At 36.2% G+C, this 144,179-nt stretch overlaps 3 protein-coding genes and 2 pseudogenes across 5 annotated transcripts; 3 read left to right on the top strand and 2 right to left on the bottom strand.

The window, feature by feature from the left end:
- Nucleotides 1-44,487: 44,487 nt before the first annotated feature.
- Nucleotides 44,488-47,558, bottom strand: LOC114505216 (protein CXorf21-like). The gene is made up of 2 exons (XM_028523115.2): nt 47,353-47,558; nt 44,488-46,060 (listed from the first exon to the last, which is right to left on the bottom strand). The coding sequence occupies exon 2, from the start codon at nt 46,016-46,018 to the stop codon at nt 45,119-45,121; it is 900 nt and encodes a 299-aa protein (XP_028378916.1). The 5' UTR covers nt 46,019-46,060; nt 47,353-47,558; the 3' UTR covers nt 44,488-45,118.
- Nucleotides 47,559-50,739: 3,181 nt separating this feature from the next.
- Nucleotides 50,740-53,935, top strand: LOC114505298 (SH3 domain-binding glutamic acid-rich-like protein 3). 2 transcript variants are annotated; one of them, XM_028523192.2, is made up of 3 exons: nt 50,740-50,972; nt 53,191-53,358; nt 53,763-53,935. In XM_028523192.2, exons 1-3 carry the CDS (start codon nt 50,925-50,927, stop codon nt 53,826-53,828), a joined length of 282 nt encoding a protein of 93 aa, XP_028378993.1. In that variant the 5' UTR covers nt 50,740-50,924; the 3' UTR covers nt 53,829-53,935. The 2 variants fall into 2 exon arrangements, with proteins under 2 accessions (XP_028378993.1, XP_035872454.1); XM_036016561.1 differs by lacking the exon at nt 50,740-50,972 and adding an exon at nt 51,133-51,383.
- Nucleotides 53,936-57,735: 3,800 nt separating this feature from the next.
- Nucleotides 57,736-114,375, bottom strand: SH3BGRL (SH3 domain binding glutamate rich protein like). 2 transcript variants are annotated; one of them, XM_028522658.2, is made up of 4 exons: nt 114,036-114,307; nt 66,492-66,677; nt 61,259-61,339; nt 57,736-59,397 (listed from the first exon to the last, which is right to left on the bottom strand). In XM_028522658.2, exons 1-4 carry the CDS (start codon nt 114,078-114,080, stop codon nt 59,365-59,367), a joined length of 345 nt encoding a protein of 114 aa, XP_028378459.1. In that variant the 5' UTR covers nt 114,081-114,307; the 3' UTR covers nt 57,736-59,364. The 2 variants fall into 2 exon arrangements, with proteins under 2 accessions (XP_028378459.1, XP_035872843.1); XM_036016950.1 differs by lacking the exons at nt 57,736-59,397; nt 61,259-61,339; nt 66,492-66,677 and adding exons at nt 107,819-107,830; nt 111,962-111,964 and having other exon boundaries at nt 114,036-114,375.
- Nucleotides 114,376-125,108: 10,733 nt separating this feature from the next.
- Nucleotides 125,109-130,708, top strand: LOC114504902 (annotated as a pseudogene).
- Nucleotides 128,213-128,291, top strand: LOC114505767 (annotated as a pseudogene).
- Nucleotides 130,709-144,179: the final 13,471 nt, after the last annotated feature.

Here is a 144,179-nt window from a genome sequence, read left to right as displayed (position 1 = left end):
GGTTTATGCAAGAATGAATGGCTGTCTTTGAATATACTTAACACTATTGAAATGTACACAAAAATAGTGAAGATAGTAAATTTTGTGTTATATGTTTTTAACCACAATTTATGTTTCTAAATGGCTACACTTCATGTAGAATTGTTTTCTTCAGGGACTTTCTGAAAGTAGAAGAGATTCTGGTCTGTTTACAGGACTTCATTGTGCTCCTGTGTGAAAGACTAAACTATGTAATCTTTTATATACACATCTTTTTATCTTTCTGGTGTCAGTTTTCTCATCTGAAAAATGAGACAGTTGGATTAAATTATCTTTAAGTTTCCTGCCAACCATAAGTTTTGTTTTAATTCCATGCTTCTGTTTTTAGTTTTAAAGAAGAGAAAATAGGAAGTGCATTTTACCCTGAAAAAGGAACCAGACAAGCACCAGGTCATTATATATAGATAACTAAACTTAGATAATGCACTGAATGTATAGTTGCTGTTTTAACACATTAGCAATGAATGGAGCAATCAATGCTTTATGTGTTAATCATTTCACAAGTCTGAGAAAAAGAAGAATATGAGAATATTTGTGCTTTTGCACTAGTGAAGTTTTACTTTACAAATAGATTTGCTCTTTGGATCAATGTAAAATATATATTTTGTACTAGTCAAACCTAATTTTAATGAGATTGATATTACATTATAAGCTGAGAGTGGGAAAAGATCACCACAAAATATTACACAAATGTTCTACCCCTTTAAAAATGCCAGTGGTCGTATTAAGTTATAATTCTTAGATAATTCATAAACAATTCAATCAACCACAAAAAATGTTTTAGTCAAGTATAAGATTTGCCTAACAGAACAAGTTATAATAAACCCAATGTTTTTTCAGTGTATAGAGAGATGAAAACTGCCATGACGGAGAGAGTATTGGCCATGTAGAGTGTGTACCACTCTACACTGGCAAATGGCCACTGTTATGTTACTTACTTATTTCCACTTTATTCTTTACATTCCTCTCTCTCTCTCTCTCTCTCTCTCTCTCTCTCTCTCTCTCTCTCTCTCTCTATATATATATATATATATATATATATATATATACTTCTTTTTAAAGAAGGCCTTTTAACAGGTCTTGCAATACTGGTTTGGTGGTAACTAGCTCCTGTAGCTTTTTCTTGTCTGGGAAGCTCTTTATTTCTTCAGTTTTATTTTTCAAGAATATTTTATTGATTATGCTATTAGAGTTGTCCCCATTTCTTCTCTCCCTTCTCCCCATCCTCCCTGAACTACCCCCAACCTCCCATCATTTCCACCCCTTAGTTCATGCCCATGGGTCATACATATAAGTTTTTTGGCTTCTCCATTTCCTATGCTATTCTTACCCTCTCCCTGTCTATTTTGTGCCTACCATTTATGCTACTTATCCCTTGTGCCTTTTCCCCCATTCTCCCTCTTTTTCCCCCACTGGTAACCCTCACCATGATCCCCATTTCTGTGATCTTGTTCCTGTTCTAGTTGTTTGCTAGTTTTTCTTTGTTTTTTAGATTTAGTTATTGATAGTTGTGAGTTTGTCATCATTTTACTATTCATAGTTTTTGATGTTCTATTTTTTTGATAAGGCCCTTTAACATTTCGTAGAATAAGATCTTGGTGATGATGAAACTCCTTTAACTTGCCCTTATCTGGGAAGCACTTTATCTGCCCTTCCTTTTGAAATGATAATTTTGCTGGATGGAGCAATGTTGAATGTAGGTCCTTGCCTTTCATGACTTCAAATACTTATTTCCAGCCTCCTCTTGCCTGCAAGGTGAGAAAATAGGCTGATAGTCTAATGGGCACTCCTTGTAGGTAACTCTCTCCTTCTCTCTTGGTGCTTTTAAGATTCTCTCCTTTTCTTTAATCTTGGGTAACTTAACGATGATGTGCCTTGGCGTGTTTCTCCTTGGATCCAATTTCTTTGGGACTCTGAGTTTCCTTGACTTCCTGGAAGTCTATTTCCTTTGTCAGATAGGAGAAGTTTTCCTTCATTAATTTTTCAAATAAATTTTCAATTTCTTGTTCTTTCTCTTCTCCTTTTGATACTCCTGTGATTCAGATGCTGGAGCATTTGTAGTTGTCCCAGACATTCCTAAGCCTCTCCTCATTTTTTGGAATTCTTGTTTCTTTATTCTGTTCCAACAGGATATTTACTTCTTCCTTTTGTTCCAAATCATTGATTTGAGTCCCAGTTTCCTTCCCTTCACTGTTGGTTCCCTGTATATTTTTCCTTTACTTCAATTTGTATAGCCTTGGTTTCTTCCTTCATTTTGGGACCAAGCTCAATTAATTCTGTAAGCATCCTGATTACCAATGTTTTGAACTCTGCATCAGATAGGTTGCCTATCTCCTCTTCACTTTGTTATTTTTCTGGAGTTTTGATCTGTTCATTTGGGCCGTATTTCTGTCTCAGTGCACCTGTTACTTGGTAAGAGAGGGAGACTTAGGTATTCACCAGGGCAGCACAACCCTCTTTGCTGAGTTGTGGTGCTATTGTGGGGGGTGAGTTCAGAGAGGGAACAATGCCACGTGCTGTGCTCTCATCCCACTTTGTCATTTTCCTCGCTTCCCACAAGTGAATTGTGCCCTTTCAAGTGCTGATTCACAGGTGGTTGATTTGTGTACGTTTTAGGATCCTTTGGGCCTCTCCACGGGACTCTCCTATGAGACTGGAAGATTCCCCCACCGCTGCAACCCCAGCAGATTTTTTACAGCCAGAGGTTTTGAGTCTTTAGTTCCCCTCGCTAACCTCGGGTTTTGCAGTCTGTGTTGCTCCCCCAGTGTTCCTCCTGGGTTATCTACACATGAGTGTGGGATCACCCCTGTGGTCTACCTCTTTGCCTTGCCATGTGTCCTCTCTGCCCTGGCTGCCCATTTCCACTTCTCCTACCAGTCTGGATGAATGTTTAACTCCTTGGTTGTTGGACTTCCATGCAAATGATTTTCTGGCACTTCTGGTTGTTCTTTATTTTAAGTTGGTTGTTCTTTCTTTTGGTTGTGTGAGGAAGCAAGTGTGTCTGACTATGGCCCCATCTTGGCCAGAACCCCCTACAAACCTCTATTTTTTATTTTTTAAAATGGTTTATTTTTTTAACGCCACATTTTTTTAAGATTTTATATATTTATTTTTAGAGAGGGAAGAGAGAGGGAGAGAGGGAGGGAGAGAGGGAGAGAGGGAGGGAGAGAGGGAGAGCGAGAGGGGGAGAGGGGGAGAGGGAGAGAGAGAGAGGGAGGGAGAGAGAGAGACAACATCAATGTGTGGTTGCTGGGGGTCATGGCCTGCAACCCAGGCATGTGCCCTGACTGGGAATCGAACCTGCGACACTTTGGTTCGCAGCCCACGCTCAATCCACTGAGCTATGCCAGCCAGGGCTTAAAATGGTTTATTTTTTATTGTACTTTCCCTTCAATTTTAAATGATCACTTTGCTGGAGAGTGTAGTTTTGGTTGTACAAGGTCCTTGTTTTTGATCACTTTGTGTATTGTGTGCCAGTCCCTTCTGGTATGAGTGTTTCTCTTGAGAAATCACCTAACAGCCTTATGGGAGCACCCTTGTAGGTAACTGCCTTTCAATTTCTGGTTATAGATTTCTCTATTCTTCACCTTTGCCATTTTGGTTATTATGTGTGTTGATGTGGGCCTCTTTAGATTTATTTTGTTAGGGATTCTCTGTGCTTCCTGAACTTGTGGGTCTATTTATTTCTTCAGGTTAGGGCAGTTTTTAGCCATTATTTCTTCAAACAGGTTCTTGATCCCTTTCACTTTTCCTTCTGATACTTCTATAATGCAGTTGTTGTTATGCTTAATATTGTCCCAGAGGTCCCTTAGACATTCCTCTTTTTTTAAATTCTTTTGTTGTTGTTGTTGGTCTGCTTGGATGGTTTTTTATTTGGTCCTGTAATTCACTGATTTGATCCTTTGCTTCATCTAAACTGCTGTTTTCTTTGAGTGTATTCTTCATTTCAGACTTGTATTCTTTTTTTCTGAGTTTTTCTTACAGTTTCTTTGTTCCTTTAAATGCTTACTATCTCTTTATTTAAGTGCTCACTGAGATTATCCATTCTTCTACAGTTCTTGAGTAATCTTATAAGCATCGTTTTAAACATAAGATACTTAATATCATATATACTTACTTCCTGGATTCATTTCTCTAGGGAAAATTGTGTGTGAGTCAAAGAAACATGATAAATACAAGTGCCTTTTTTGTTTTTTACAGAAGTGGTCTGATGATATTTAAAGTTCTCCTAGTCATTCATGTATTCATTGGAATATTTATTCAAAAAGTAAAAATTGAGTTCCCATGTATGCAAGTCTCACTACAGATCTTTTTTCTCATATTATTTCTAGCAAAAAATACTGTCTTTATCTAGAACATCATTGGCATAGCAGTCTCAAAATTGAGCAACCTGAGTGAACCACATAAGTTTTGTTGAAGTTAGATCCATGAGTCACACCCGTAAGCTTTGTTGAAATCACATTCACACCCTATTTTATTCTGTTCTTGGAAAATTTGAGATAAAACAGAGGAGTTGTTTACCAATTGTGGCCATCTTTATTATTTTCTGTTTAAGTGTTTGCTCTAATATCAGTGATTAAATTTACAACTATTCATTTAGTTATTCCTAATGACTAAGATTATATAAGCTTGCTAAAAGTTTTGAAAGAAATAAAAAGAAAATGACATTTTAAAGAAACTATCATTTTACTTGGTATCTTCTTGAACTAATTCCTTCAAGAAAGGAATATTCTTGAACTAATAGTGTGTACCATTAAAATAAAAAATGAGCTATAGCTATAATTTTTTATTTTACATATGTACATATTGTGAGTCAAGGTTTCACTTTACATTTAAATTTAGTATTTAAAATGTCATCCAGGCTAAAATGTAAATAGAATATACTTATCTGGAGTCTGCAAATAATGAAAATCAGTTGCCAACTAAAGTCATCTGTATGTCAGTGGGATAGAAGACAAACTCCTAAAATTTATGAACTCTGTACTGTACAGGCAGATAGCACTCTACCATTTTAGCTAACAAAGGGGGATCTTCTACTAGAGACCAACAGATTTGAAAGCTAAGGGAATTTAGAAAACAGTGTGTGTGTGTGTGTGTGTGTGTGTGTGTGTGTGTAAAGTCACTCTATAGGACACTTTTGTGCTGATGTCACCTTGGATAAAGCATTATTACATAGTAAAATAGATTAATTATGAAATTTGTCAACGGGTAAAGTTGAAACTCATAAAACTGGAGTCTTATGCTAGAGTGTCCTTAAATTCTAATGCCTTAGCTTTTTAAGTCACTTTAAAATCACAATAATAACTTTATAATGTATTTATGATATTATAAAAATATCTGTCATTATACAAAACATCTTTCTAGAACCTCATAGTCTATAAGTGCCTCGTTTTTATAAAAAGTTTATAATTATTTATGGTAGAGAGAAATAGTATGTAAAAATAGTACACTTTGAGTATTTTAACTATAATTGGAAATTCATTTTTCATTGGAATGTAAAATTATTTCCTTCAAGCTTTTGAATATGAATCACTAATATGCTAGTTGTATAAATAATTTTCTGTAGGAAATACAACACTGTGTCTAAAACTGTGTATAATATGTGGGCAGAAGATGAGAAATAAATTGATTTGCTGCTTTCTGCACTGTAACATTGATATAATTATACATTTCAGCTGGCAAATGGTGGACTACATTAATTTTACGTATAAATAACACCAGTCAATAATAGTCGTTCATCTGTTTATTATGCCAAGATATGTTGTCAATTTAAAATTTAATAACAATGCCTACCATTTTCTGAAAATCTCAAAAGCAATATATGGTCATAGCTGTCTGACCCAATGATAGTTATTAACATTTTTCTCCTATGTATTATGATAGGCAACAACAGCAAAGAGTTTTCTGAATAAAATATAGACTAAATAGAAACTAGAGAGGCAAATTCACATGTCAGCATTTTAAAAAAGGTAACAAAATAATGGTGATTAAAAAGCATATTTAAAAAGTTTTTAAATTTCTTTTTATTGTATTTTTCATTACCATTTATCCCCCTTAAATTTGCCTCCCCCCACAATCACCACACTGTCTATAATTCCTTTTCCTTTTTGCTTTTTGCTCCATCCTTCCACACTCTAACCCCCACCATAGCTGTCAACCTGCTCTCTGAGTCTGTCCCCAATTTCCCTGTTAGTTCAGTTTGTTCATTAGATTCCACAAATGAGTGAGATCATATGGTATTTATCTTTCTCTGACTGACTTATTTCACTTAGCATAATGTTCTCCAGGTCTTATCAATGCTGTCGCAAAGGGTAAGATTTCTTTCCTTTTTATAGCCAACTAAATGTACCACATTTTATTCCACTCATCTACTGATGGACACTTGGGCTGATTCCATATCTTTTTTAAATAACACTGCAATGAACATAGGAGTGCTTATGTTTTTTTCAAATTAGTGTTTCAGGTTTCTTCACATAAATTCCCAGAAGTGCAATTGCTAAATTTCTAAATAGAAATCTAGACTTGGATATTTATCTCAAAGAATCATTAATGACTTTTTAATTATAATATAAACATATATGCATATAATTTATTTTTCATTATAATAAAAGCAATTTAATATTTTGTAGTATAGCAATTGGTGCTACTGATTGGTGGATTTTTTTAAACAACTGTCTAAAGTTATCTTTAAAATATCAAAAAATACATACTTATTTACTTCAGAAATAATGAATTATTGAAAAGGAACAAAAATGTGTTCTATAATGGATGCAATATACTATTGTTTAAAACACCCATCATTAAGACTGGATTGCTTATGCTTTTAGGTGAGAAATAGTGGTCAGTCTGACTATTCTCCTAGTGAAGTTTTAATGACTATTAATACATGAAAGTTGCTTCCCTATTTTGTTCTCCATAAAAATCAATAATGATATTGACAATTCTAAGAATCAGTAATCCTCCTAATAGAACGTGATTCATAACATTTCTGAAAAATTGGTCAGTGCTTGACTGAATGCACATGTTTTGTGCTACATTTCTCAATATTGAACAATAGAACAAAATGAAAGGAAAGTAAATTTTCCCAGTGTTACATTGTGGCTATGATTATACCTTTGCTTCATGCTTAACACAATGATTCACTGAATAACTACAGAATGATTAAAATTTACTTTTCATATTTAAATGGCATTGACTTAATACGTTATTTTACTTTATTACTCAAAATCGTTATGTGAAGTAGGTATTATGTACATTTAGCAGATAAAGAAACTAAACCTCAGGAGGTTTTGAAGGAGGTTTTCTATTTCTATCACAAAAAGATAAAATTTTAATTATTCAAATGTTTTTAATATTTAAAATCTATGCATTGACTATTACTTGAATTGTTATTTTATCCATTTTAATTACATGTTCACATATCTTTATTATTTAATTTGGTCATTTAGGAGGTGACCCAAATATCAATGTTCTTTTCTATATTCAGTCTTTTCAGCTGAATTAATTTCACAATTTGTAAAATGTCTTTAAAAAGGATTCTCTCAAAAGTTTGAAATAGTGCTTGTGCTCTTCTTTTTCCACTATATTAAAAATAATTGCACTTTAGGGAAGACAGAGTTCTACACAAAAACATGTTTTATGCAGGTACATATGATTTTAAAGGATGTTTACACAAATAACTTCTAACTAAAAATGCACCTAAAACCCTAGCCTAACATAGTGTTTATAAAAATTAAATAAATTATTTTTTTAACCTTTGGCAGTCAAAAGAAATATGATTATCAAATACAGTTTTAAGAAAAATACTTGTAATTCTAGTTGCAAGTAAAAGATCTTAGATTTACAAGAAAGGTAAGCTTCCAGAGACTGTTTTACAGGATGAAAGTAGTTTTGAGAAGATTATTTCTTTATGGTTTGTTGTTTCGGGGCTCAATCCAGAAATGGCAACAATCTCCACATTGCAAGTTATTTAGAATTCCAGAGTGCTCAAAAGAAGGAAGCTACTTAAGAATACTATATTAAAAGCTTTGGAAAATGTCCGGTAGTAGAAAAATTAAATGTTGGCTTTTTAAAAACATGTTTTTAATAATAGGTAACACAGACAGTAAAGATGGAAGACAATTAAAACCACAAACTGCCCTGGCTTGTGTGGCTCAGTGGATTGAACACTGGCCTGTGAACCAAAAGGTTGCTGGTTCAAGTCCCAGTCAGGACATATGCCTGGGGTTGCAGGCCAGGTTGTCATTTGGGAGTGTGTGAATGGCAACATCTGGCATGCATCGATGTTTCTTTCCTTCTCATTCTACCTACCTCCCCTTTCTCTAAAAATAAAATCAATAAAAATTTTAAAGTTTTTAATATCTCTCTACCAATTAAGATACAATCACCCTGATCCTAGATAAAATTTTTGCTTTCAACCTACAACATTTAAATTGAAACAGACTATTTTTAACCACTGAAGTGTCACATTTATCATTCACAGTATATTGTTTTAAAATTTAGTTACCTAAAGTCAAATGGCACTAGTTCTGTGGAACTTAACTTAAAAATCAAATTTTAAGGGTGGGATAAAGATGGTGGATTAGGTGGATCCTGAGCTCACCTCTTCCCATGGGCACACCCAAATTATCACAACATATAGAGGAAACATCATTGAGAGACACCTAAGAATAGCTGAACAGAATTCCTGTAAGGATATAAAGACCCTAGGTTGAGATTGGTAGGCAGTCATAGATTCATTCCCATCATCAGGTCCCACACCCAGTGTGGTGATTTCACAAATGGGAGGAATATCTTAGGCATTGTGGCATTCCCTAAAGAGTGAGGGGTCTGAGCTCCACACAGGGTTCCCCAGCTCAGGGGACCAACACTAAGAAGAGGAGTCCCCTAAACATTTGTCTTTGAAAACACACACAGATTTTACTCAAGAGACATAAAGGGCTGTGAGAAACTGAGGTTCTGCTCTTAAAGTGCTTGTGCACAAAGTCCTTTCATGCTCCAATGTGAAGGCAGCAGTTTGAAAAGTGCCTGATCATATACGGAGGAATTATGTTGACTAACTTTAGAGCAATTGCCAGGGGAGCATGGATTTGTGGAAAGTCTCACTGGGGACAGAAGCACTGGCAAGCACGATTGTTTCTTTCTTCTTTTGTTATGTCCTCCTATATGGCTGGCCTACTGCAGGTGGGCTCACAAAATGTGTACTCTCCATTAACATGGCTAACACTGTTTGCCTTGCTCTGTATTCCCCTGAGATCCCACACCACCTAACCCACTTATGCCAGCCAGAGAGTTTCCCAAACAGCTTTAGATCTTCCACACATGGTAGCCAGCCTTGGCTCATATCATAGCTCCTACCAAGATGCCCCAATCCTGTCATAAGTGGTAGCTGGTCGTGACACACATGATAGTGCCTAATAAGAGGCCCCAAGCCCAGCACAAGCAACGGCTTGCCTTGGTTTACATTGTAGATAGTAACAAGTGTCCTTAAGCCTGGAGCAAGTGGCAGCCAACCTTGGCCTGCACCTAGCCCCTGCCAAGAGACTCCAGATATGACATACCTGGTAGCTGTCCTGATATAGTACCAGAACTCTTCCAAAGCAGCTTCTGCTCTTTAGGGTCATCCCCTACATACAATATTCTCTGCAATAATTGTGGATGCTTCTTGCAGCCAGTCAGCCTGAGGATCAACCCTACATACTGGTACACTTGCAGCAACTGTGACCCAATTACAACAGAAGGGTACATGAAAACCACTGGATTACCTAACTCTGGTGACTAAAGCAGATTGTGCTATTGAGACCACAAGTAGCCTTCTATAAAAGGTCACTCTTTCAAGCCTGGGAGGTGTAGCAGATTTACTTAACACATGGAAACAAACACAAATATACAACTGAAATGAGAGTCAGAGAAATTTGTTCCAAACAAAATAGGAAGAAAACAGAAAAAGTAAAAAAGCATAGACAAGCAATCTGCAAATAAAGATTCAAAGCAATGATTGTAAAGATGTTGGAAAAACTCAGATGAAGAAAATATGAACACAATAAAAACTTCAACAAAGACACAGAAAATATTTTTAAAAATCAGAACTAAGGATTCAAGTAATGAAAAGAAAAATACACTAGTGGGAACCAGCAGCAGATTCGATGATGATGAAGAGATTAGTGATGTGGAAGACAGATATGGAAAGCACCCAATCTGAAAAGCATAAAGAAAAAAGAGTTTTAAAAATAATGATGATTTAAGAAGCCTTTGGGGAAAAAATATGCAAACCAACATTTTCAAAAACCTATTTGAAAAAAAATGGATGAAAACTTCCATAACCTAGTAAAAGAAGAAGACATCCGACTCCAGGAACCACAGAGAGGCCCAAAGAAGATGAACCCAAACAAGCTCATGCAAAGGCATATCCTAATTAAAATGTCTAAATAAAGATAAAGATAGGGGCAGAGTCTTAAAAGAAGAGAGAGGAAAACCACCTAGTCTTGTATAAGGGAATCCCCATAAGACTATTACCTGGTTTTTCAGCAGAATTTTTTAAAAGATTTTATTTATTTATTTTTAGAGAGGGAAGGGAGGGAGAAAGAGAGAGAGAGAGAGAGAGAGAGAGAGAGAGAGAGAGAGAGAGAGAGAGAGAGAGAGAGAGAGAGAGAAATATGAATGTGCGGTTGCTGGGGGTCATGGCCTGCAACCCAGGCATATACCCTGACTGGGAATCGATCCTGCGACGCTTTGGTTCACAGCCCATGCTCAATCCACTGAGCTATGCCAGCCAGGGCTTTCAGCAGAAAATTTTAGGGCCTGAGGAGAATGGCACAATATATTAAAACTGATGGAAGGATAAAACCTATAACCAAGAATACATTACCCAGCAAGGTTATCATTGAGAATTGAACAAGAGATAGAGTTTGAGATAAGCAAAAGCTAAAGGCATTCATCACCACTAAACCAGGACTGCAAGAAATGTTAAAGGCACTTCTTTAAGCAGAGAAGGAAAAGCCAAAAATAAAAATGAGAAAATACAGGGGAGAAACCTTAATGATAAAAAAAATATTTAGTAAAAGTTGTAGATCTACCAATTATGAAGGTAGTATGGAGGTTAACATGCAAAAGTGTGGAAATCATGTGTATATATAATAATAAGTTAATAAATACACACAAATGATGTAAAATGTGATGTCAAAACATAAATATGAGAGGTAATTTTAAAATGTAGAATACACTTGAACTTAGGCAATCAAGAACTTAAAATAGACTATTAAAGACATAGGTTGTTATCTCTGAATGTTATAATAACCACAAACCAAAAACCTATTATGGACAGACAAAAAGTAAAAACATAGGGAGCCTGTCCAGAAAGTATCAAGCCATGTACTATGAAATGAGACATTTATTGAAGATACAAGATACAAGAAACATTGTACATAGGACAATGAAGCCTCAGTCCCCTTCAAAGTAGGCACCTTGGGACCTCACGCAGTTCTCCCAATGGCCATCAGCTGTCCTGTTGTATTTTCCTGGATCTCATTGACAGTATGAAATCTCTCCCCTTTCTAAGGTGATTTTAGTTTTGGGAAAAGCCAAAAGTCACAGGGTGCCAAGTCTGAGCGGTAGAGGGGACTGAGTCACCTGGCTGATTTGATGTTTCACAAAAAAACTGCACAAGACATGGTGTATGAGTGGGCACGTTGTCATGATGAAGCTGCCAATCACCAGTTGCCCATAGCTGCAGCCTTCTGAACCATCTGAATAGGTTCTGTGGAGGAATCTTCAAGCTCAACAGAAAATGTGGTGCAGATTCATTTCTCTACTCACTCAGTCATTTTGAATATAATGGCCACACAGTACACATGCTCACTCAACAGTGTCTGCTGCCCCCACTGACTAGCACAGTGAAGTTGTCATTGTTCAGGCATGCACATTCCAGGCCACTCTCCTTGGCTGCCAGGTGACATTGATGTTGCACAAAACATTCTTTTTATATCAGCAATGGTGGACTTTTTCTGGACAGACTTCATATCACTAAAGACAATGATTAATACACAAGAGAGCAAAAGAAGGAATGAATAAAGAATAACAAAAAGAATAAAATTAATAAAATGGCAATAAGTACATACCTATGAGTAACTACTTTAAATATAAGTAGACTAAATACTGTAATAAAAAAAATAGTGTGGTTGAATGGATAAGAAAGAAAAAAATCTCATTTATATACTGCCTATGAGAAATATACTTCAGAATAAAAGACACAAACAGAATGACAGTGAAGAGATGAAAAATATATTTCATGCAAATGAAAATGAAAGGAAAGCTGGGGTAGTGATTCTTAGATCAGACAAAATAGAATTAAAACAAAGCCTGTAACAAGAGACAAAAAGTTACAATACAGAATGATATAGAGATCAATCAAAAGATATGACAATTGTGAACATCTATGGACCCAGTGGAGAACATACATACATATAGCAAATATTAACAGATGTAAAGGCATAAAGTGACAATATTAGAATAATAACTTGGACCTTCAACAACTCATTACAACAATGGATACATCATTCAGACAAGAAAAAAATCAAGGAAAAAATGAGCCAAAAAGGAAACATTATACCAGATCGAATTAATGGATGGGCTTTATACAGAACATTCCAACTAAAATCAGCTGAGTACACATTCTTTTTGAGTACACATTCTTTTCAAGTACACATGGAACATTTTTAAAGACAACATCTTAGAAAAAGATGTCAATAAATTAACAATATTGAAATCATATGAACATCTGTTCTGACCACAACACTATAAAATTAAAAATCAATTGCAAAAAACTAGAAAAATAGAAACACCTGAAGGTTAAAAAAAATATGATACTAAGTAGTCAGTGGGTTAAATGTGTATTCACAAAGGAGGAATCAAGACATATCTAGAAACAAACAAACAAAAAAAACCCAGAAACACAATGATCCAAAAATCTATGAGACACAGGAAAAGCAGTTACAAGAGGGAAATTCATAGTGATACAGGACTACCTAAATAAACAAAAAAATATTCAAATAGCCCTGGCTGGCGTAGCTCAGTGGATTGAGCACGGGCTGCAAACCAAAGTATCGCAGGTTCGATTCCCAGTCAGGGTACATGCCTGGGTTGTAGCCCATGAACCCCAGCAACCACACATTGATGTTTCTCTCTCTCTTTCTCCTTCCCTTCCCTCTCTAAAAAATAAATAAAAATCTAAAAAAAAAAAAACTTTAAAAAATGTTGAAATAAACAATCTACCCTCACATATAAAGGAACAAAAAACACCAGAAAAACAAAGCAAAGTTTGTAGAGGAAGGAAATATTAAACATCAGAGAGGAAATAAATAGAAACAATAGAAAAGACCAATAAAAACTAAAAGCGGGAGTCAGAAAAAATAAACAAATTTGATAAAGCTTTAGCCAGGCTCGTCAAGAAAAAAAATAGAAAGGGCCTACATAAATAAAATCACAAATTAATATGTTATAACATACCAAAAATACATAGGATCATAAACAAATACTACAAACAACTAAATAACTATACATGAACAAACTGGAAAAGCTACAAGAAATGAATAAATTTTCACAAACAGACAATCTATTAAGACAGAATCAGGTAGAAACAATATCTAAGCATACTGATTACTATAAATAAAATTAAATCAGTAATCAGAAAGCTCCCAACAACCACGTATCTGGATGTGAAACCCACAAATACCAAGGCTGGTGGTACTGAAAAAAAAATGCACCTGTAAGTGGTCTGTGTAGTTCAAACCCATGGTGTTCAATGGTCAATTGTCTGTCTAGATGACGAGGGTGCAGTGGAGTTAACATAAAGGTAGTAAACATGCAGAAATTGAAAGCCAGCCATCTTCAAATAACAGCATAGAGAAAAATCATCCCCATATATCCTTCAGACTGTAAATGACTACAACAAAGCCCCTATACAGCAGCTTGCACAATGCAATTTGGGTTGAGCCTTATAGTCAGCCAGCCTGAGGGTTGAGCCCTCTCATATATGGAACACAGCAATCAAGAACAAATTACAACAGGATGGCCCATATAACCCACGTGAAGGTCATCCCTAGAGCACTCAGCACAGGTGATCAAGGAGACTGCACCACTGGGTCCCACAAGATACCTACTATATAAGGCCACCCCTCCAATCCTGAAAGTCATACCAGTTTTATTTAATACATAGAAACAGCCACAAAGAGACAGACAATAGGGCAAACAAAGAAGCATTTCATTTCATTCAAGTGAAAGAACACAAGGACTCTCCAGACAAAGAGCTAAGTGAAATGGAAGCAAGCAATTTATCAGATACACAGTTGAAAGTAATGGCTATAAGGATGCTCAATAGCATGAAAAAGAACATATAAACTATGAAAAATAACCACACAGATGAAGAACAACAAATTTGAAATGAAAATATACTGGAAAATATCAGTAGGATGGATGAAGCACAGAACCAACTCAGTGATTTAGAGGATAAGGTAGAAAAAATCACCCAATCAGAGAACCAAAAGAAAAAAGAATTAAAAAGGAAAAGGGATGCTGATCATCCAATTGAGCCATGCTTGTCAGGGTTCTTTCTTAAAGAAATCCTTTTAACATTTCTTGTAACACTGGTTTTGTGGTGATGAAATTCACAATGTTAAGTAAAAAACAAACAAACAAAACAACAACAACAACAACAACAAAAAAACCAGTAACTGTAGAAAGCACCATTGCATTTTTAAGAAAAAAAAATATTTGTACCACTCTGGGCAGGTTGTTCAGTTGGTTGCAGTGTCATCTGTACACCAAAATTGTGTGGGATTCCTAGTCAGGGCATATACCTAAGGTTCAGTCCCCAGTTGGGGTTTGTATGGAGGGTAACCAATTGATGTTTCTTGGTCTCCTTTCCTCTCTCTCTAAAATCAATAAACATATCCATGGGTGAGGATTAAAAAAGAAAGAAAAGGTGCTTAACATCACTAATTTTCAGGGAAATACAAATCAAAAGCACTTTGAGATACTACTTCACACATGCCAGAATAGTTATTATCAAAAAGTCAATTGATAACAAGTTTTCGCAAGGATGTGAAGAAAAGGGAATCCTCACGTACTTTTGGGATTGTAAATTGGTTTATCCACTTTGTAAACCTGTATAGAGGTACCTCGAAAATTAAATAGGTCTAGTATATGATGCAGCACTTCCATTTCTGGCATTCATCTGAAGAAAACAATACTCCTCCAAAAGGATATATGGAACTAACCTAGTTGTCCATTGATAGTTGTCCATGAATAGATAAAAATATATATATATATATATATATATATATATATAGTGTATAAGTATAGATATAATGTTTGATAAATATATAGTAGAATACTAGTCAGACATAGAATAAAATAACTTTTTGCCATTTGCAACAACATGGATGGACCTAGATGGTGTTATGCTAACTGAAGGATATCAGAGAGAGAAAGACAAATAACCAATGATTTCACTTATATGTGGAATCTAAAAAAATGAAACAAATGAAGAAATAAAAATAAACAAACAGACGCATAGATACAGAGAACGAACATATATGGCTGCCAGAGGTGAGGGGGTTTGGGATCTAGGTAAAAAAATGTGAGTGGGAATAAGAGGTACAAACCTCTAGTTATAAAAAGTTAAGCCATAAGTATGTACTGTATTGCATAGAAAAAACAGTCAACATTATCATCATAACTTTGCATGGTGACAGATGGTTACTGGAGTTATTGTGATTATATTGTAAGGAATGTAAATGTCAAATCACTACATTGAACACCTGGAAACAATATAATAATTGTATTTCAACTATTAAGTTTTTAAAGTTTTAAAAAATCAATCTTTTTTTTAAGCTTCTAGAAAACCTGCAACACCAGAAAGTGTATTTCATTATTTCTTTTAAAAACCTAGAATGGGATGGTCTGTCTAAACCCTAATACTAAAGCATGTAGATTTAGTAGTATTTAGCTGAGTTTTGAGTTTATTATTAAATATAAGATATTGTCATCACTGGTTAAATGTCAGTGATGGATAATTGAAAAGCATAGCATATTCCATGTTGTTTATAAAAAATCATAGAAATATTTAATTGCTATGGCAGAAAATGTATACATGAAAAACTAATGCCAAGCTTATTTATATGTTGTATCATATAATTAGTTACCACAGGAGCATCAAAGATAGAGAACTGCCCTAGGTAACCCCAGGCCTAATTCTCAGCATTTTTGTTATGCAATTTAGGTGCTCAAACTGACCCCAAACCCAACGTAGGCAAGGTAGTTTCGGTGTAGCCATCTAATCTCTACAGGGAATGCCTAAACTTGGCCACAGTAACACTTGCAGTGCTATGACTAAGTGTCTCTATTAGAAGTAATGGGAAATATTATGAGAGCACAAAGGAAGGTTCCTCCTAGCATTTCTAGCAGATAAAATTTCCTAGATTTCTCATGGAAAATCAAATTCAATTCCTGAGATAAACTCTCTAAATCAAATACTTGCCCAGATATTTACCCCACAATCCCTGAGAGATGAAACATTTCAGCCATCAGGTAAGAGAGGTGACTGTATTAGAAGTCAAAGAGATGTTCAGTGGACAGGTGGTCTTGGTAAAGCAAGTGGTAAAGGCAGCAACCATGCCTACTTCTCCAAAAAAAAAAAAAAAAAAAAAAAAACAGAAATCCCATCCCAGCCAAAGTATCCACTGGTTTGATAGATGGCCTTTCACAGAAAGATTTAAAGAACTTGTAGAGCACCTGCATACACACACACACACACACACACACACACACACACACAAGATTACAGTGAATGTATCACTCACAAAAGTCTCAAATTATGCCCTATGAATTCTTTTTTTTTATGAACCTTTTTTTAAAGATTTTATTTATTTATTTTTAGAGAGGGAAGGGAGGGAGAGAGAGAGGGAGAGAGGGAGAGAGGGAGGGAGGGAGAGAGGGAGGGAGAGGGAGAGAGGAAAAGAGAGAAAGAAACATCAATGTGCGGTTGCTGGCGGTTCTGGCCTGAAACCCAGGAATGTACCCTGGCTGGGAATCGAACCTGGGACACTTTGGTTCCCAGCCCACGCTCAATCCACTGAGCTATGCCAGCCAGGGCTGCCCTATGAATTAATATGAGGTTTCTCAGCTTTCAAGTCCAACTTCTCGTTTCCTTCCCAGCATATGTTACCAGAAAGCTTCCTCCTATCAACAGATATTTCTACAGATCTATGTCAAACTATGCATGATTCTATTTGAAAACTGACAGACTGTGAAGATATCCTTCATGGTTAAGGTATTTGTATCTCAGATAACTGGGAGACAGTGGCCTCCAGTAGGTTTATCCCAGTCTTTCTTTAATAAACTGGATAGAAGATTAATAAAGTGTCAAGGAAGTACTGACATTTTCTAAAGTGTATTAATGTTCAGTAAATCATATTTTCTCAATTCATAAACTTACTCCTAGCGCTAAAGTGCTCGCTTATGGCTTAAACCAAAACCCAATCCTTATTTAAATTTCAGGGGTAACTTGAAGCATTACCTGGAAAGCTCATGCCTGGGATACTTAAAAACAGTAACAGCATCCTTAAGGAGGGATTCTCCAAACACCAAAATGTGAAGCTTTCATTCACATGAATTTCTTCAAATACAGAGAGTATAGACACAGGATCTATGGCAGCAATCAAAGTACCAAACCAAAGTTTATGGAGCAATGATACATTTTGAAATACTTCACCTGACATTTGCCATAGAGGGAAAGACCTATTCCAAATGCATTCCACAATAGTTCCAACCACAGTATACAACAGAATGGTCCCCATGTTTTTGAAAAATAGCTTACTGGGCATAAATTATTCTGTATCAAGGACTATCGGTGAAAGTAAATACAGAAAAAAAATATATCACTGTCTATGACTGGTGGGGATTTGTCATTTAAACTGTAAATTAGTCTTCCCATGATGAGAACTACAAATACCAAGAGGCAGCTTTCAGGTACAACTGTGGGCATCTTATAGACGTAAAATCCTGGCAAAGAGAAAAAAAATAGAGTATTATAATATATTTATTATCAATCATCTCTATATGTCAGTCTTCTTGTCAAGCCTCATGATTTCAGGAAAATAGCTTCTCATTCATTTCACATTTTCCATTTTAATAATGACTTAATAAAGATGCAGCGTCATAATGGAGACATTATTCTTTATAATGGAAAATATTTACTACTAGAATAAAAGCATACTAGAATAAAATGCAGTTAACAACAAGATTATTCATGTGCCTACTGAATCATTTTCAAATGTGGGCATATTTTTTAAAGTGCAAACAATGCATTTGTACATTTATCAGTTGGCAATGGTCTTCTCTTCTCAAGATCATACTGATGGACATCAGAAACTTTAGAAAGCATAGAAATGAGAACTGTAATTCAAAAGCCTCTTTTGAACAACAAGAGCTAAAAGGGGCTTTAGTAATCATAACTAATTCTTCATTGATAAATAATCATAATTATTTATAAGGAAATTGGGGCCAAAGAAGCAAGGTGACGTTTCATGATTATATAGTCAGTATATGACAGAAATGAGATGACAACCCAGCCAGGTCCCCTGACTCTCAGCCCAATGTTCCTATAATTACCCCAAAATGCCATTTGATCTGATTGACAGATCTTGGTTTACATTAATTCATTCCATTGGATTATCAAACTACAACCCCAATCATAAAGCTTTTTTTTTTTTATCTCATAGAGTAATATGAGTTCTTAATTCCATGAGGGAAATGCAGCTGCCTCTAGCAGCACACATGGCAGCAGTTCTGTGCTTTAACCTGCATTATTTTACTTTTGCCCTACACTGTAGACCACATCATCATGCTCTAGCTTACATGAAGCCTAAAGGTAATGACTCTAATTATCATCAACTGTTTCTGCTACACAAAGGACAGAAAGTCATCTGATCCATCTCCTTCCTCCTATCTACCTGAGTCCTCACCAACACCCTGCTGAAATCTTCTAATATACATGCTCATTAATTTGACTACAAATTTCTCAAAGCTTTAAGGCTAGTTTTTAAATTTATTCTCCAACACACTGCTGGAACATAGGAAGAGCTTGACAGATATTTATAAAGTAAATAATAAATACATTTTCAGAATAGAAATCCAATTGGTTCCTAAGCTAGACTTTATTTCTCAATAACTTCAAAAGTGTCTGTACATGTATTCTCCTATTAGATTCTGTTATCATAGCAATACAACAATGTAAATATTGCTATTCCCATTTTAGAAACAATAAAAGTGAGGCAGAAAGAAGTAGTTTACTCATCTAATACTTATTGATTGCCTGTGTGCCAGGTACTGGCTCCTAAATTTGCACAAATATTAAATAGTTTGAATCAATCTTCCCTTTCTACTTCACCATGCTTCTTTCTTTTTTATCTTCTATAGAATCATTTATTTCCTCTATTAATTGAAATCATTAAACTCCTCATAGAGAAGATGGGGTCTTATTCATGTCTGTAACCCGTGGGCCCAATGTAATGTCCCACCCATACAGTGTATTAAGAAAATATTTGCAGAGTGAATGTTAACATGGAAAAAGTTTTGTTTGTTCTTAAATTTACATTTTCTTACTAAGGTTATAGCAAAAAAGTATCTTTCAGTGGTGGCTCAATAAAGCCCTACTTAAACAACTGGGGATGGATGACCTATTGGAAAGTCCCTTTTTACCCTATGATCCTGACATTAACATTTAATTAGACTATTCCAATCAACACCCCCTAGTAGTGCAAAAATAATTTAAAAGAACCTTAACCATCTACAAGTGCTAATTACAATCACACAAGACAGCATGTACTTCTACTCAAAGTGGAAGTTCATTCTAGTTTTTTGGTTTATGAACTTCACAAAGCGTCTTCTCCCTGTAGGCCTTAGATTTCCTATCAATAAAGTGAGAAGACTGGAAGAGAATCGTCTCTAAGTGTTTTTCCAGCTTTGGTAATTTATCATGCTATTAATCTATGGATTTCACATGTGTCATTGCTAAATACTACATTCAGGAATGGTAAGACTTTGTTATCTATAAAGTCACTTTAAATTTTGGAATGCTAAATGTGATTTATTTTAGAGAAAGTTAATTTTAAAATGAAATTCTACAAGTTCTTCCATGTTTTCATAGCTTCATTTTTGGTTCTGAATCTACAAAGAAATGATCATTCAATGATAAACACTTTGAACTGTTCAAGGACTCTCATGATTTTAATAGTACTAAACCAAAACCCAGACAGATTTTTTAAGAATAAATAATGAAGAACAGAATAAATCTCCTTCAGAGAGCCATAAAACTAGCAATTCAGCCTGTCACTAATGGCAAAATAGTAAAAATATAACAGGTCTTTTTTTGCTGGATTTATTCTTACTTTGTTTTTTTTCCCTTAAATTCTGAGTGATGGCAAAAAGGCATACCTTGTCAAAAATAGAAATAAACTTGTCCCACTTTCTCAGTACCTGATGATTAAAGATATAAATCAGTATGTATCTACAATCAATCTCATAAGATTTCTCTGTTCTCTCTTTTAAAGTTTTAAAGTCTTGTCTTCTCAACCCTTCAACAATGGTGACCCTTTGTAGTCTAAGGTCTCGTGCTAAATCTATTCCTGCCTCCATCTGCTGAGAAGCCTCGACCATTTGAATATAATCACTGCAAAGGGGCTTATGCTATAAAAAAGGACTCCTTTCAGCAGACAGAAGGAGGCAAATAATTCCAGCTTGCCTTTCTCTGGTCTATTTTTTTTTAAATCCTCTTTTTTTAATACCTTGAAAAAAACCCTTGACAGTCCCTACTGTTAGGTCATGGTCTGGGAGACCCTTGAGAAATTCCTCACTTACCTAGCTTTGCCAGAGAGGATAACAAAGTCCACAGTGTGATCACAGAGGGGAACTGGACCTGCTGGTAGTCCAGGGAGAAGAGGAGTGCATGAGCCAACACCATTGAGCCAACATCTGGCATTGCTGAGTCCCCAGCTGCCACCATCTGCCCTCAGGTGTTGGTAGTACCATAAGCTATCCCCACAGGTTCCTAGAATGTGGGAGAAGAACTGCCCAAGTAGCAGAGGAAACAGAAGCCTCAGCCCAGGGGTCATCACCAGCTCTGCAGCAGTGCTTGCTGAAGTGTTTGGTCTCCCCAGCTGTAGCAGCTCACAAATGCAGTTGACTGTCCCTGACTCTTAGATCTGCTGGCCAGTACTTAATGAATCAGTGGGAACTCCCTGGAGCCCTTGAAGAGAAATGATGGGCTGTTATGCCCTAGAATGACAGTACAGCCTAGAGCCAGCAAAAGGGAGGAAGCTGGGACAAATTCATTGATTGACATGGAAAAGGATTTTATCCCCAGTACTAACTCTCAATAGAGAAAATCCACTGGGAACTGAATTTTGACCACTTAGCAATCTATTTTCTTACTACAAGACCACTTCAATTTCTGATGGATGTGGAAAACTATTTAATAAGGATTCTTAAACCTCCACAGACTATCGAGGTCTCTGCATACAAGAATCCTAACTAAGATGACAATTTCAAGCTGCCTTTCAGGGGAAACTCTAGACATAGAGTTCCTGCTTTTCACAGGGAGAGGGAAATGGTTGACAAACATTAACCACCTAGTACTGAAACCTCCGGAGAAAATAATTTTCTTTATTCGAAGTGGCCTAGTAGTTAAGAGCAGGGTACTAGTACTATTTTTACAATTCCTGCCTTCCAAATATCTTTGGATAGAGCTTCTTTAAAAGGGCACAGAACTTCTGCTTCCACTTACATCCCATGCAAATTATGTGTATTTTATTTGTTAATCAAATCACTCAGGTTTCATCATGATTAATTTGTACTCATTGCTAATGAACTCACTAAGATTTCACTGCAGAAGCTGAACTCCAGACTAGTTACATATCCTTCTCTGTTGCCATGCCCTTTTTCTTTATATTACCCTAAAGTAAGGCATGAGTTCAAAGCCTGGTGTCATCTTTTCTGTTTTCTTTTATCAAATCTTTAGAGCACATTTGGTACATAGATTACCAAACTGAATAGCGTCAAACATTTAATACTTAACTGTTTATTTTGTCTATGACAATCAGGGAAAATGCAATTAAAGTGGGATGTATTGTATTATTAGCTTCAAAGTGAGAATGAGCCCTGGCTGGTGTGGATCACTAGATTGAGTGCTGACCTGCAAACCAAAGGGTTGCTTGTTCCTTTTTCAGTCAGGGCACACACCTAGGTAGCAAGCCAGACCTCCAGTAGGGGGTGCACAAGAGGGAACCACATACTAATGTTTCTCTCCTTCTCTTTTCCTTCCCTTTTCTCTAAAAATAAGTAAATCTTTAAAAAAGAGAGAACAAAGCTAATCATCTAAAAAAAAAGGCTTTATATAATTTCCATGTGATTCCTTACCCTGAATTTTCAATAAGCATCCACATTAAACTGTCCATAGTTAACAGATTAACAGATTACATATATATACACACACGTATACATATATACATATATAATATGTGTATATACATATATAATATGTGTATATACATATATATAAGGCATACCATGGCATATTGAAAAAGATGGTGAATTTTCTACTTTTGCATTAAGCTGCATTTTGTATTTGTTCTTTATTATTATTATAAAATATCCTATTAGTATTTTTCCCTATAAATATTTTGTATTTTCTGCTTCCAATTATAGACCATAATAGATCACCATTTTCTCAGGGTAAAGACATTAACCATAGCAATGCCTGCAATAGGCACTCAATGAAATATTATGTGGGAGATGGTGATGAGTGTACTTTAAAGCAATGTACACTTTGAACATTAAAGGAAATGTAAGTATTTGTGATACCAAGGCAACTTATTCTTTTATGTTTTTTGTGTACTCAGAATACAGTGAAATTACAAAGCAACAATGGGAAAATGTTTTCCTGGAATTTGTTATTAATTATAGTCATTATTACCTTTCTGAAAGAAGATATAAACAATATACACACAGAGGTAGAGGTAAGGGAGGGAGGGAAAATGGAGGGGAGGAAGGAAGGAAGGTCAAAATGAGTAAATAAGTATTTCATAAAACAAGATACATGAGTGTGAATATGTTTGACTATTTTCAAAAAACATTGGTAATTAAAGTATGAGAGCCCTAGGCTATTAGGTAAATCAGTGACCCATTTTTTTTTCTTAACTGTCTAAGCAACATCCAACCTGACAACTAATGATAAATCAATGACCTATTTTCAACAAAAAGAATAATTTGGACACACAATTACCAAGACATATCCTTTTGATATACCACCAAGATTTTTTAAATATAAATCTAATTTTAAAAGACTGAGGCATAACTAAAAAACCGGACAACTTGAAATTTAATTTCCCTGTAAACTTCTCCATTTGCTATTTCATTTACCATCTTCCTATACTTAACATTTAGCTATTCACTTTACTTTTAGATCAAAGACTGCTAATTTGACACTAACCACTATTCTCAGTAATTATTTTCCAGGTTTCCATTAGATCAAATTCTGAAGTAATCCTATTAGGCATGGAATATTCAACATTGCTGTACATCATTATCTAGGTCTAACCTGTTATGTAAGAGGCATATAATGTAATTTTAGGATTTAATGGAAAAAATACCTTTCAATTTTTCTCCCTTTTATTGATATATAATTTATAGATAATAAAGTGCACAGTTCTTAAGCATTCAACTTGATGAGTTTTGGCAATTTATATACACCTTTGTAACTACCACCCAAAGGAAGTTATAGAACCTTTGTCTTGTGTTTACTTTTTAGTCTGTGTATACCCTAACACACAGGCAACCACCATATTGATTTTATTTCAATAAAGATTAGTTTTTGTCTGTTTTTGAGCTTCATATAAATTGAATCATACAGTATATACTGTATTTTTGCCATGTATAATGCATTCCATGTATAAAGCACACCCATGTTTTTGGATCAAACTTTCAGGAAAAAAAAATCTTTCATTTTAGTTTTTTAATTCAATTATTTATTTATTTGTTTATATTTAGATACTTATTTTTTGTAGTATAAATGAAATCAGCATTTATTTTTGGAATTAAGATATTGCCATCGCTTTCTAGTTACACTTTTTAAAAAGGTTTTATTTATTTATTTTTAGAGATAGGGGAAGGGTGGGAGAAAGAGAGGAAGAAAGAATATCAATGTGTGGTTGCTTCTCATGCTCCCCCATTGGAGACCTGACCCACAACCCAGGCATGTGCCCTGACTGGGAATCGAACTGGTGACCCTTCGGTTCACATCCAGCACTTAATCCACTGAGCTACACCAGCCAGGCGTAGTTACACTTTTAATGTGTAAGCATAAAGAAAATATTTTAAAACATTTATATAGATATGGAATTAGTACTACCCATGTACAATGCACACTCTTATTTTTCCATCAAAAATTTGGGCAAAAAGTATGTGTTATACAAAGCAAAATATGGTACTCTTCTGTTTGGCTTCTTTCAATCAGCATAGTATTATAGGACATATCCATGTTATACATGTCAGTAGTTCACTCCTTTTTATTGCTAAGTGGTGTCCCATTTTATAAATATACTACAATTTGATTATCCATGTTATATTGATGAGCTTTGGGGTTGTTACTAGTTTGAGCTACTGTGAAAATAAGGGATGCTATACATATTCTTGAACAGGTTTTGTGTGGATGCATGTTTTTATTTGTTTTAGTTTATCATCTATAAGTGTAATTATTGCTAGGTATTTACCTCCTTTAAAAAATATAGGGCAAGGTATTTAATTCTAGGATCCATTATTATGAAAGCTTACATAATTTGGATCTACAAAGAGGTTAATTATGAACTAAATTCATAGTGTAAGAGAGAAGACTGAAATCAAAGGGGCTTAGTAAATATAGAGGAGCAATATACTATGAATCAGGAGACCTGGAGTTTAGACCCCCCATGAGATGCTAGATCTGTGATATTGGGAAGTTTACTTAACCTCTATTAACTTCTGTTTCCTCCTCACCAAAGACAAGGTTTGACGTTAACTTCAAAATCATTTGAGAGTTTGCTATGCACTGCAAATGCACTTGTTTTGCTGTGTAGGGAGAGAACTAGTTCCTGTAGACTTGAGAAGTAACACTAATTGCCTGCAATGTAGGAGCTCATGCTTTAGTGGGAGAAACAGGAACACAAACAACTACAATCTTTATTGAAGTTAATGTAACAAATAGTTGATTCCCAATCGACACATGCCTAAGTTGCAGACAATGTACCCAGTAGGGGGCATGCAAAAGGCAACCACATATTGATGTTTCTCTCTTTCTCCTTCCCTTCCCCAATGTCTAAAAATAAATAAATAAAATCTTTAAAAAAAACAATAAGTATATAACCAACAGTTATCTATTGAATTGTATTTCCTGCTAGCCATTGGGCAAATAATGCTAAATTCTTCCAATATCAACCTAGCCATTGTGATACAGACCAATGGAAGATACAAATTTTAAAAATCCAATTCTAATATAGTGTGATTAGTGATTGAAGAAGTACAGAATCAAGGCACTTAATCTATGCTAAGAGAAGAAAGAAGTTGGAGAAAACTTCCTAGAAAAAATTCTGAGCTGAAACCCAGAGGAAGAAAAGGTTGGAGATAGTCTGAAAAATGGGAATGAGTTTCACTGGCAAAGCAAAGTAGAGACATAAACAACCAGAGGAAGATCATAGAAAATTTCAGGAATAAAAAAAAAATTAAATGTGACTGTAACTTAAATGAGTGGTATCAGTAGAGACAAGGAGACCCATTGGGAGATGATGACAAACTGAAATAGACATGCCAGTGAAACATAAAGTTGAGAGATTAGAAAGATTAGCAACAACAAAGAGCTGCTACCACCTCCTAGGCTGAAGTGACAAAGATAGGAAATGGAGATTTATCTCAGTGGCCCATCACCTGGTGGAAACTGGAACATTAGCTGGCATGTTCAGTGGGAGCTAGAGACATGAACAACTGCTGCCAGAGATACCACCAAGGAAAACAAGTGGCAGATAAATATTTTGGCTTTTCCCTTCTCTCTCTCTCTCCAAAATCCCATCACTACCTACAATAAGATGTGTGCAGCCCTAGTTGGTGTGCCTCAGTTGGTTGGGTGTCATTCCACAAACTGAAAGACCACTAGTTTGATTCCATTTGGGGCACATGCCTGGGGTGTGGGCTTGGCATTTGTGGGAGGCAGCTGGTCGATGTTTCTCTTGCACATCGATGTTTCTCTCCTTCTCTTTCTCCCTGCTTTCCACTCTCTAAAATAAAAAAAATAAAATAAAATAAAATAAAATAAAATAGATGTGTCCAGAAAGTCAGCTGACACAGGAGCCTGAAAAACACATCCTAAAGGAGTCAGTCCCTCTGCAAACAAAAAAAAATCAAAGCAAATATTGAGGAATAAATGTAAGAGCAAACATCCACTATTGGTACACAGTTGTAAAAGTGTATTATTATCCAAGTGCATGTGAGAGAAGGAAAGAGGAAAAGAGAATGGAAAAGAAGACACTCAAAACAGAGAGGGCACACAAGGAAAAAGTAAGAGTTTTCAATCTCTGCATTTCTTGGAACGAGAGATGTCTGAGTGTATCCGCACATACATCAAAATCTTCCTCTCTGTACCAAATCAGTCAAGACTGTGACACATCTTATCAAAATGTGTGGCTCACCACAGCAGCGATTTGAAAACAAGGGGGTGGAGGTGGACATATCAGGTATTCCAGAGGGTATGTGCAGTTTGAAGTACCTCCTCAACTTTAATGCGTGCACCTACACACACAGACACACACACTCAGAATCATTATTCTATAGTTTAGAGTGTGAGGCTAGCACCTCACTTTCTTATTGATACCATCCCCTTTATTAAAGAGATAAGTAACAGAAAAGCCCTGCCTCTACTTTTGTAGAGATAATTAGTTATACCTAGAGATATTCCTGCCAGTAAAAACTACTCTCTCCTAAGAAAATAAGATAAGTATCACTGCTAGAAACATAAAATGAGAGGAAAATGATAAGGAGTCAGGGAAAGGGTTATATCTCAGACAAGAGAATGGGTAGGCACTGAAATATCCCTAATGGGAATGGATTTTCCCAGTAATTCAAAAAAGGGAAATATCCATGGGAGAAAATGTTTGAATTCAAGCACATGACACATCATTAGGTGCCAAATTACAATGGAGAAGTCTAATAACATATTTTCTTTCCCTCACTTCTCCTACAATACCCAGCCATCGTTCACAAGGTAGAGGCAGCCAAGTAATCAAGGGAGGAAGGCATAGAAAAGAAGGTAAAAAATAGGAAACAAGCCATTCATACAAATCACCACTTGTCACTGCAGGCTTCCAATCATGAGTGAGACATAACTACAGGGAGACAGGGAGACAGAAAGGGGGGATATTAAAAATACAGGAGTTGGCCAGTTTTCAATTGTGTTTTTTTAAGCCAAGTCTTTGTCTAGAATGTCAAAAGAATTATGCCTGGACTCTGGATGTCACCAGAAAGCCTTAAAGAATGAAGATTGATTTTTGAAGCCAGTAAGAGCCCCTTGGACCAATGATCTGGTTCCTTGCTTTGTCATGTGGCTCACGGCAGTCTTTCCAGGTAAGGAATGAAGGTTGCTCTCCTGAAAGATGGCAAGAAAGGAACCTCAAGATGTTCTGGGGATCTCAAGAACTTGAGGAATCCACCCAAATTTATAGGTATTGCAGGCAAAGCCATATGGCAACTGTGTGGCTTGGCTTCTTTGCCCTGAGAGGCTGACTAAAGCTCAATCTGAAGATTCTTTGTGAAAATCCACCAAAGAAAATTTAAAAGAGCCTGTATGATCAATGAATATTCTTGTGTCTATGTAAATAATTGGGCCAAATTGAAACTGGACTTAATGCAGTCTCTTTGATAAAAATAAGGGTGATTTTAGAAGGAAAACTTATGTTTCAGTAAAATCTATAATACACAATTGTGGGTATTGGGCTCTAGTTAAAGTCTTATTTTTCACCTACAAACTGAGTTAGATTCTAGATTTTTCTAGTTTTCTTTCAAACTAATGTTTCATTTTCTTTCTCATCCTTTGACTTGGAATTATTAAGAACTACTGATGCAGTGTCAACCATCCAGAATTTACCTGAACACCCAATCACATCATTTAAACTGCAGACAAGGAGAATCTATCAGACTCCCTGTTTACTTTCATTCCAGCAAAAGCCTTGCATTTGGAAGTCTTCAATTGACATTCTTGAACACGCAGAAACTGGTTTATGAGTTGCTATGTTTATTAACCTTTGTGTTCTTTCTCTTTTTATAGAGTGTTTACTGTGACCTCTTTTACCTGATTGCTCATTAACAGCATATGCCTCCCTTTAGAATCCTATCTGCATTGCCACCTCCTGAAATGAGACTCAACAGTTTGACTGGATTGACTTGATGTCAGGACCAGATGGTTTAGTCTGATACAACAATTCCATATCAAGATGACAATGCTTTGGGGATTCCAGCCTATTCCTATTTTGGAAGAATTAGCTGAGAGCCTCCCTGTTCCATTCTCAGTTCCCATTCCCTCTTCTCCCTTAGATTAGACAGGAAGAAACTTCTATACCCTACATTCCAAAGGTCGTAGGCAGGGACCACAAACTTTGTCAACAGGAAGCTGTTACTGAAGAGAAAGAAACCCTCCCCCCTCATCACCCCTAGAAGATTTTAGGGGTGGAAGTCTCTGAGGGGGGGATGAGACAGTATAGTAAGAAGCTAGGAAAATTTCTTGGCAAATGGAATAGGGAAACTGGAACTGATAGCTGAACAAACTGGCTGAGCAATTTACAGTCAGGTATAGAAATTCACCTCCCTGTATATAACATGTAGGCCTCAGTTGTATTTCAGCTCCAGGCCCAGAAAAGCAGCAAAACTAGACAAACAGACACAATGCCTGACCTCAGGACCAGTTGCATTGAATAATAATGCCCCACCCACCAGCCCTGGTGCTGGCCAATTATCAGAGACCATGACCCTGAGAGGACATACCTGGAAAGTGATGATACTCTATTGAGCTCCTCCCCTAGGATCTCCCCTAAGATCTCTACCTTTAAAAACTTTTAGGATGAAGGATCCAGCATATACTCTCCCTCTCCCTCTTGGGAGCACACCTGTCTCTTTCTCCTCCTCTACCACCCTCTTCTTCCCCCACAGACATGCCAGGTCCCCAAGACAGGTCCAGTGAACCCCATGAGGTTTGCAACCAGGGAAGCAATGAGAAGCAGCCATTCATCTGGGAGAAACCCCCTGAACCTGTTTCCAAGGCCCTCTTTTCTCTGATTTCTTAATGAGCTAAAGCAGCCCCACCCATGCTCATTTCTTTCCTATAGCATTTCCAGACAGCCAAGGCAGCCCTTCCTAGGTTCTCCTGTTTCTTCTATGCCAGGCCCTTCCTTGTTTTACTGTCCCCAGCTGTAAAGAACATACCCTCATAAGTCACATGGACTAGTGTTGTGAACTCTTTTCTTCACGAAGTCAAGAACCCACACATGACAGGACGGCCCAGTGCAGACCCACTAAGGGCCAGGTCCTCTTCTCAATTACCACATGATACTATAATGGAGGATATATCACTATATATTTGTAAAAATATATAGAATGAACATCATCAAGAAGGAACCTTAATGTGAGCTATGCACTTCATTTATAGTGTGGTATCAATGTAGGTTCATCAATTGTAACACATATATCTTTGGTAAGGGATGACGACAGTGGAGGAGGCTGTACATAAGCAAGATGTGGGGTATATGGGTAATATCTGTGCTTTCCATTCAATATTTTTGTGAACCTAAAACCTCTCTGGAAAACACAATCTCTAAAAAGGGGAGAGAATAATTATGTATTGTAGTTCTTATTGTATACAGTCAAATATATCTCTTGAGAAAATCTTCATATCTTCCAAAGCTACATTTTCTTTGACCAAGTTGAGATTCAGAAGCCCTCCTCAATTATTACAGTGACATCTGCTGTGAATATAGGTTAACTGTAATTAATTCACTAATTTGAGTAATTCCTTTTTATCTTGCAATATAATTGATATTTGGTAGACAGTTCAGAATAATGAAAGTAGACCATTGGTTCACTTTATTCTAATCAACCTGTACCTGTCAGTCACTAGGAATATTGCTTAAAATCATCTTTAATTCTTCTATCCCCTTTACCACCTTCACAGTTTCAAATCTTATTGAATGGATCTCCAAAGTGTTTCTGATTTTTCTACCACTGTTACTATTTTATTTTAGGGTCTCACAAGCTTTTTATTGGAGTGTTTGCAATAGTTGGTTGTGCATGCACTCATACCCTCTCCAAATCATCTTCTACCTTGAAGTCAAGGACTTTTTATTTCTTAAGTGCAAATCAGGTTTATCTATTCCTCTGCTTTAAAAAAATTTTCTAATGGATCCCTAGTACCCAGAGGATAATGTCAAAATGCCTTAGCAGAACATTCAAAACATCATCTGGCCCAAAGCTTTATCTCTACCTTCATATTGTGAAACTCTTTCTGTAACAATGACTCTTATGATCCAGTCACATCAGATTACTATCATTCTTCAAAGTTACCATTTGTTTTCATGCCTGTATACATTTATTCATCTTTGTCCTTCTAACAATTGTCTTCTCTTTTCTCCGTGTCAAAAATTGAGACCCATTCCAAATATCACCTCCTCTGGACTTCTCCTAATTTGAATGGGCAGAAGTAATGGGTTCCTTCTTAGAAATGTCAAAGGATTTTGTTTCTATCTCTTTTATTACAATCACAAAAATTAATTACTATAATTTCTGGCATAGAGTCAGTGATTTGTAAATATTTTAATTATTTTTTCATATTGAATTAATTTCTGTTCTTACTCATAGAAACCCTATTTTGGGCAGCTGCAAATCTCTAATTGTCACTGAACAAGACTAAGAATCACCTCTTGCCTCAGCACTAGAGGGTACTTGGGTAGGAGTTTTACCTCAAAAAACAAAAAGTGAGGATGAGAGGGTGAGGGACTCTGAGTAAATATACCCAGCATTTTCTATCTAAGGCTGCGTAGCTTGAGAAATTAAGCATTTCATGTGGTGTACTGGTTAAGAGGACAACCTTTGGAGGCACACAAATCTAGATTAGAATATCAATTCTATCATTTACTAGGTGTATGATTTTGGAGAAGTTTGCTAACCTCCAGAAGCCTCTGTTATCCCACTGCAAAATAAGCACAATAGCAATAACCACCCACCCAATGAGATCATTGTGAAGAAAATGCATGTAAAGCATTATATCAAAGAAATAGTAAGCATTCATAAATAATAGCTTAAATGATAATTATTGTTATTACTATAACATGAGGTTAGGCATCTTTTATTATGGGTGTAGTCATCATCCAATAATACCTCTAGTGATAGAAATTCCTTGTACCAATAAGTAGATTACTAGTGCCTACAATTATGAAGAATTCCAGTTTCAAATTTTGTTTATGGTGAAATTGGGGAATACAATCTGTCCTAGGTCCATTCTTGAAATACACTTCTCAGCACATGACTAAATTTCACTTCAAAGTTCTATTTTCCCTAAATATTTTAGCTAAAAATTCCATTGTGTTCTCACTGTATTATTCTGTAGAAATGAAGGAATGTTTTGGAATGACAAAAGGAATAGATATAATAGAATGAAAAAGTTTCCTAATGAAAAAAAAAAAAAACATCCTGCCTGGTATGGCACAGTCAATTGAGCACTGGCTAGGGAATCCAAAGGTCACTGGTTCGATTACTGGTCAGGGCATATGCCTGAGTTGCAGCCAGGTCCCTGGTGGGGGACGTGAGCCAGGTGTTCTGGTTGGGGGTTGGGAGCATGCAAACCACAAGAGACTGACATTTCTCTCCCTCTCTTCCTCCCTCCCCCCTCTCTAAAAATAAATATATAAAATCTTTTTTAAAAAGCATGTTTTCTTTTGCTAAATACAATAATCTCATATCCTATTTTATTATTATTCAATATTTCAAAATAAGTTAACTGTCACTACTACTAAAACCAAATTAAATCAGTGTGTTGTGTGCAAAGCTACTTGTGCTACTTGGGAGAAGTACATGGGGACTTTGTGGTCATTTTCTTTAAGGTACTGCTTCTTTGTAAATATATGGACTTTGAAAATTTGTATTAGTTGGCAAGGTAAAGGAAGTCTTAAAATTTGTATTGTTATGGTACAATTTATTTAAGATATAACAAGGGACTACAATGGAACATGAATTCTCTTTATCTTTACATTTTACAATATGAGAATTCTTGCATGCTTGCTACCTATCTAGAGAAAGCCTGTCCTGGCTGGTGTGGTTCAGTGGATTGAGCACTGGCCTGAGAACCAAAGTGTCACTGGTTCACTTCCCAGCCAGGGCACATGCCTGGGTTGTGAGCCAGGTGGCCAGTAGGGGGCGTGCAAGAGGCAACCACATATTGATTTTTCTCTCTCTTTCTCCCTCCCTTACCCCCTCTCTAAAATAAATAAATAAAACTTTAAAAAAATAATAAAGCCCACATTTCCATTCCTCAGTTTAAAGAGGAAGAGTTAAAATTGGATGTTATTCAATATTCTTGGTTATAACAAATGAAGGTGGATTACATCAAAGGAGAAAAGCAGTAACCAGATTGTGTTCAACAACCATAACTTTAGTTAAGAGTATTTTCTTTGGAGCCAGAAAGGTTTAGATTGTAGTACTTGATCCATAACTTCCTATCTTGGAGACCCTGAGAAATACATTTAGGATTTAGATGCTCAGTTTCATGTATACAAAGGAGATTATAATAGTATTCCCTTACAGCATTAAATGAAAATGCATTGTAAATACTCAATAAATTGCAGCTATTATTGCATTATTTAAAGTGTATAACCCTTCTGTATTCATATAGACAATGAGAAAATTTCATTATGTAAAGAAGAGAATACTGAAAATCACATGATATGTAGTTTTAACATGATGGTTGATTGAAACCCTAATGGAAACAAAACTGGTGATAACAGATCATATCTTAATTTTTATAAAAATTCCTCATTTTGATTTATTTCCATTGAAGAAGTAATAAGTATTTATCATGTATAGTTTGGAAAGAATATAAAAAGTTTTCTTATTAGCTTCTAAGCATTTTTTAGCATAAACCCACAATTCCCACATATTTCCACTAGATGGCACTAGTGGGTAAAATAGAATGGTAATTTATTATTATTATTGGCAGTATTTCCTGAAACACAACATGCATCCTGATTTTCTAACATTGGGTCAAATCTCGAGAAAGAGGGAAGGGAGGGAGGGTGGAAGAGAACATAAAATAAAATCAAAGAAGTGAATCTCTAAAATTTGAAGCAGAAAAACAGAAAATGTCTGATTAATATAGATCAGGAGAAGGAATAAAATATTTTGGGTAGTATATTTGTAGATTTTCAATTGAGCAAACGGCAATAAAAATTATAACCTGAAAATTTCTTAAATATGTATTTCAAAATGTTTGAAAATAGATTACTGGATGATAAAAATTTAATGGTCCAATATGTTTCTCTTTATCATTTGGATGTCAGAATGCTGAGAATAAAATGTAATAGCATTTGCTATCCTCATTCTTTTTTTCTATATTCTTTGTGATAGCTCTTTAAAACTTTTTCGATGTTTGCTTTCATTTTAAGCTATCTTTGAATATCATTATGCTTGGAGTAAAAATTATAGGTTTAATATAATATATAGCAATTATTTATAATAATTAGACTTTTTCTAAGAGTTACTTAGAAAAAGTAAGTCTTTATAAGAAAAAGAGTTGCTACATAAAGTAAGTCATACCCTAAATGTCAAAAAGACATTCTTCTCAGGTGTTTTCCTTGCATTTCACAATATGCTTTGTTGCTCTGGCTGGTGTGGTTCAATGGGTTGAACACCAGACTGCAAACCAAAGAGTCGCTGGTTTGATGCTCAGTCAGGGCACAGCCTGTATTGTGGGACGGGTCCCCAGTAGGGGGAGTGCTAGAGGCAACCACACATTGATGTTTCTCTCCCTCTCTTTCTCCCTCCATTCCCCTCTCTCTGAAAATAAATAAAATCTTTAAATTTTTTTTAAAAATATGCCTTGTAATTTAGTACTCATTAAACTAATTTATTTTTTCAAATCAATAACACCAAGTATCTTTTATGAGTTTGTGATAATGATACATTACTATTAGCACTATAAATATGTACAATTGTTATTTAATTCAATATGATAATAAGTATTAGGAACCATTGAATATTCATTAATGATATACCTGGAACAGAGTAAAGATTTGTGGAAGCTTGGACAAGATACACAGTACAGACACCAAAAGGTAGTAAAGTGGAAATTATGTATAGAAAAAAATGTGGAAGATAATTTGGTTCCGAAGGCTGGTCACATCAAGAACAAAATGAATATTGTATCAGAATGGATTCAAATCTAGTGAACAGGGTCCAACCATGAGATGTGACAAGTTACAGGCAATAGCACAGTGGGATAGGGATATATCCTGGTTATAGAAGGATTCCCAATGTCCCTATGAGAAGTCTTTCCAACTAATTAATAACATATAAGATGAGGAATAGGATTCCTTCAGTCAAGGAAAACATTAGCACAGGCTAAACAATATGCTAGGGAACCACAAAAAGATGAGATCTTAATGTTTCATGTCTGAGAAGGAAACTAGGATGATCAAGGCAAACTAAATGGGTTCAAAACAAACCCCAATGTTATGGACTAAAGAAACATTGTTGATGGACTAAACTGTGAATTGGTCCCTGATAAAGTAACTGGGACTCAGCTCTTAGCAGTGCTGAAGCTGAGAATATTTAGATACTTTCCAACTCCATTATAGTAGACTCATACTGTGATAAGTCTGTCAGACAAGTGAGGTATTTACGTAAAGAAAGTCTTTAATATGTTAGATGTGAAGGGGAAATTATTCAAGGAAATGCAATATCCTTTGACACTTTGGTCCATTCCTGTGAATATTCTCCAAGGAAATAATCCAAAAATAGGAAAAAAAAAAGGCAAAAAGGAGGAAGAGGAGGAATGGCAGAATGAAAAGAGTCAAAAAGGTAAACCACAGGAGAACAGTTTGCACGAAGAAAATTATTAGAGAATTGACTACTGTCAAGAAATTCAGCTGAATATTGGTGAGAACAATGAGCTTTGTGGCATTTTTATCTTGCCCTATTTTCATAACACTTTTCCCAGCTGCATAGTCACCATGAAATGTAATAACATTGTAATTATAATATCTGTAGGAAAAAAAAAAGAAACCTTGCCACTACTAGAGGAGTTAAAAAGGGTTTGAACAGCAAAATTGTTTATTCCAAGAGAATTGCCATTATTCGACCCGAATAGCATCTTCTATGGAATACCATCTCACAGGGCTTTTCTTTATTTGATCTAATACAAAACTTGGTGGGATAGGGCCTATCTCCAGCATTTATGAAAAAAATAAATATTAGTGGTAATTGTACTGGGAACATTGCACCTTTCTGAGGCAGCAGTAGTAATTGGGGCAAAAAAGACTTACAAAATACTCAAAAAAGCTTGGCAATGAAATTTCCAAATGGGTCTCTCGAATGCATCACAGGAACCATAAGAAGGTTAGAAATTTGGAGCAGAGAGGAATCACTGTAAAGTAGGAAAAATTGCAAAAATTGCATGACTAATTAACATTTGTATAGATCTCATAGTTTACAAACTATTGACCACTTTATTTCCTCACCACTGTTCAGTAAGCAACTAAACCAAAGAGAAATGATCACAGATAATAGAATAAGTTTGCAAAATGCATAGTATATCAATCCTAAATCTTAGTGTATCTGAGGGTATCAGTGGCAGTTTGGTCATTCACTAATTGCTTGGGCAATTTCTTTCCCTCTTCTTCAGCATAATATTTTTAACCAATAAAATATAAGTGCTGGATTAGTTCAATAATTTTCAGACTATTATGAGGGATACCCTAAAGGTCTGTATTAATGTAGGAAGAGGGTCAAAATCTTTTCTCCTTCTTTTAATCACAGCGACTCTTCCAGTATATGTTTTGTATATGGAGCTACTGCATAAATCTGTGTGTGTAGGAGAGAGAGAAAGAGGTTTGTTTAGTTCTGTGGCTGTTTAAGGGTGAAAATTGATATTACCTCTTTGCAACCTTACATCTATAATGTCCTAGAATTTTATAATGCCTATGCTTAGAAACCAAAGACCATCTAGAACTCATAATAAATCCTCTCAATTTTCTTCTGATATTTTTTGCTATTGTTATTATATGCTTCTGCAAGCCCGTCACTCCCATCTTCCTGAGTCTCTCATAAGACATTGCCTTAAAGAAAGGTGACTAACTCCTACCCTGTAAAATGGCCCTGTTGCCTGCAAGAGACTGACCTTAGACCCAAGCAGGCTGGGACTGTGTAGGTAGTGGGATTTTGAGGAACTAGGATAGGAAGCTCAAATCCTCATCCCGTAGGTAGCTGGATGAAGTTTGAAGCCTTTCCTAAAGAATGCCACCTGTTGTCCCACACTCAGAATTTAGGCTTATACGTCAGCCCCCATGGGAGAAGAAACACTGACATATTCACACTCAGTTAAAAATGACTTTTATTTGAGATCAAGCTTTCAATTAAAAGGGAAAAAATGAGTGTATGAAATCATGGTACACAACAAATCTGTTTCCTCATGTACGAAGTAGGAATAATGATAAATATAATAAATATAACAATGACACTGACAAGTTATTGAGCATTTTATAGGCACAAATCATCATAGTAGACATTGGATTTATACTATCACATTTTTTCTTCATGGCAGTATAAGGTAGGTGAATTACCTATTGTGACAATAAGACCCCTATGTTTCACAACATTATCATCATCATCATCATCATCATTATTTAAATAATGAGGAGGCTAGGAAAACAAACTTTACCAACCAACTGCACAGTCCTGGGCCTGCCATCACACTTGGCTTTTCTATATAAACTTTATTTGTATTAAATTTTATTTACAGTCTACATTCAATATTATTTTGTAATAGTTTCAGGTGTACACCATAGTGCTTAGACAATCATTTACTTTACAAAGTGTTTGCCTGATATTTTCAGTACCTACCTGGCACCATACATAGTTATTACAATATTATCAACTGTATTCCCTATGATATACTATTTCGTGTCTGTCAATCACGCTTTCTTGACAGCATACAGTCACTTCTCTCTTTTGGGTGGTATCCTAATCTCTGTCAATATTACATTCACTTAGATAAACAAACCATTGGCTGTGGCTGGTGTGGCTCAGTGGATTGAGCGCGGGCCTGCAAAGGAAATAGTCACAGGTTCGATTCCCAGTCAGGGTACAGGCCTGGGTTGTAGGCCAGGTCCCCAGTGGGAGGCGTACAGGAGGCAACCCACATTCATGTTTCTTGCCCTTTTTCCTTCCCTTCTCCTCTCTCTCAAAATAAAGTAAATAATATCTTTAAAATAAAAAGAGAAAAACAAACCATTGTAGCTACAGCATTGATGCTGAAACCTACCATCCCTTCAATGACTCTTCCACAAAAGTTCCCACCAGCCTCTTACACTTTAGTTTAATAGGAGATTCTGTACATTATCTTTAAGAGTTTCTGGTTTTTCCCACTCAGTGTTTACAATATGATTCATCTTTAAGAAGCATTTACCTTAAATTTCCTTCATCAAATAAAAATTTAAATTATAATGTACAAATAGCTACTGGAACTTCAGAAACATTAGATAAATATATTTCTTAAAATTCTAATCTAATGAAACAGAAAGAGACTCATAGATAGATAACACATTGACAGCTGTCAGAGGGCAGGGGGTTTGGAGGGGGCTGGGTGAAAAAGGTGAAGAGAAAGAAAAAAACAACTTGTAACTATAGACAACAGTATGGTGATTACTAGAATGAAAGAGGTTGGGAAAGGTAGAAGGGGATAGTGGGGGTCAAATATATGGTGATGGAAGGAGGCTTGACTTTGGGTGTTGCATACATAATATACAGATATGGCATTATAGAATTGTACAACTGAAACCTATATAATTTTACTAAGCAGTGTCACTCCAATAAGTTCAATAAAAATAAACAAAATATCCAGATATATATCCCTATAGAACACAAAATATCCCCTCCCTACAGTAAACACTAACAGCATGTGTGGACTCTCCTGTCTTATTTTACTTTTAGATGGTCCTATTAACTTATCAGAAGGGATTTATTATAAGCATGAAATAGGTTGGCAAAAAAAATTTCCTCCATCCTAATGTTGAATGTGATGATTGATTGATTTGTTAGAAGTTTACTGATTCTTATATAGAGGCCCTATATTAGTGGAACATTTTACCACCTACCAAGTCTTTTCACCTTTCTTTAATTCTCCAAACAGTCCTGTGATTTAGTTGGGGCAAATGGTGCTTTCCTCGTTTTCTAGATAAGGACTCAGAAAAGCAAAGCAAAGAGCGTTGTCAGGCAATGAGTGAGTGGCTGAGTTAGCACTTTCCTGAAAGACAAATATTTTCTTTGCAGATCCCTCGCTCTGTCTAGCTCTCTTCCCATTTGCCTCACTGAATGATTTTCTCTTGTAACAAAACTGAAATGTGGATGTCTCAACACACCTACACAAGTGAAAACTCTGCTCGCCTTTAAGATACCCAGGAGACTGATCTTTCTTCTTAGATCTCCTTCAAGGTATTGACACTTTAAATGGTGTCTTTGATTTACAGCACCCAGGATTCTTGGTCTTTTCTACCTCAGTTGGGGCCTTCAGTTCTCCACCCACTCCTTTCATGTTCACTGCTCTCTCTCCACCTTCATCATTCACCCCTGCTTTTTAAGTCCCCCTAGAAAAAGCAAAGGGTGATTTTTAAAATTAGGCTTGCCAGATTAAATTCAGAATGCCTAGGTAAATTTGAATTTCAGAGAAATGAGTATTACTTTAATATAAGTATGTTCCAAACACTGTATGGGGACATATACATACTAAAACTAATGTTATTGTCCTCAAATTCAAATTTCACTGGGCATTTCGTGTTTTTATTTGCTAGATCTGGCAATCCCTAGAATAACAGCACAGGTTCTGGTGTCACAATGACGTCCTTTGAATACTGACTGTTACTCTGAGTAGCTGGATGATTTGAGCGAAATCTTGTAAACATCTGTGAACTTGAATTTTTTGTTGTATAAACTTGGGATAACAATATTACTTATATAATGTTGTTGAAATAAAATAACATAATATGAGTAAAGTTCTTAGTAGAGTGTTTATCATGTAATAGATACTCAAAATGATAGCTATTCATGTTACTCAATGACAATGACTAATAATAGCATTTTACCTGTGAAGTAGATGGGCATTTAATAGGTAATCTTTAGTCACATGAATGAATCTCTATAGTAGAAATTTAGGGAACTTCACATAGACAGCCAGTTGTATCAGGGCATGCACCTATTTTATACTTAAGCTTTAAAGTAAAACTCCACAGTGTCTGAGACAGAAACAACTGTTTTGTTATGAAGCACAGTGCAATATCAGTAGCTTTTAGGTTGGAGAGAACATATAAAGCAGAAAAATGTAGAGTACACAGGGTAATTATTGTATAACACCCAATATATGGTCCTCTCGTTAGTGTCTCAGGTCACTCAATTTGGTCAACAGGTAGCAGGCAATAATTCCACAAGTCAGCCTGCATCCTGGGTAATCTACCAAGAAGCAAATGGTCTTAGAGAACACAGAAATAAAGATTCAAAGAAAGGTGAGAGAGAATCAAAGAAAGCAACTAACTAAGAATGGCTCAAAGATTTGTTGTCCATGAATACATCTTCATTTACTTAAGAGGTACAAGAGAAGCAGAGTCCAAGTCTAGGAATAATAGTGTTATTGAGCAGGTTTTTGGAATAGGAATGTCAATACTGAAGGAAATACAAGTAGAAGTGACGGTTAAAATATTTACCAACTCATGAACAAGAAGTGCCACAAGTAGTATTGGAGCTGGGTACTAAAGCCCTTTTGTCTGTTTAGTTGCTGGACCGTAACAAGATACAGAGGTCCAAAGGGAAGAGTCAGAGTGGCCAGGGTACCCATGGTAGGAGGACTTGGAGGATTGGGGGTAGCACCTTCATGCCAATTGGCAGGGAAATATTTCAGCATGTGTAATGATCAGTAGAGGCATGCTGGTATGGCAATCAAATAGCAGGCCTGTATACAAGATTCAAACTAGATTATGAACAAGCCAAGCAAGCAGAACTATCAACATAGTTTATCAACAGCTACCTGCTTATTATAAGTCTCATGACCCTAAAATTAGACTTGTGGTGACTTACTTTTGTTCTTTAATTCTAAATCAGCTGGACTGTAATCTCAGTGAAAAACAGTAATTGTATAAATCGTGTTTACCTATCACAGGGCTCAATAAATAGTTGTTTAATGAGTGAATATCCAAATAATTTCTTCTAGTACCTGAAGTGTCCTGAGGATATGTCTATGTAGAGGATAGAAAGCACTGAGTATTCATTCTGATCTTGAATTAACTTTGGAGGTCTACTCCAGGCTCAAGCTGATCGCATATTATTTGAACCCTTAGATATCAATTCCTAAACCTCGCCTAAAGAAAAGAATACAGGTATGCTCTACAGTTAAATGATGTCCCTAAAGTGGAGCTGAATCCTTAAAGGAGAAGGGCAGAACCACACAAGTTGTAAGAATCCTGAGCTGTACCATAAACTTTTTTCAATTTTACTCAAATTCTTTTTGGTAAATGTGAGTCCAGTTTACAATTGTAGAGAGAAATAAATTTCAGGAAATAGGTTACCTATGAACCTCAGTCACTCAAGGTCTTATGACAATTTAGGTCTTATGATAAAGTGCCTGTATTCATTTGGGGAAGTAAAAACCAGAACTACATTGCAATTCCGTAGTCTATAAATTTCTCATCTTTAAAGAGAAATAGCAGAACAATTCAAATTAGCTGCCTATAACAATAATTCTGTATTTGTAATGGATGTCAATACACTGTAATTTGATTTTCATCATTTTATAGATGTTTTTTAATGTAATTATTTAAAGGCTAATTCATAAAATGGTGACAAATGATGCTATACATTTCCACTATAAGAAATATGAAACCAACAGGAAATAAGAACATTTTTATACATTTCTACTAAACCTTGAGGGAAAGAACCACCAACATGGTTGGAGATCAACAGTCCCAAATTTCCAATAAGCATTTTTCCCAGAGTTAGTTATGTTTAACATTATGAGAATATTTTTGCCATCATTTCTTTGTTTGCTTTCAAATATTATTTCATCTATCATGGGTTTTCATACATATATAATTTGTCTGGCTAGTTTTTCATGGAAATGACTAGTCATAAAAACATTGAGTTAGTTTTCATTTGATTTAATGCATATCTCTTGTTACTGATTTGTTGATTTATTTTCTCCTTGTATTGACAGAAAGCAATCATCCACTTAACTGCACAATTATTTCAGTTTATTGCACATGCTAATTCTCACCAAGCCACCCTTTCACCTTTCATCCAAATACATATTATGTAGTAATGCTATTTTATTCAGGTTACCTGAGGTTTAATTCATTTCATTTGAAGATATATACACACACACATCAGTCCTACCCTCAAAGCCGCCTTACAGGAAGTGAATAGCATGTGGAAAATTATCCCCAGAGAGCTATTTATTTTGTTTTTCCATTTCCAAAGATCAATTTTAATATGACTCAAATGTTTGAGGTAAAAGCCAGAAAGTTTGCTTAAAACCTTGAGTAGAGCAGCTTAGTTATTACATTGGTTCTTAAGAACCTCAGGAAGCCTGGCTACTTTTGGAAACTAATCCATAAGATAAATAAAACCTGAAAGTGCAATACAGACTCTATCTCTTGAATTGATTTCAATGATTGAAGGACCTCCTGACAGAAAATTACCTGAGACTGGGTCAAACCTACTCTGGGCCTTTCAATAGCGACCTAAAACCCAAAAATGAGATATTATAAAGTGACCTATACAAGTAGGAAGCAAGACTATATTGGGCATCATTCTTAATGACTTCAACTTCTTCCCCACTTAGAAAGAAAGCGAAGGGATTAACCAAAGAACATATATCATGACCTAGAGATACAGACAACAGTGTGCTGATGGCCAGGGTTGGGGAGGAGGAAGGTAGGAAATGGGGACATCTGTAATAGCGTCAACAATAAAAATAAAGATAAAAAAATAGGATGATCCTTTGTAAGTACTGAATCATTAACACTCTCCTTTTTAATACAACCACAAAACTAATACTGTAAAATCCTGAAAAAGTGAGACAGAAAAAAATACATCATTCCATACATTTCAAAAGGGAATAGGATCATCATAATAAGTGAAACCTACAATGAAAGACAGAATCAAAAGTAATTACTTAAGGCCGAAATATGCAAAGCCACAATCTCATATGTATATTTCATTCAAATATTAAAGGCAGCACATTTGAGGTCAAATAAAAATAATACCAACTCTGGCTGGTATGGCTCAGTGGACTGAGTGCCAGCCTGCAAACCCAAGCATTGCCAGTTTGAGTCCCAGTGAGAGCACATGCCTGGGTTGCGAGTCAGGTCCCCAGTAGGGGTGTGTGAGGCAACCACACATTGATGTTTCTTTCTCTTTCTCCCTCCCTTCCCCTCTATCTGAAAATAAATAAATAAATCTTTAAAAAATTAATACTAAATATATCATCTTTATTTAAATATTGCAATGACTTCTTAGGAAATTTTAATGAGTATCTTTGATAATAAGCATTTTGATGACATAAGAGGGAAAAATTGAAATCTAAGAGTATAATTAAATGCATTTCTAAATTTGATACTATTTAAATACTGTGGACTTTTATATAATACTATATAGTTTTAATATTTATAAATATGTCTGCTTTATAATATATTAATACATACCACTGTATATGAAAGAACTTCACACCAATGCTGTTACCCAACAAAATTTAATTCAGTTTAGAAAAGACAATGAATAACATCAATATTTTATCTTTTTTGGAACTCATTAAAATGTACAAATTCAGCAATGTATAAGACAATGTACACAAAAGAGTTTTTAAGTATCTACAAGACACTAAGTCAGTTTTTCCAAAACTCATGGCCATTGTCTCTTCAGAATCAAATGTGTGAATGACAGGGTTATGGGAGGGGATGCTGGAGAAAGGAGTGATCAAAATATAAACAAGATCAATCAGGGATACCTATTATTAGATCACAGAAATGTAAACAGGATGAAAACAAACTGATTTAGCCCTGGCTGGCATAGCTCAGTGGATTGAGCGCGGGCTGGGAACCAAAGTGTCCCAGGTTCGATTCCCAGCCAGGGTACATTCCTGGGTTGCAGGCCAGAACCCCCAGCAACTGCACATTGATGTTTTTCTCTCTCTCCCTCCCTCTCCCTTCCCTCCCTAAAAATAAATTAAAAAAAAAAAAAGAAAACAAACTGATTTTGTGATCACAAGGAACAAGTTGTGAGGGCACTGGGGTAATTCAGCCTATAAAATTTAATCAAAGGCCAAAAAGAAAATTGGAGGGGAATATGTAATCACTAATGCACAAGTCTTATTAATATATAATGCAGTCACAATAATTCCATAACAGATATGTACAATTTTATTTTGCAAGCAAAAGCACATGCTGATCATTTCACTATATCTAAGAGAAGTGTAAGCTGTTAAATGTGCAGTTTTGTTTCCAGGTCTGCAATAAACCATACCATTGTTTTAGGTATGTTTTTTAAAACTTACTTTATTTAATTTAGATTCCAAAATCACCATAACATCTTGCTGTTATTCTTAATCAGGATCTTGACTGAGGTTAATCTAAGAAGTGTCAAAAGTTGCCAAAAGAGCCTCTTTATTCACTTCTACCTGATGGTTCTCTATGTACTTTGTCCTCTTTACCTGCATGATTTCCTTCCTGTCATCCCTTAAAACCACCATGTATATAACACAATGAAATAAAAAAGTTGCTGCTTGCCCCAGGAAAGTTTAAAAGCATCAGATTTCAATAGCAAATTTCAATGTCAAATTCTATATTTTCCTTAACCCGTTCTTACATATTTTTTCACATATTTAAATATAACTTTAGATTCAAGAATTTTCCTTAGTCCAGGAACATGTATAAAGGACACAAGGACAAAGCAAAAGGGGGGGTAGGGTCAAGGGTGGGAGGTGGGGATGGCTGGGGTGGCAGGGAGTGTTGGGAGGAAATTAGAGACAACTGTACTTGAACAATAAAAAATTCTAAAAATATATAATAATAAAAAAATAATATTTCTGCAACTGCAAAAAAAAAACCCAAAACAAAAAACAACCCAAAATAAAAACAGCCATAGACAAGTCTGTAAATGAATGAGTGTAGCTGTGTATCAATATAAGTCTAAACTCTGAAGAAAAAAGAATTTTCCTTAAGCTATTCTGTCAGTGTAAATAAACAGTATGAGTGTTGAAAATAAAAGAAAGAACATTTAAGCATACTTATAAGTCTTTAAACACTTTGTGGTGAAATAAATGCCTCTTTATGATATCGTTTCTAGTGCTCCTTTCAGTAGCTGAAAGCAATAATCTTCTCTTTGACCCAGTTTTGTACCACTTTTGTAGTAAATAAAGCTGATGAGTAGAGTGAGGTAATCGATTTGGGATGCCAGTGGCAACTAAATAAATAAGTACATAGGAAATTTACAAACATGAATGTGGCAACTATTAAACATGTCAAAGTCATTAGAAAACATAGTCATACAACTTAATTATTAAAATTGTCTCCTAAAAGAATGCAGATGTACCATGAAATAATTTCTCAAAAAATTTAATAACCACACCCCAAAAGAGCCCTGATGTGACAGGAACCAGAGAAAACTATTGTTACCCCAGTCCTTTAAATCAGTCCAATAAACTTATCATTGGTTCCTAACGTAGATGTGACACAAATTCCCTACTTCTCTGGTTCGATATTTGTAGGTTAGGAGTGCTGAATTCAGAGCTGTTTCTTGAACAATGTAGGTGAGCTTCCAGGCCTTTCGATGCCTCTATGTTCTGCTCTTGAGAGATTTGAAGGCTAATCTGATTCACATTATTCATTAGCAAGTTGGAAGTCATAAGATTGGTTATGGAAAGGCACTTTGTGAGATTTTCTTCCAAAAACTGTTTGTAGACTTCATCCACTTTTTTCTCCATATAACTGTTAAGCATAGAATTAGAGAGGGGCTGCTTATAAAACAACATGCTTTTTTCTCGAATTTCATCCCCACTCAAAAGTTTCAGGGCAGGTGGTTTCTCTACAGGCTCAGTGGTAGGAGAATGGCCCAATGGGATATCTACTGAAAGTAAAAGGGGACCGTTAACAGCATCATCACGTATGTGTTCCACAAAGCAACCTGAATCGTACATGTTCCCCACGTGGTCCCCTCCAATCTGTAGGTCAGGATAATTCTGGCAAATACTTGTGCATGACCAAGATCGGTATAAATCCAGTTGCTGCCTTTCATCATATTTTTCTCTCTTGGGAATGGGCAATGCAACAGACACATTTCCTGGAAAGGATGCACTTTTACATTTCGCTCCAGTTATCTCATCCACAGATTTTCTTTTATTCATATCATTAATTTGCTCTGCTAACCTTTCTTTCTCAACCTTATGTTGATTTTCTATTTTATCAGGGGAAAGCGAATTGTCTTCTATACCTAAAAGCTGTTTTTTCCAAGTTTCCTTTTCAGCATTTGAGGTCTTCTTATATGTGAGTGGTTTACGTAATTTGGTATATTTCTGTTCTTTGTATAGGAGTTCAATTAGGAAGGCTTCTCCAAGCATTTTATTAGGCAAGATTTCTAAACAGAAGACTGCAGTATATTCCTGAAATTATCAAAGAACTCATTAAGGCAACATATATTAACATGTCAAGTTAAGATTTATCTTCTACATGAAACACAAGTGATTGCTCAAAGGCTAGAAAACAGGACCAGGAGTAAGGAGACTTGGGTTCCAATTCTGCCATTACCTTTTTTAATATCAGGTAAATTACCATTACCAGATCTCAATTTTCCTATTAGTTAAATGGTGATAATAATACTCTGCTTTCTTCACAGGATGACTGTCAGGATATTATAGATGCACATGCAAATGTTTTAAAAAGTATAAACTTATACAAGAGTATAGTTATATATATATATATATACACACACACACATATATATATATATATTCAGCTATAATAAATTATTTATTTTAAATTTATTAGTTAAAATACCTAGCCCTTTCCCTATCTTCAAATAGTCTACTTAAAATCCAACCTGGTTTCAAGGACTTGGTCTTAATTTAACTGTGTATTAATTAATGTCATTTGAGTCACACATTGAAAAAATTACTATGCCTTAGAATGTATACAAGGAATGCATATGTATTCATACTTTGGACTCATGAACACTTTCAGATGTAAACTATAAGTAAATGTAGCCACTTACTTTTGTAATAATCTAAACTAAAATAGACATTAATAGGGATAAAACATAGAAAAAGATTGCCTGGGGTTGGGGAATAGAATATTATTAATGTTTAATGGACACAGAGTTTCAGTATTATAAGATGAAAAATTTCTGAAACCATACTGGCCATGGTTACACAGTAACATGAATGTACTTAATGCTGCTGAATTATACATCTAAAAACAGTTAAAATGAAATAAATAAATAAATAAATGCAAATAGTTTTCTCAAATTCACTACCATGCTTTTTTTCTTTTGTCTTTCCCCTTCCTACCTTCCTTTCTTCTTACCCTCCTTTTTCTGTCTCCCTCTCTCCCTCTCTTTCCCTCCCTCCCACCCCTCTCCTCCATCCCTCCCTCCTACTCTCCTTTCCTTCCTTTTTCCCTTCCATTTTTTTTCTTTCGGACTTGCATCTTATTTCCCAAAGCACTTACTCAGTCTTTTGCATGGTTTGCATGAAATTTTAAGACTCTCAATTTTCCCTGTAAACTTTGATAAGGGTGCAAACGGAAAAGGCAGACTTGATTCAATACACCATTTTCCTTTTATAGGTCTATAGTGTTTACTGTAAACATTTCCAAAAAACCTACTTATTCACATTTAAAGGGTTTTTGGAAGAAAGTCAAACAATGCAACACAAAACAAGTCAGAATTTAGATTTACCTTTTCTGAATATCAAGACACCTAAAGATTCAGTCTTCTGAGCTTCCAACACTCCAAACACAGCACAAGTACCTTTTGGCTTCTTTGCTTCTCAGCTTTTGGTTATACCTCAGAAAGATTACTTCAACCACACAAAACAAAATGGTTCTGCTTTCCACTCATGCTCTAGGACTGAAGCGAACTAACCGGAAAATGATGCGGTCATGATGTTCACATAACAAAAGAGGATCTTGAAAGTATTTATTCAATATGCAAATGACAGTAACAGTGGGAAATATTCACAGCAGTAGTTTTCTTCATCCAAGCGAAGACAAGAGGCAAGGTTATTTTAAAGTTTTTAAGTAAAAAATGCAGTGTGGAAACCAGCATGTTTTATAACAATGAATAATTGAAAATAAGTTGAACAGCCACCCACAAGGTAATGGTTAGATGAATTATAATAAATACATCTATTACATTAAATTCTAAACTAAGAATTTTTAATAATGGAATGATAATAAGCATCTATTAAGTAGTTATTCTAAAACAGTCATTCTAAATGTTCTACACATACTATTTCATTTGAAACAGAAACTGTTATCTCCGTTTAATAAACAGAAACAATGACAAAGGGTCTAACCAACTAAGGGACCACAAAGCTAGTCAACGGTGGAACTAGGATGTGCATCAGGCAATTGAATTCAGAGCCCAAGGCCTTCATCACTACATTGTATTGCCTCCATGTGTACTGATGAAATGTGAGCTGCAGAACAACATATAGAGTAGGACTGCGTCATGTACTGAGTATGTACTACAGACCGGGCACTTTTATAAATATTTCACATGCACTAATTTAATCTTCATTACATCTCTATGAAACAGATATTCTAATTTTCATTTTACCAGTGAAGAAGCTGGGGTGCAGAGAAGTTAGATATTAGATACCCAATATCACACAGTCCTAAGTGGTATAGAGTCTGTGTTTGAATCCGGGCAGCTTTGCTTAAAAGTCTGTGTACTCAACTTTTCTGCTATAACTGACTTTTTCTCCCTTTTAATTAGTTTAATATATGTAATGATGTTTGTGAAAAAGGATATAAGTCAAACTGTTCATAGTGGTTTCCTTTGGGAGGAGGGTGGTAGGTAGAAGGTAAAGGGGAAATTTTAGTTTTTACTTCCTATATTTCTATACAGTTTGAATACTTTTACAAGGAACATATATTCATGCATCACACAATTGAAAAATAAATAATTCATATACACAAAAAGACAAGAAAAATTATATAGCCTTCTTTATAAATTATTTTTCCAATCTCACAAGTGTTTGCCACATTTGTTAGAATAATTTCAAACCAAGATACAAATTGCCAAACTAGACTGAAGAAAATTTCTACATAGTTGATACTTTTGGCTAATTATCAGTACAGCTTTTATTTTACAAATAATCATTCCAAAGTAATTATCACAAACATCCCATACAATAGGTTTATTATAATTCTGTATGCCATACCAATCAATTTATTTTAGCTTGTCAAAGATATCCTCTTATAAGAAATAGTGTATTAATTTAGCTTGAATTCAAAGAAGTGGCTCACAGCAAAACGAGGAAATAATATCTCAATCCCACACAGGTTGCCAGAAAGGTAATAAAAACCATTGTAAAAAAAACAAGTTTTCTACCACTGTCACCACAAAGAAATATTAAAAGAAAATGGAGATCTCAAGTTGTTTCTAACCGAACTCCTTCATTAATCATAGCCTGTCTCCTTTGCCTCAACCACCCCTGTATCCAGCTTATCCAAATCCTAGTAGTCCCCCGTCCTCATGATCTCTGCCTTTCTCTAGTCATTTTATTCTTGGATTGCTGCAGCCACTTCCAATATTGCCCCTTTTCAAATCCACTAGATGTGTTAGATCCACCTTTCACCCAAACCTGCTAAATATTTCAATAACTTCTAATTACCCCTTGATTAACAATAATAATAATTTCTTGAGCATCATATAAGTCAAAGATGGTCTTAGGTAACATCTGTGCTTATGTAGTCCTAACAGTAAATCTGCAAGTTATGATTTTGCATATTTTTGCAAAACAGGAAACAGCCTCAAAAAGACAAAAAATCTAACAGGAACCCTGAACGTCTGTGTTCTTTTCCCTGTTTACTTACTTTTTCAGCTTTTATTCCTACACTTGCTCCCAAAGCTCCAATTACCATGTTACTTCCTGACTGTTCTTTCTACCCAAAAGTCCTTTATTCTTATTATTTCTTGGCAGACTATACATTCTTAAGGTTTCTAGTTTGCTCTCAGTTCTTAAGCACCTAGTCTGGATAAGATTTTTCTAACATTTCATTTACCTTATCTTATTGGTCATCACTTTGCGAGTTCCTTAAAATGCTTTTTTTTTTTTTTACTCATATTGATGTGCTTGTTCCCAAGCAGAATAGAGTCTGACACTTACTATCATAAATTATAATTATCATTCTCTAAACTACTTGTACATGTCAGACCATGCGCCTAACACTTTTACATACTGAATTTATTTAATCTTACTTATGGTGATGCTATCTGATAGGCATCAATAGAGAAACTGACCTTTAGAAAGATAATTTGCCCACGATCCATAACTAGCAAGTTGTAGAGCCATGGAATCCAAATTTACCTAACACAAAAGCTGGTGTTACGGTTCTTTGACCTTCTCTCTTAATTCCTATTGCCAATTTTTGGCAAACCTCTAGAATCCTATACATGTTACCACTATATTCAACTGCTGGAAAAGTTTAAAAATGAGAAATAAAAGGTGGAATAATGAGCTATGAATGTACTCAAGAGGAAGCTGACATTACAGTGCAAAGTCATCATCTTACACAGGGAACAGAGGAAGTGCTATGCGAGTCAGGAACTATTGCACTCACAATTGCGAAAACCAAAAGGTCAACTCCCAGAAGGAAAGGGTGCTCTGCAAACCTCAGTCCTCAAAAAGGCAGGAGTACTAGAGAAGGGAAGGAGGCACCTCTCCGGGCTAAGAGGAAAAGTAACAAAGATTGCTGTGGTGGTCCAGTCCCATCCAAGTCAACATTGGCACCACTTGTTCTGTCCCTAGAAACCTGGGCAACGCAAGCTTTAATTCATCTCTTTTTCTTCAATCGTGACATTGTATTTTGGCCATTTTCTCCTTCAGGAGTCTTGGCCCTTCGTTTACAGCTGCGGTTGCAGGGAGATGCGAAAATGGGCAGCAGTAATGTAGAGGCCATTTGCTCCTCCCGTCCCTCCTGCCCTGGGCCTCGCAGAAGAGAGAAAAGAGGGGTTAACTGGTGTTTATGACCCGTGGGAATTCAGACCCTTCCCCCCACCCCCAGGCCGGTGGAGGTTACTGATTACTTGCCAAGAGGCCCCGGTATTTCCGGAATGGGCTCTCACCTGCGCCAAAAAGGCCCTAGATTCCCAGCCAATCCTGAGCGCAGTGGCCGCTGGCCCTTAGCAACGGCCCTGGGGAAGGGCAGGCTCAAGACTTCGCAGAACGTTCCCGAGCCGTGTGAAACATTGAAGAGGCTTACTGCGGTTTACTTCTACAGAGTAGCCTCAGAGTGGAAACAATGAGCTCCATTAAAGTCTATTATTCCAGCGTATCAGGGTCTAGGGAGGTGAGTGGAAAGAAAAGAGTCTCAGCCGGGGCGGAAAAAAAAAAACTTAGAGTGAAGATATTCTAACTGGGGATTTAGGGATTGTGCTAACATTACCTACCATTCTCTTCCTGTCTTTCATTCTTCAGCTTTCTTCTCTCTAGGTTTTCTGGGGTGGGATGTGCAGGGGCGGGCAGGGCCCCAGACAATATGGTTAATGCACACAGTTTGGGCTCTGGGGCCTGGTAGACTTGGGAGGTCCCTGTGTCCCAAACTCAACCAGATTAATGGCTTCCAACTTTGTGGATGTTTCCAATGGAAGTGATAAAGGACCCTATTTAGGATGGGAGATAAGAAAGATAAAGATCCCTTGCTTGGTATGGGAGAGGAAAAATGACCAAAACCTACAGAAGACTGGGTAACCCCCAAAAGGTAAACTGGTTGTTAATTTTTAAGAAGGTGTATTTGCATAGAGCACATATTTATTTTTTAATTTAAAAAGGTTTGTTAAATTTATTGGGGTGACATTGGTTAATAAGGTCATATAAGTTTCAAGTGTACATTTCTATGACACATGGTCTGTATATTGCCCTGTGTGCCCATCACCCAAAGTGAAATCATCTTCTATCACCATGTATTGGGCTCTTTTTAACCTTTACTACCCCCACCCCTTCCCCTCCCCCAACCACCATACTGTTGTCTGTGGCCCGTTTCAGTTTTATATTGCAAATATGAATGAAATCATATGGTTCTTAGCTATTTCTGACTGACTTATTCTCTTAGCATCATATTCTCAAGACTGATCCATGTCACAAATGGCAGTATTTCATCTTTTCTTGTGTCTGAGTAGTATTCCATTTCTTTACTGAACTTAGATGAATTACTGTGACGAGAATATAGGAATATTGTAGAACAGTGCTTTCCAAAATCAATATATTGCCAGCCACATGTGCCATTTTAAATTTTCTAGTAGCCACTTAAAAGAGAGATGAAATTAATTTAATATATTTTATTTAACACAAAACATACATACAAAATGTTTTCGCTGCAGCATATAAGCATTCTAAAAATGTAGATGTTATATATTGTTTTTTCACATCAAGTCTTTAAATTCCAGTATGTACTTTGCACTTATATCGTATTTTGGACTAGCCATCCTTCAAGTGATCAGTAGTTATATGTGATTAGTGGTTAACACATTAAACAACTCAGTTTTAGAAGGACCTTTATATGGTGAAGGACCACATTAGGCAAAGTGTTTGGAGAAGCATGAAAATTGAAGGATTTGGAATTGATTATAAATGATTGATAAACATCACATTCCTGCTGTGTCACATACTATGCTAGGTACATGGAGGAATCAGAATTGATCTAAGCCTAGAAAGAATGCATTGCTTTTGCATAAAGCCTTGTCAGAAAGATTAGGGGGTTTGCCTGAGTACTATGAAATAGCAAGCAGCAGTCTGAAAAGGAAAACTAGAGACAATTTGACTCCTGTTTTTGGAATGTTGTGATTTATATTATTGAACATGATACTAAGAGTCTGTAAGAGGGAATTAATTTGAACCAGTAAGGACCACAATGGATGTAGCAGAAGAGTTGCCCACCTCTTGGTCTGTCCCTGAAACTGTAATGTAAAAATTATCTGCAGGACTTGTTAAAACTTTCCTAGAAGTCACTCCTAGAGAATCTAAATCTGTGGTTTTGGAGTGGGGCAAAGGCTGATGCTACTGGTCTTATGAACCACAGTCAAACCAGCACTGATCTAAACAACTCTTCTTGATGGGTTCCTCTGAAAAGGTTTGGAAAAACCACTACAAAAGTTTGACGTAAGTCATAGGCACCATGCTTTTGCAATTTTAAAAACTAATGTGACTCAGAAAGTGGAAATGTTTCAGTTTGGAATTTCAGAAATTTCTGAGCTCTGAAATATAGGCAGAGGTTTCTGGCAAACATTTATAACCCACTCGAGATTTTCAGTCTCCACTGACACCTTGCTAAAATCATTTGTGCACACATTAAACATATTTATATGTTATATACACTCTATGTATGTGATATATATATATATATATATATACACATATATATTTACATAACTTTTGTTCCTCAAAGAAGTCTCATGTCATTAAAAGCTTTTTTTCTTCCATAGCATAATAGACAGGGAAAATAAAAATTAAATTTAACACCTTGGGATCAGTTGATTAACATCTTTCTATCACTTTACATCTTTACCTAGGTGAAGCAGAGACAGGAAGACGTTATCAGAATTTTAGATGCTTACAAAATAAATTACGAATTAATAGATATTTCTATCAGTTTGAAAAAACTTCAACAAATGAGGAGGAAGGTTTCCAGCCCTAAGGCTCTACCACCTCAGATATTCAATGACCAAGAATATTGTGGAGTAAGTGTAAATGTTAATTTTTATTTTATTTTTATGTTACATCTTAAGGTCACATATTGTACGTGGGGCAATAATACATTTATGAAGTGTGATGGTCAGGTTTCTCCATTCAGAATACAAGCCTGAAGACAAAGCAATTTGTATTTTAGTACAAAAAGACTCATGAAAGAAGCTATGTCTTGCTCCTTGTTCTGGACAGCTTATACAGTACTTTTCATCATATGTTATCATATGAACTTCTGATACTCTGGGGGAAAAATTTTTTTTTTAACTAACATAGCTGGCAGAAGCTTGCAAAGGCCAGGCAAGATAATTAGGAAACTTACCTAGACACTTGAGTTTAATGAGTTCATAAATGAGAATTTTTAGCATTGATATTACAAATTAATTTTGATTCCTTTTAGGATTTTGAAATGTTTCACAAGGCAAAGGAAAACAAAGAGATTCTCAAGTTCCTGAAGCTGGAGTAAATGGGCAGTAATGACACAAAAGATCTTTACTGACATGGATCTGTGTATATTTCTATGTACATTTGTTACTTTTCATTATAACAATAAAAAGCTTTCATTAAAATTAATTGCTACCTAGATTAAATTATATTCGTTAAGAGGTAGGGCTTTACCATTTCAGACCAGATTGGGTACGTTCAGGGTGGTTTGGCTGTAGATGGGCTTTGGCATTTCAATCATGCATTAAAATCACTTATTTATTATACTGTGAACATTTTATACAGCTGTGTGAAAAGAAAAACATTGTTTATTATCCATCCTTAAGTCACTAGTAGTTGTCAATTTATAGGCAAGAAATTGACTTTTAGTGCATTTTTCCATTTACTTTCAGCTTTATTTTTTCAAATGTTTCTTACCATGTTTGACAAAGGCTTACAATCTGTACTGGGGCTTTTAAAAAGGAAAAAAAGCAAATAACTGGACCCCATTACAAGCCCTCCTAAATGGAAATGAAGGATAATAGAAATCTGTGTTTTTAACAAACTCCCCTGGTGATCTCTTTTTGTACATTTCAGTCTGGAAACCAGTAGTAAAGAATAGCAATTTTAGGTCACATCTCCCTGGACCTCCAGCTCTGTTATAAAATGGTAGTCTTCTTCTAAACCTGTTTTTACTCCCGTGGTTCCTATCTTATCAAATGGCAACTCCATTAAATCAAACTCCGACTCAGAAACCTGGGCATTATCTTTAATATTACCCACTCCCTCACACCCGTATGCAATCAATCACCAATTCCTAGTTTTAATATCCCAGTTACCCCACACTCTGCAGCTTCCAGCTGTTGCCTTTGCTCATGTTCTCACCATTTTTGCCTGTACTTTTGTAATAACTTCCTATTTCCAGTTTTACTATTTTAATATCTGCCCCCTTCATTGCTGCTAAATCAGAACTTTTCAATTTTGACTGAACCATGGAATCATCTGAGGAACTGTAAAAATACATTTCTGGATCCCATCTTTAATGATTCTATATACAACTATACTTGGGAACAATAGCATTAAAGGGATCTTTCTAAAACATACATTTAAGTGTATGTAGCCAGCAGCATAAAGTTTCTCACAATGTGGTGTAAGAAAAAAACATCTTTCAGAATCATCTGGAGAACATAATAAATATGTAGATTCCTGAGCCCTGCCTCATAACTCTAAAATTGGGGCAAAGATATTTAAAGTTTAAATGAGCACCTCCAGATGACACACTTATTTCTGAGAAGTGTTAAAAATCTAAACTTCATACTTCTTCTATTTCTATTTTGTTCATTAGTATATCTTGCACATTAGATTCCACATATAGTATCTGTCTTTCGCTAGCCGGTTTATTTCACTTAACGTAATAATCTGTAGGTCCATCCATGCTGTCACAAAAAGTAAGATTTCCTCTTTATGGCTGTATAGTATTCCATTGTGTAAATGTACTGCAGCTTTTTAATCACTCTCTGCTATTGGACCCTTGGGTTGTTTCCAGATCTTGGCTATTGTAAATAACACTGCTATGAACATAGTGGTGCTTATATTCCTTCACATTAGTGTTTCAGGATGTTTAGGATATATTCCCAGAAGTAGGATTGCTGGGTCAAAAGACAATTCTACTTTTAATTTTTTGAGGAGACTCCATACTGTCTTCCACAGCAGCTGCCCCAGTCTGCAATTCCACCAACAGTGCACAAAGGTTCCCTTTTCTCCACATCTTTGCCAGCACTTGTTGTTTGATTGATTGATTGATGGTAACCATTCTCATTATGGTTTTAATTTGCATCTCTGATAATTAGTGACATTGAGTATCTTTCCTTAGGTCTATAGGGCATTTGTATGTCCTCTTTGGAGGAGTATGTATTCAGGTCCTTTGGCCATTTTTTTTATTGGGTTGTTTGTTTTTATGGTGTTGTTTTATGAGTTATTTATAAATATTGGTATTAAACCCTTATCAGATCTATTGGGAAATATGTCCTTTCATTCAATAGGCTATCTTTTCACTTCGTTGATGGTTTCTTTTGCTATGCAGAAACTTTTTAGTTTGATGTAGTTCCATTTATTTTTTAATTTTTTGAAAGATTTTATGTAATTATTTTTAGAGAGGGGAGAAAGGAAGGAGAAACAGAGGGAGAGAAACATCAGTGTGTGGTTGCTTCCCACATGCCCCCTACTGGGGACCTGGCCTGCATCCCAGGCAAGTGCCCTGACTGAGAATCGAACTGGCGACCCTTTCATTCACAGGATGACACTCAATCCATCAAGCCACACCAGCCAGGGATGTTTAGCTTTTTAAGAATCTGCCAAACAGTTCCCCAAAATGGTTGTACCGTTTTACATTCCCAACAGCAGTGTAGGACAGTTTCAGATCCTCCACATATGATTTGGCATAGTCAGCCTTTTGATTGTAAAGATTTGATTAGGTGTGCATTTTTCTAATGACTAATGATGCAGAACATCTTTTTATTTGCCACTCACATTTTTTTTTGTGTGTGTGGGAAATACCTGCTCAAGTTTGTGTCCAGTTTTTTATTGAGTTGTTATGTTTCCTCATTATTAAAAGTTCTTGCCCTGGCTGGTGATTGCATAGGGCTTAGGGAGGAGGGGATGGGGAATAACTGCTAATTAATACAAAGTTTATTTTTTGGGTGATGAAATCTTCTAAACTTAAATTGTGATAGTTGTACAACTCACAATATACTAAAAGTCTTCATTTGTACACTTTAAATGGGTAAATTTTAAGGTATGTGAATTATAGTTCAATGAAGGTGTTAAAAAGGAAATTACATTAAAATAAACTTTGTATAAACAGTATGGTTACTATTTTGGTAGAAATCCAATTTTTGTTTGCCTAATAAAAGGAGACAACTGATAATATTAAAAGATGAGGTAGAGAAGTTGGAGGTGGAAAATTAGAAGGTTCAAATTTTAAAAATGTGAAGGTTCAAATTGAAGCTATAGTGGAATTTTTAAAAATATACCAATTTATTTTACTCAGAAAAAACATCAATGCCAATCTTTCTATATTTTCAACATCCACAGCTGAGTAATAAAATCCATGTGAACCTTTCTTGTTTCTTTTGCTGAATTAATGGAATATATGCAGTGAAACCTGTCTCCACAAAATTCACTGCATTTAGACTTTCCAAGTAAGTAAGTAACAATCTGTTTCAAAATTCTGTTTCCCCTGTACACTCAGATTCCCAGAGGAGTGTTGGCACTTAACAATACAGCCAACAACCAATTTGCATTGTTTGGTGAAAATGCAAATCTGCCTAAAGGTCATGTTCTTTAAGGGCAATTAACCTCAAAAAAAGGAAAATAAAGTACTAGCAGGTCTCAGTCCTGGCTGGTGTGGCTCAGTGGATTGAGTGCCAGCTTGCGAACCAAAGGGTTGCTGGTTCAATTCCCAGTCAGGGCACATGCCTGGGTTGCAGGCCAGGTCCCCGGTGGGGGGCATACGAGAGGCAACCGCACACTGATGTTTCTCTCCCTCTCTTTCTCCCTCCCTTCCTCTCTCTCTAAAAATAAAATCTTTAAAAAAAGTATTAGCAGTTCTGAGCTACAAACAGAAAGATGCCAAAAGTAATACAAGTAGCAGCAGTTATATTTTGCAGCAAATTCTGTGAAAATTCTTTATAAAACTCACCTTAATATTCAGAATTTCACTTCATTTTATTATATCTACCAAACATATACTACTCAGCTGACAAAATGAAATATGTCAATTTAGGAAGACTCAATTCAACCTTTTACTTTAAATATACATATATGTTAATTGTAAGGTATATTCTAGTAGACATAAATTTCTAAAAAAGGTCATCTATTTTTGAAGACTGTTTTTGACAGTGTTGACTTATTGGATACTAAAATAAAAGTAAAAATGTCCACATAGATTATTGCAAGTAGCATCATCAGCATTTAATAAAGCTCAGGAAAAAATATTGACCAATTTTTTACACATTTTTCCAGAATCTATTACAAAGCACCCTGTTTTCTCTAGAGTTTTCCAGAGCATATTCTTGTACACAAAACAATGGAATATTTCTTTGACTTCAGTGTATATTGCAAAATTCAGGACCCTAAACAGAAAATTTAGAAATTCCATTTAAATTGTTTTATTTGTTATCTCCTTTATCCTTCCCCACTCTCTGAAAACAACATTCATTACACATCTAAAATTACTAGTACCCTCTTTAGAATCCCCAGGAACACATAACTTATATTTCCTAAAAGCACAGAATTTATTTTAAAGCATCATGTCAAGTTTCAATCTCAGTAATCAAAGCCATGTCTTCATTATGTGCTGATTTTACCAAAGAGCACAGACTTGAATACATCAAATATGATATGATAATGTAATTTAAAAAGGTGTTTTATTAATAAAGTAGTGTGGAACTAAAGTACAATATGCATATCGTCTGGGTGAGTGATTAAGGCCATGATATTTCCTGTCTTAGAAGGTTTTAGAATTAACATTTTTAAAAAAATGACCTTTTTCTCTGATACTTGCACTATTTGCTGGAATAGAGGCATCAAAAATATTCTCTATACTTAGATTAATGTATTCATACAGTATATGGCCATGTTGAAATGAAAAGATCAAATATCTGAGAGACATTGGCACTTGTAATCACAATTTGCTTTAAAAGGGGGAAACCACTAAGATACTTTTGGCAAAGACCTCTCCAAAATAGTCTTGGACAATGGATGCAAACCGATTTTATAACAGTTAATTAAAAGTCTGAGGTCTTTACAAAAGGGTGCCACTTTAAACATACTTACCATCCCACTTCTGTAACATACATAAGTACCCTGGGCCAAGCAACTTTGAAACATGATTGCATCATAGCTGTGTAGTTAAGCAAGAAACTTGTAAACTGAATGTGTCTGGTATGTGTGTGTGTGGGGGGGGTCATCTGTTCTGATCACTGAAATATGCAATGAAAGACTACATTTAGAAGCCTAGAAAACCTGTGGTTCAGTACACAGAAGTTTCAACTACAAAAGAATGGGAATGTTATAATTACTATAGGAAATTACAACGTCTGCCATATCATAAACATTACCCGCAACTACGGTTTAGTCACAATAACGTCACATCAAAAAGGTACATGTTTTTGTTCACTAAAATTAATGAGGCAATTTGGAAACAAAAGACAGATTCTTTCTCTCTCCTTTTTAAATTCTTCAATGTAGAGCTACAGATATACTTAAGCTGCAATAATAATACCAACAAAGTACACAAGTGTTTGCTTTTTAAAATCATTGCAGTATATAAAATGCCTTGGCAGATAACAAAACTATTCCACGACAGCTACTTAAATTTTTACGTTCATCTGGCATTCTCCTCATCATAACATTCACATTTAATTATGTATTCATTTTGATTGTTTGCATGCAAAAACACCAACTAATCTATTATTTCAACACTAGCCTATTTCTTTTGAAGCCAAGATAATTCTGCTATTTTATAAAAAACAATGGAGACTCCTTTTCCAGGATGCTTAAGGCAGAATGTTTAAGGTTCATGCTTGCTGCTTTGCCTGAGCTTCTGCTTCCTGAAATGAAAAAACAAACAACACAGTTAGATTTAAATATCACAAAGCAGACACCCATATGTATTTTGGTTGGACTATATTAGCTTAAAGTACTAAGAATAGTGAAAAGCAGAAAGTGGCCCTCAGAAATGACTGTCCTTCATGGGACATGAATCATCCTTTGTGCAACTTATCTAAACTATGTACTGTACCGCTCGGTAGTTACTTAATAGCTGTCCCAGTTATCAGATCAACTGCCTTACTGTTGTTGTGCTTGTGTGCAAAAGGAATGAAGGCTTCCTACATTTTTTAAGTATATTTTATTGATTATGCTATTACAGCTATCCCATCCCCCATTTTCCTCCACCTTGCCCACCCCCTCCCACCTGCACCCCCCCGCCCCACTCAGTTCATGTCCATGGATTGTACATATAAGTTCTTTGGCTTCTCCATTTCACATACTATCCTTTTTTAAAAGATTTTATTTATTTTTTTTTAGAGAGAGGGGAAGGGAGGGAGAAAGAGGAGGAGGGAAACATCAAATGGTTAAGCCTCTCACATGTCCCCTACTGGGGACCTGGCCCACAACCCAGGCATGTGCCCTGACTGGGAATTGAACCAGTGACTCTATGGTCTGCAGTCCAGCGCTCAATCCACTGAGCCACATCAGCCAGAGCTCCCGAAGTATTCTTAACTTACCCCCCCCCGTCTGTTTTGTACCTACCAATTATGCTTCTTATTCCCTGTACCTCCCCCCACATTCTTCCCTCTCCGCCTCCCCACTGATAACGCTCCGTGTGATCTCCATTTCTGTGATTCTGTTCCTGTTCTAGCTGTTTGCTTAGTTTTTGTTTAAGGCCTCCTACTATTACTTGAAGGAGAGGCTGTCATTGTCACAGGAAACAGACTATTATTCCTTTCATACTTCCTAAATTTGTACTGACATCAATGAATTAACATGGGTTTTACTAACTTATTTAAATAAAAATGCCTTACCTAACATTTCTTATGACTTAAATTACACAGAAGCCTAAAATAAGTAATTTTAAGAAAGTTTGGTGAGGAAACAGAATTTCACAATTTGTCAGATAACCATGCTAGTAAATGGTTGGTAGTAAGAACACGGACAATAACATAGACTCTCAAACTGGAGAAGGGGATGGAATTCAATGAAACTGTTTAACATAAAATCAGTTCCTAATGGCAAAATGTAAACTGATAGAACAGGGGACATATTCTGATCAAGCCAGCCAATGTGGTGAAGACCTGTGGTAAAAGCCAAAGAAGCATTTAAAGTCCATGGCTCTGAGACATTTCATTATACAGGCAATTTAATTTTTGATTCTTTTCTTTATGTGGTCTCCATGGGAACACCGCCACTTGAAAAATTAATTTGTTGTTGGCAGAGAAAAAGCCCCAAATTTAGCCAGCAATTTAGCAACCAGTTTTGAAACTCAAATGCTCTCAGTGAATTTGAATAGATGACTGTAACATTTGCCTCACACAAAGACGATAAATGGCTGCCCGAGAAGATTACCATGAACTAAGGTGCTTTATGTCAATGTAGAACCGTAAAAGACAGCTAGAATAACAGAGTCTTTAAAATACTTACCACCTATTTGTGAATGGGTCAATCAGAAATTTGCTGCCTTTAATAGCTTGATGGAGAAGTCACTGTATTTACCTCTTACTCACATACTTACATATTTCATTATGTGGATCTGACTGTCCTATTAGGGGTGAAGTGCATGCAGTCCGGGGAAATTTTCTTTGTTATATTGCAAGACCTCTGGCTTAACATGAGTACTTAATAAAGGTGGAAATCTTACTGATTTAAAAACTTAGCAGAAATAAAGTGGCCTATAAAGCAGGAAAATCATACCTTTGAACCAGGTGGGGCTGTCAAGCCTAAAAAGGCATACACTGCATTATTTTCTCTGGCTTCAAAGAAGGCATCATAGTCCTTGGTAGGGGGAAAAGGCAAAAAAAATTAGCAATATGCAATCAAATAAATGAGAGAAAACAAGGACATTTATTCAAAATAGCTTGACTAGTCAACCTCCTTGGTAGCAGCAGTCTCACTAAGTTCCATAATGCCAGAAGTTCAGAAAGGATAACGAAGAGGCAAGGCTTATTGGATCTCATTTAATGTACGTTAAGAGATATGCGGTTCTGTGGGGCAGAAACTGCAACATGGCTTATTCCATATCACATAGAATTAAAATATGTCTCTGGACAAGCAGCTTTCTCCACAGCCCAAAGCAACCAACTATTTGCCAGTAAGAGGTTGCATGGTCTGGCAGGAGTTTGTTGTTCCAGTTTCCCATTATTTCTCTTCCATTATTATTAAAATAAAGGTGTCCTCACCACCCATGGTAGCCCAGATATTAGGTAGATATAGCTGAGGCCATAAGAATAGTAAATCTGTGCTGCATTTGGAGGAAGACAATGTGATTTTCATGAACTATGACCAGAAGAGCAAGTGTTACTAAAAGGCTTCTATCCAGGGAGTCAAAAAAAGCCTCAAGTGACTAAAGTTGTTTGGGCTTTCTTTCCACTGTTATCCTCTAAGACACAGGTGACAAACACAAGGCCCAGGGCTGAATCTGACCCTCCACCTTGTTTTATCTGGCCTGGCACCTTGTTTCTACCCTGTGGCAGCACCCGAGCTCCTTGCCTCTAGTTAAAGAGTAGTTACATTTATCCAGTTCTAAAGTTACATTTGGCCCTTGGAAGGCAACTGCAAGGCTGATGTGGCCCCTGGTGAAAATGAGTTTGACACCCCCGATCTAAGCCATTAAGTAGGCTCCAAAAGTAACAAGCAGAATTGCCTAAATTTGATTATGACATAATCAATAGCCCACTTGCTTTGAAAACACAACCATGGTCTATACCTGGCTTTAGTTTGTTTGATTTAAAACAGACATATTTAGCCCTGGCTGGCGTAGCTCAGTGGATTGAGCTCGGGCTGTGAACCAAAGTGTCGCAGGTTCGATTCCCAGTCAGCGTACATGCCTGGGTTGCAGGCCATGACCCCCAGCAACTGCACATTGATGTTTCTCTCTCTCTCTCTTTCTCCCTCCTTTCCCTCTCTAAAAAATAAATAAATAAAATATTTTTAAAAAAACAGACAGATTTAGATAAAGTTTTAGATAAATTTTAATCAAATAAAATTTAGCCAGCAATTTAGCAACCAGTTTTCAAACTCAAATGCTCTCAGTGAATTTGAATAGATACCTGTAACATTTGCTCTAATAAAGTCAGGTTTAATTACAGGTAGAAAGCACTCATAATTTGCTCACACCTGGAGGAGCTGGAGGTATGAATTTTAGAGCCTCTCAAACTATTAGTGACCACACCCCAAGAAACATCAGAATTTCTCTCTTATTTACAGATTCTTTCTAACAGAGTCAGAACTGTTTAGGGTCACTGAAATCTCCACAAGTATTGACACAAAGTATCTTTTTGTGTACCCTAGATGCTGGCAAAGGAATAACCCCTAAACAACATGGAAGCATATACGAGTAGCCTCCTATACTCTTTCAGCTCACTGTTCAAAAGTAAAACTAATTGGATCTTGATACCAGCTCCATACTGAGACACGTGGCCTATAAGCTCCTCAAGGTAAACAAACAGTATAGATCATGTCTACACTCAACTACTTGGAAGTAACCTCAAAATGCTAGTTTCAAAAATCCAACAGTCATAGAAGAGACATTTCTTACTAATAGTAAAACAACAAAAACAATACATGTCAGCCTTTAAATCCATGTGAAAGAAAAAATGCCCTCTGCTTTATTGAAATCTGATTTTAAAAATGTGAACAATATTGAGCGCGGGCTGGGAACCAAAGTGTCCCAGGTTCGATTCCCAGCCAGGGTACATTCCTGGGTTGCAGGCCATAACCCCCAGCAACTGCACATTGATGTTTCTCTCTCTCTCCCTCCCTCTCTCTCTCTCTCTCTCTCTCTCTCTCTTTCTCTCTCCCTCCCCCCTCCCTCCCTTCCCTCTCTAAAAATAAATAAAATCTTTAAAAAAAAGGCTTAAAAAATGTGAACAATTAAAAAATAGAAAAATTTCTTGCATACCCTGATGAATAAAAAACAACCAAATGTGGGAGGGGGTGGGGACAGTACTAGGCAAGGGACTCTTGTCTTTCTTTCAAGTGTTTTAGAATCAAAATACATGATCTTTTATTGGCCTTGGACTCAGTAAACACAATCAGGTTTGTGATTCTGAGAGAAAAGATTAGTTTCTCAATTAAGCCAGATTAAATAGTTAAATCCACAAATATGTATTGAGCAACTACTACATTCCAGTCATTGTTCTTGGTGATAAGAATACAAGAGTAAACAAAACAGACTGTGACATAGTCTGCTTCTGAAATAGGAATTCTCTTGGGAAAAAAATAAAGATAATTTAGTTATGCCTCTGGGATTCCAATAACATTAATCCACAATGTATTCTACTATACAGTGGTATCATATTATTTGTCATTTCATGGAAATGTGTTTTTACTTCTTCATATACCTAGCATAAGGTCTTTTGGAACAAACATTACATTATAAATTTTGCGTCATCTATATCAGAGCCTCACATGTGTAAGGAGGGTAGTTGTTTCTGTCACATTTCAGTCTGGAAATAAGAACCTCAGCCACCATAGTTGAGTGTTTCTCAACGGGAGGTAATTTTTCCCACGGGGACATCTGGCAAAGTCTGGAGATATGTTTGGTTCTTCACAACTGTGAGAGTCCTACTGATATTCCAAGATAGAATCCAGGGGTGCTGCTAAACATCCTATCACGTACAGGGCAGCTGCCCACAACAAAGAATTGTCCAACTGAAGATGTCAGTAGTGCCAAGATGGAGGAGCCTTGAGAGAGTTTAAATGGGGAATTTCATATTAAGAGCTACTTACAGAAGACTGAAAAACTGAAAGTCAGACAAGTGATGGTGAGGCAACCCAGAGATTAGTAATGGCAGGAAGCTGCTGCCAGATCTAGGGCAGAAGGAAAAGGTGGAGAAGATGGTATTACAGGACCCAGGAACTGAGGTACCTGGTAGAACCACTACCATAAAGGAGATTCGACCACTGTCGTGGACCCTCCAGATAGAAAGGAGGGGCGTTCTTTGCCTTTCCTCTCCTGCTGTCCTCTACTCTTCCAACCAGTATGCCCTATTATCAGCCAAACCTAATAGGTAGCCACCAGGCAATGGAGATTAGGAAAAGTCATTTGCTGAAGTCAGACACCCCCCTCCCCCACAATACATCATGGAGCCAGAAAAGAATGAAAATGGGAACTTTGAGTAAGCGGGGAAATGAATAATGCAGTGATTTAATAGAAAGAGTAATAGCTTCAGAGTAAGAGAAATCTAGGTTTAAATTCTAGGTGCATCACTTATTAATTGTGTGATTAGGAAGTCAGTTAAACTCTTCTAGGCCTCAATTTCTTCATCTATTTAAAGTAAGAATAACTATACCTACCTCATGAGATTAGCATGAGAACTGACTGACATAATGCACATAAAACATGTAGCACAATAGCTGACATGTAATATGTCCTGTATGAATGGTTGCTATATATTCTTCTAAGTTCCTGTATAGGGACAAATCTTCATTCTTATTGCTATTGAACTCCTAACTCAGTGCCTGCTACAGCAAACACACAATGTTTATTTGTGTGGTTGAGCCTGACCTCCTACCCCTTCCTTTCCATTTTCCCACTTCTTAGTGCTACTTGCTTTATTTCCATACTCCATTCCCTTGCAGTGTGGTTTCCAAAGGAGAAACAAACCAAATAAATACACTTTCTCAAAGTTACCCTTATAATCCAAAATGTGTTTGTTTTCTAAAGTCAAACAAATTCAAATGTCTTCTTTACAAGAGAGAGAGGTTAAGACAATATATGCTGGTTTAGGTTGGACTGTATGAACTCTGAGGCCTCTTCCAACCCCTCCGATTCACCAATTTTCAGAAATTTCATGTATAGAGGAAAGGAAGTTTCGCTATCTAAATGGACAGTGTAATTGCCTTTTCCTTATCTACAGAGAACATCTTTACACGTTGGTGTGTCTGTAAAAACATGAAATTTTCAGGCTCCCCTCTTCAGAACTGACAAATTCAATTCACACACACACTTTTGTGCCTATGAACTTCTAAAATTTGCTATACCTGTCTCTTAGATGCTTTGGATTGGTATGTGAAAAGATCCCCACCAAAAAGTGTCTGTCTCACTCCCATATAAACCTATGAGCTGGAAGATTTGGATGGCTGGCTCTGAAAACATTTGTTCCTCGGTCATGCTAATTCTGAGAATAGAGCAATGCAAACAATTCTTTACTGGACATTCTGATGGCTCTTACCTATGCTTTCTGTATGATGACTATATAACCACTCTCTGATTGTTTCAGATATGTATGACTCTTCCCCCACCCCACTCCTAACCATCTCCTTAAGAGAGGCAGCTGTGTTTTATTTATATTTGTACTTGCCACTGTGCATAGAATGGCCATAAACTACAAATGGTACTTAAATATACAGTGAAGAAAGAATGAAGGAAAATACCCAATGGTTTAAATGAAGACTACATGAGATGGAATACCTGAAAGCACCAGTCACAAGGCAAAAGTAACCCCCCCATCGTGCCTTACATAAGTCCAGTGAGCTAAATTAAAATTTTAACAACATTCATTAATGATAGCAGAATAAAAGTATTACTAGCTTCAAGCAGAAAATTAGACATTCCTCTTTTTTGGTAACTAATGTGAATCTAAATAAGTCAAATGGCTGACCTCTTTTCAGAGACTCCTTCATAGACATACAAGAAACAATCATATAATTGTTGTAGTTGGAATTCAGATGAAGAAATTTAAAACTATATGCCCAAGGTCTGTATTTATGCATTTGCAGATAATTTTTGGTGGATGACTCATTCGTTTGCCTTCCCATCCAGGGAAAATATCTCAGCTGTCTAGTACAGATGAAGAGAATGAACAGGAGAAATGACTGTGTGCAGGTCTGGGCAAGGGGCTGACATGGATAGGATGGATTTCAGGCAATCGCTTTCAAAACCAACCAAACAAAAAAATCCCAAGAATTTAAGCGGATTCCTTACCCCACGGTACTGGCTTTCATTGAAAATCTGAGGTGGCAGGGGGTATCCTGTGGCTGGTCGACTGTTCTCAGGTACATTTTCTCTCATCCACTTCCGATTTTCTTCATTGGCAGCAATATCTTTTTCTTCAAATCCTATTTTGTTAGCTTCTAAAAAACCAAGCACATCTTGCTGTTTCTTCTTAATCTAGGGCCCAAAGGACAAGAAAGTGTATTGTTGAACAAACAGCTTCTATTATTTTCAAATTCAAAAGAAGTCAGTGTTTGTGAACTAGCCTAAATAAATGTAGACCAGGGTGAAGATTTGCAGTTTCACAAAAGATACATGATTTTCCCTCTGTTATTTTGCTGTTAACAATGTCTCAGGTGGATTGAAGAGCTCTCAGACCACAGATGCTTTTGTCAACCTTTTGCTTTTTTTGCATTGAAAATTCCCACATCTAATGATGAAAAAGTAAGGCTGATACATATCAGTAACCTAAAATGCAGTTAACTCCACAGTATGAATAGTGTGAGGATTTGTTTTCTGATTACCTACAGGCTTTTCTTAGTTTCAGCTCCCGTTGAAAGTCTTCACAAACAAAGTCTGCTAGCTGTCTTAACAAGCATCATGCAGTGAACAGAAATGAATCTTTCCTCTATTTTGCCATGCATAATGTGCACCCATGTTTTTAGCCCAAACTTTCAGGAAAACAATCTTTTGTTTTAATTTTTTTAATTTGTTATTTATTTCTATTTAGATAACTTGTTTTTGTATTATAAAGAAATTTTAGCACTTATTTTTGAACATGGATATCATTATTGCTTTCTAGAGTTACATTTTTAAAACATAAGCATAAATAAAATAAAAAAACATTTATATAGATACAGATTTAGTACAACCCATCTATAATGTGCATCCTTAGTTTTCCCTCAAATATCTGGACAAAAAAGTGTGCATTATACATGGCAAAATACGGTATGTTTGGAATATACTTGTACCACTTTTTAGTCCTTAATATGTGTTGCTAAGTATCTTTCATGTGCACCTGTGCCACTTCCTTAGCTAGGCTAACAGGTAGAGATTAATACATTTTTATGTCTCTGAATCATACCCAGAGGAGAGTTTTAAAATACTAAAATTAATACTTTAGGTTAGGCTTCTCCTCTATTTTGCATTTTTTGAGAACCTTAATTCACACATCTATGATAATTTATCCAAATTTGAAACTCTTACTTAACATTTATAAGATGCAAAGCATAATCAAACATTTCCTCATGGAGTTACACTAAAAAGACACATAGAGTAGCATCATCAGAAACATAAACTCAAAAGAAGCAGCCCTCCCAATGGAAATAAAAATGCTAATAAAAAACTTCCACACAGTTATGTCCTCTCTGGACCTACACCCCCCAAGATACATATGCATACACATAGGTTGTATTTTTGTCCTATCTTGCTTGTGATTGTGTGCCAGTAATTTTCTCTCTCATCATGTAACCCCAAAGAAAAAAATTCTCTCAATTTCTCCCAATAAGAACTGAAATTTGCATAGGCTATTTAGATCAGAGGATAGAATGCCCTTCTTTAAAGATCAGTTACCAGCACAATTTGCAACAAGACAATTTTTATTTCCTTCTTATCTTATGAAATCAAAATTTCAGTCCTAAATATAACATACATGTGACTGAATAATTAGGGATGGGTGTTATAAGAGTTCACAAAGGAATATAATTTGTATTTCCTACAGGAAAAATATTTTGGTGTTAAAAGGTTATTGATAAGTTATTTCTGTCCACATGTTAGGGTTGGAAATTCCAGGTATCTTTCCCTCCAAAGACACAAAGCAGAGCTACTGAGAAACTGCTGTCTGGAGGAAAACAGCTACTCTCCAGCCTCAGTAAATTCCTTGTGTGTTTCTTTTAAAGGAAGGAAGCTGACAAGGTATGTGCTTTAGAACAGGCCAGTGTAAATGTTCAAATGTCAAAAGAATGAAACTTGTTATTATGCTTCAAATGGGAAAACAAGAGTCTTCTTCATGAAAGTGTGAGTCTACCATAAAACATTTAATGAAGGTGGGGTTTTCATCTTGTTGTATAATTAACCTCTGGCACACTGTCTCACCTGATGCTTTAATGAACACTGACAAGTGGTTCCAACTATAGTGCACTGAAATCTAAAAGGATTACCCAAAATTATATTTAGTAGCCATTTCAACACTGTTTCTTGGGTGCCTGTTACATGTGTAAAAATTTTATTTGAGGTTCTCTAAAACGTCTGAAGAAAAATAGCAGAAATCCTCACACAGGATTACAACCTAGTGGTAAGGATTAGACATAAATTAAAAAGCTTTCCCTGGCTTGTGTGGCTCAGTGGACTGAGTGCCAGCCTGTGAACGGAAAGGGTCTCAGGTTCAATTCCCAGTCAGGGAACATGACTGGGTTGTGGTCCAGGTCCCCAGTAGGGGGCGCATGAGAGACCACTACACATGGATGGTTCTCTCCCTCTCTTTCTTCTTCCCCTCTCTCTTTTTCCTTCTCTTCCCATCTCTCTAAAAATAAAATAAAATCTTTAAAAAATCCAATTACAACATGGTGTTTAAATATGAATCCAAGACAGTTATCCATACAAAGTAGTTAGGTGAGATGGGCCTACTGAATGTCAAAGCCAGTGAGGGCAAAATACAGAAGGGAGAGCAAGCACTCATTGCTATTATTTATGCCACTTAGACAAAGCTTAATAATGATAGCACAAATGCTACATACTACATCCATGAATTCAATGTTTTGTTTTAGTGAAAGGATGATGTAAAGTTTAACATAACTGGCCACCTGTGAAAACTGAACAAATGCGATAGCATATTGCACTAGAGCAATGAAGGTATTACTAGTACAAAACAAAATTGGAAACATTCTAAACGGACGCTCACAATTTCTGTGACTAAATTCTTACATACTTAAGGCCTTTTAATGAATAAATAAGCGTATGGGTATGCATTTTGTCATTTTCCACAGGTTATAATGTGTTACCTAGTCAACTTCTGCAATGACAAGTTCAGATACATAGATTTCCTCCCATTGGTTCTGTTTATTTCAAACACTAACCCCTAAGAAGGGCTACTCTACTTTACAGGAAAATAATAAGCCTGTTTTTGCCTAGTCTGTGCCTAAGGATTTAACAGTGGGGTAAAGGAGAGTGAATAAATAGCATTTAAATCTGCCTTTTTATTCATGTTCTAATCTACTTACAAAATCTATCTAAAAGGAAAATCAAATCTGCATCCGCAGTTAGTCTGTTTGGCATCGGCTCACTGCAGTGTGGCCCCTGCATAGTCCTTTTGTGCCCAAAGCCATCTCTGTGTGTTTTTAAATGAATACTGTCAGGAGTCTGGAAGCCACTGGCTTCCTATTGCTTAATCCAATGGAATAACCACAGCAAGAGGCACTTGTTTTCAACTTGTCTGTTTTGCAATAGTTTGAAAAATGCTTTGATCACAATCAGCCATGTAAAACTTACAATTCACAGCTCTTTACCTGCAAGTCTGCAACAAATCTGGGATAAGATGACTATTAAGAATTTTCTTTGAAGGTCAGGGTGGGGTGCAGGGGCAGGGTGGGGTGCAGGGGCAGGGTGAAGAGGGCAGAGGTGGGGGTGGGATGGGGGACATCTATAATAGTGTGAACAATAAAAAATTGTTTTCATTGTTCTCTCATCTCTATCTACCTACACCTCCCTAGAGTTGTCTCCTGATAGATGTTCCAAAATGTGACAGCAAAAGAACACAATCTAAGTTTTGCTACTTTCTTGCTGCCAAAAGAAAAAAGAATCTACTGTTATCATTTCCTGCTTGGTTGCAATTCTTTTTTTTTTTAAGATTTTATTTATTTATTTTTAGAGAGGGGGAGGGAAGGAGAAAGCGTGAGAAACATTAATGTGTGGTTGCCTCTCACGCGCCCCCTACTGGGGATCTCATCTGGCTGGCAACCCAGGCATGCTCCCTGACTTGGAATCGAATGGTGACTCTTTGGTGCGCAGGCCGCAACTCAAGCCACTGAGCCACACTAGCCAAAGCTTTAGTTTCAATTCTAACTGCATCAAAAGAGATGTTAAGGCCCAAGTAATTTCAAAAGCAGAGCCTGGTATGCAAAGAGGAGAAATTAGATAATGGTAGTTTCTCAAAAATAGGTATGTCTTAATGTGGTCACAGTAAAAATACAGTCATGTCCATTTTCTGGGTTAAAAAAGTTTTTCTTAAATAAATGAAATAGTCCTAAATAACCTCATCTATACACCCTTTTGTTATCTGGCACTTTTATCTGCCCATACCTTTTTCCTTTAGAGTTAGAAGTAACTTTAGTGTCCTTCCCATTTCTTCAGAGATGGCTTTCTATATACACACAGGGGGCTGTGAAATATGGAGCTCTGGGAATACCATCCTACCTTAAAATTCTGTCCTCTGATGCCTTAAACCCTAATATTACTGATTCACTACCTTGGCCTTCATAGAAAGGTCAAGCAGTGTGCACGTTTGGAGGGGAGGAAGCAACTGCCTAGAGAGACACAGGTAAGGAAGACAGTAGAGTTTGTCTGCCTTAGAATTTCACCCATCATTGGTCCTACCTAAACTTTAGCAAGAGCACATGAAAAAGCAGCAGGAATGGCCTCCCTGGATAATCCAAGAGGAAATTTCCAAACTTCATTATATATTAGTACTGGGTTAAGTTTTGCACAAGTTAAAGAGAAAGGAAGACTAACACTTGTTGAGTGCTTCCTGAGTAGCAAACTTTTTGTGAGGCTATTTACACAATTCTGAAAGGTTATAGTATGGTGATCCCTATTTTACAACAAAGGAAATCGAGGTTCACGTAGGTTAAGGAACCTGCCTACGAAGTCATCACTTTTGCTTGCCTGCACCAAAACACAAATCTAAATCCGACTGCAAAGCCCTATTCTTTTTCACTATATGCAGTCCATACTGGAATTCCCCATTTCTAGCTGGGGAGATATGACTGACATGTGTGAAAAATTTCCTTCTAAACCATATAACATTGACTAAAAAGACAACAAAACTGAGATTTCTTATGTTGTCTTCCAAATAGCCCTATTTATTTAATTTGAATTTCTAGTTGACCCCAATGAATTCCTAAATCCACCAGCTTGTGAACTTTTTTGTGCATAGTGTGTATGCAGAAGAAAATGGATGAGGCTTCTTGTTTCTCATTAACAGCATAGAGAACAATGCAGCCTATGCTTTCCCTTTGTGAAAAAGTCAGCCACCTAATAGTTCTCAGTGGGCAAGGTTGCTGTGGAGGGTATTGATTTCTGTACTTTAAATTTACAAAGAAACAGGCAAGAAAGTACAAAAGCATCAGACACTTCCCATTCTTTATTTTTGTTTAAAATCAGCAGTGTACCTATCACCGAAAAAAGTCCAACAATCTCTGTCAGGAGCAAAATGATCAGAATATAATGCACTGCTCACCTGGTAGTATAAACAAGCATTAATTGAGTCAGTAACAGACAAAAGGGCTAAAGTTCCTTCTAACTCTGGAAAAGAGTATGGACAGAGAAAAGCTGCAGATAAGAAAAGGCTTTTAGATGAGGTTATTCAAAACTGACATACCCTTTAGTCAAGAAAAGCCCTTTTAAGCCAGAATACCAGCATGACTTTACCTTTACTTTTTGCAGGTGACCTTCATCCCTATAATAATGTTATCAAATGTACGTGCGAGAGTAGTGTTAGCAGGTTAATAAATGATAGACATAGATTTGATCAAGGGTTAAAAGCCACAAAACTGACACAAACTGCAACCCTACTGCTGTTACACTGGATTCCTGTAGCCAGTTTCAATCCCACCCAAAGGCTTATTTTCAAGGTTCTGCATAAAGGCCCTACTCTAGCTACATTTCTATGGATATGCATTCCCCTCCCTCTCCCAGACCAGATGAGGTTGCCTTTACTTTCTTCTGAGTCTATCCTATTCAAGACTTCGAACTTTTTCTCTGTTCCCTTCAACTGTAAGTCTCCCCTCTCATCACTGATGCCATTCTAACCACTCATCCAAGTTCACCCCCTCTCAGAAGCCTCTTCGTTGCCCACTTCAGCCCTCACTCTTTGACTTCCTACAGTCTGTACTACCAACTTTAGAGCTTAGTCAAATACATGCAATACCAATGCTTGCTAATCTCTTCACACATCAAATTCTCATCTCTTCAATTAATTAGTTGATAAGGACCTGAAAGTATAGGCCACGCCTTTTGCCTATGTCTCTGGACAGTGCTTTCACCTTCCGGCTGGACATAAAGTAGATAGTGCTGATTGATCAAAATGTTGTTTTAAATTGAGCCCCACCAAAAATGGTTTTTTTTTTTTTATTTTAATAAACTTCAATTTTGGAAGAGTTTTGGATCTGCAGAAAATTTGCAGCTATAGTACAGAAAATTTCCAGAGAGCTGTCATTCTGTCTCCTCTGTTGTTATAATCTTACCTCACAGTGGAAATTGGTACACCACTGGTAATTAAACTCCACACTATTGGAATTGCACTAGTTTTCCCACTAATGTCCTTTTTTGGTTTCAAGCTCCCTTCCAGATATCCTTTTCAAGATACCACATTACATTTGGTCATGTCTCCTTAGTCTCTTCTGCTCTGTGAGTTTCTCAGACTTTTCATTTTTCCCATGATTTTGACAGTTTTGAGGAGTACTGGCCAGCAGGTACTTTGTAGAATGTTCCTCAATTCAGGTTTGTATGATGTTTTTTCCAATGATTAGATTGGAGCTAGGGAATTCTGGGAAGATTGCGAATAAGTGTCTTTCACATAAAATAACAGGGACACATTATATCAACATGACCTATTAATTGTGGTGTTAACCTTCATTACTTCATTAAGATGGTCTCTTCCAGGTTTCTCCACTGAAAAAGTGACTATTTTTTCCACTTTCCACACTTTATGTTTTAGAAGGAAGTAAATAAGTCAATTATACATCAATAAAGCTGCAAGAAAGTAAGTCCAGCCATATAAAGGAAGCGAAGTGTTCTTTTGAAAACTCTTGCAGCATACTGGAAATCTGACAATACTTTCTAGGACAGTTTGAGAAAAGTCACGTGGCTATAATCAGCAACTTATGAGAGCTTATTCAAAAGTAATGTACATCAGTCTTTGAAGGTGACTGGGCTGGAATGCTCAAAGATGAACTATTACCCAGAAATCTATTTTCAAAAGAAATTCCCTGTATTAAATATGTCGTGCACCAAATCAGATTGATGGGTTCTCTGCAATAGATTGGAGAAAACTCCATCCATTAGTGGATTTTAGTTATGCCTTAGCCACCTTTTCAACATCAGATATTTTTGCCACTCTTGAAGTACTGATAACTGTGTTATTTTCAATATGTACTTCCTATGTACTGCCTATGTACTTCCATTTACCCAAGATTTGAGTGCAGGGAGATAACTGTTTAGAATTACTATTTGCACACAGACTCTTTTCCATCCCCAACTAGCAAGGTAAGTCTTTATTCTATAAAATATCACTTTGAAATCCTAGAACAAAGTTGATTAGAAAACAGAACCCTCAGAAATCTCCAAAGCCCTAAAGAACATCTCACTGCTAGCACACCCATGGTAGCACAGCAGCTACATTAAGCCAACCATACAGGGGTGTCCAACCCACATGTGGCTCAGGGTGGCTGTGAATGCAGCCCAACACAAAATCATAAATTTACTTAAAACCTGATAAGATTTTTGTGATTATGTGTCACAATGTATTTAATGTGTGGCCCAAGACAACTCTTCTTCCAGTGTGGCCTAGAAACACCAAAAGGTTGGACACCCCTGTAGGACTAAAGTTCAAAAGTTTCACAAGTATTAGAGTTTCTGGTTTCACGGAAGCTTTGGGTTCATCCAGCATAGAGAGACACTTTGGGGTATCAGAAGATACTCAGGAATTATTCCCAAATTCACAGAAATTTCAAGTTGTGGCTGTGTTCAGATAAGACTAGGAGGCAGATATTCTAATTAGTCATGCCAATTGTAGCTGCCATTTATAGAAACAGCCTGGTTCTGGCACAAGAACAGACATGTAGACCTATGGAACAGACTAGAGAGCCCGGAAATAAACCCACACCTTTATGGTCAATTAATATCATTTAATATTCATAACAACCCTGTAAAATAGATGTTATTACCACTATTTTACAGATTAGAATACTGAGGCTCAAAGGGGTTAAGTAATTTACACAAAGTCTCAAAGCTAGTGAGTGGCAGGGCCAGCATTCAAACCTCAATGTCCCTAACTCGAAAGCTTGTTTGTTCCACTATTTTTCCCTGTCCAGCTTCATGATATTTTATATGGACTTTCCATAAGAAGTTTTATATACGGTTGACAACCTCTTATAAAGACTAATACCACTTTTCAATGTGTTCTTACTATATAATTCTAAATTCTAGTGACCAGACTATGCTTTTGCTTCCATTATCATTCAAATGAGTATGTATGTACACAATTTAAGCAATATCCACATCATTAAGAACAAAAAGTGACTGGAATACCCAGTTCCAACTCTAAGATTCTCTGCTGCTAGGAAAGGATTCATCTTGAACCCTTGTGTGGGCAATGTTAGGGGCTACCACTCAATCAAGGATGCAGTTGCTCAGTACCCACTGGGCCTCAAGGCCATTGTTCTGACCCTGATACAAATAAAAATAAAATAAAACAGAGGTATTATTTTGGGTCTCAAAGAATTTATAAATCATAATTATAAGATTATAAATTCCATACTAGCAGATAATTTAAGGGATGGAATCCAGCCAGCCAGTTCTTAATCAAAGTCTGGCATCTTTCCGCTGCAGGGAAGTAGATGGATTAGGTCTACACTAATAAGGGGAAATAAAGGGACACACAAACCCAACCTTAGGGCCTGCTAACAATGGACTGCAGAATTTCATATTTCCCAGATACCTCCCTGCATTGCACTAAATGTAATCTCACTCTACAGCATAATATAATAATTATTATTTACTAAGTGCTTTCCATGGGCTGGGTACTGTATTAAGCCCTTTACATGCTTATCTTATTTAACTGTCACAATAATCTTTCAAGGCAGCTGTTACTATTTTCATTCCAGATTCACACATAAAGAAACAAATGCTCAAGTGGGATTAGGATCTTTCTCGAAAGCACACACTTGCCCAAGATCTGTCAGAGTGAAAAGCACCTCTTCAACACTGCAGAGTAATGCACTCCATGTTTGTTATCTCATGCTAATTAGACTGTCAACTTAATGATGGCTCCTCTAGTGCATACATGGCTGAGAATTCTTTTGTATCATTAATTCCAAAATTTACCCTAAAGTAAGAGCAAGAAAACCTGTTGATTATTTCAAAGGTTTTATATACAAGGTAGATTTTCCTGGATGATCCCTTCCATTCTTTCCTACTCTGAGGTTCTGTGTTAGTGAAACAGAGAAACATGCCAACCAGCAATAAAAGCTTCCTGGAACTTTAAGTTTGGGTAAGAAGAAGTTACAGTGAAGAAGCAGTGATTCATAAGAATTCCATTGCCTTTACTGGAATAAAAAAGTTGCATTCCCATTTAAAACTGGAATATATTTGGACAAATGAACTGTGAAGGTGAGGACATTTTTGCTTCCACAGAAGAGTCAGTGACTTCTCACCATAGGTGGCAACAGGAAATGAGAGCTAAGGCAGAAATAGGGTAACAGTTACTTTAGTCTCTTCTGGTAGTTTTGGGAGACCCCTTAAAGGAAAAGTTTTCCTTGAAACAAATCATACTAACCTTTATAGTCCACTATCAAAACTAAACTTTTGTGACAGGTGCTGCTCTAACACATATGGACCTTCTCTTCCAAAAAAATTCATACTAAGGTTGCACTAAGAATTTAAAATTAAAGAAACAAGTTCATTCCAGCCTCCACCTCCCTGCACTGATCATTATTATTATCAACTCAATACAATGAGTATCTATACAGATTTTAATTCCCTTTAGAACTCTGTCATAATAGAAAAGAATTTGCTTGATATGTGAAAAGATATAAAATGCTGGTAATTTTATAGTCAGCCAAGGTGCTCTCCAAATCACTACCTCTCTATGAAAAAGATTCTGGCAGTAAGCAAACTTAATTTCAGAAACTACAGCTTTCCCTTAAAGCTGTACTTCCTGAAAACAGTACAGGGCTTCTAATTCTGGTCACACATATTTTCCAGGCAGCTTTCCCATGTAAGGATAAGCAAAAACACACAAATCCTCCCAGAGGCTGATGTGAGGTCACAGGGCAGGCATATGAGAACCAAATATGGTAGCTAAATTCTCCAGCTCACAACAGATACTTTTTTTAAAGGGCTGTAGCCACCAACTCCAAACTATCAGTCCTTGAATCACAAGAAAATAATATGCAATTCATCTGTTCTTATTCAAGTTAACTGGGTGACAAATATAAGCTAGTCTGCTGTGTATAATATTGGCTCTGCTTATTTCTTCTTTTCCTTTTCCACTGCAAGAAGGCTACTGTGAAATGTGCTGCTAAAGTGGACACATTGAACAACAGGGTATTGCATCTGAATAAATGTGTTAGGTTCAATATGCTCCTTTACAGAAGGAAATGTAAAATTCAGAAACATCTCAGGTGAATAGCCTCTGCCTCATTGTAGGGAAGGCACTGTCCTACAAACAAGAAAAATATCCATGTAAGTTACATCATTTTGTACTAAGGAAAATTCCTGAGGGGATTCTTTGTCCTCATTTGAACTCCAGGATAGAACAACACCCTGACATCTGGTCCATAACCATGAAGAGAAGATAATTTCTTCTACTTTATACTACCAAGCCTCTATGATTAAGAGTAGGTAAGGTACTGTCCTTCTTTCCAATGATAATAGAATTTCAATCAGCATTATCAAGTCCCTTGGCAATTCTGAAGGTTGTTTATTCAGTTAAAGTCAAATAAAATCAGACCATGAAAACATTCACATAAAAAAATCAAGTAATTTTACTTCTGGATTCCTACTTTAAGTAAATAATGCAAAGCAGTAAAAATCATGTGCCTAAAGAGATGATGCAGTGTTTTGGTGTATTTTTTATTGTGACGAATTTTTGTTTTAGTGGCGGAGCACTGAAAATTGCCTGCATATCCAACCATTCAGACACGTTCAGGTGAATAATGCTGTAGTCATTTGAAAGATTACAATGAACACGTTGAAACTGACTAGTATATGATTATGTAGCAACAAAGAAAAATATTATAAGTGGACAATAAGTTTAGACTATCATGTGTTTACTATGATTCTTTGAAAAAGAACAGTATATGTTTTTGAAAGACTAGACAGGAACTGAAACACAATTATGACTGCTTACATAGAGTAGGAGTGAGTACTTAGCACTTTGCTCAGGAGACAAATTGACTTGTGGTGGAATCATGAGATTATGGGACTCCCTCCATGAAATTTTTCTAGTGGTGTTATATTGTTTTATGAGTTTTTTAAATGTTTCAAAAATCAATTCATGTATGTTGAGCTCTTAGTAGAGGCAATATAGTGTCATAGAAAGAGCACAGACTATAGAACCTGTGGTAGACACACTCTCACGTTGCCCTGCATGATCCTCACCTCCTGGTGTTCACTCCATTGTATAATCCCCTCCCTAGAATGTGGACAGAACCTGTTGCTTGTTTCCAATCAACAGAATATGGCAAAGGTAATAGGATGTCATCCTAGTGATGATGCTATGTCATCCAAGACTTTATCTTTCTAGCGGAATCACATTAAAATCTTTCCCTCCTTTCTTGGCTATGAAGAAGCAAGATACCATGAGTACTATAGTCTCAAGGAAATGATTTCTGCCAACAACTACATGAGCTTGAAAGTGGATTCCTCTATAATGGAGCCTGCAGAAGAGAAGCCAGTCCTGGTTGACACACTGATTGCAATCTTGTAGAGTTATGCCAGGACTCCAGATCCAAAGATACTGTGATATAATAAGTGTGTATTGTTTTAAGCCTCTAAATATATAATAATTTTTACACAACAGAGATCATTAATACACGGTGCAACTGACTTGGGTTTCAATCTCAGGTCCTCTATTTATTACCTGTGTGGTTGAGTTGGTTAATCTCTTTGAGTGTCAAATTCCTCACTCAGTTGAGAGTAATACTCACCTTCAAGAACAGTTACACAGAAAGTATACATAACAGAAGCAAACATACCTCTCACACTACCTGCCACGAAGTAGGCTAGCTTGGAAATTATAAGTTCTCTCATGGCTAGGGCCTTGTTTATCCTGCTCATCATTTTATCCAGTGCCTATTATCATATCTGACCCATAGCAAGTGAGCTATAAATATAAAGCAAAGGGATGGTAGCTAAATACATATCTTGAGCCCTAGAGTCAATTACCATGAAAAACACCCTCCCATACTATAAAATTGCTCTTTTTCTTAGATTGGCTACTTTGTCTGGCATCTATTAAACTGCTCCCAATGTGAAAGATTTATCACTCCCAACTGTCAGATAAATATGCAGCAGTATGAAAAAAAATTGCAAAGTCAAAGCAATCTGAACCACAAACCCTCAGACTCACTCACTATACTCTTCTAGTGTTCACTGTAAAAATCTACCAACATTTGTTTCTGTGAAAAGGGGAAGACCAAAAATATTGTGAAACAATGAGTAAGGGAGTCATTGACTTCATTTCTGAAAGTCCCAAAAATCATTTTATAAAAAAGACCAATCAATACTCACATATACAAAGACACATGAACATTCTCAGAAATGCAAATTCTGACTCTAGGTTGAAAGAAAAATTTTTCCATTTCTCTTTACTCTTTTTGAGTGTTATTTTAATCATTGCTCACATTTCTCTTTTTAAAGGGAAAGGAAGCTGTTTTGCACTGAAAAAAAAAGATTTAATCTGTTCATTATTAGAGAGGGGGGAAGGGAGGGAGAAAGAGAAGGTGAGAAACATCAGCATGTGGTTGCTTCTCATCTGCCCGCCCCCCCCCCACCAGGGACCCAGTGCGCAACCCAGGCCTGTGCCCTGACTGGGAATCAAACCAGTGACTGTCTGGTTCCCACGCTGGCACTGAGTCCACTGAGCCACACCAGCCAGGGCTGTTGAGCACATTTTCTATTGCATTTTTCAACCCAATAAACATCTCTTTGCTAAAACAATTCTCTCTCAGTACAATAAAGATATTCTAAAGCAATGGCTTTTTCAAATTCAAGAGTGGTATTATAGTGGCAACAGAAAAAGAAGAATGATTGAGCAAGGTTTAACTATTGCTAATGATTACTCAATTAGGGACAGAATCTCAACCTAACACCGACCAGGAAGCAAAACATCAAATGCAAGAAAGAACCAGAATCCTTTTGCATGTTGATCAAATTCATGGGAATGTCACAAACTGCCCCAATTCAACTTAAATTCAATTTATTTACTCTTAAAATTACTATTCTATCAAATGCATAACAGGAGGTATCAAGTCTTTCTACACATTATCTAACTGGCTAATTTTTACAAATGATCCTGTCAGATTTTTAGACCACAGAGTCACCTTTCCAAACAATGAAAACCTTGTGTAACTAAATAGCATGCTTCATTAATGGCATATGCTGAGGCAAGTAGGCATGGCTTTATTCGTTTTGTACTGAAAACAAACACACCCACTCAACTTTCAGCTAACTCTCAATTATAATTATTCAAAGTAAAGGATTTTAAATGGTCTTCCACCAACATATGATGATTGCATTTTTTAAAAGGAATTTGCAAGAATCTCCACAAAAATGTTTAGTACTAAATGGTGTTTAACAGTCTAAAAGTTGTTTATATGAATGTTTTTTCAGCATTGTACAGCCTCCATTGGCAGATAATTCTTGGCCCAAGTTACCTTCACTCTAAAAAAAAAAATATGCATGTCCTTGGTTCCCTTCTCTAGACCCCTCTGGGAAAATAACTGCAACGAAACAGATGATGGCAGGTCCATAGTGCAACTTTTACATTGAAGGGCTGTCCATGTCTTCAGAAAACACACAAAAACAACCAAACAAAAATACTACCTTTTCAGACTACCCTAGCTGTAGTACTGCTTTTATTCCTCTATAGTTGGTGAGATGATAACATTCTGCTGCAAAGGAAATTAAATGCTTTCCTTTAAAGGAAGCATGGCAACTCAGCAAATTCTGTATCCTGGCCAAAACAAATTCATTTGCCATAAGAAAAATAACTACTCTGAAGCCTTAGCTGAGGAGCGTGTTCCAGATGAACATGCCAAAGAACACTATGAATGTACTCCCAGCACAAGCCAATAAAGCGTGTTCTAAACTGTCCAACTGAGAAGAACCACCATGCATTACCTAATTAATTAAATAAGACCAAGATCAAATGGTTTGAAAAATTAACCAACTACTAAATCAAGGTTGCCTCAACAAAAGAGACTTGATTCATGCCGTTCTGTGGACTCTCTGTACAATCAGTGACTTTATGTGGAATTTAATCGCCACTGTTGTTATTTGGACTATGACCATCAAGAACAACAGCCTGTCTGGCAATAAAAACTACTGTGAAGAATGGTGAAAATAGCTGATGTTTTTACCTTGCTTGCAAACTAACAAGTAAATCTACAACAGTTTTAAAGGTAATGGCAGAAAATGTGAGGCTTCTGGGTCACAGCAACAGTAGTAGGCAGAGTATCAGCATTGTCTTGTACCTGTTCCTTGATACTCAGTTCCTACAGGGTGACACCAGAGGCCACGTTAGGGAACCCAAGTCTTTTTTTACTGGGTTCCCTTTTCTTGAGAGGCAGACACTACCTCATCTTTCAAGGTTGTTTGCATCCTTGTAAAGGTAATATAGGACAAAGGTAGTCAGTGCCTCCGCTCACAGGAGGTACACCAATGCAAAAGACCAATTAATTGTCTACCAACATCTACCATTATGAATATAATCAATAATATTGTAATAACTATCTTTGGTGTCAGATGGGCACTAAACTGATCAGGGTGATCACTTCATAACTTTATATATGTCTAATCATTATGTTGTACACCTGAAGCTAATGTAGTTTTTTTTAAATTTTCTATTACAGTTGACATTCAGTATTGAAACTAATATAATATTGTATGTCGACTGTAATTGAAAATAAAAAAATTAAAACAAAACAACCTATTTGGTCATAAGATTCTCAGCTCTTAGAAGTTTCTTTAGGGGAAGCTAATATGAACATCAAATGTAGTTTTGTGGAATGAAAGCTTATAATTTCATCACCTGGTTGGATAGAAAATTATGGGAGTTAAGTTGTGTAGCAATTCAATTCAAAATAGAAATCATGGATTCTTCAAAAATCCATCAGGCCAGACTGATTTCTTCTACTTCCAAAGATAACACATTCATTCAGCAATCCCTCACAAGGTGGATTGTTATTTGTAAAATCAATTCTTGTGAACAATGTTACATCTTTAGCTTCTCTTGCTGTCAAACCAAGTATCTATATATATGCCAAAAGACTAAAAGTAAATCATGACCTCACTTTATTTTTTATTGTTGCTCAAGTACAGTTGTCTCCAATTATACTCTAAGAATCCTGAAACACCAGTTCAAATCATGACCTCATTTTAAAGTCTAGACAAGCTGCAAAGCATTTATTCTCTCTGTAAACATGCTTTTGCCTCAAGGATTTTGATCCTTTTCAGGAAATAATTTATTAAGATAAATCTAATACTAATGGAGTTTTTAAGAGAAAAAATGGCAGTTATCACTATTGAATCCTTATTGAAAGTAGAGGAAAGAAGGACTCTAATGTCTGCTGTCAGTACTAAAATGTTATGTATCAAATTTGTTTTATTATTATTAGAAGCAAGCATAAGTTATCAGGAAAATTGTAGACATTAAAATATTCATTTTGCCTTATGGTCTTCAAAAAATTTTAAAAGATTTATTTAGTTGTTTGTTTGTTTGTTTATTGATAGGAGAAGGGAGGGAGAGAGACAGAAACATCAATGTGTGGCTTCCTCTTGTGCGCCCCCTATTGGGGACCTGGCCCTCAACCCCAGCATGTGCCCTGAGTGGGAATCAAACTGGTGACCCTTTGGTTCACAAGCTGGCGCTCAGTCCACTGAGTCACACCAGCCAGGGCTACCTTATGATTTTTAAAAGTGTTCACTGGTTATTACAAAGGTGGCCAAAACCTACGTAGAGTCCAATGAGAATCCATATACTGAAAAGTGATGCTCAGTTATTGGTCAGGTTCCAAGATGAGCCAATAAGATCTATTCTCTCCAATAAGATTCATATGCACAAGGGAAATAAATTATTCTGAGGCATCACCTAGTGATCTGACAATAGATACTTTCTTTTTTTTAACAATAGATAATTTCTTGAAATATATTTAATTGCCCTGAACACCAAACTCATTCAAACTACAGCATGTGAATGTTACTGATTAGCTCTGTGCAATCTACCAAGCGATAACATCTCATGTCTGCTTGTTGTTTGCTTGATATATGCAGTTTTTTTAAACTTTATGGTTCTTTTAAAAGATCTCATGACAAATATTTGTAAATAATTCTTCATCATAGAATCCTGCAACTTAACATTAGGTTTGAGACACAAACACATTCAGTGACTAGTTTTATAGAGGAATGAGGGAAAAACTCAGTAAATATTCCCAGCTTTCCAGAATGTGTGGAATTCCATTTCTCTTGGTGTAAAAACAAATAAAAATGTTGAAAAATAGTTTAAACAGACTTGGTGCTATATTAGACCTAAGTTAAAGAGAATTTTCAAAAATCACTTTTTCTATTTTCTTCAGTCTAGGTTTATAAGAAATATCCTGGCAAAAAAAAAATTCAAAGCCCCCTCCCACACATCCTGTGGATTAGTTCTTGTTCCACAGTCTAGCTCTTCAGGAAGCATAAAAGGAGAAGACACTATTTCTGTTTTAGAAAAAAAAATTAAATTTAGTAGGACACTAAAGTCAACTTGCCACACAACATTAAAATGTTTGTGATAGTTGTATATTTTTAAAAATTTATGTCATGTGCTAAATATCACACTAAACACTTTACATGTATTATTTCATATTAACAGATGAGAAACCAGTTTTTAGAACAGTTAACTTTACCCAAGAACACAGAGTTAGAAAATAGTAGAACAGAAATTCTAGGTAAACAGCTTAAATACATGATCTTTGCCCAACCTGCATTATATGAATGGAAGTTATGTCATTAAGTAAGCTGTAAAAAATAATTCCAGAAATTTAAAAAAATTGCCAGCATATTTTTTATTCTAAGGGTTGAAAGAAGGAAGCGGCCAGTCAAGTCAATAAAAAGATCAATGGCTTTAAAGAAATAGAAGGAAAACTACAGGATTAAATTACAAAATTTCTTTTAATATTTAAAAAATACTTTAAGCGTTATTTTCTAATACATTTTCCTAACACTCACTTCTTTGCAAGTCTAGAACTGAAAGTAAAAATGGATTTAAAGTGATATTGCATAATACCCATTAAAAATGAATAATACTGATAGCATTTATTATACTGCTCAACTTAATTTATGATAATTAGGATAGAGATAGGTGCTCCTTGCTTTAGGAAAGTCTCAGGGAATTTCTTTAATTATGTATTATTCACTTAAATCCAGCAGGCTTTTTTTTGAAACATCAGAAATTCAGATTAGAATTTATAAGTTAAAACTATATTTTTTTCCTACTCTGTACCAGACAGTATGTTATCAAATATATTTTCCTTGAGGCTGTACTGAATACATTCATTTCTTAAGTAAACACACAATTGCTGAACAGCTCAGGGAACAATTCTCATCATAACGTCTGGTCAATATTATCTGTGGGGAAGATGTGATTAGTGAAGGTCTGGAAATTCCAGTGTTTCTTATCGCACCATTGCGTAATCCGTTTGACCACAGTAAGGCTGGAATATTTCTTGTAACTACTATATGTGCAGATGGAATTTATTTGCAATGTTAAAATTTTCCATTGAAAGGGCAGCTACAGTTACTGGTCCTTTGCCCTTCCCTATCAAGATGTCTGCTATATTGAAGTAATTCTCCCATCTACCCTAGCACAGAGTAGAGGCTTCACCAAACCCTCTTTCCAGGCTGAGAACTTATTGGCATGGAATGATCTGGTCTGGAAAGGAGGTTTTCTCAAAAAGATTAAGTATACAAATTCTATGTGATCCAGCAATTCCTTTTCTGGGTATTTATTATGACAAAAATATGAAAGCACTCATTCAAAAACATACATGTACTCCTATCTTTGCATCACCATTATTAACAGTAGCCAAGGCATGGAAAATATTGCCGTCTGCCAACATGACTTGGTCTGATGGTATTATGCTAAGAGAAATAAATTAGATGGAAAAGGGCAAAAAACCTTATCATTTCACTGATATGTTGAACATAAAACTAAAAAGAAACTAAACTCATAGATACAAACAACAGAATTGGTTGTTACAAGGGTGGTAAGGGTGGTGGGGAGAGGGAAAATTGGGTAAAGGGAGCAAATATGTGGTAACAAAAGGAAACTAGACTTTGGATTGGAGCATGCAATAGAGTATACAGATATAGAATTATAATGTTGTACAACTGAAGTTTATATAGTGTTATTAACCATTACCTCAATGAATTTAATTTAAAAATGATCTGTTCTACCCACTAGATGTGTGATCATAAGCAAGTCATAAATATTCTGGGTCTCAGTTTCTTAATTTCCAAATAAGGGATATAAGTAATTGTGCTTATAGGTTATTATGAATATCAACATGGATGTATAACAATATATATAAAAGAACTTTGTAAATATAATCAATAAGGGTTTTTATTGAATTTGTTGAGTGGATATTACTTAATAAAATTATACAGGTGTCAGGTCCACAGTTCTATGATACATCATCTGTACACTACTGTGTGTTCACCATCCAAAATCATGTCTCTTTCTATCATCATTTACCCCCCCATTTGCTCTCTCCTACCTCCCCTACCCCTCCCCTGTGGTAGTCACCATACGTTATCTTGCCTATGAGGGTTTTTTTTGTTTGTTTGATCCTTTCCTTTTTCACTCAGCTCCCCCAAGCCCCTTCCCTCTAAGTCTGTTTCTATTTGTTTGTTATTCTATTTTGTTCAATTAGATTCCACATGTAAGTAAAGTCACATGGTATTGGTCTTTTTCTCTGACTGGCTTATTACACTTAGCATAATACCCTCCAGGCCCATCCGTGCTGTGACAAAACAGGAAAGATTTTCTTCTTTTTTACAGCTGCATAGTAATGGAATGCATTCTGTAAATGTACCACAGCTTTTTATCCATACACCTACTGATGGGCACTTGGCTTGCTTCCGTATCTTGGCTGTTGTAAATAATGCTGCAATGAATATAGGGGTATGTATATTCTTTTGAATTAGTGTTTTCGGTTTCTTCTAATAAATTCCCAGAAGTGGAACTGCTGGGTCATAAGGCAATCCCATTTTTATTTTTGAGGTAATGCATATGTTTTCCCACCAACAGTGCACCAGGGTTCCCTTTTCTCCACAGCCTCGCTGGCACTTGTCTGTTGACTCATTGGTGGTAGCCAATTTGACACATGTGAGGTGATTATATCATTGTGGTTTTAATTCCATCTACCTGATGATTGGTGAAGCTGACCACCATTTCATTTATCTATTGGCCATCTGTAGGTCCTCTTTGGAGAAGTGTCTTTTCAGGTCCTTTGCCCATGTTTTAATTGGGGTTGTTTGGGGTTTTTGGAGGATGAGATGTTGAATTTTATAAGTTCTTTATAAATTTTGCTATCAGAAAGGCAAACTAAGAAAGCAATCACATTTTATAATTATATTAAAAAAAAACATTTGGAATAAATTTAAATAAGGATGTAAGAGACCTATACTGGGAAAATTCCAAGACACTGAAGAAAGAATTGAAGAAGATACAAATAAATGGAAACACATACCATGTTTATGGATAGGAAAAGTTTAACATAATTAAAATGGTCCATACTATCCAAAGCAATCTATACATTCAATACAATTCCTATCAACATACCAATGGTGTTTTTCGCAGAACTAGAACAGATATTCCACAACTTTTAAAAGATTTTATTTGTTTATTTTTAGAGAGAGGGGAAGGGAAGGAGAAAGAGAGAAACACCAATGTGTGGTTGCCTCTCATATGGCCCCCACTGGGGACCTGGCCTGCAACCCAGGCATGTGCCCTGACTGGGAATCGAACTGGCAACACTTTGGTTTGCAGCCTGTGCTAAATCCACTGAGCTACACCAGCCAGGGCAGATATTCCACAAATTTATATGGAACCAAAAAATACCCCAAATTGCCACAGTAATCTTGAGAAAAGAACAAAGTTCGAGGGATCACAGTACCTGATATCAAACTATATTGGTGTTACAGCCATCAGAACAGCCTGGTTCTGGCACAAGAACAGACATATAGACCTATGGAACAGACTAGAGAGCCCAGAAATAAACCCACACCTTTATGGTCAATTGATATTTGGCGAAGAAGGCAAGAACATACAATGGGGTAAAAGTAGTCTATTCAATAAGTGATGTTGCAAAAATTGGATATATACATGTAAAAAAAATGAAACTAGATACCATACATAAGAAAACTCAAAATGGATTAAAGACTTAAATGTTAGGCTCAAATCCCTAAAAATCCTAGAAGAAAACATAGGCAGTAAAGTCTTGGACATTTCTTATAGCAATATTTTTTCTGATGTATCTCTTTGGGCAACAGAAACAAAGAAAATAAACAAATAGGACTGCATCAAAGTAAAAAGTTTTTACACAGCAAAGGATCAGAAAATGAAGACAACCCACTGAATGGGAGAACGTATTTAACAATATATCTGGTAAGAGGTTAATATCAAATAAGGATTTAATTCAATAAAATCATTTGAATTTTCTCTCACTACCATATGCCTCACTTGAGTCTAATCCCCATGGCCTCAAAACTCCAGGCTGTGTGTGCTCTCCTAGGGGGTGTTCCCTGGTACTTCAAAGCCATATCAGGGCTTCTATGCACTACTATCATTTTTTCCTTTCTCCTCTTCTTCTCTCTCTCTTTTCCCTTCTCCTTGCCTCCCCTCCCTGCTTTCTCACTAAAAAACGTACTCCAGATAATTTTCTTTCCTTATCTCCTAGAGTCTTATGTATTTATCTCAATTGTTTCCCCATACTTAGACTAATTACAAACAACTGCCACTTTTAGAATGTCAGTATTCATTCTCAAAACTATGTAGTGTCCAGCCCTTTAAGAAAGACCTAGGTTATCTTCCCAGGTCCTCAGCTTCATAATCTTAATTATAATAGCTACTTGATGCTTTTGGATGCTGCACTTGTTGTTCAAAATGCAGTTTCTTGAATTACGTTCCCATGGATCCTAATTCAATAGCTTTACAGCATCCACGAATACAATTTTGCATATATTCCTATGAAATTTCCAAAGCACGTGGTCCCCACAGCACACTATGGAAAAAATGAAGTATTTAGAGAACACCTAACATTAAGTCATTCACCAGTCCCTAGTTATATCTTTGCTCTTACTGTTGCCTCTCTCAGGAATACTTTCCTTTTATCTCTGATAATGAAAATATGCTAATTTTTGACATCCATCTTAAAGGCAGCCTCCCAGTCCATTTTGCCCAAACCTAGCACTTGTGCTCTTTTCCACTGAACAGATATGGGACGTTATCAGCACACGGGTATATAAGGAAGTACTGAATGATCATACAGGCTCTAGGCTTCACAAACTGAAGTTTTACATCCAAGCCTGTGACCTTGAGTTAAGTTGGCTCTAAGGCCTGTAAACTGGGTAAACTAATAGAAAAGTAAACACCACTTGCCATCTGATTGCTCAGGGTAGTAACTCAAACTACACAGAAAGGGAGACAGGCAGTCATGTCCAAACAAATGATTGAGAATGAGAACTAAACAAATAAAACAGTTGTTAGCTAGAAAATTATATAAGTTCAATAAGAAGTAGTCAAGTGATAATACCTCAATGGTCTCAGGGAGAAACATAGCTGTTTACACACCTACCTAAGTGAGTTTGTGCAGTTGGTTATATAATAACAAGGAGAAAAGAAGGAAGGAGGGAGCTAAGAGTAAGAGTTGGCAGTAATGCATGAGAAAGATAGAAACTGTGGGTTCTTAAAATTAGAGACTCCTTTAAATTTCACAAAAGATAAGGGCAACTACTTTTCTGAGACAGACTGGTAGTTAGTGGTCTCTGTTGGAGCATACCAAATCCCAAATTCTTAAGATCATAAATACACATTGTTGTCTTTGCTAAAGTTACATCATCACCATCATCATCCTCAGCTTACATTTTAAGTGCCCTGTATGTGCTAGGCACAGTGTGAAGCATATCACATTTTCTCTCAATCTTTAAAAGAAACCTGTAAGGTTGACATACTTATCCTTAATTGACAGATAAATAAATAGAGTCTGTGAGAGGGAAAAAGTTAAGGAATCTACTCAAGAAAACCACGAGTAAATGCATTTTGAACCCATGAAGCCTGCATCCAAAGTCTGTGCTCTTAATTGTGCAACACTACAGCCTGTGGAAACCCAGATGTTTCATGATTATTTGGAAACTCATAAATATCAGCAGTAACTGCTGGTATGGATCAAAAACACTGCCACAAAAATATTAAAGGCATGGGAAAATGACTTAGGCCAAAGTCCAAAATTATAATCCTTCTTGATAGGAAAACATGCCTGGTAAATCTTTATTACCAAGTTTTTACAGTCATAATCTAGTATGTGTGTGGCAGATCTAGAGACATTTAATGATTTTAAAGGGAGAGTTAATTGGAAAAATGATGAATAATTCCAATTAAATCTTATCTAAGAACTTTGCAATTTCCATAACTTCTATTGGCATGTTAAATATCATGTATTATGTCACAAAACAAGAAAGCATTTCCATTTTACTGGAAAAACTTAATAGAAAACATTTTGCTGTGACATAAATTATAAAATAATGTAATAAAAAAATCACATGTACTGGCTGTACTTGGATACAAAATAACTAGAACAATATTGGAAGAAAAGAATCATTAAAATCTTAAAAGGAAAAGTTGCACTGAACTGGTCATAAATGTACTTTGTAAAATTCATCAAAGACAACTAAAGACAAAGTAATGAAAACCATTTCCCTCATGTATAATATAGAATCTATTTTATAATGTCTGCTTTTTCATTTTAGGAAATAAACAAGTTAAGGTATTTCTACTTTGACACAAACTATTTGTAATGGGAACCTAGTTTGCTCACATGTAAGTTGAGAAATTTATAAAGAGCCAATCAAGGCACTAACTATATTTTTGTTACCTGCTTCAGATATCCTGTGAAAAATAGATTACTTTGGACCATGGAAAGAGACTGGGCAGTAGAGTTAAACACTAGTAAACTCAATCAATGATGGAATAATCTGTTGAAGGATGGCTTAGAAACATAAGCTTTCTCAATAAGATATTCAAAAACATTGAGGTAATTAATATGGGCTTGCCACATAGGGAATTATGAAAGCAAAACAATTGCTATAATTTTTGTGGACTCCACAATTGCCAGTTCCAATTCACACTTTGTTTTATCATCATTAACAGTAGTTGATTTCTGCCCTTCTTATTCGAATAAGGATAATGTGAAAGTCTTGGGTATGAATCCTGACTGCAAATTTACTGGCTATAAGACCTCGGCCAACAGATGGGTCCAAGACTTAATGGGGGTGATCATTTTGTAAAGTGTATTAATGTCTAATCAACTATGTTGTCCACCAGACACTAATATAATATTGTATGTTAAGTGTAATTGAAAGATAATTTTTTAAAAGACTGTGGCCAAGTTATTCAAATATTTGAAGACTCAATATTTGTTTTATGTAAAATGGACATAAGATGTAAATATAAAAGTCTACTTCACAGAGTTAAAGACTAAATGAGAAAAGGAATGTGAAGTGCCTGGATTGAGCCTGGTACTCCAAGGCGTCAATAAATACAAAGTCTTTCCATGCCCATTTCTTCTTTACACCTACCCATTCTTCAAAACTCAGGCAAAAGTTCTACCTTTTGTAGAATATATTTTAAGCACAATTATTTCCCTTATATTTCAATTTTTATAGAAATGGTTTCTGATCTATAGTCCAGAAAATCACTATGTAGAGGGGGAGTAAGGTGGGAAGAAAAGTTCATATAAAGCGCCTACAAACTCTAAGTACACAAAGCATTTTGTGGAAACTGAAAGAATAAGCCTTGCCCTGAAGCATACAACTAGGTTTTTCTAGAATGTATAGATACTGTTGTATAAATTAAAATAAAAACCAACTGTATGGGAAAACATATTTGCCAATGATACCTCAGACAAGGGTTTAATCTCCAAAATATATAAAGAACTTACATGACTCCACTCTAAGAAGACAAGTAACCCAATTAAAAAATGGGCAAAGGACTTGAACAGACACTTCTCCAAGGAGGACATACAGAAAATCCAAAGACACATGAAACGATGCTCAATATCACTAGCCATCAGAGAGATGCAGATTAAAACCACAATGAGATACCACTTCACACCAGTCAGAATGGCCATCATAAAAAGCAACAAACAACAAGTGTTGGAGAGGCTGTGGAGAAAGGGGGTCCCTAGTGCACTGTTGGTGGGACTGCAGACTGGTACAACCACTATGGAAAGCAGTTTGGAACTTCCTCAGAAAACTAAAATGGATCTGCCTTTTGACCCGGCAATTCCACTGCTGGGACTCTATCCTAAGAACACTAAAACACCAATTCAAAAGAACCTATGCACCCCAATGTTCATAGCAGCACAATTTACAATGGCTAGGTGCTGGAAGCAACCTAGATGCCCATCAGTCAATGAGTGGATCAAAAAACTATGGTACATTTACACAATGGAATTCTATGCAGCAGAAAGAAAGAAGGAGCTCCTACCCTTTGCAACAGCATGGATGGAGCGGGAAAGCATTATGCTAAGCGAAACAAGCCAGGCAGTGAAAGACAAATACCACATGATCTCACCTTTAACAGGAACCTAATGAACAAAACAAAACAAAAAAAAACTAGCAAAATATAACCAAAGACACTGAAATAGGGGATAGTCTGACAGTGACCAGAGGGGAGAGAAGAGGGAATTTCAGGGGGGAATGGGTAGGGTTTACAGGAACAAATTCGGAGGACACATGCACAAAAAACTAGGGTGGGGAGTATTGGGGGGGAAGGGCGGAGGGTTGGGTGGGTGGGCTGGAATGGGAGTAGGGGGGAGAAAACTGTACTTGAACAATGATTAAAATTAAAAAAAAATTTAAAAAATAAAATAAAAATTCATTTCAAAGTCTTAGCAAATTAATGGTAGCTTTTTGTTATTATTTATTTTTTTAATCAATGGAGAATCAAAATTCAACTACTATCCATGTAGATTTCCATATTTATACTCTGAAAAGCTAGAAACCCTATCATAAGTGGTTCTAATAGTTGTATGCTGTTCTCCCATTGTTTCAACTGCACTAGGGTGAAGGAAATGAGGCACTCAAGTGAAAATTTAAAGGACACCAAAAACTTAGTAATGAAGATAATTAATATTTTAAAGACAAATTTAAAATAAAAATTAATGAAAAATACATAATGAGCAAAAATACCAAATCTTAAGTGAGACCATGATCTGACAGGGCCAAGATCACAGGGTGAGGTAAGTGAAGTGAGTCACCTAAGTGCAGGGTCAGACCTCGGTTCATAAACATATCGTGATGTGACTCTTCATGTCTAAAGAAGGAAAAAAAAACTGTCACTATTTCATAATGGGAAAAGTGCTCATTGCAATGTTCATCTGGACCTCTGAAAGAGTAAGCCAATCCATGCCATGAGTGTTTGCACAAAGAAACATCTGCCTTTAGCATGAAAAAAAAAAAAACAGAGGGAGCACTGGGAATAGGGAAAGCAAGAGAAGAGAGATACAGACATAGATAGATGAGAGAGAGAGAGAGAGAGAGAGAGAGAGAGAGAGAGAGAGAGGGAGAGGGAGGGGTGGGTATGCAAGTTGAAAGTCTGAATTTAGGAATAGAAAAACAGTTCTGGGAGAACTGTTATGAATTAAGCAGTAAAAATCTTGCCATTTAGAAAAGCTGACAGCTGGCCTACATTTAATTTTCCAGAGGGCAGGTGACATCATGTTCTTTGCCATTATTATCATCATCACTACTATTTATTGAGCACACACTGTGCCAAGCACAACACTGAGAGCTTCATCTTGTTTAGTCATCACAATGATTCTGTGATGTATATGTAGTTTTATTACCCCCATTTTATTAACTGAGTGTCAGGGAATTAAATGGCTTGCATACAGTGCTGTACCTAATTAAAAAATGTTTGGAACAATATTAATTTATCCAAGTATACCTGTAATAACAAATAACCTTCAACAGTTTCTGTTTTAAGCACTGTGCTAAACATATTGTCTCATTGAAACTTTGTAATAGCCAATACATAGGTAGGTATCATTATCCTTGTTTCTACTGAGGCTTAGAAAGGTAGAGAGGTTTGAGTGTCTGTGTGTATGTAAACATATCTATATTTGAAATGACCTTCTAGGCCCAAGATGGTGCAGCTCCTGCCCATGGTGCCATGTCATCAAACCAAAATTTGGTTTACTTCCGTGTCCCTGAAAATGCTTCACTTGACCAGAAATACAATATACCCACCCAGCCAACCCCTAAACACCAAGCTAACTCTTTGCCTTCTCACTCCAATCCTTTGATTGGTTCCTCTGAAGACCAGACCCCATCCTGAAGCTAACTAGAGGCCCAAACCTGACAAGAGCCACCTCGTTAGCATAAACTCAGGCTGACTTGAAAGGGGCTCACTATGAATAATGAAAGGCACTGGGTTTTAGAAATTCTGTGCCAAGAACCAGAGACAAAAAGGAAATATATATATAAAGTCTCATGATGGTATTCTAAAACTTAAAATAAGTCATTTTAAAAATTGTTCACATTAATTTTGCACAAATTAGATATTCTGGGTTTTTTTTCCACATCTTTTTACTGTTGTTCAAGTACAGTTGTCTGCATTTATCCCCCCACCCCAGCCATCCCCACCTCCCTCCCTCAATCCTACTCTGCCCTTGTTTTTGTCCATGTGTCCTTTATAGTTATTCCTGAAAACCCTTCCCCCTTTCCCCCCATTATCCCCTCCCACCTCCCCTCTAGTTACTGTCAGTTTGTTCTTAATTTCACTGTCTCTAGTTATATTTTGCTTGCTTGTTTGTTGATTAGCTATTCTGTTTTGAACTTAACTTTTCAGCAAAAATTTGACTAGTTAATCACAAAATTAAGGACACCATTATCATTTAACAGATGGCAATTCAGTTAATAGCTGCTGGCAGTTGGTAGGAGTTAAGAATTCCCCTTCTAAACAGCTATAACTAACAAGTCAACTGCTTTCTGGAAGAGGACAAAATCTCCTAATTAAGTTTTATTGCTTTGTTTAGAGCCATAGGCTCACACAGAAATGATTTTTAAAAGGATCCAAAACTATAACCTAATTTCTCTATTCTAAAAAATTACCAACAACAAATAATAATGCCTAAGAAGCTAACAATATATCCAAAACTAAATTAAATTTTCCTCATTTAAATAAAAGCCCATAACACTGTGCCTCACATCAGTTTTAATAACAAAAGGAGTTAGGCAGTGATGAGTATTCCCCTGGTTCCCAACTTATAAAGAGAACTTCATCTGCAAATTGATCATTTTGATATACATCTGGTAACATCTGTCACTCTTTTTGGCAGAAAACTATTTTTCTGGAAAGATTAAAAGTGAACCACAGTTGAGTTCACAAGCTTCCACTAAAATAATATTAAATCTATTTCTATGTAAAATTTTTCCAAGAGCAATCCAACAGGGTTTTTCTGGCTTCTCTCCCTGAAGAACCACAGATCACCAACTACTAAGCATATCTGCTTTATTTCAACATTATCAAATCATTATTCTAAATAGCATGGACCTGGAGTCAGGTGACTTAGAGCCTAGTCCCTGAGCTGCAGCTCTTCATGTATAATGAGGGATTTTAAATACCTAATTTCTAAGGATACTTCTTATTCTACCATGCTGTTGTTCCATGAGGCCATCCACTTAAACAGCCAGAAAAACCAATAGGATAAATGTACAGTTCTCCTTAAATCTGTATCTCCCCTAGAAATTAGTTGAAAAAGTAAGCCTTTGCTTTACCTGAAGAGTGTTATATAAAGAAGTATGACAAAGAACTCATACAACTCAACACCAGGAAGACAAACAACCCAATTAAGAAATGGGCAAAGGGCTTGAATAGACAGTTCTACAAGGAGGACATACAAAAGACCCATAGACATATGAAAAAAAACTCGACATCACTAGCCATCAGAGAGATGGAAATTAAACCCACAATGAGGTACCACTTCACACTGGTCAGAATGACCATCGTAACCAAATAAACAATGGCGCAGTTGTAGAGAAAAGGGAACCCTAGTGCACTGTTGGTGGGACTGCAGACTGGTGCAGCCACTGTGGAAAACAGTATAGAATTTCCTCAGAAAACTAAAAATGGAACTGCCTTTTGACCCAGCAATTCTACTTCTAGAAATATACCCTAAGAATCCTGAAACACCAATTCAAAAGAACTTAACACCCCTATGTTCATAGCAGTGCTATTTACAATAGCTAAGTGTTGGGAACAGCCTAAGTGCACATCAGTGAGTGAGTGGATCAAAAAACTGGTACATTTACACTACAGGTGGCAAACACAAGGCCCGAGGGCCAAATCCAGCCCTCCACCTTGTTTTATTTGGCCCAGCACCTTGTTTCTACCCCACAGCAGCACCGAGCTCCTTGCCCCTAGTTAAGGAGTAGTTACATTTATACAGTCCTAAAATTACATTTGGCCCTTTGAAGGCAACTGCGAGGCTGATGTGGACCCTGGTGAAAATGAGTTTGACACCCTTGATTTACACAATGGAATACTATGCCACAGAAAGAAAGAAGGAACTCCTACCCTTCACGACAGCATGATGGAACTGGAGAGCATAATACTAAGTGAAGTAATCCAGGTGGTGAAAGACAAAGACCATATGATCTCACTTACAAGTACAACCTAATCAACAAAATAAACTAATGAGAAAAATAGAACCAGAGACATGGAAATATGGAACAGACTGATAGCTGTATGAGTGGAGGAGGTGGGGGGAAGAATGGTGGAAGGAGGAGGAAGGGACTAGTCAACATGTGTGAATGACTCGTGGACATGGATAATGGAGAGGGGATTGACTGTGGGTGACAGGGGTAGGCTGGGTGGAGGGGGGCAAAAGGGAATACATTGGGACAACTGTAATAGAATAAATGATAAAAAAATAAATACGTCAAAAGACAAGAAAAAAAACTTGGTGGGAAATTGGGTACATTAAAGTAGAAAAAATGCCAGAAAAAAGAAGTGTATGCCTTTTGTCATCCTTCTTCCTCCCTCCCACCCTTGTGCTATCTCTCCCTTCCCTTCTTCGAGCACTCTCTCTCTCTCTCTCCCCCTCTCCCCTCTCCCCCCTCCCTTCCTCCCTCCCTCTCCATAGAAGAGTTCTTGACTTTCCATACACAGATGAAATTGGTGATGTTACAAAAACAAACAGCTAAAACTCTTCAACCTACTGTAACCTAGTAACTCCAAGAGACCAATAATCTCATTTGGAGAAAAGTAACTACAGAAGCATACTTTTAATATAAAGGTAAGTGAAGGAGACGCAGCTTTCATCCCATTTGGCTCAGAGTCAAAGTACCAATACAGAAAATATGTGTGCTTATCTTCAAGTTAAGAGTCACTTAGAATCACACATTATAGGGATGAAAGAACTCGGGCACATTATGTTGATAATACTAGTGACAACAATTCATCACCACTTCAAACTTGTAGAAGATTTTAGAGTTTATATAGTTTGCCATTGTGCTCCCAAGGCTCTATTTGATGTATATTCTGGTTTCCATTCCAATTTTCTTTCAAATGATTCAATGCTCCAGCCACCCCAATGATCTCCCATATTCTTCAAATATGCTGAGCTCGTTTCCTCTTCTAGCTTTTTACCATTGCTCTTCTCCTGACTGAAATGTTCTTTTTCTTGCATGTCATCTGCCTTGCTCTTCTTTTCTTCATGACTAAACTTAATTATCACCTGCACAGTGGGACTTTCCATGACCACACTAATCTAAAATAAGTCTCCTATGTTCTCACAGTAAACCCTGTACTCTTCATGGAACTTATCTCAAATTGTAATTACAAATTTATATATGATTACTTTTTAGTATCTGCATTTTCCAGCACAATGTAAGCTTAAAGAAAGTAGGGGCTATGTCAATCCTGTTCAGTACTGAATCTCTAGGGCCTAGCACAGAGCCAAGCACATAGACAATGCTTCAAATATACTTAGTGAATGAATGAATGAATGAATGAATGAATCACTGCATATTACTCAGCCATTACAACAACTTAATGGATATACTCATTTTCTAGTTGAGGTCACTGTGGTTAATAGAAACTAGGGGATCTATAACAAAACTCTATGAATGAAGGTACTAAAATTCAAACTCTGCTCATGGACAGGGACAACAGTGTGGTGATTGCTGGGAAAAGGGCTTATAAGGGGACTAAATGGTAATGGAAAAAAAATAGCCCTGGCTGGTGTGCCTTAGTAGATTGAGCGCTGGCCCAGGAACTGACAGGTCACCGGTTCAATTGCCAGTCAGGGCACATACCTGGGTTGCAGGCCAGGTCCCCAATACAGGGTGCTTGAGAAGCAACCACACATTGATGTTTTTCTCCCTTTTTTTCCCTCCCTTCCCCTCTCCCAAAAAATAAAGAAATAAAATATATATTTTTTAAATATGAAGATTTATTTTTATTTTCTTAAATATATAAATTCAAACTCTGAATTTCTTACTCCAAATCCTGGTCCCTTTCTACTACATCTCTAGAAATTCCCAAATTACTAGTAACCCCATGTTATTTAATCATTTGCACCTCCTCCATAGCCTACGGAAATGAATTCTAGGCACCAGAAACCAATATGCATCACAGACTTCCTTAAAAAAGTAAACCAGTTGTCTATGCTCTTTTCAGAAGAGACCCAGTATTCCATACAGGCCACTCAGGAATCCCCAACTTCAGTAAAAGCTAATCTGAAAACCTCTAAATCCTATATGTAACTCACAAGCTGTAGCTCATGCATTACACTCAATTTCATTTTGTTAAAAAAAAAATTAGAATATATACCCAAAGCATAAAGAGCACAGAAAAATGGATTAATATATATCAAGGTGGGTTAAAATGGACTATTTTTTTCTTATAAACACATTAATTACTATGACTAGGAAAAGTCTCTGAATATTCATGTGAAATCACTAATCATATCTTCTAGAGAACTGGTATCTAAAATTGCCTGCTTGGTGAAATGTATGAGAGAGCATGAAGCTACATGATCACAGTTTATTTTCTAATAACTTCTGTAAATTGCTAGAGAGTGCAGAAATCCAAGAAATGATTGCAGTAGGTTATCATGTGGATTAATACTCCAAGCATTAGTTCACCATTTGTTGTACTCAGCCCATTCTGAGCTTAGGATAGTTAAAGCAAGTCCAACTTACACAAACTAAAAAAAAAGTTAATTTCATTATTAAAAGAATATTTCCAAGTAAATATTATTACTTAAAGCTTAAAAATCAAATGAAATCATTGTGCCCTTTAGATACTTATCAAGACACCAAACAAAAATAGGTCATTTCTAAAGCAAAATTTAAAAACATAAGATAACTGGTTTCCTTTAGACTAGGAAGCTGTCAACAGTCCTGTGTAATAGTTTCTTCAAGGATTTTTGTGCATTCCTCATATAAACTCAGTTCCCAAGGGTTTTGCAAGCAGTGAGACAGGCTCTCTGTTCTGAAATAGACCCAAAAGAGTTAGGATATGCATTAGTGGGAAATGTACAAAAGGAGAATAGTTTAGTTAACTTTAAGTAAAAAGATAAAATGGAACTCTTAAATGAGAGACTAATTAATCACTTTAGCAATGACCCTTGCCAACTCCTTCAGATCAATATAAAATGCAGTTGTTTTTAAAAAAAAATTAAAGATTTTATTTTTATTTATTTTTAGACAGAGGGGAAGGGAGGGAAAAAGAGGGAGAGAAACATCAGTGTGTGGTCGCCTCTCCTGCCCCCCTACTGGGGACCTGGCCTGTAACCCAGGCATGTGCCCTGACTGGGAATCGAATTTCCTACTGCAGTCTGAGAACATAATGGAGATGAACAAAATAAAGCCCAAGGAGCTCACAGTCTAGTAGGAAAGACAGATATAAACATAAAATTATGATACAATATACATTAAAATATGCACAAGGTTTTACTGGATTATAAAAAGACACTTAGACCCTGGCTGGTGTGGCTCAGTAGATTGAGTGCCAGCCTGCAAACCAAAGGGTCTCTGGTTCCATTCCCAGTCAGGGCACAAGCCTGGGTTGTGGTCCAGGTTCCCAGTGGGGGGCATGCAAGAGGCAACCACACATTGATGTTTCTCTCCCTGTCTTCTCCCTCCCTTCCCATCTCTCTAAAAATAAAATGAATAAACCATTTTTAAAAACACACTTATGTTGAAGGTGTTTCATGGAGAAGGTTAAAGTATACTTAGGAAAGTTAATATAGGGATTCTGGATGGAATAGATGGTAGAAAAAGACAATTCAGAAACCTTTAAGAGAAGGGTTCATTTTTCTCCCAAAGATAAAGTATCGATTTAATTCAGCTGGTATTTAGCCTGCAGTTCTCAGAAATATATACATTATCAACTGGATTCTGAGATTGCTAAAGCATCCCTCCTTATTTATCAAGTTTAACATTGTTGATATAACCCATTATTTTTTTTTAATTTTCTTAAGAGCAAAAGTTCAACTAATGTTTACAAATCCATGGGTATCATCAAAGAATATCCAAAAGAGCCTTGAGCTGAAAATAGGTATCTAAAATTCTGAAAAATGCCTAATTTTAAAAAGAAACTTTTCAGAAAAAAAATCCATAATTTACTGTCCACACTTGGGTGAAGTTACAGCAGGTAAAGGTAAAGCGTCGTTCTGAGGCTTTGACTTTATTCACATATAACTGGTAGTGAGCCATAGTTTTGGTTAAACAGTCCAACTAGGATCACAATGGGGGGTAGCAGAACTTATGTCAGGCTTAAAAGTCTTGAAGAAAGCTCTGGGTGTTGAGTGAAATATAGTCTCTACTTGTACAGGACTTTCATGAGGAAACCAGATTTACTTAGCTCTGCATATCATTCATCAGGCCATTATCTGATCCATTATCTTCTTTAGAAAAAAATAAGTTGAATTAGCTTTCAATCACCAATCTCCAAGCAGAAATTATAATAACAGCCCTCTCATTGTTTCTTTTTTTAAAAATCCATGTTCCCAACCCACAATTGAGGAAAAAAAGGGGGAAAAGACTGTTGTCAAAATTGACTAAAACAAAGAATGATTAGTGTTCCTTTTATTACACTATCAAAAATGGAGTTTAAGGAAAGTGCAGTGAAATTATAATGGGCACTCCAAATAAGCTTTGTGTATAAAATAAAGTTAGTAAATACAAACTATCTTAATCTCACACATTGTGACCTGAAATAATGCCTTCTAATAGCTATTCTTGATTCATTCTCAGTTTTGCTTCCAATTATGTGGTTTTGAGTTAACTATAAACTGTGCCTTGGCTTGTCTTCCTGATTCATAAATTGTACTTAAAAGTAGTCATATTTGGCGTATATACAATAGGGTTTCATAAAATTTGTTTATAATTTAGGATCATCTTGAGACTCGAAGTTACTGCAAATTTCCCTGTAAGAGTTGAAATATAACCAAAGAGAAAAGATTTTTTAATATTTTACAAAAGAAATGGAAGATGAGAAGGAAATCATCTAAGAAGAGAATGATTATCAATGAAAAGAATGTGATTATTTTCTTTTTTTTTAAAGAATTCTTTTTTTAATATATATATATTCTTAAGATTTTATTTATTTATTTTTAGAGAGGGAAGGGAGGGAGAGAGGGAGAGGGGGAGAGAGAGAGAGAGAGACAGAGAGAGAGAGAGAGAGGTCAATGTGCGGTTGCTGGGGGTTCTGGCCTGCAACCCAGGAATGTACCCTGGCTGGGAATCGAACCTGGGACACTTTGGTTCCCAGCCCGCGCTCAATCCACTGAGCTATGCCAGCCAGGGCTAGAATGTGATTATTTTCAATACCGTACAATTCTCTTTCCAGAACACAAACGTAAATATCCAAAATTCTTTATGTGGGACAACTCTAATTTGGAATGTCACAAGTAGCATTATTAGCCTATTTTCCCAAGTTGAAGATCCTTACAACATTTGTATACCTTTTTTCTTCCTTAAAATATATCTCCTTTGGGACTCACCTTTGTTATTAAACATCACACCTAACTAATGGCAAATCACTGTGCATTTTTTCAAGGGCATCCAAAAGAACCAGAGAGAAAGAGAGGAGGAGAGAGAGGGAGGGAAGAAGAGAAGCTGGGACAGAGGGAGAGAAGGGGAGAGGGAGAGGGAGACGGAGACCGAGACAGAGACAGAGGGCACAAACATAAGAGCCCACAACACTTTTCCTAAGAGAAAAATTCATTTTCAAAGGAAAAGGAATAATAATAGATAGGACACTATTCTGAGCCAGTATTAGCATTTCAAAACAAAACAAGCTGAAGTTCTCTTGAAACCTAATCTTGGACTTCTAAAAATAAACATGAAATCCCAATTTTTAAATGAAAAACAGATAGGCCATTAGCCTTAACATTTTTTTCCCTTTTTATTGAATGTACCAGGGTGACATGGATTAATAACATGATACAGGTGTCAGGTGTACAGTTCTATTATATATCATCTGTACACTATTGTGTGTTCACCACCCACAGTCTAGTCTCCATCCATCATTTATCCTATACCTTCCTATACCCTCCTACACTCCTCTCCCCCAACCCCCAGCAATGACCAAACTGTTGTCTTTGTCCATGGGTTTTTCTCTTTTTTTTTTTGCTCAGTACCTTCCCCCTCACCTAGCCCCGCAACCCTCCATCCCCACAAGTCTCAGACTGCTCTCTATGTATGAGTCTGTCTCTATTCTGCTTATTAATTCAGTTTGTTCATTGAATTCTGCATATGAGTGAAATCATAGGGTAAAGCTGTGCTATATTTACAAATGGAATACTACTCAGCCATGAAAAAGAAGGAAATTTTGCCCTTTGTGACAGCATGGATAAACCTGGAGATAATTATGCTAAGTGAAATAAGCCAGTCAGAAAAAGGCAAGTGCCTTAACAGTTTTAACAAGTTATTTTGGGCTGCTGATGAAAAAATTTTTCTTTCAAAGGAACTCAAAATACTTGCTATTGATCACATTCTTTGGAAGTAGGGGTAAGGTCATTTCTTCTATTTTACAGAGGGGGAAAAACATAGAGATTAACCTATTATCCTAAGGCCTATGCTTCCCAATTCAGGCACCCCTGGTTGATTAGTGCACTAATAACAGGAAAGAGTCCAAACAAATTATTATTAAACAACATTAAAAAGTCACAGCCTTCAACTCAGCATTCTAAAACAGCTGTGTTTTTTTGTAACAGTAAGCAGTACAATTCATAATTTTACAACAATATTTTTCTGGAAATTGAATTTTAAAGGCATTGCATTAGGTCTTATATTAGCCATATATTATTTTCTGCATTAAATAACACCATTTTGTATCATAAATGAACAATGCCCAATATTTGGGCTTTGGGGAATTATTGATTAAAAAATGTTTAAAATGCTGACTTTGAGACTAGCTTAAATTCAATAAATCACAAATCTCACAAAATAACTAATATATAAGAATATTCCCTGTAGCATGATCTTAGAGTGCACTGATCTACAAGCATAAACCCACCATGCTTCCTTAAAAAGAAAAGGGGCATAAGAGAATAGAAAAATAAATCAGAAGACTTATTTTAAGCTTTCCAACCCAAGGTAGGTTTTCAACTCTTTCAGGAGAAATACCTTGTCCTCAGTTGAACATTTTATCATCAGATATTTAGGAAATACATGTTAAATTGATAACTCATAGATCTCTACATATTGTATAGTGCCTTTGTTCCTCTACTTCCAAAAATCTGATGTTCCTCTTCACTACTTGAAAAGAGATACAAAATATCTTTCATTGGTCACCCAGATTTCCACAATTTTAGTCCCAGAGTCTAGGACAACAAGTAATAGAGAGTGGTACTGCAGCATATTACCAAGGGAGGTTGTATATTTCCTTCTTTGGAGAGTTTACTAAAAGAAAATTGATTACAATCTTTCTGGGACAGTTCACAGGCAGTCCTTATGTAGATGGACTGGATGACCTCCTATGATCCCTCCTAACCAGACACCTTTGATATTTTATTTTCAGTATGTTTGATGCTGATAAAAAATGAAAAAAGACCAAATGCCACTTTTTTCTGCAACAGAGAAGGGACTTTCAGTATTATACTCTATGTTTCTTCATAACAAGTGGCATTAATCTCAATAGATATTTTTCCCATGCCCTATCTATAGTTGTTTTAGTGTACAAAGCACTATTATAAAAATTTGAAAGCATAATGCTATTTCAAGAGGAACAATGTGATAGTAGTGGGAAAATTATATACCAGAACAACAGGACCGAACTAGATTTCCATGCTTTTAAACTCGTGGTAATGAGGCAACCATTGTTGACAGACTTCAAATGTTTTAGTTGGAGAGAGTTAGAAATATGTTGGAAGGGGGAAAGAGGAGTTAAAATTACCTTTACTTACCTAGTAATTTGGTGGAGACATAGGGAGAAATATTGATATTTTCAGCACTGAGCCTCTTTGGCATATGCTTGACCAAAGGCAAACACTGAATAGCTCCCACAAGGGAAGGTCTAGCACAAGAGATCTTTATCAAATTTCACTGTAGCAGTGGCATGAACTAAACCCAAAGTAAATAAAGCACACTGATAAGAAGAACCCTGAACCAAACATTAAAACATACTGTTTGGAACCCAAAAATCCTTGGGAAACATAGAAAGAGCTAAGGAGAGCAGGAAGGGAGAGACAAACATAAGCTGGCTGGAATGTTAGAAATAAAGGAGTTAGTAAATACACCTAAGATTTTTGTAAGGCATAATTGTTTACACAAAAAATTAAGGCCAGGGTGATCCCAAGGTGAAGGAATTATAAAGTCTAAAAGGCATTTTTCAGACAATGAAAAAGGGCATTAGCATGCTTTGTTCCAGAATCTTAAGATAACAGGTAGAAATAGGTAATGGAACCACAGACCTTTAACTTGGCGTCATCACTGATATATTTCACTGTAATCAGAACTGTATAATAATCATGACCATTCCAAGCATCCAAACATAAGAGGAAAGGGCAAACCGTGTTTACAATCTACTTCCCACATCTTTCACTAGTAAAATGGCAGGAAAGATGAGTAAAAGTTAAATTGAACTCAACCTATTGCTGTTTCTACAGTAGCTATTCAAGGAGTTCATTGTCAGGATGACTAGAAGAGGAAGACAGAATACTTTGGAAAATTTGTTGGGAGGCAGGCGATTGATTACTGTGAGACAGTGTACCAACTTTCATGCAAGTAGTCCTAAAGTACTTCTGCCTTTTGGCCCATCCTATATGCCTCCTTTTTCCCCAAACATCATAGCTTAGTCCCCTAAACTGACATCACCATACTTCCTTACATATTCTAGATCAGAGAAAAGGCTGAGAAATCTTTAATTCTGGCCCTTTTATGCTGTCAAGCACCTCAGTCCAGAGTCCAGCTTAGTGTATGGCAAAAAAATATTTTCTGAATGAACAAATTTGGGGTAAAAGGAAGACAATCCCCAGTATAGTTTATGGATGCAGAATTTATGGGGCCTGTATAGATAATTTATTCAAATTGCCCATCCCCCATATAAGGCTGTGCTCTTGAGCATCTCTGCCAAGTGTTTATATGGTGTTTGTGTGTACATACACTATTATGATTGTTCAATTAGAAATACTTCACACTGTGATCTAGAATTTAGCAATGTAATGTATATGGAATCCCAAATTTCTAATTTCTTTCCATTTATCTTTCATTCTTTTTCTTTCTTAAATTGCATTCACCAGATGCCAAGTCATTCCAGAAATCTTAAGTGGGCTATCTGCCTATTGACCTGGCACTCCTGTAACTCCTTCTAGCCTTTTGGAAACTGGTTTAGGATTGGGGGAAGGGACTAAATGTAAAAAAAAAAAAAAAAAGAAAAAAAAAGATTGGTTGTACTTTCTAGTGACTAAAATAATTCATCTCACAGCAAGAAGTTAGGACAATATTTTGTAAAGAGTCAAAGTGGACTTTATTGAAGTTTGGTGAGTAGGTTAATAGAAGTCGTCCAGCTGTTCTTCATAATTTCTATAAGAACTTCAACTTTCCTCCTAATTCTCTTACAAGGTTAATTTAAATTTAAAAATAAAGGCCTGTTTCCAAGTGGTCAACTCAGACTTTATATGGTTTTATTTCTAACTGAAATGAGCAAAGGCTCTTATACTTTAAAGACAATGTTGTCTAAAGTAATTTGTATGTCTCTTCATAATATATTCATTGGCCCTTTTCATATATAAATCATAAAGATGAACATTTGGTTTCATTGTTTTGTAATCACAAATATTCATCTCTCTCTGTCATAATTATAACATATTAGTTTTTAATATTTCAGTCACTAGTCACTGAGTTAGTTTAAAGTTGATTCTACAGTTAAATAAAAAAATGAACAATGTTCTAATAAACGTAAGCTGGAAAAACTGATGAATGGCATTTTGAAAGGCAAAATTCTAGTTCACTTAGTGTGGTTCTTTTTTAGTAGCTGTAGGATAATTTCATTTTCTTTTCAACTATCTTACTTCTTTTTTTCACCAAGCTACTCAAATAGTCAATATACTCACTTCTCTCTCATTACACACTGAATTTCTTAACACTTTCCAGTCAGGCTGCCATCCTTATCATTTCACTGAAACTATTTCCAAGTTCACTAATGATTTCCTTATTTTGAATTCAATAAATTTTTCAGGTCAGCTTTTATGATTTCTTTATAGCCCCAGCAACAGTGTCCACCCTCCTTGAAAACACTTCCCTACCCATTTCTATTAAAGAATGCTACTCTGATGTCTCAATGAATCCTCTTGCTTCCTTACCCACCTGCTATCCTAAATATGAACATTCACCAGGGTCCTGTTCTTATTCTCAACCCTCTTTTCATCTCACTCTATAATTCTTCCCTCTAAGTGAGCTCATTCTTTCATATGGTTTCAACCACCTCTTTGTGAATGACTCACAAATTCACTCTCCAGCCACCATATTTCCCAAGCTCTAGTCACACATTTCCCACTAGCAACTGCACATCTTTATTTGAATGACTTGTTTCAACTTGAATTTAAACATGTCATGCATTTATGCATCACAAGCATTTATTTAGAAGCTTACCATGTATAAACATATTCTGGGCAGTAGGAAGCTCATGGTTTGGTGCAGAAGGTAAATAAGTTGTTGATATCACTGTTGAATTTTGAAAGAGTACTATTCCACAGTAGATCTCTACAAAATATCTTGAATTTTGACACAACCATCAATATAAGGGGAGAAAAGCTAGGATATTTACTGTAAAAACACTGACTTAGCCTCAAAATCTGTTTTTTTATGTACATGAATGAAAACAATTACTGTGATAGAGGCAATCTCTATAGCTTGAAAAAATGTTTAAAAGAAACATTTTAATATTATTATATACAACATGTCTTTGTCTTTTTATCTTATTCTTTTACATAGAATACTTATTAATCATTAATCATATGAAATGAAAGTTGCTATACATTTTTACTAAAACAAACTAGACACATAAATTGATACACACCATCCCAACCTCAAAAAATTGTAAAAGGACATCAAATGGTGGTCCTATTTGCAAGTGAGGATATAAAATGAGGCCATAATTATCTCACTCACTAGGAGATGATCTAAGTACCTTTCTTTATAATTGTTGGAGCAATACACATATTGCCAACTCAAGGGTTCAAAGTTTGCTTTTTTTCTTCCCCCAGAATCTCTTAACATGAGCTGTTGCACAATACCGTATCTAATTATGTACTATTGTCACCTTTTGTTTTAAATGCTTTTATGCACTGTTCCCATAGTTTATACATTAATGTAAAAGTACAATTCTAACATGTCTCTGCCAACCACATTGTGCAGTGAAAAAATAATATGTATGTCTATAAATGAGTGATTTTCAAAAAGCAATTAGATACTGATTTATAGTAAGTCCATTTGGGCATCTTAGACATAACTTATTTAGATAAGATTGTGTTAGATGTGTTGGGTTTTAAAACATCACATGGTACAGTATTTTTCATGAAATGTAAACATAGTTACTGACATTTGAAGGCACACACAGTGCACTGTGGCTGGTGGGACTTCCAAGCAGTCCCTGACAGTTGAGCAGTGTAAGGATCCCCTGCAATATGTAGTTCCATTTCTCAAATTTAACCTTTTAGTAGAGTCAGACTCAATTCCAAGTGACAAATATATACTTCTTTCTTCAGATTCCATAATTTTCAGTAATGAATTTCCAATAACAACACTTGTAGAAGCTGTCTTCCATGCTATTCTTCATTTTATGTCTTTTATATTCCACTTGTGAGGGTGATGAACAACAAAGGTTGAGTGACCTATTCAAATCACAGAGGCAAGAGCCAATAATGCATACATCACTCTAATGCTACATTCTCTAGCTAAAGGCTTAAAATCGCTTCCAAACATAATTTGTCTATCTACTTTTAGTGAGACGGCCTTACACAAAATTTCTTATATTTGAATAAAGGTACATGTTATTCATTCTAAGTAACAGTATATACTAGGCTATATGACTGATTTTCTGCTCTGAAGAATTCTAAGTTCTCTGCATGATGTAACAGGGCACTAGAATTATTCTTGGTACTGCTAGAGACCAATTAATTAAGAAATATTGTTTTCTGGTTTTCCAAGTTCATCAGAAAACCCATTTTTGAATGACTTTTAAATTAGTTTCAGGGCCACATTCAAGTGAGTGAGTAATAAATATCCATCAGTTCTCAGAAACAGCATAGGGTTTAGAATCATGGGCTCCAGAATCAGATGGGCTACGGATCCTTTGCCAGCTTTCCGATATTGTTAGCTCTTTGAGACTGTTTCCTCTTCTTAAACATGGGCATAATAAGTTTACTGAATTCATTGAGTTGCCATGAGAATTAAATAATACAATACCTATAAATTTCCTACCACTATCCCTGGCAGATTTTAACTGCTCAATAAATGAGAGCTCTTATTATTAACAACTAAAGCTGACAAATTAATTGTGTGAGAAATTAAAGTAAGATGATGTATACTATTTTTTGCATATTAAGTAATTACCTATGCTCATCTTCCTTCTAAATTAACTTTGAAATATCATACTGGATACAGTGGTTTCTGGTATACTGCTACTATTAAATATATATTCACTGTTTTAATTTTAACATTGAAAAATATGCTGTACTTTGATGAAAAAATTGGCTGAGTGGTAGTGATGAAACCAACAAAGAGGAATATTCCCTTGTGTTTAAAAAGTGAAGTTCTATTTGTCTTGATTCAATCAAGAGATACTTATAATTTTAAGTAAATCACCTAAGCAAAAATGTTTGCCCACACTCCAACTCTTTAATAGGGCCTCATTTAAAAAAATAACTAAGCCAAAGGGACAGAACTCAAAGACCATAGTACTGCATTCTTGATAAATTTAGAGGATGTACAGAACAATAAAAAGCTACCTTTTAATTATCTTGGTCTATCCACAGAAAGATACTTCTCAGGGAGAGATTCAAAGACATAAAAATTCAATATGTGGCACAAATGTTATTTTAAAATGTGCCCTTGGTTAAGCAATTTTGTAAAAAAGCTAAACTGTACATGAAAATATTGCTACTCATGTCCCTACCTCCCCCACTCACACCTAACTCTCATGCAAATTATGGATACAGACACATTTGCTTGGTTAGGCATCACCCAGTCATTTTCTTTCTTTTCAGAAATCATGCCATCTTAAATGGCAATGATAGATTCCTAATCACATGACAAGATTTTAATGTGTTAGTGACCTAATCTTTGTTCAATGCTTATACACTGAGGGGGTGTGTGAATAACAGTGTTTAGGAGTGGGTTCTGGAATGAGAACAACCTGGGTCCTAATTCCAGTTCTGCCATTTGTAATTCTTTGATCTTGAGAAATGTACCTAATGTTTCTGGGTCTTAGAGATACCCCCTCCCATTACATGACGTGCATCTAATAATAGCACTTACCTCACAGGGTTATTATAAGTATATAAATAATTGAGATACTGTATGTAAAGCACAGAACACAATGCCTGACATATATGTTGCATCAATAAATATTAGTTTTGACTATTACTAGAGTAAAATCTTGATTATCATGTTAATGAAAGGGTACTAAAACAAAAAAGGTAGCAACACTGACACTAAATAATTTTAAATATCCTTTAAAATAGTTATGATATTTCTAAGCTTATATTTAATTTTTGCCTGATGTCTAGCAATCTACAACACTTCAAACCAACTAATAAAGCCAAAATATGAGAGACTGGGCTAGAAAATAATTCCTTTGCTTAGAATTATTCCCTGCTGGACAAATGAAAAAAAGTAAGGTTTGCCTCTCATATTACTAAAAACCACCACCATAAATGAGTTGCCCTTTCTCTCTGAATGTACAGTTTTGAAATCTTAGTGTGGATTGGAGGAAGTATTTAAGTAGCAGGTTTAAAAGACCTCCTGGTGGACTGCTAAATAGAACTGAAACAAAACAGATGGTCAGATAGCAACCAACAGATTCTCAATCTGTTTAATTTTATCAGTAAGAAATGAAATATATCATTCACCCTTGATAATTCAATTAAATATAGAAAGCAGTCCTGTCAAAGGTATATGCTTGATTATGCAATATACTTTTTAGAGTAGAATTTAGATATTAACTAGAAAATTGCAATATTTGACCTGATTATGGGTAGGTTTTCAATTTATTTTTTTCCAAGCCAATCCAGGGCAAGTACTAACCTTTAAGTTTATTGATCAAAACGTTTCCTCAATAAAGTAGCTAGTATTTGATCTTCAGATGAATCCATCCCTCCTACCAGACTATGAATCTTACTAAATTCCACAATACATTCTTCCCTGCAACCGTTTGACTTTTAAGTACCTTTTTAAATAGCCAAGAATCTTAATAATTAATAACTGTTTCCCAAGTCTCTTTAAGTTGGGCCAAATTACTCCACATGCTTCACCATTCCTCTGAAACTTAGGAAATCAGTCATCGAATAGAGGGCACCAAGCTGAAGGCACTAGTCTTGAGTTCCTGCATTTGCCATGTAAAAGATGCCCATGTTTCACTGTTCAGGACATCTAAAATGTATATCCAAACAGTCATCTGATGAACAGCTTCTGATTTCATTCTTCTAAGTAGTTTATGAATAGCTTTAAACAGCATTCAATCAAACCTTGGAAGCTATGACAAAGACCACTGCATAAATCAAATCAATGTTCAATTTATAAATACAGAGACAGAGCAGCAAAAATACTTTGTCACCTAAGATGCAATTAATTGAGAACTATGTATATGAAGCACTGTGGCTTGTTGTTCTATATCCATATTATCTGAGTGAAGAAAATACTGTGACTAATGACTCATGCATTGGCTATCATGAATGTTCATTTTACTTGTTTCTGTAGCATGTGCACTGAATATTACCATAGAGGAAAAGTATGTATATTTCATTTGCTATATGGACAATCCAAGTAGTATATGCTTTAGCAGTCATAAAAAGGATCATTTTTAAAAAGTTATTCCATAAATGAAACCCTCAGAAGCCATCTATCATCTACCGCAGCCTTAAAATGTCTACACCCAAGCACACCTAGAATGCATAGAGGCCACAAAAGGGAGATCACTACGGCTCTATGGCAAAAGAGTATGGAAAGGAAACTTGCAATTTAAAACCAAGCTATATCACTGTAATAATTCTGACCTAAGGCCAATGTTGGTTTTTGTTTAAAGTTATTGAAATTTACTAAGCTATATAACCTCTGTACTTACTATTCTTTTTCCATTAAATGTAAATTTACAGGATATTACAATCTCAACAAATGCATGTTGTATATTACTGTTATAGTGGATTAAGACATGCATGAACAGTTCTGAACAGGCAGAAATCACTTCCTACAGACAGACAATTTCAGAGGTGCATTCCTGCTAAATGTTTTCCATAAAAAGAAAGAGTACAAAGACCTGACTTTTCATACTTTGACCTACAAAACATTAGTTCCAAATGTGCATCTCTTTGTGATCTCACTGGCCTTGAATGAATACCCATTCACCCCACATACTGACATTCACCTTTAGATATACTATTCCTCCTTCACACTAGCTCCTTTTTATGAACAATATCCAGGCAATTATTCCACTCACAGGACTTACTCCTTTCCATACCTCTCACCTCATGGTGATGTTTACCTCTAATTCCTCCTAGCTGTCAAGCATTACTGGAAGGATATATTTCTTGGTGTTTAAACACATGTTATTTGGATTCAGCTTGTATTAGATTCCAGATCTGTGGCTCACTACTTGTGTGACCTTGAGAAAGCTGTTTACGTCTCTGAATCTATATTTCTTTATCTTAGAAATGGAGATAATCACAGTGCTTAATCCATAGGACTACAAATTGTCAAGAAGAATGAGATAGTATCTGGCAAACTTAAGTGTCTCTATTATCATTATTATGGCTACTGTCAAAAAAATCCATTGCAAAAATGAACATTCTTCCTTTCATTTCTAAACTTCTCAGAAGCAACTGTTGCTCCTCCATATGGAGGCAGAGTTGAGTACAAGTTTGAAAACTTTTTAAAAAAAAATCAGGCTGTCAGGGAAAGGGCATCTTGAGAAAAGGAAAGAATAAGTTGATATTGTCTCGCAATTCTAATAGATCCTACCCTGCCTGATAAAATCTCTCATATTGGTTATTCTTATGACAAGTACTAGGAAGAATCAGAAAACAGTCAGAGCTTTCCAATATGAAACCAAAAACTGTCTTTTAAAAATGTTCTTCATGCCCTGGCTGGTGTAGCTCAGTGGATTGAGCGTGGGCTGAGAACCAAAGTGTCGCAGGTTCGATTCCCAGTCAGGGTACATGCCTGGGTTGCAGGCCACGGCACACAGCAACCGCACATTGATGTCTCTCTCTCTCTCTGTTTCTCCCTCCCTTCCATCTCTAAAAATAAATAAATACAATCTTAAAAGAAAAGAAATTTGAAAGGAGTTTCTTCTTGAATATGCATTTGGGAGAGGAGTAGGAGAGTGAGATAGCAAAGAATAAACAACGATATTGAAACTGCCTGTCACAGGAAATGAAACTAATTTCCTGATCTGTTCCATCTGAACAAGGTGAACAAGGGTTTAACTAAGGGTATTAAGCTGGTCTTTAAAATTTTACAATCATTGTGTTGGACTTAAGACTCTGAACAACTCAAATATTACTCTGAAATATCAGAATTAATATATATATGGAAAATAATATGGCAAGAAGCTCAAAAACTGATGTTCAAAGGTAATTTTTAAAGTTTTCTTTTTTTTTTCAACCTAAACTTGCTAAAAAAGTATAAAGGTGAGTATTCTATTTCAAAGTTGTATGAACAACTCATACATGGTGGCTAGAGAAGCCAAAGTTCATGGTTCAATCAAGGTTCTTGGATTTTCATACAACATTCAATTCTACTCCAAATCCTCTTAGCGGGCAATTAAACAAAGCAAAAACAAAACCACAGGAAAGGTGCTGCTCTAAACCCCAGAGGAGGGAGGGGGTTCCTATATCCTACATCTGACCCCACACATGTGTTCTAGCCACTGCTGGCTTTTCTCCTGAGTTGTGGAAAACAGAGACACTTTCATCATGGATATACACTCAGCTTTCACCCAAGTTTACCCTTTTGTTACTCATAGCTGCTGAAAAAAAGAAGCTATGCACCCCAGTGTTCATAGCAGCAGAATTTACAATAGCCAAGTGCTGGAAGCAAGCTAGATGCCCATCAGTAAATGAGTGAGTCAAAAAACTATGGTCCATTCACATGATGGAATAGTACGCAACAGAAATAAAGAAGGAGCTCCTAGCCTTTGCAACAGCATGGATAGAACTGGAGAGCATTATGCTAAGTGAAGTAAGCCAGGCAGTGAAACAGAAATACCATGTGATCTCACCTTTAACTAGAACATAATCAGCAAAACAAACCAGCAAGCAAAATACAACCAGAGACACGGAAATAACAGCAAACTGACCGTACCCAGAGGGGAGGGGGAAGGACATAATGGGGGAAAAGAGGGAGGGGCCATCAAGGAACATGTATAAAGGACACATGGACAAAGCCAAAGGGGGGTAGAATAGAGGGTGAGAGGTGGGGATGGCTGAGGTGGGGGGCACTGGTGGGAGGCAAATAGAGACAACTGTACTTGAACAACAATAAACAAAGTTAAATATATGTTATAAATTATGAGCATGTGAATTTGGGGGTATGTGCCATAATCTGAAGAAGTAGCAACTTCAGTCTGCTACTACCCAGGAAGCCACTCCTTAGTTCCCTTTTCATTCATTTTTCTTAATATATTTGAAGCAGTTAGGAACTGTTAAATGTAAAACCTTTTGAAAGAAAAGCAAAGGTCAAAATAAGGTACAATATGGGAAGGGGGGAAAAATCCTTTCTCGTTATTTTTTTTAAACCAACAGTTTTGTACTATTGTTCCCAACTCCTCCCCCCGCCATTGTGTCTAGCTCTGACAGACTTTTTAGGCGGAAGTAAAACACCCTCTCCTACATACAAGTAAAATAACTATTTTATTACAGGAGTATTACTTTCTGAAAGTAATCACAATACCGCAGTAGGCCTCCATTCAGTTGTTATCAGTTAGAATGTATTTTACATCGTTTACAGATGTGCACTTCTGCCCCTCGCCTCAGTAACTAGAGCATATATGTCAGATGACCCACTCTTAAACATCACCAGTGTGTGATTTTACCTCACCTCTTCGCCTAACTTTAAAGACTCTGTACCATCATGTCTCATCTACCAAAACTCCGTAGGTTTCTTTTCCCTTCAAAGAAACTTGGCCCCAACGTCACAAGACAAGAAAAGCTAAACTCCATGGAAAAATGAAATCAATATAACAAAGGGAAGAAAGAGAAGAAGGGGGTGGGGTCAGAGTGTCTTCTGAAAGAGAAGCTACCACATGAACTTCTGCAATTTAACGGTTCTCGGGCAGCAAAAGCCTGGTGTGTTGGAAAGCAACAAAGATGGGCTCCCCACCCTCCTTACCGCTGTAGAGCCAGAGGAAGATGCAATATACACACGGATCACCATCCTGGGAACAGCGGCTGTGGTAGTTTGGGTCCTGCAAATGGCTGGAGAGCAGGGGCAGCAAAGGCTGTAATTGAGCTAACAACCGAACAGAGGTTGGAAGAGAAGGGTGGGGGAACGTGGAAGGGGAACTCGCTAGAGCCCCGCCTCCTCCCTTGGCTGCTTTCACTGGGCTGAGAGCTCTGCAGTCCCAGCCCCAAATCCCGGAAGGCACGGGCTTGTTTGCATCATTTCTAATTTTTTCTAAAGGAATCTCGAATAGCACCGCGAGATCTGTTGACATTTTTTTGCTATTCCCTCCCAGAGAACAGGGATAGAAGAAAGAAACAGAAAAGGGAGGGTTTGATTCAATTAGATTAGAATGAAAGAGCTTTTCCCACGGAGACTAAAACTTCTGCTTACAACTTCCGGCTCAGAAATGTATGCAAATGAGAAGGCAGATATTCCTTGAATCCACGCACTATTAAGAAAGCCCTTGCTCTTAAAACCTTGTGCATTTGAAGAATCCTGTTTATTAGGACTGGGCACTGAAGGGCTGAGCGATGCCACAGAAGGTTATAAAGTTTCAGGTTTCCCTAAGCCAGAAATGGCAGGATTTGATTTCTTTGGAGCTTTGGTTTTTGTTAAGATTAGAAATCCTGCTTCTGTGTGAATACACAGGGAGACTGACTCGCAAACTCAAGCATGGAGGAAGAAGTTAAAATCCAGGGGAAAAAAAAGAAAGAAAAGAAAATGCAGTATAAGAAAGTAAATAATTTTTAATTTTGTATTGCATTGTTTCCTTATTAATTGACCGAGGAAACGAAGTTAAAATCCTGTGTTGCAGGAGATGTTGAAATGGTGAGCAGAAAGAGAGCAAATGGTCATTTGTCCACACAGGGACCATATATGTCAGACTGTGATTTCAAATTTCCAAATTATGTCAAATAAACAGAATTAAGGAACTCACAAATTGAGTGGATAGAGGGAGTCAGTCACCTGTCCTACTTCTTCACTTTTCCTTTGCACTTGTTTTCCCTCTATATTCCAATGGTTTTATCACCTTTTTCTATGTTCAATAATTGTAGCTTCCTATTTCCTGTCAACAGGTTCTCCCTTCTCCACAGAACAACCTTGAGCAGTTGACTTTATTATATCAGTTTTACAGAAGAAACTGAGACTCAAGGAATAAGTAATTTTTCCCAAAGTTATATAGCAAGTAAATTTCAGAGCCAGGACTAGACCTCAAATCCAACCCATTCCACAGGTCACCCTCTTGACCATAATTGTAACACAGTACCTGAAACAGGAAAAGTACTCAATTCTTAGCTATTTTCCCTAAAACATCACTTTTATTTGGCACTAAAGACAATACAGCCTGAAATACTTAAATACTACTCCATTGACTATCAAATCAAGCCTAAATTATGTTTCTAAGGAGTTCCCACCATAATCTGGCCCTACACTATTTATATAGTCTTCACTGTTTCCCTAAACTAACTTCCCTGCATAATTATTGTTTACTCCCCACTGCAATCCCAGTACTTACTCATTTTCATGCCTTTGCTCTTTCTATCCTTTTATTCATTTTTCCCACATGCTCATATTCTTTTCTGCCCTCTCCATCTTCCCAACTCTTACTTTTCTAGACCTAATTTAAAATTGTTACACAAATGCCCCAGCAGGATAATCTAGCCACACTTGTCATTAGCAGCATCAGGGTGACTGTTATTATGCTTCCCAGGCCACAGGACAGACAAATCTTCCTTCAGGTTTGGATTTGGGAAAATTGACATAATTTGCCATATACTAGTCCCACCCCTTAGTGGTCAACATGTATTCTATTTGGACCAATAGTCTTTACTGAATTGATGAAAACAATAAAGAGAAAAAAGAAAAACTCTTCTATTTATTCTACATATCCATATGGCAAAATTAATATGTCCAGAGAACTGAATTCCAGTATTAGCAGTGAGTCCAGTGGGCCTTATCTGAAACTTTGATGATGGGCAGATGTTCCCTGATACTTAATTTCTTTTTTTTAAGATTTTATTTATTTATTTTATTTTTGGAGAGAGGGGAAGGGAGGGAGAAAGAGAGAGAGAAGCATCAGTGTGTGGTTGCCTCTCTTGTGGCCCCTACTGGGGACCTGGCCCGCAACCCAGGCATGTGCCCTGACTGGGAATCAAACTGGCGACCCTTTGGTTCTCAGCCCACGCTCATTCCACTGAGCTACACCAGCCAGGGCAATACTTAATTTCTTTTAAATATACATGTATTAATCTAAATGAAAATATCCCAACTAAATTGATATATAAACAAAATCTGTTGATCCTTATTAACAAGAACAATTAGGATACATTTGGTGGAAGGGTTTTACCAGGATAATCCCTGGAATGTACATTTTACTCCTTCATAGAACTGTCTCCAAACAATTTGTTCATATAATTTGATTGAAAATGTTAAAGCCTGATTAAACTAAGATGGATTAAAGAGTTTTTGAATAGTATTTGTGACCTATTGTGATAAGAAATCTACTTATTTATTAGCTAAATGGTAACATATTTCAAAAATCATAAAATAAATGCATGCCATGCACAGAAAACTTAACAAATACTGCAAATAAAAAAATCATCCATACCCCTAATATTTGGGGATAATCACTTTTTGATATGTGTATATAAGCCCTTCCAGGCCTAGTCAGAAGTAGATAGATGAGGGTGGGTATGAGGTTTTGAGAGAAGTGGCAGGAGAGGAAGAGAGAGTAAATATATTTTAAAAATCTATTTATGGTAAGATACATACTATTTTGTAAATGGCTCATTTTTACTTAGAAAATATATTTTAAAAATTATGCTGTGGTTGGTTTGGCTCAGTGGATTGAGCACGGGCCTGGGAACCAAAGAGTCACCAGTTTGATTCCCAGTCAGGGCACATGCCTGGGTTGCAGGCCAGGTCCCCAGTAGGGGGTCTCAAGAGGCAACCACATATTGATGTTTCTCTCCCTCTCTTCACCTCTCTTTAAAAATAAATAAATCTTTTTTAAAAAGAATATTTAAAATAAATAAATTATCCCATTTCAGAAAATATGATTTTACAAAATGACATTTCATGGCTTCACATGGTTCCATTTTATAGATGTATCAAAAGCTATTTAAGCAATTCTGTATTATTAAACATATTGCTAGTGTTCAGCTACTCTATATTGTAGTTAATGCTGCAGTATATATTTATCAATAGATTTTTGCCCACCTGTCTAATAATTTCCTCAGAATAAATTCCTAGATGTGGAATTGCTGGCAAACTGTATAGGCATTCAGGCTTAGTTATACAATGTTATAATTTGGGCCCTATGTTGCCATGATCTAGAGTGCAAATGACTATTAATTTTATTGAAGAAGTAGCCGATGTTACCCCAGTAAAAAGAATTTTTCCCCCTCCTTCCTCATTGTCTTGATATAAGTCCCTAACATGTGGCACTTTTCTAAGGTGCCACAAATTCTTACAAATACTTCTCTGCCTCATATTCCTTTTGATGGATCAGGAACTCATAGTGCTAATGGTTTCAGATTGAGTACAGCACTACCCAAAATACACATTTTGGTTTCCTGCCCTACACTTTTGGCCCACTGTTGAGCTAGAGGGGGGTATAGTACAGTTTTAGTGAGCTGTATGTACAGTGGTAGTTTTGGGGTATGAGGCATATTCACAGGTGAGCAAAAAGAATAAGAAGGAGACAGAACTGAGGATATCTGTTCAAACTGGAAGGGTTCCATCAGAACTTTAATAATATGGGTCACACCTATGGCACAGGAGAAGTATAAGAAGGCATCTTCCATTAAAAAAATTTACCTCAGTCTTCAGTATCCACTCTTCCCTCTTCCCCAAACATGTTCTCTGCATTCACTGGATGTTTGACTTTGTGATAAGAAAACACTCCTTTATCTTCAGTCTTTTCTCTGAATGTTATTTCTCCCCCCTTGCCTTAACACATATTTTTTTTTCTTTAGGGCAGCATTTTCCCTTCAAGTGGAGACTGCTTGTGCTCTCATGCCGCACTCAAAGAGGAGTCTCCAGGAGACTTCTCTGTATTCCCCATGCCAAAACAGAAGGTCTGGCTAGGGCAATAGCACCTTTAGGTCATCACTGAGCTCTTTGGAGTTGAAGTGTATCCCCTTTTCTGAACCTGGTAATTCCTCACTTTCTCATCCAGGTCTTTGATGTATTTAAGAAAATGCTGTCGCTGTCTTCTAACATTTTAAATTTCCTTTACAAAAGGGTTTTTCCAGATTATGTAGTCCACCATAGCCAGGAGAAATTTTTTTCTATTTTTAAACCTTTAAGAAAGCAAAAATACTATTTACCCCACATTATAAAAACAAGCCTACAAATACACAACTATGAAACGTTTAGTGAAATGTCTACAACACATCACCATGTTGACTTGCTTAAATATTATATTCAGTATTCATAAAATTTTCATTTCACTTGAAAACAATTGGGAGTTTAGACTTTTTTTCCTGCATCGGCAGAATTCTGAAAAATATATAATGGTTGCCAAAAAATCACTGTCAAGCATAATTTAATAAATTGCTTGGTGCTACATAATTTTAAAATTAAAAACAAAATTATAACATTTTAATACTTTTTATTTCATATTTATGTTTATTCACTTATTTTAATTTTTATTGATTTTATTGGAATGACATTGGTTCACCCTAATAAAACAGACTGCAACTGTACAACTCAGCACAACACCTACACCCTGCAAAGTCTCTTTCTGTTTTCATTTATCCCCTGTTTGCCCACCTCCACACAGCTCCTACCCCCCTTTCCCTCTGCTCATCACCACAGTGTTATCTGTATCTGTGTATCATATTATATGACTCTTCTTAATCTCTTCACCTTCTTTCATCCAGAATCCCCTACCGTCTGACAGTATCAGTGTGTTCCATGTGTCCATGCTTCTATTTTGTTCCTCAATTTGATGCCACATATAAGTGAGATCATATGGTGCTAGTCTTTCTCTGACCAGTTTATTTCACTTAGCATAACAATCTCTAGGTCCATCCATGCTGTTGTAAAAGGTAAAATTCCATTTTGTTAATGGCCAAGTAGTATTCCACTATGTAAATGTACCACTGTTCTTTTATCCACTCACCTACTGATGGGTACTTGGACTGTTTCCAGATCTTGGCTATTGTAAATGACACTGAAATCAACAAATGAGTGCATGTGTTCTTTCAAATTAGTGTTTCAGGTTTCTTCAGCTCAATTCCCAGAAGTGGAATCACTGGGTCAAAAGGCAGTTCATTTTTAAGTTTTGAGGTAACTCCATACTGCTTTCCACAGTAGCTGCACCAGTCTGCATTCCCACCAACAGTGCACCAGGGTTCCCTTTTCTCCATGTCCTCACCAGCACTTGTTGTTTGTTGATTTGGTTATGATGGCCATTCTGACTGTTGTGAGATGCTATCTCATTGCGGTTTTAATTTGCATTTCTCTGATGATTTGTGACATTGAGCATATTTTCATATCTATTTAAATAAGAAGGTAGGGGCCCTGGTCAGGTAGCTCATTTGGGTTAGAACATCAGCCTGGTATGCCAAGGTTGTGGTTTTGATCACACACAAGATCAGGGCACATACAAGTATCAACCAATGAATGCATAAATAAGTGGAAGAACAAATCAATGTCTCTCTCTCCCCATCACTCTCTCTCTGTCTCTCCCCCTCCCATCCTGTCTCTGGCAAAATCAATAACTAAAAATTTAAATAAATAAATAAGAAGGTAGATACATTTCAATTTTTATTCTTTGATACATTGTGGAGTGGTATTTCCAAAATAAGAGTGCCTGGGAGTGGTGTTTCCAAAATAAGAGTGTCTCAATTATATTCAAAGAGATTTGATTGTTAGATCGAATCAACAGCAATGTTACTCAGTGATGACATACTCCCCACAATTATGGCTGCTCTGGCAAGTGGAAGACTAGGAATATCACATTTTTCTTCTATTAACAAACAACACATTAACACAAAATATTTAAATACAGAAAAATATTGCATTTTGGAGGACTTACTGTTTGTCTCCCTGAGTGTCGGCAGAGTGTTGTGCATAACAGTTTGAAGCCTGTCTCATTTATGCGCTACATGGTGATGAGCATCGTCAGGAAGCAACTTCATGACTTGGTGCCAAAAGTTGTGTTTGAAGTATTGGGTCCAGAGTTCTGATCTCACCCAAGACATTAGGTTCATAGTTGTAGCCACTAGAGGGTGCCATATACCCATGGAAAATAAATGTTCCTTGCTTGGGAATGCAAAATTTAAAGACAAAATTGTATCAACTGTACAGAATTCCAACAGAGACATGCGTAGAATGTTATTTTATCCATTGTCCCTGAGCAGTAACAAGAAAAGTTCTCAGGGAACAATAAGACTCCAGCAACAGCGATAATTATTTCTAAAATCTTGTACTTGCAGTGAGGACAACTGGTCAATTATTCTTTCATCAGGAATCACTGATTCCAGAAGGGTAGTAAGTCAACCCAGTTGTCACTAGAAAGAGATGTAATGGGGGCTAGGGCGCAGGTGTTATTTTTTCCAAAGGGAGGCCTGCTTTAAGATCTCTTTCACACACAAACACACCCCATGATTTATGAATTTATAAATCTAAAATATAACAGGGGACCCCTGGCTGGCATGGCTCAGTAGACTGAGTGCCAGCCTGCGAACCAAACAGCCACTGGTTTGATTCCCAGTCAGGGCACATGCCTGGGTTGCAGGCCAGGTCCCCAGTGGGGGTTGTGTGAGACGCAACCATACACTGATGTTTCTCTCCCTCTTTCTCCCTCCCCTCCCTTCTTGCTAAAAATAAATAAATAAAATATTTTTTAAAATAATAAAAAATGTAATGGGCGCTAGGATGGAGGTGTTATTTCTTCCACAGGGAGGCCTGGCTTAAGAACCCGTTCACACACAAACATGCCCCATGACTTAGGGATTTATAAATCTGAAAAGAACCTCAGAGGCCAGTCGAGCCCCTCTAGCTTCCTCCAGACCCTAACAATAGTGACATCATCAAATTGCCATTCAGGCATTGCTTGTGAACTCCTCCAGTTACTGGTAGCTCACAATTCCTGAGACATCCCCATTCCATTTTTGGTCAGCTCCAAACTGGAGAAATATTTTTCTGAGGTTGAGCTTAGAACTGTTTCCTTTTATGTTTCTTTCATACTAATAATTCACAGTTATAAACTCATCTCTATTCTTGTGAAAGCTTTTGTAATGGAAGCCTTCTCTCTAAGTTAATATTTTTCATTGCTCTAACTATTCTTTATATGCTGTGATGTCTATAGATCTCTCCTCTCAACATGTCCCAGTTTCTCCGCTTCTCTCTTCTTGAAAGGGTGGTCTCCAGAACTGAATTTCATGCTCCAAGTATGGTTTGATTAGCATCATATAGAGTATAGAGGACCTACTGTGAGGTCCTCATTCTGGACCTTGTGTTTCTCTTTTATTCCTTCAATTTGGCAGGGAGCAGTTATCTAATTGTGGTTTTAATTTGCATTTCCCTGGTTACTAGGCAGTTGTTCACCTTTTCACATTGTATTGCTTTTAGGATATTTTATTTTGTGGAATATCTGTTCAGAAATTTTGAAAAACAAAAGACATTCTTTTTCCACTGGTTTGCAATGCCACTTTTGTCAAAAGTCAAGTTATCAAACATGCATGGGTGTTTGTTTCTGGTATCTTTTTTTCCCATGTATACATGTCCATCCATACTTTTTCTGATTTTTTATTGAATTTATTGGGAGGGGGGCAGTGATCAATAAAACCATAGAGCTTTCAAGTGTATAATTCTATAAGACACCATCTATGCACTGCATTGTTCACCCATTGCCCCAAGTAAAGTGTCTTTCTATCCCCATTTATCCCCCTTTGCCCTTTCCTACCACCCCCACCCCACTTTCCCTCCCGCTCCACTTTCCCTCTGGTAATGACCATACCGTTCTCTGTGCCTGTGTGTTTCCTTTTGCTTAATCCCTTTACCTTTTTTACACAGTCCCCCAACCTTCCTCCCCTTTGACACCTGTTAGTCAGTTATATTACCCTTTAATTCACTGATCTGAGTCTCTGCTTCACCTAACCTGCTGTTGAATCCTTCTAGTATATTTTTTTCTTAAAGATTTCATTTATTTATTTTTAGAGAGGGGAAGGGAGGGAGAAAGAGAGAGAAGTATCAATGTGTGGTTGACTCTCGAGTACCCTCTACTGGGGACCTGGCCCACAACCCAAGCATGTGCCCTGACTGGGAATCAAACTAGTGACCCTTTGGTTCACAAGCCAGCACTCAATCCACTGAGCTACACCAGCCAGAGCTCTAGTGTATTCTTTATCTCAGATATTGTTTTCTTCATTTCTGACTAGTTCTTTTTATGGTTTCTATGTCCTTTTTAGCTCTTACTATGTCTTTGTTTAAGTTCTCACCTAGATCATGCGTTCTTCCATTAAGGTCCTTGACCATTCTTATTACCATTGTTCTGAGCTCTGTATCTGGTATTTTTTTCATCACATTTAATTCTTATTCTGGGGATATCTCTTAATTCTTTCACTTGGGTCATATTTATTTGAGTTTCCATTTCATCTGCCTTCTTGTCTTTATCACTGTGTATTAGGTAGATCTATGACTCCAAAACTTGTTATGGTGGTTTTATGTTGTAGGTGTCTTGTGGTGCTTATGGGTGCAATCTTCCAGGTCACCTGAGCTAGGTGCTCCAGGAATGTCTCCTGTGTGGATTATGTATGCCTTCCTGTGTAGTAGAGTCTTAAATGCTATTGGCCTATTTGTGGGTGAGGGTAGCACTCAGGCTGGCTGACTGTAAGAATAGACCTCAACCACTGTGCAGAGACTGCAGCCAAGGTAGAGTTTTTTTCTTGCAAGTTCTGGTTCTTGCCAGGATCTTCCTTTGGGTGTGCCATTTGCGTGGTTAGTTCAGTCATGGTCTGGTGTAGTCTGGTTGTGTTTGTTCTGGATCCACTAGGGTAGGGTTCCAGTGCAGGTTAATGTCAGATGCTGCCTGTAACCAGCCTTGGGCTATCAGCCTGGAGCTACCATGCAATTTGTTCTGTGTGGCTGCCTCTACTGGGACTGCATGTGCTTTGGTGTCTTTGTTACATTCATTGTCTTTACCTTTGTGCCAATACCACACTATCTTAATTACTATCAATTTTAATGCATTCAAATCTGGTACAACAAGTTTTTCTACTTTGGTTTTCTTTGTTTAGTGTCTTCACTGTTCATAGTCTTTTATCATTCCTTTAAAAAAGTTAGAATGTTTGTAAGTGCAATATAAAAATACAATTGTTTTTTGGATAGTGACCTTGTATCCAGAAACTTTGCTAACCACAAATGTTAATATTATTAATGTACCTGTATATATTTTAGATTTTATATTTATATAGTAATATCATTCAAGAAAATGATAGTTTTATTTTTCTTTCCAGTTATATATTATTTTCTTTTTAACTTTTTTTATTGTTCAAGTACAGTTGTGTCCATTTTCCCCTCACCACTCCCCCAATCAACAAAGGGGCAAAAGCATAAAATGGTATATATTATTTTCATTTTCTTATTGAACTGACACTTCTAAAACACTCATTTTGTTTACTGTTGTTGTGTAATAAAAAAACTCCAAAACTTAGTGCTATGAAAAAAAAAAAAACATTTGATCATGCTGAAAGATTCTATAGGTCAGGAATATTTGTTTCTTATCTATAGTATCTGTGGCCTCATCTAAAAAGTCTCTAAGGGTGAAAATAACTTAATGGCTGGAGGCAAAAATTATCTGAAGACTTCTGTCTTCATGTATTTGGTACATATATGGAGATGATTCAAGCACTAAGATCAACTGCTAATGGTGACTAGAGTGCTTGCATGTGACCTCAACATGTGACAGTTTTCCTTGTGGCAGGGCAGCTTCACATAGTTGATCTTAAAATGTATATCAGAGCTCCAGGGAACAAAGCAGAAGCTTTTATTGCCTTTTATGACCTTACCTTGGAAGCCACATAGCATTGCTTCTCCAAAAAGCCATACTCCACAAACACAGGAAACAAAACTGGACCATATCCCAAAGAGACATTGATTACATTGAGGTAATATGATATTGCTCCAAAAACAATAGTAATTACTCTTGAAACAAAATATCATCCAGACTCTCATTGTTACTAAATTTTTTCATCAATAATCTCTAGCACTTGAAAATAATACTATTTAAATAGTCATCAAAACAACATGTCATTGGCAGAAAAGCAGACACACAGACCAATGAACAGAAATGAGAGCCCAGAAATAAACTCACATGTATATGGGCAAATAATTTTTGATAAAGAAGCCACAAATATACAACAAGAAAAGAATGTTTCTTCAGTAAATGGTTCTGGGAAAATTGGAAGGTCGCATAGAAAAAAATGAAACTAGATTATTGTCTATCCCCATATACAAAAATAAACTCAAAATATGTCAAAGACCTAAATACAAGACCTGAAACAATAAATTACATAGAACAAAACATAGGTACTAAACTTATGGACTTGGGTCATAGAGAAGATTTTATGAATCTGACCCCAAAGACAAAGGAAGTAGAGGCAAAAATAAATGAATGGGACTATATCAAACAAAAAAAGCCTCTGCATAACAACAGAAACTGCCAACAAAACAAAAAGGCAGCCAATCCAATTAAAGAAGATATATCCAAAATACATAAAGAACTCACACAACTCAACCCCAAACAAACAGTCCAATTAAAAAATGGGCAGACAACCTGAAAAGACACCTCTTCCACAAAGACCTCCAAATGGCCAACACATATATGAAAGGATGCTCAACCTCACTAGCTATTAGGAAAATGCAGATCAAAACTACAATGAGATACCTCCACACACCTGCTAAAATGGCTCTTCTCAACAAGACAAATAATAAGTGTTGGAGAGGTTATGGAGTAAAAGGAATCCTCATTCACTGCCAGTAGGAATGAAAACTGGTACGGCCACTATGGAAAACAGTATGGTGGTTCCTCAAAAAATTGAGAACAGAGTTACTGTATACCACAGCAACCCATCTTTGAGGTATCTACCGCCCAAAATTGAAAAACAGTTACTTGCAAACATATGTGCACCACTATGTTCATTGCAACATTATTCATGGGGGTCAAGATATTGAAACAACCAAACTGTCCCTCAGTAGATGATTGGATAAAGAAGATGTGGTACATGTATACAGTAGAGTACTATTCATCCATAAGAAAGGTTGAAAGATTGCCATTTGTGACAATATGGATGGGTCTTGAAAATATTATGCTCAGCAAAATAAGTCAGAAAAACTTAAGAATCATATGATTTCATTCATATGTGGGATATAAAACTGAAAGTAACAAATAAGCAAACAAGAAAAACAAACAAACAAGGTCATAGACACACACAATGGTATGGTGGTTACCAGAGGGGGAGGGGGGGGAGGGTAGTGGAGGATAAAGGAGGTCAAGTATATGATGATGGAACTTGATTTGACTTTAGGTTGCTGGCACACAGTGCAATATACAGATAATATATTATAAAATCATACAGTTGAAATTTAATAATCATATTAATTTTTGTCACCCCAATAAATTCAATTTCAAAAATACCTAAGAATAAATTTAACCAGGGAGGTAAAATACTTGTACTTGGAAATTTATAAGATGTTTAAGAAAATAGCACCCTGCTTAAAAAGAAAAATGATGCTACTAAAAATCAATGAAAGAGAAAAATCATAAATGCAGCCAAAAAAAATAACAGATGTATTACTATAGAAGGTGAAGCAATATGACCTATTGCTGACTGCTCATCAAACAATAAAGGGATACTGCAGACAATGGAAAGATACCTCCAGTGTGCTGAAAGAATCCAACTTTCATCGAAGTCTAAAACCAACAGAAATATTTCTTTTCTTTTTTTATTAATCATTGTTCAAGTACAGTTTTCTGCCTTTTACTCCCATTCCAGCCCACCCACCCACCCCTCCCCACTTCCCTCCCATTACCACCCTCCCCCTAGTTTTTGTCCATGTGTCCTTTAAGTTTGTTCTTGTAAACCCTTCCCAGTCTCCCCTGAAATTCCCTCTTCTCTCCCCTCTGGTCACTGTCATTCTGTCCTCTAAGTGTCTAAGTGTCCTCTGTTCAGTGTCTTTGACTATATTTTGCTTGTTTCTTTGTTTTGTTGTTTAGGTTCCTGTTAAATGTGAGATCATATGGTATTTGTCTTTCACTGCCTGGCTTATTTTGCTTAACATAATGCTTTCCAGCTCCATCCATGCTGTTGCAAAGGGTAAGAACTCCTTCTTTCTTTCTGCTGCATAAAATTCAATTGTGTAATTATTTCTTTTAAATTAATGTCAAATTGCCCTGGCTGGTGTGGCTCAATGGATTGAACACCAGCCTGCAAACTAAAGGGTTGCCAGTTCAATTCCTATTCAGGGCACATGCCTGGGTTGCGGGCCATGTCTCCAGTAGAGGGGCACATGAGAGGCAGCTACACACTGATGTTTCCCTCTCCTCCCTTCCCCTCACTCTAAAAATAAATAAATAAAATCTTAATAAAGTAAATTTTTTAAAAAACAAAGTTCATAAACCCTTAGAGAGATTGACTTTGAGAGAGAGACAGAGAAAGAAACTGCAGTATCCTATCTCAGGAATGAAAAGAAAATACCAAAACATATACAATATTTTTGAAAATATTATTAATTTATACCAGTAAATGAGATAAAATAGTGAAATTCCTAGAATAATATAACTTTCTAGAATGTACACAGAATGGGCTAAGTACAATAGTTCTATAACCACTAAGAACAACTTATATATAATTAAAACCTTACCACAAAGTAAACTACAGACCCAAATGGTTTCATTGGTAAATTCTACCAAAATTTTAAGGAATAAAGAATACCAATTTTATCCAAATTTCTTCAGACAATAGACAAAAAAGGGCTTCTTCCTGATCACTTCAAGGACAGCTTCATATTCATTTCAAAACCTAATGAGTACATTACAAGAAAAGAAATCAGTGCTCCAATCCCACTATTAAAAAATAGAAGCAAAGTTGCTGAACAAAATAATAGTAAACCAAATTTAGTATTACATAAAAGGGATAATACTTTATGACCAAGTTGGGTTAGCCTACAAATTCAGTATTGACTCAATATTTGAAAAGCAATCAATGTAAATTTTTTGACTCTTTGTGTTTTGAGTGAAAAAAGGGGGTAAGGAAAATACCCACTATCTTTAATAAAGGATAATATAACTTAACTAACATACTTCTTAAGGTTAAGTAGGGAATTTACTATGTTTATTTTGAAACACATAATTGCTGCTTTAGCAAAGAAACTAGATTTTCTTTTGTTTTGAAATGTACAGATTTTATGTAGATTCTATATTTCATAGAGTAAGGATATAGACCAAACTTTTCTATCTAATGCCCATATAAGGGAATATTACAGTAATACAGAAATTAAAATAATTGTGAGATGAGGTTCTCTTCTAAGATGTGCTTTTCTAATGAATTTCACAGAGTCAAGTTTATTTTTAAGAAAACTTTAACAAAATATTTTATCATTTATGTTATTACAGTTGTCCCAATTCCCCCCGCCCTTCACTCCCTCCACCCAGCCTCATTATTTGAATAAAGGAAAAAACCATTAAGGTTATCTAAACACATGGAGAGAGTAATTTGATAAATTTAGCATCCCTTCATGATTAAAAATAGAAAAATGGGCATCAAAGGGAGCTTTTTGAATTTCATTTAAAAACAAGTACCAAATCCTACAGGAAATACCATACTTACAGGTGAAATATTTGGATTTTTTTCCTCTCAGAGAAGGAATGAAAAATACAGGTTCACTGTTACCTCTTCTGCTTAAGCTTGTGTTAGATATTCTCACCCATACAGTAAGACAAGAAAAATAAAATAAAGATATTATGATTTGAAGGGAAATTTTAATATCAGTATTTATAAATAATATTGTGTATATAAAAATCCAAAAATCTACAGACCAACTATTTTAAATAATAAATGAATTTATTTGACAAGAAAGCTGGTTGCAAGATCAATATATAAATAGAATGGAAGACTGTACTTTCAGGGATCATTTCTATAGTTCATTATAAATAGAATGGTGTTCCAACATATTAGCAATAGACCTAGGAACTGTGTGTTTTTAAATATATTATATAAAATAGTATAAAATATCAAATATGTAAAATCTATTTTTTCCTCAGACCTTTTTAAAAATTTTTATTTATTTTAATTTTTCTTGAAATTATTCAGGTGACATTAGCTAATAAAATTATAAAGGTTTTAAGTGTACAATTCTATCATACATTATCTGTATATTGTATTGTGTGTTCACCATCAAAGCCAAGTCTTCTTCCATCAGTATTTATGTCCTGTTTACCTTCTACCTCCCCTCACCCCCTTTCCTCTGGCAATCACCATACTGTTGTCTGTGGCCGAGTTTTTATTTATTTATTTATTTTTTGCTTAATCCTTTCTCTTTTTTCACTGAGCCCTCTAACCTCTTTCCCCTCTAACAGCTATCAGTCTGTTTCCTGTATCTATGAGTCTGTTTCTATTTTGTTCCTCAGTTTATTTTGTTCACTAGATTGCACATATAAGTGAAATCATATGGTACTTGTCCCTCACTGTCTGACTTATTTCACTTAGCATAATACTCTCCAGATCCATCCATGCTGTCACAAACTATAAGGCTTCCTTCCTTTTTAGTGCTGTGTAGAATTCCATTGTATAAATGTACCAGAGATTTTTTATCCACTCGTTTATTGATGGGTATTTGTGCTGCTTCCAAATCTTGGCTATCGTAATAGTACTACAATGAACACAGGGGTACACATATTCTTTTGAATTAGTATTTCAGGTTTCTTCAGATATATTCCCTGAAGCAGAATTGCTGCATCATAAGGCAGTTCCATTTTTAATTTTTAAAGAAAACTGCATACTGTTTTCCACAGTGACGGCACCAGTCTGCATTCCCACCAACAGTGCATGAGGGTTCTCTTTTCTTTGCATCTTCACCAGCACTTGTTGATTTATTGGTGACAGCCATTCTGACAGATGTGAGGTGATATCTCATTGTGGTTTTATTTTGTATTTTAACAATAATTAATGATGCTCAGCATATTTTTATATGTTTATGAATGTACTCAAACATAATAAAGGTAAATAAAACAGAAAGTCAGAGAACAATGAACACCAAATTCATGATAGGTGACCTGGGGGAATGGAATAATGGGAGCAAAATATATGGATGTCAAGTTACTCTCAAGGCCTAAGTTTCTTTTGGGGTATTGGGTTTGTGCATGCTTATTACATTATACAAAATGATTTATTGAATAAATCACTCAAAGTAGTCCATGTGTAAGACCAATGAAAAAAGTAGATCATAGGAAATGTTTATGATGAAGCCAATTCTGTACTTCTGAGATCTAAAATTTTAAAAAATAATTTAAAAGTCATGATGAAAAATGTTTGGAATCAACTTAAAAATATGAGGCCAATTGTAATTGAGCAACAATAAATATTTTTAAAAGGAAGAAAAAATATGGAGATTGTATATATGTTTTCAAAATTCTTTTAAGGATTACATAAGGAAAATGTTTAAAGATGACTGATCCAAAGGACATTTTTCCACCAAAGATTAATAATATGATTTTTTCAAATTTCTTATAAAAATTAAAATATAATATCTGCTCATTCTCCTTTCTATTAACTCTATAAGGAAACTTAAACTAACTTTCCTCCTGCCACCCAAAGGGCTAAAAGTAAAGAAGGTATTGAAGAAGCAGGAGACTAAGAAGATGGTAAATCTCCTGTTTGAGAAAAGGCCCCCATATTTTCACACTGGACCTCACCTGCTTTATCAAATGGCCCTGCTACATTCAGCTGCAGAGGCAAAGGGCTATTCTCTATAAGCGTCTGAAAGTACCTCCTGCCATTAACCAGTTCACCCAGGGCTTGGACCACCAAACAGCTATGAAGCTGCTCAAGCTGTGCACAAGGATGGACCAGAGACAAAGCCTGAGAAGCAGCAGAGATTGGCCCCGGGCTGATAAAAAAGCTGCGGGCAAAGGGGATATCTCCACCAAGGGGCCATCTGTCCCTCCAGCAGGGGTTAACACTGCCCCCAGCTTGGTGGAGAGCAAGAAGGCCCCGCTGGTAGTGATTGCACAGGATGTGTATCCCATTGAGCTGGTCGTCTTCCTGCCCACTGTGTGCCAAAGATGGGGGCTCCTTACTGCATCATCAAGGGGAAGGCCAGACTGGGTGTCTACTCGACAGGAAGACCTATACCATTGTTGCCTTTAAATAGGTTAACTTGGAAGGCAAAGGAGCTCTCGCTAAGCCGGTGGAAGCTATCTGGACCAATTACAACGACAGATATGATGAGATCCACTGTCACTGGGGAGGCAACATCTTAGATCGCAAGTTGGTGGCTCACATTGCCAAACTGGAAAAGTCCAAGGCTAAAGAACTGGCCCCCAAGCTGGGCTGAGTGTACACTGTTGAGTTTTCTGTACATAAAAGTGTAACAAAAATTCTTCAAACAAACAAAACAGAAACTTAAACTAGAACCATATTTCCAAAACCATATTTTATAAAACATTAGTTTGGAGTAATGTTGATAAGTAATGTGCTCATACTAGCGAGCACACACACCTCACCTCTACAATACAGGTTTACATTTGTGAGTACACAATATGCAGAGTTTATTCTTGTATTATGATTTATTAATTATTGCATTATTTTCCATATGAACAACTGTAAACCTACTTTTGCCCCACCATGTTGTTGTGCTAACATTTGGGAAAGACTGAATACTACATTATCCTATTGGAAACATGTAATACATTTTACTGTTTTAAAACTCTGAAAAGTTATGCAACGGATACATGTGAAGACATGTTTAACTTTGCTTATCTCATGTTTCCTAGATTTATCTGTTCATAGAAAATAAATACAATTTTGGCAGCATTCAATGTTCTGAGGGACACCACTTTAGGTAACAGTGGCCTACTAGTCTAGCATAATATATTGTTAGTGAACCCATACTGACTTTTAGCAATCACCATTTCCTTTTCAAAATATTTTTAATACATTTACAATCTTTGTTAAAATTCCAATCTATCATTCAAATAAATGACATGTATTCTCCCACCATCGGTTTTGGAGAACCATGTATATTCTTCTTTTTAAGAGCACTAATAATCATTCATCAATTTCATTCACTAATATCCTCACCACTCTAAAAATTTGTTCTTCCATGCCTCTTAGAGCCTGAGAATTAGGATAAGGGTACCATGTGTGAATACCATGTAAATATTTGGAATGGGATTACACTCTATAGTAAAGCATATGAACGTTACTCTTATGAAAAGGTAGACTCCATAAAAGAATACTTCTATTCTTAGACAATAAGTCTGAAAAGAAACACTTTTGGACTGTTTATTATGTGCCAAGCACTGTGTACAGTCTGTATGCACATTATTTAACCTAAATCTTCCTAACAAGCCTGTAAAATAGCTATCCTATTTGACAGAAGATAAAAATAAGGTGCAATGTTTAATAACTTGCACAAGGTCATGTAGACAAGCAATAGTTCAAAATTATGTTTAATTCCATATGTTACTAACCACTATGCAATACTGCCTCCTTGAGGACAAAGACTATATTTCATTTATACCTTTAAAATTTTTTAAATTAATTGCTGTTCAGTTACAGTTGTCCTCATGTCCCCCCATTAGTCTCCCTTGCCCTACCTTCCCCCATCTTCCACATCCAATTCCCTCCCCTCATTCATATCTTAATACTTCATAATGTGCAGTATAGCAGTTGCTCAAAAATATTTGCTGAATGAATGAATGTTAATAAATATATTTCAGCTAGGAACTTTCATGCATTGAAAGAATTTAGGTACCTTCTAGGACAATATTTCTATTAGTCTTGGAACTTCAATTCTTATTTATTAATGTTGTTCTATCCTACTGGTCTATAGTGGTCTGTCTAAATATTATTAATGTCTTTCAAAATCAATTCTTCAAATTATGGAAGCTAAACCAAAGGTAGATTTTAAAATCAGCTTAGTAGATTTCTGCATACTCTTAATGAAGAGGTGTAGGATGTGGGAGGTCTTCATGGATAAATGCATCAGTGTAATGAACAAAGATTTTTTTAAAGATGTGATTTTTATTTTCCACTAGTGAGGTTCTATTGTTTTACTAGGGAGTGATCATCTTAGATATCATTAAGTATTGTGATAGTACTGGCATCATTTAACTTAGAAATTTACAGAAAAATTATTTTTAATTTTTCAAGGTCTCTCAGTTCATTATCTTAGTTGAATACCTAATAAATCACTAAGGGTTCATCATTTGATAAAAACAAAGAAACATAAGTAAATAATTCTAATATGAGATAGTGATAAATGCAATAAAGGGAGCAAAAATAAGATGCTACAGGAAAAGATTGAAATGAGCCAGGCGATGAAAGAAAATACCATTTGCTCTCACCTATAAGTGGAACCTAATCAACAAAACAAACAAGCAGGCAAAATATAACCAGAGACATGGAAATAAAGACCAAACTGACAGGAACCAGAGAGGGGGTGAGAGAACATAGGGAGGGGAAAAAGGGGAAGGGTTTTCAGGAACATGTATAAAGGACACAAGGACAAAGCCAAACTAGGATACGGTCAAGAGGGGGAAGTGGGGAAGGCTGGGATGGTGGGGAGTGGTGGGGGGAAATGGAGACAACTGTACTTGAACAACAATAAAAAATGTGGAAAAAAAGACTTCAACATTTAAATTTTGAAGGAACACAATTCTGCCCATAACTCTCACTTACTGACTTTGTGACCTTCTGAAAGTTATTTAACCTTTCCTAGCCTCAGTTTCTATAACTCTAAAGTGGGGAGGGGAGTATCTACCCTATGAAGTTATTATGAGAATTAAATATATACAGAATGTAGATAACTGAAATGATCCTTGGCACAGAGCCCCTGGGATGCCGACTTGACTACTGTGGCTCACACAAGGCACTTTAACTACAGGGTCTGTGTATGTGTGAATGTGGGTAGAAATGGGACTTCTAAATAACCACTTACATACATACTTTTTAAGGTCTGATGCAAGTAGTTATAATGCACGTTGAGGAAATAGTCCTTTAGAATTTCAGAAATAAAAGATACAGTCAAACTCAGGTGTTAGAAAATGAGGAACAACAACAAGCTGGACCTGAAAAGGTTATATTTAATGGACAGCTACCACATGCTAGGCACCAGGTATGTAATGAAAGAGACAGAAGTGCATTAACACAGGACTCCTACACTTAAGAACTTCATAGCTTTGTAGGAATGACTGACAAGAAACAAAAACTATGGAAGTAACTAAAGAGTGTTGCAGAAAACTGCTTTTAAAATAGTGTGGGAGCACAGTAAAGCAAAACATTAAGTCTGCTTGGATGAAATGTGCAAGGTTTGTTGAGGAGCTAACTTTCTTCTCTTCAAATGTTATTTGTATTGTGTTGGATACAGAATATACTTAAGTGATTCAAAAAATGAAGCAAAAAATCAAGGTTTATATTGGGAAATCCCATTCCTATCTCTTTCCCATCTGCACCTCTTTCCCCTGCACCAGGCGACTAAGTGCTTTTATTGATTCTTGTGGATACTTCTGGTGTTTTTCTACATAAATACAAGAAAATGAAAATATGGGCCATTATCACTTCCATCCTTTATTCAAAAGGTATTATACTATAGATATTTTTCATTTTCTTACTCTCTTTCACTTAACTGTATATCCTAGAAATCTCCCCACATCAGTATATACAGAGAGTTTCCTCATGGTTTTTTAAAACAGATGTGTAGTGCTGCATTGTATGATTTAACACAACTTATTTAACAACTTCTCTAGTGATGGACATTTGGATTAGTATCAATATTTTATTACAAACAGTAAACCAATAAATAGCTTTGTATACATATGAAAATATATTTGCAGATATAAATTCTCATTAGGATTGCTGACTGAAAAGATAAATTCCTTTATATTTTTGATAAATATTATGAAATTACACCCCATAGATACTTTTTCTATTTTTCTTACTTTTTATTGTTCTTCAAGTACAGTTGTCTCCATTTTTCCCCTGCCTCCCACCGTCGATCCCACCCCCTTTTGGCTTTGTCCATGGGTCCTTTATACACGTTCCTTGATGACCCTTCCCCTTCTTTCCTTCACTATCCCCCACCACCTTCCCTGTGGTTGCTGTCAGTTTGTTCTTTATTTCAATGTCTCTGGTTATATTTTGCATAGATATTTAGAATTCTTATTTCCCAAAGCTTATTGGCAAAAATTATCTTTAGTTGTCATTTAATGCATAATTCTCTTACTATGAGTGAGATGGAACATTTTTTACATGTGTAGGTAATTTGTACTCATTTTCCTCTGAACTGTCCATTTATGTCTTTTTCTCATTTTTTCCATTAGATTGCTTGTCTTTTTCATATCAGTTTCTAGGTCCTCTTAGTAAACTGGGAATATTTGCTCTCATCTGTGATGTAAGTAGCAAATATTTTTCCAGCTTTTTATTGTTTCAAAAATATATGATTTTTTTGTCATGCAGAAGTGTCTTTTTTAAAAAGTGTAGGGTGGGGGAGAGTGGTGGGGGGAAAATAGACACAGCTGTACCTGGAAAACAATAAAAAATAAAATGAAAAAGTACTTCATGTTATTGATCTTTCCTTTTTTGGCTTCTGAATCTTGAACTGTAGTTTAAAAAGCCTTTTCTATTCTTCAGTTATTAAAAAATATTTCACCTGTGTTTTATTCAGGTTCTTCTGTAGCTTTATTGTTTTGTTTAGCGTTGGGAGTTTACCTTGGGGGTTCAGTGTACATTATTACGATCTTTTTGCATGCATTCCTTCCCTTACTTTTTGCTGGCATATTTTACAGTGACTTTCAGACATCATGTGTGCTCCCTCCTAAATACAATAAGTAATTTATAGGACTTATTTTTTCATTTAACTACCATGCAATTATCATACCTAACAAAATTATTAGTAATTCCTTAATACCAACTAATACTCAGGCTGTATTAATTATTTTCCAGATTATGTTACAGATGTCTTTTTATAACCATTTATTTTTTTCTCATCACCATCCAAATAAGATCCACACATTACATTTGGTTATGTCTGCTTTGTTTTATTCTACATCTCTCATTTTTCCCTGTATTATGTATATACACTTAAGGAGCAGACAGAGGAAAACCAGAAGAGTGTAGTGTCACTCTTTAAAACTACATTTAGCCCTGGCTGGTGTAGCTCAGTGAATTGAGTGGGGTCTGTGAACCAAAGGGTTGCTGGTTCCATTCCCAGTCAGGGCACATGCCTGGGTTGCGGGCCAGGTCCCCAGTAGGGGGCATGTGAGAGGCAACCACACATTGATGTTTCTCTCCCTCTCTTTCTCCTTCCCTTTCCTTCTCTCTAAAAAACAAATAAAATCTTTAAAAAAACAAACAAACTAGATTTAGAGCCTCCTCAAATTCTTTCAAGAAAGAAATAAGATTTAAGCAAATAACATTCAGCTTTGCACAGCACATTTAGTTTTATCAAGACATGTGATTCATAAAAAGTAATTTGTTTTTGATAAATCTAGACTTTATTACATTAATCTAGAATTCTTCAAATAGCTCCTTATGAGCATACTTATCAGTTCTCATTTTATATACTTATTGTTATGTTTGAAATATTTTCTAATGGGAGGACAAAATAATCTCTGTAATGTATCATAATTTGGGTACAGTATGTACAACGACCTTGAACATTGTGACCAGAGTGTAGTGAACAAGGGTTTGAGTGACTTGAGATGATGTGCAGAGAGAGAGGCTGCTGCCAAACTATGCATGGCTTTCTACGGCCATAGGATTTTGGTTTTTATCCTGAGAACAATGGGAAGCTGATGAAAAGTTTTAATTTTTTAGTCATACACCTTCAACTCAGGAAAACTCTGAATATTTCTATGTTTACTAATTATCTCACATACAAATACACAAGGAAATGCAAGCTGTTTGTGTCTCATCCACCAACATGTGAGTCGAAACATTATTTTCTCAAGCCTGGAAACATGCCATTGTGTTTCTACTTGCATTTCCACCAACTCCTGAATTTTTATGCAGAACTAGAACCAATCTGCCACCTGACATATAAGAATTCAGAGTTGAAAAGTTTATGTTTGTAAAGAAAATAAATTATATTTGTGAAAAAAATAAAATTTGTATAATCATTACTTTTTCAGATGTTACTTCAGTGCCATTTACTTTCCTTCCCACTTACTTAAAATGCATGTTTTTTTTTTTTTTTGTCTCTAGTGAAAGCTGCAATTTCATGGCCACTGGTTGGTCCATGTATAAAATCTCATTTTCTCATAAGAAGATCTCCAAAATGCATTTTATCAATTAATTAATATTCACCAAATTGTACCTACATTTATTGTAACACACAGGTTGGACATTAAGACAGATTCCCTTTGAGTCGCAATAACAATATGCTGTTTCTGAACATTTTTCTGTGCTTGAAATCAACCTTCTTGGAAGGCAGAATACTGTAGCAGAATATTGAAGTCAATCAGAACAAGACTGCAATCCCAATTTTTATTACATATTTGTAGTATATCAGGGCCAAGTCATCATCTCTCTTTCTCAGCTTCTTTATCTACATAATAGGAATAACAGGAACTAACATGTGGAGTGGTTGTGAAGACTCTGCGTGTTGTTTACTATTATTCTTATTATGTAGATAGATTAGGGTGATTTGAGATATATTCGACACACACACACACACACACACACACACACATAGCCTGTCCAGAAGGTATCCAGCCATGCACTATGAAAAATAGAGACATTTATTGAAGAAGATACAAGATACAAGGTACATTTCATCATTGATACATGTCATTGATAGTCACTTGTTATTAGTGTTTGAAAGGTCATTGATTTTACTCTTTATGCCCCTAGTGTATATACTTATAGTCTTATAAATTAGACCATTAACATTACTACACAAACTGATTTTATTTAATTTTGCTTTATTTTCTTTTAATATATGGGGTGGGACATATGGAAAATAATACAAAAATTTATAAATAATACAAAAATAAATTCTGTTTTGCATACTCATGACTGTAAACCTACTTCTTCCCCACTCTGTATTCAATTGTTTTTTATACATTCATTTTTTTCTAGAAAGGTAATATAATCATAAGTGACTTTTGTTTCACAGGCCACATTATCATGGATGTAAAATAGATTTATTCTAACAAATAGTATTTCTATAACTCTGGATTCACTTGCTTCAAAAACTTGTAGTGCCTTCTCTCCCTCACCCTACTTATGGTCCTAGTGCAACACGAATTGGTTTGAGAGTCCTTAGGGTAGATCTTTCAGATGCTGTGTGAATCAGTTAGCCCTTCGGCTACTACTTGGTGCCTCTCATTTTCTTACTCTCTTTGCTGTAATTATACCTTGTTCTTGTTCGTGCTAAAAAAAAAAAAGTTATGGAATTCATTGCCTCTTAAGGCACCACTCATTCCTGATGGCTTTTGAAGGTTCTTGCTGCTAATGGCACTGTTGAAAATTTTTACACTAAGGTTGCTGATACCTACTGCCTCAGCCTGACAGGAGTATGTGGACAAAGAATGCAATCTCCCATCTAAGGTTGATGACATTAATGCTCCTGATACTTAAATGTAAGGATTAAATACTTAATGTGTCGTGAAGAATAGCACAGCTGTGGTAGAACAGTTGTGTAATGCTGTCTAATATGTGAAACAATTCATTACATTTTCACTCTCTTATTGTTTGGGTATCCCTCTAGGACTTAAGTGTAATTGCCTGTGAATGAGCTAGGTCAGTGACTAATGCAACTGAGTGATGCATACCTGTTCTGTAATTGAAATCACTCTTTCTAATGGGACTGACCCATTGAACTCATCTGAAGTTCTGGGACTTTTTGTTTTCTGAGGATAAGTTATTTTCCAAGTTCTTTGGCCCCTCAGGTAACTAGTCTCCCAGGACTGCTTTACCACCAGTTCCCCAAAAACCTAAATGGAACAAAATGTAGGTGCACACTGAGACTCCCTGCAACTTTGTCTTCCCAGTAAAAACTTTTCAGTATACAAGCTACAGTGTAAATCTTTATGCAGGAATTAATTATTACATTTTTGCAGGAATGAGAAACATAAGCACTCCTTTATCTAATCACTCTAACCTTGACTCACAGGCCCAGATTCTCACATACCAAACAACCCTGAACTTTGTTTGTGACATCCTCCCCTAGCACAACCAGAGTGATAGAATAAAGCTGGCCTTTGATCCAGATTTCAAATGATCTCTGCTGTGAATAATTACTGTTTTTCAAGATGAGCATTTTCTTTTCTGTCTCTAGTCCATTTCCCCCTAAAAAAGTAATCCTCCAGGTGTTTTGTTTTTCCTGGAACTTGCTGAGTCCTCCTTGGGTGAGCCACATGTTCAAAGAACACTGTCCATTAGAAAGTTTATGTGTATGTGTAGGCAGACTCCATAGCTTATGATGACAACCACTCCAGCCTTATGTTCTGACTCACTCTCTTTCTCATCTTAATCAGTAAACTGTTTGATTAAGCAAAGGACAGATGATTCATGCTCTTGCTCTGGTTCCTAAGTGCTGGACATACATAGGTAGGAAAAGTATTTTTCCCTAATTGACCTTCAGGCAATAGATCATGTTTGTAGATCCCCTGTATTATATCCACTTCACTTTATATCAGCTCTTTTTGCACAAGTAGTGACCTCAAAATTAATCCAACTATAAGAGGTATAATGTTCAACTGTCATTCCTTGTATACTGGACAGGGTGGCCCAAGTCTATAATAGTACTCATCACCCATCTTGGAGTCCCTGGCACCACACATGAGCATTGGCATCAGTGCTGTGACCCACCACGACTTTTCATCTGGGAATGTCCGGTTGTTTTGCATTTTATCTAGCCACATGATAGGTCTGGCTTACTGAATTACCATCCTGATCACCCACAAAAGATTAGGAGTGTGGAGACAGTCAGGATTCTCTATAAATACCAAAAAATGAAGGGTAAAGAAAATTGCATTTTTTAGAGTCTTTATAGCCAAGTGCTAAGAATATCATGTGCTAACCCTTTGGGTCTGTCCACACTCCCATTTCCTGGCAAATTCAGCAAAGTCCTATCAAACATTTTAGGTAGTGAATCTCCTGAGACTCACAATGGTGTGGTTCTGGATTTTTGTGTGTCCATCATTTGGACTATTTTGCATAAGGGCCTATATAGAGAGAAACATTTCCTCTACACAATCTAAGCAACTGTGATTAGATCCCTTTAATTTTTGGTATGATGAGTAAAATAATCGGTTTATAAGAGTTAGCTGCTCCCACAGTTTTGTTATCCACTTTAAAAACAAGACATCTCTGTTCATTAACACTATGAGTTGGTCATTATGGATTCTTTCCAGATAAGCTGCCAAATTTGGGCACCTTTTGTAGTGTGCAGAAGGTTTGTAGTGGACTTACTATCTTCCGTCACCCCTGGCAAGCAAAACAAGTGAAAATCCAGGTCCAAGTAGGTCTAGGGTCTTTTCTATTTTAATAGGCATAGTTATTGCTAATGCTGTCATAAATATATGCCAATATTATTTGAGGAAAGCCAAATGTGTAAAAAAAAAAACCCTAATGTTTCTATTTCCCTTGCACAAAGCAGTGCAAAAGTTGTCATAATACCTGATTGACTACTTCCAAATTATGTTATCCTTAAAGTTAAATTTTTTAAAGATTTTATTTATTTATTTTTAGAGAGGGAAGGGAGGGAGAAAGAGAGAGAGAGAGAAACATCAATGTGCGGTTGCTGGGGGTCATGGCCTGCAACCCAGGCATGTACCCTGACTGGGAATCGAACCTGCGACACTTTGGTTCGCAGCCTGTGCTCAATCCACTGAGCTACACCAGCCAGGGCTTAAAGTTAAATCTTAATCACCCTAGAAAAATGATTTTCAAACTGCAGATCATAGCCTATTAAAAGTAGTGAAATCAGAGACCAGAGGGGAGAGAAGAGGGAATTTCAGGGGAGAATGGGAAGGGTTTACAGGAACAAATATAAAGGACACATGGACAAAAACTAGAGGTGGGGTGGAAATGGGAGGGAGGTGGGGAGGGATGGGTGGGTGGGCTAGAATGGGAGTAAAGGACAGAAAAATGTACTTGAACAATGATTAAAATAAAATAAATAAAAAATTAATTTTTTTCAAAACAAAACAAAAAACAAAAAAGTAGTGAAATCAAGGCAGTGGGTTGCAAACTGCATTTTCATAAAGTGAAGTATAACAGGACAGAGTAAGAAACATAAGAATGTGCCCTGGCTGGTGTGGCTCAGTGGAATGAAAGTTGGCCTGTGAACTGAAAGTTCGCCAGTTCAATTCCCAGTCAGGGCTCATGCCTGGGTTGTTGGCAAGGTCTCCATTTGGAGCCATGCAAGAGGCAGCAGATTGGTATATCCAATCATATCGATGTTTCTGTCCCTCTTTTTCTCTCTCCCCTCTCTCTAAAAAATAAATAAAATATCTTTAAAAGAATGAATAAATATAAGAATGCATGACATTTAGAAAAAATATTACTTTGTGAAACATGTTTCTGTTAAATATTTTTGGGTGTATATATGCATATATGTTTCTGGATAGAGACATAAAATTTATTTCATACTGTGGATAGTAGTCATAAAGAATTGAAATTTATTTTCATAGTTAAATCACAAGGCCTGTTGGTCTAGAGGGCTCTTTTCTCTTAGCTCATCATGCTCTGCATCTATCTTTTATCCCATAAACTGAGCCAAGAAGGATTTATATAGGGCAGCATAGCTGATAGCTACTATAAACATTGTCTGAAGGCAGACACAAGTTTTCAGACATGTTTGGTAAAACAGAGTACCAGGTATTCCAGGAATTCCAAATAGTCCTAATTTTCTCTGTGGGAATAGCTTCCATTTCCTATAGATTGAATACCTGAGATGACCTATCTCTGCTGCTAACCCTGGTTCTGTAGCATAGATTAAAGCCTTTAAATTTTAACCTGGAAAAACTACCACCCACATATGCCCAGTAACATCTAATCTGAAAGTATTACTGAATCCCTTGCCCAAGACAAGCAAGATGTCAGAGACAATGAAGACTAATGCTGGATATGGCATCCTAGGGGTCAGTGCCAGCAATGATACAGAAATGACTATTTAGGATCTTGTTTTCATGCAACTAATTGGCTGAGGCCAAGAATGTATGAAGTTCCTCTTTGTGTGGGTCTCTCTCTAACAGCACCTCAACAGAACTAATATTTTCTAAAGATCCTTTTAAATGGGCTTGGGACTTTCAATAGCCCAAATCTATGTTATTTCAGTGCCTTGATAATGACAATGCTGTCATTTAGAACTGCCAATACTTCTAGGTAGTTCATTTAGTCTATTGTCTTTCCATTTGTTATTGTGAGGTGGCAAAGCTATTCTTTTTCTCTGAAGCAACCTCTTAAACTGATAAAGATATGTTTTCCTTGCATCAATGACTGGGATTTTATTATTCATATTGTACAAATGTAATTGAGTAATTTATTAAATTCCTAACAAGCTATACTATACATCTTGTATCTGGTCATAGTAACTGTGAGTATGATAATCCATGTCCATTCAAAAATTTTCAGATTTTGTTTCATTAACCTCTGGTAAACCAATCTTCTTAAGTTGATAGATATCAACTGGGGGAATTTTTGCCACTTGGTATATTTAGCAACATCTGAGGACATTTTTTGTTGTCAAAACTTTGTGGGGGCTGTGCTACTGAGATCTAGTGGGTAGAAGCCAAAGATACTGCTAAACATCATACAATGCACAGGGCAGCACCCGCCCCCACCCTGCTACACACACAGAATCATTTGGCCCTAAATGTCAATAGTGCTGATGCTGATGTTGAGAAATCTTGACCTGACCCTGGTATTTATCCCTAGTACTTCCTTGAGCCATTCAAAGCTAAGGTGAGCTATTCCCTTTATACACCTTTTCATTTTCATAGAAAGTATACGATGGCCCCAACTCTGATATTCTTTCTCAAACCTTAATTATACTTCTCAAAACTTGAATAGTTCTGAAACTCAAAATTAAGTTAGCTCAGATCTTAAACATGGAATTTTCTAGGATGATAGCCAGGAGGAAGAAATAGAGATTGGAAGTTGTTTTTGCTTCTGTTTGTCTCTAATTCTGGTGAACAAGTATATATAAGGCAAGTAAAGGGTGTTCTGCTATGGATATATCATCTGTCTGCTGCTGGAAATAATACTCTAGGACTTAAAAAAGGCTAAAATTAGGCTCAACCCATGTCATATGTACCACAGCAGGATTGGTTCAACTCATCTTAGTGGTTGATATGGGAAACAGATAATGAGTTCAATTTTAAATATGAGACTGAAGTGCCTGTGAATCATTCAAGCAGAGATGTCAAGAAGGTAATTGAATATATAGAAATGGAAGTAGAAATAAAAATGTGGGCATCATCAGCTTACTGATGGTAATTAAAGCCATGAGAGTGGATGGTAACAGTTGAAGAAATAATACAAATTTAGAAGAGGAGTTCATCATCACCAAACCATTATTATATAAAATGTTAAAGAGACTTACTGAAGAAAAAGGAGATAAAAACTGTGAACATTAAGAAAAGTAACAAATTCACAACTATCAACAACTGAATCTAAATAAACAGAAATAAACTAAGCAAACAGATAGAACAGGAACAGAATTACAGAAATGGAGATCACATGGAGCGTTATTAGTGGGGAGATGGAAGGGGGAGGATGGGGAGAAAGGTACAGGGAATAAGAAGCGTAATTAAGAGGTACAAAATAGACAGGGGGAGGATAAGAATAGTATAGGAAGTGGAGAAGCCAAAGAACCTATATGTACAACCCATGGATATGAACAAAGCAGGAATGCTGGAGTGAATAGGGGTACTGGGCAGCGGGGAGCAACAGGGAAAAATTGAGACAACTATAATGGCATTATCAATAAAATATACTTAAAAAGGAAATACAAACTTACAGTTATAACATAAGCCATGGGGATATAATGTACAGCATAGGGAATGGAGTCAATAATATTGTAATAACTGCAGATGGTTATAGACAGTATCATGATCACTTCATAAGATATATAAATGTTGAATCACTATATTGTATACCTCAAACTATTATATCATATGATTAAAAATAAATTTTAAAAAAAGAAGTAAAAGTAGTCCATACTAAACTCTTAGGTGACTTCAACATTTGATGTCAGATAAAGGATCAATCCACATCCAATGTCTCTCCACTATATCAGGCTGCTTCCCAGACAGAAGGGGAATTGCATTGAATCATTCAGTAAATTTTAATATTAAGCACCTATTGTATGCCAGGCATTATCATAAACACTTGGATATATCAGGAAACAAAGCTGACAAAAATACCAGACCTGAGGTAAGCTTATTGTATAGTGAGTTTCTTTACAATAAAACAGAGATTTCAGAGGTCTTCCCTGTTATAAACCCACTGGTTCTCTGAGAATCTCAATTCTGCACCTTCAATATTAGTAAGATATCTTAGATACAATCCTATTCTCCCCTTTTCCCCACTTTAGCAGCTTTTTTGAGTGTTGTATGTACCTTTATGGATTTCCTACAAATTTGCTGGTTGCTTTGAATAGGTGAAACAGATCATTGAGCAATCCAGAAATTAGGGAGACGTTGACCTTGCTCAAAAAAGCAAAGAGAAAGAATGCTGCATAAAAAGGAATGAGAGACATTCATAATAAAATAAATTACATTATAAACCCAAGTTAAGATACGTGGACAAAGAAATCTTTATTCTGAGATTGACAAAATATAACAAAGATGGGACATTAGCTACACAGTATTGGAGGGAGTAAGGGTAAAGGGGTGGGCCTGGTTTG

The sequence above is a fragment of the Phyllostomus discolor genome, chromosome X (assembly GCF_004126475.2).
Source record: "Phyllostomus discolor isolate MPI-MPIP mPhyDis1 chromosome X, mPhyDis1.pri.v3, whole genome shotgun sequence".
NCBI lineage: Eukaryota > Metazoa > Chordata > Mammalia > Chiroptera > Phyllostomidae > Phyllostomus > Phyllostomus discolor.
This window is presented reverse-complemented; position numbering and strand designations above follow the sequence as displayed.

Excerpts from the sequence above, each read along its gene's own strand:
- LOC114505216 (XM_028523115.2), bottom strand. The coding sequence starts at position 46,018 with ATGCTTGGAGAAGCCTTCCTAATTGAACTCCTATACAAAGAACAGAAA.
- LOC114505298 (XM_028523192.2), top strand. The coding sequence starts at position 50,925 with ATGAGCTCCATTAAAGTCTATTATTCCAGCGTATCAGGGTCTAGGGAG. Across the intron at positions 50,973-53,190 it reads GCGTATCAGGGTCTAGGGAG|GTGAAGCAGAGACAGGAAGA; the intron begins GTGAGTGGAAAG and ends ATCTTTACCTAG. Across the intron at positions 53,359-53,762 it reads ATGACCAAGAATATTGTGGA|GATTTTGAAATGTTTCACAA; the intron begins GTAAGTGTAAAT and ends GATTCCTTTTAG.
- SH3BGRL (XM_028522658.2), bottom strand. The coding sequence starts at position 114,080 with ATGGTGATCCGTGTGTATATTGCATCTTCCTCTGGCTCTACAGCG. Across the intron at positions 66,678-114,035 it reads CTTCCTCTGGCTCTACAGCG|ATTAAGAAGAAACAGCAAGA; the intron begins GTAAGGAGGGTG and ends TTTGGGCCCTAG. Across the intron at positions 59,398-61,258 it reads CAGCCCCACCTGGTTCAAAG|GAAGCAGAAGCTCAGGCAAA; the intron begins GTATGATTTTCC and ends TTTTCATTTCAG.